General features: G+C 36.7%; 12 protein-coding genes and 1 pseudogene across 28 annotated transcripts; 7 read left to right on the top strand and 6 right to left on the bottom strand.

The window, feature by feature from the left end:
* Positions 1–20,452: 20,452 nt before the first annotated feature.
* On the bottom strand, positions 20,453–23,393 carry LOC109100671 (40S ribosomal protein S24). 3 transcript variants are annotated; one of them, XM_042769093.1, is made up of 7 exons: positions 23,262–23,393; positions 22,550–22,615; positions 22,252–22,461; positions 21,543–21,656; positions 21,380–21,382; positions 20,950–20,975; positions 20,453–20,531 (listed from the first exon to the last, which is right to left on the bottom strand). In XM_042769093.1, exons 1-6 carry the CDS (start codon positions 23,262–23,264, stop codon positions 20,970–20,972), a joined length of 402 nt encoding a protein of 133 aa, XP_042625027.1. In that variant the 5' UTR covers positions 23,265–23,393; the 3' UTR covers positions 20,453–20,531; positions 20,950–20,969. The 3 variants fall into 3 exon arrangements, with proteins under 3 accessions (XP_042625027.1, XP_018969653.1, XP_018969654.1); XM_019114108.2 differs by lacking the exon at positions 21,380–21,382; XM_019114109.2 differs by lacking the exons at positions 20,950–20,975; positions 21,380–21,382 and having other exon boundaries at positions 23,262–23,391.
* A 3,564-nt stretch (positions 23,394–26,957) lies between these two features.
* LOC109066110 (paladin-like) lies at positions 26,958–40,745 on the bottom strand. 11 transcript variants are annotated; one of them, XR_006161524.1, is made up of 22 exons: positions 38,782–39,778; positions 38,297–38,506; positions 38,031–38,133; positions 37,682–37,861; positions 36,993–37,157; positions 36,708–36,868; positions 36,042–36,117; positions 35,376–35,536; positions 35,144–35,237; positions 34,850–34,954; positions 34,646–34,741; positions 34,398–34,532; positions 33,864–33,980; positions 33,582–33,761; positions 32,303–32,500; positions 32,090–32,230; positions 31,889–31,960; positions 31,535–31,675; positions 30,825–30,980; positions 28,700–28,830; positions 27,935–28,000; positions 27,661–27,730 (listed from the first exon to the last, which is right to left on the bottom strand). XR_006161524.1 is itself a non-coding variant. In XM_042769084.1 (21 exons), exons 1-21 carry the CDS (start codon positions 38,826–38,828, stop codon positions 27,601–27,603), a joined length of 2,775 nt encoding a protein of 924 aa, XP_042625018.1. In that variant the 5' UTR covers positions 38,829–39,782; the 3' UTR covers positions 26,958–27,600. The 11 variants fall into 11 exon arrangements, 9 of the variants coding, with proteins under 9 accessions (XP_042625018.1, XP_042625016.1, XP_042625021.1 ...); XR_006161523.1 differs by having other exon boundaries at positions 27,678–27,803; XM_042769084.1 differs by lacking the exon at positions 27,935–28,000 and having other exon boundaries at positions 26,958–27,730; positions 38,297–38,482; positions 38,782–39,782.
* A 621-nt stretch (positions 40,746–41,366) lies between these two features.
* On the bottom strand, positions 41,367–45,348 carry eif4ebp2 (eukaryotic translation initiation factor 4E binding protein 2). The gene is made up of 3 exons (XM_019083109.2): positions 45,037–45,348; positions 43,996–44,172; positions 41,367–43,810 (listed from the first exon to the last, which is right to left on the bottom strand). Exons 1-3 carry the CDS (start codon positions 45,167–45,169, stop codon positions 43,779–43,781), a joined length of 342 nt encoding a protein of 113 aa, XP_018938654.1. The 5' UTR covers positions 45,170–45,348; the 3' UTR covers positions 41,367–43,778.
* Positions 45,349–45,728: 380 nt separating this feature from the next.
* LOC109066113 (inorganic pyrophosphatase-like) lies at positions 45,729–50,566 on the top strand. The gene is made up of 11 exons (XM_019083110.2): positions 45,729–45,886; positions 47,036–47,100; positions 47,437–47,490; positions 47,787–47,906; positions 48,874–48,960; positions 49,079–49,205; positions 49,292–49,419; positions 49,509–49,594; positions 49,824–49,899; positions 50,052–50,091; positions 50,257–50,566. The coding sequence occupies exons 1-11, from the start codon at positions 45,748–45,750 to the stop codon at positions 50,286–50,288; spliced, it is 954 nt and encodes a 317-aa protein (XP_018938655.2). The 5' UTR covers positions 45,729–45,747; the 3' UTR covers positions 50,289–50,566.
* A 717-nt stretch (positions 50,567–51,283) lies between these two features.
* Positions 51,284–54,618, top strand: LOC109066115 (GTP-binding protein SAR1b-like). The gene is made up of 7 exons (XM_019083112.2): positions 51,284–51,528; positions 52,303–52,376; positions 52,465–52,584; positions 52,710–52,775; positions 52,970–53,073; positions 53,435–53,566; positions 53,676–54,618. Exons 2-7 carry the CDS (start codon positions 52,319–52,321, stop codon positions 53,790–53,792), a joined length of 597 nt encoding a protein of 198 aa, XP_018938657.1. The 5' UTR covers positions 51,284–51,528; positions 52,303–52,318; the 3' UTR covers positions 53,793–54,618.
* Positions 54,619–54,903: 285 nt separating this feature from the next.
* LOC109066114 (peroxisomal leader peptide-processing protease-like) lies at positions 54,904–58,369 on the top strand. The gene is made up of 4 exons (XM_019083111.2): positions 54,904–56,505; positions 56,618–56,748; positions 57,644–57,829; positions 58,134–58,369. The coding sequence occupies exons 1-4, from the start codon at positions 55,460–55,462 to the stop codon at positions 58,334–58,336; spliced, it is 1,566 nt and encodes a 521-aa protein (XP_018938656.1). The 5' UTR covers positions 54,904–55,459; the 3' UTR covers positions 58,337–58,369.
* A 920-nt stretch (positions 58,370–59,289) lies between these two features.
* LOC109066091 (testican-2-like) lies at positions 59,290–89,467 on the bottom strand. 2 transcript variants are annotated; one of them, XM_042769080.1, is made up of 11 exons: positions 89,111–89,462; positions 78,897–78,905; positions 78,484–78,529; positions 72,076–72,190; positions 71,127–71,235; positions 69,777–69,891; positions 68,222–68,341; positions 67,259–67,477; positions 63,470–63,532; positions 61,803–61,940; positions 59,290–61,394 (listed from the first exon to the last, which is right to left on the bottom strand). In XM_042769080.1, the coding sequence occupies exons 1-11, from the start codon at positions 89,297–89,299 to the stop codon at positions 61,249–61,251; spliced, it is 1,269 nt and encodes a 422-aa protein (XP_042625014.1). In that variant the 5' UTR covers positions 89,300–89,462; the 3' UTR covers positions 59,290–61,248. The 2 variants fall into 2 exon arrangements, with proteins under 2 accessions (XP_042625014.1, XP_042625015.1); XM_042769081.1 differs by lacking the exon at positions 78,897–78,905 and having other exon boundaries at positions 89,111–89,467.
* A 3,699-nt stretch (positions 89,468–93,166) lies between these two features.
* LOC109066093 (dnaJ homolog subfamily B member 12-like) lies at positions 93,167–97,633 on the bottom strand. 2 transcript variants are annotated; one of them, XM_042769079.1, is made up of 9 exons: positions 97,447–97,633; positions 96,815–96,986; positions 96,517–96,662; positions 96,249–96,425; positions 96,054–96,133; positions 94,940–95,049; positions 94,445–94,617; positions 94,166–94,300; positions 93,167–94,057 (listed from the first exon to the last, which is right to left on the bottom strand). In XM_042769079.1, exons 1-8 carry the CDS (start codon positions 97,619–97,621, stop codon positions 94,176–94,178), a joined length of 1,158 nt encoding a protein of 385 aa, XP_042625013.1. In that variant the 5' UTR covers positions 97,622–97,633; the 3' UTR covers positions 93,167–94,057; positions 94,166–94,175. The 2 variants fall into 2 exon arrangements, with proteins under 2 accessions (XP_042625013.1, XP_042625012.1); XM_042769078.1 differs by having other exon boundaries at positions 93,167–94,061; positions 97,447–97,632.
* A 1,682-nt stretch (positions 97,634–99,315) lies between these two features.
* LOC109066116 lies at positions 99,316–100,975 on the top strand (annotated as a pseudogene).
* A 1,462-nt stretch (positions 100,976–102,437) lies between these two features.
* LOC109100809 (acyl-CoA desaturase-like) lies at positions 102,438–114,932 on the top strand. Its single transcript, XM_042769077.1, has 6 exons — positions 102,438–102,735; positions 102,927–103,128; positions 104,324–104,454; positions 104,874–105,079; positions 110,382–110,614; positions 113,587–114,932. Exons 2-6 carry the CDS (start codon positions 102,942–102,944, stop codon positions 113,784–113,786), a joined length of 957 nt encoding a protein of 318 aa, XP_042625011.1. The 5' UTR covers positions 102,438–102,735; positions 102,927–102,941; the 3' UTR covers positions 113,787–114,932.
* A 1,135-nt stretch (positions 114,933–116,067) lies between these two features.
* On the top strand, positions 116,068–122,388 carry LOC109100807 (protein Wnt-8b). Its single transcript, XM_042769076.1, has 6 exons — positions 116,068–116,819; positions 117,379–117,412; positions 118,545–118,683; positions 119,335–119,460; positions 120,487–120,629; positions 121,585–122,388. Exons 1-6 carry the CDS (start codon positions 116,749–116,751, stop codon positions 122,146–122,148), a joined length of 1,077 nt encoding a protein of 358 aa, XP_042625010.1. The 5' UTR covers positions 116,068–116,748; the 3' UTR covers positions 122,149–122,388.
* Positions 122,389–128,054: 5,666 nt separating this feature from the next.
* On the top strand, positions 128,055–134,923 carry LOC109100806 (hypoxia inducible factor 1 subunit alpha inhibitor). Of its 3 annotated transcripts, none has more exons than XM_042769072.1 (8): positions 128,055–128,492; positions 129,921–130,171; positions 130,747–130,895; positions 131,362–131,507; positions 132,074–132,180; positions 133,702–133,765; positions 133,852–133,962; positions 134,419–134,923. In XM_042769072.1, the coding sequence occupies exons 1-8, from the start codon at positions 128,289–128,291 to the stop codon at positions 134,473–134,475; spliced, it is 1,089 nt and encodes a 362-aa protein (XP_042625006.1). In that variant the 5' UTR covers positions 128,055–128,288; the 3' UTR covers positions 134,476–134,923. The 3 variants fall into 3 exon arrangements, with proteins under 3 accessions (XP_042625006.1, XP_042625007.1, XP_042625008.1); XM_042769073.1 differs by lacking the exon at positions 128,055–128,492 and adding an exon at positions 129,356–129,668; XM_042769074.1 differs by lacking the exon at positions 128,055–128,492 and adding an exon at positions 129,756–129,777.
* A 1,316-nt stretch (positions 134,924–136,239) lies between these two features.
* LOC109100808 (CUE domain-containing protein 2) lies at positions 136,240–139,950 on the bottom strand. Its single transcript, XM_042769071.1, has 9 exons — positions 139,793–139,950; positions 139,112–139,186; positions 138,861–139,004; positions 138,708–138,769; positions 138,364–138,488; positions 138,105–138,275; positions 137,586–137,650; positions 137,440–137,500; positions 136,240–137,343 (listed from the first exon to the last, which is right to left on the bottom strand). Exons 2-9 carry the CDS (start codon positions 139,183–139,185, stop codon positions 137,197–137,199), a joined length of 849 nt encoding a protein of 282 aa, XP_042625005.1. The 5' UTR covers position 139,186; positions 139,793–139,950; the 3' UTR covers positions 136,240–137,196.
* Positions 139,951–141,978: the final 2,028 nt, after the last annotated feature.

The raw sequence follows: 141,978 nt of genomic DNA, 5'->3' as shown, positions 1-141,978 counted from the left end.
AAAATAGATGGTTCTGGTCCTCAATGCTGATTGGTCATATAGCTATGTGTGATAAGTGAATGAATCATTCTTTTGAGTCTGATCTTCTGAATGAACTGTTTGATTCGGTTCACAAAACCGATTTGAATTCTGTTTTGCTAAACTGGAATGATCCAGTTCTCAAGTTCATAAATTTCACTCATTTGCTTCTCAAGTTAATCTCACTGAGGAGGAAGAATATATGTGAGTAATGTAAAATTTAATCTATTTCTCACAAATCTGTAGTATGACTTTAGAAGATTTGGAATACAGAGCAATATGTTATATAAAGTATACCTTTATTTGCTTGATATTACACTTCAGCTGGATCCAAAGACACAATAAAACAATCCATTGTAAATTCATCAATTCAAAATGAATGCAAATTAATGATGGTTTATAATTAGAAGGTGCTGGGTATCGTATCCGGATGTTTTATTAAAGAAGACTGATAGTAGAGTCTTGTCCTGCAATTGCCAAGCAGTGGTCTCACAACAGATCGCTTCTGACCCGTGAGCCCCTGCCAGCCGATTTACATAAATCACACTCCAGATCTGACCGTTACTAGGCAGCGCAGGCAAACAGAGATCAATCCCCAAATGGAAATCAGGCCACCAACCCGGAGAGCATCGTACATGCTCCCGTGACAAATGTGGCAGGGAGTTAACTACTTCCTGCCCACCCTCATCCAGGTTAATGTTCGCAACAATGACAACTGCAAATCAATATTTCACATACAGTAGAATTAAAATAAAAACAGCCTTGCCAGAAAAGTTGGTATTTAATCATCATATCCTCGGCACATCCGTTTAAATAAAGTGATTTTAGTGAAGCTTGAAGTGGAGTACTGGACGTATCAAATGGACTCACTGCCGCATTACCATACGTACTTATGATGAAGAACCTAAATAGAGACGTGCTGTGACATAATAATCCTTTAAGCGAGGGAATGTTAATCGGGGAAGCAGCGATGTTGATATAAATGCTCTGAACAGTGGCTGAAAGGTACAGCTGAGAATCTCAATATACTCAGTCTCTTCAGTGTTGTGACCCAGGGAAGCAGAGGTCAAATTATTCCTCGGCTTCTTTAATTGCTATTTTAAGGATATCTCACTCCTACACCAGCCTTCCTGTCAGAGGCTTTGAAGTGGAACATTGCAATTACACAGGAGAAGATTTTACCCGGCTAGTGATCGGATGTGTTTTCTTGCTACCTGCACTTTACAGCTCTAATGCAGTGACTAAAGGGTGGAATGTTACAGTCCTGTGGGACAAATATAGAAGACTGATAGAAAAGAAAAATCCCTAGACATTTAAAACTGCCCATTTTAGCCATTTATTTTTAAAGGAAACTGATGGATTAATAGCACAGAGGAGAAAAATGTGATTTATTCAACCAGCTTATACCCAAGTACAGATTTTTCACATAATACCATTAGCTCTGTGAGTTAACATCCATTTAATTTGAATCCCTTTGTTAGCTAAAGGAAACCGATCACATTCAATAGTTATTCTGTACATTGTGTACTCTTGGCTGATTTATACTGTACAGGTCAACAGTTGCAATGGCCGAATACCAAAAATAACCAAGTATAGACTGACATTACAGCACCAAGATTGGAATGAACCTGGCCTGACACTGTGGCACGTTTGACTCCGTGTAAGATGTGTGTATGGTCTGTTTGTTGTTGAACACACAGGAAAGCCACATGCACACACCCCTGGCACTGTGCCCCACACTGACACCACATCTGTTTACACACCTCCACCTCGTCCTACCGCTTACATAATTGTGTTTTTAAAAAACAACAACAACAACAACAACCAAGCCATTATTTGTTATTGGTGGTTTTGTCTGTATTGATCTGCAGAATAATAAACAATTGTGAATTATTTCTGATATGCTTCTAAATGATTCCGTAAATGCAGGAGAAATAAAACACAACTGTTTTACAATTTAAAATATTTAACTGAAAATATTAAAATAATTAGCCTTGGTCTTTATTTATTATGTATTTATTTATTTTTGTTCTATTTAGATTTTTTTTTGTTCATTGTCTAATATAAGTGCATAAGTTTTTCATCATGCCATGTCACACAACGATTACCAATGGAACCATTTAGCTGTAGTCTATAAACCTCATGGTCCAAAAGTACATGTTTTCTGATTTAGGCTGTCATGCATAAGTTTCCTGGAAAAAAAAAAAAAAAAAAACAAGCACAGAAACTGAGACAATATTAGAAACATTTTCCGCAGGCTGTTCTGAAATGCTTGAGCACTGATAGCATGCAGTTTCATCCCTGGCACTGAAGACAGTAATGGTTTATTCAATCTCGGTGCTAGATCTTTCATCTCTCCAATTCTTAAAACACTTTGCATGTCTTTTCATTCCACGTCTTACTTACGCATTTGTTTGATTAAATAATTCAGATTGCAAAAGATTACAGTCGGTCCAGTGATTTCTTTATTTTGCTGCATAGTTTTGCATGCTTAAACGAAAGCTTTTATTATTTTAGAGCATTTATTTGGTCAAAACAAATGTTATCAATTGTATGCAGCACAACAAATAGGAAAGCAATTTGATGCATGATACTTTGAACTCCCACGGCCCTCAGGGAATAGTAATGTGGAGGGAGAAAAGGACAGCCCCAGTTAATTCTGGGAGATTTCACAGTCAGCAGCCCCTATGCTTTCTGCTGCCTGCGAGGCCACACTGCTCTGATAAATATGTCATTTCCTGGCTGATAGGGCCACAGATGGAATAAGGTTTGTATTGGGAACACATGCGCTGCATTTTGTCACCCACTGCACTAGCTGATAGAGGAGACCCCGGGGGAAGCAACCTGCCAATTCATTTTCTCTCTGCAGATTTTTCATCTCAAAGAGCACGGGTATTTTCTCTGGAAAGACAGCGCAATATAGCTTAAAATGAAAAGGCTTTTAATAACTTCTTCCTGTGGAATGTATGAATTGCCATATTAGCATAAAGGCAGTTCAATCACCCCTGTGCAGACAACAAGAGAGACTATCACCAATACTGAGTGAAACACATGCCATTTTTGCACACTTTAATCCATGATAGACGCATATCTTCCAAAATGACGGCTCCTTGAGAAAATATAATGTCACAATGGAGACATTTCATCAGTCTGTTCCCATCGCTCTGTGTTTGTTTTACACTGGAGGCTTTCTAGAAACAGCACAGCTTTGCACTGCCGGTCTGACACAGCATGGCATTGTGTGAACTTCTGCTGTAAGTCTCTGTGTGGTGAAGAAACAACGAGGGCTGTTAGGAAGCTGTCCACTCCTCTGTCACATGTACTTGCGTTCACAAGCCCACTCATGGGTGAGACAGGGGTATAAGAGCCCACTTGCAGCTGTGCAAAAAGGCCAGAGGGAGGTTAAGCACAGCTGTCTGGGTGACATGGCATGATGGGAATACGTGGTAGTGTATAGACTGGGTTAAAGAAGCTCCCTGGAAGCATTACCTTTAAGATTTGCTGAAACAAAATCTCCAGACACCATTAAACCTAAAGAATGAGCCACATCCCAGAACGACCACAGAAAAGTAGAGCCAAGAATAATAGAAATCCAAAAAAATAATAAAATAAAATAAAATATTTTATCCATTCTTAAAAATAAATATATCCAAATATATAGAGAGTATAAAATTCTAAATGTCAGAAGTGAAACAGTTCTATCTGGATAAAAAAAATTAAATAAATAAAATTCAACTGAATACAGTAAATAAATAAATATATAAATAAAAATATACATTAGTGAATGAAGAAATGAATGAACGAATGACTAAATTAATAAAAGTAATACTGTACAATACAATTAAAAAACTATTATACCTTATAATTATATCTTGAAATGTATTATTTGTATTATTATTTTTTATTATCTTTTTTTTTGCACCAAGTTATATACTCTAAAAACAAGAAATTATCTACAAAAATTTTGCCTTTCAAGCAAATGAGTCTAGTTTCTAAGGATGTTTGGATATTTAGACTGGGAAAAAAAGATAAAAACCCTGAGTACTGATTAACAATGCTTTTTAAAGAAATAACCTTTTCACATTCAAATTGTTTCACTATGGCAGATATGTCAAAGCGAGACATTTTCATCCAGTACTGATTTTAAAAAGTCTATTTATTATTAGTGTTTTGGCTATAAATAACTTGTCATCCAAAATATCTGAACCAGTTTTAGATCTAACAGTGTTCGTGTGCTAATTGTTTGTTTCCTCTCTTTCTTCACCAGCCACCAACAGATCAGCTGCAAAAAAGCATTACAAAAGACTGCATTTATAACACACACGTGTTACACTACCTGTCCATCTCAAGCTCACCCCACTCCCCCACCCCTTCTTCCTATCTGCCTGTGCAGAGCATCTGCCGCCCAGAGAAGAGGGGGAACATGGGAGCACATTAGTCACCAGATGTCACCTTTTGCTGCCAGCCCTATCCAACAGGCAAGCAGACAATGCAGCATGCATAGTGAACATCTGACTGGGGCCCTCTTCAGCAAGACAGGGCTCACTGACTCGGAATGACAGCTCCCCCATTCTATGTCAGGAGTGACACCTACAGTTCTGTCTGGATATCCGCGCTGACTGTCACACCGTTGGCATGATAATACCACTAATTGTTGATCATTGCGTTTGGTTGATCTGATTTCCGCAAAGGCTCAAGGATTTTTTTTAAACTCTGATTTATTTTCTTTTTTCTGGAAGAATCTCATGCAGGATGAACAGGCTCTCCACAGGGACTCCAAGCATCAGTTGTGGTTCCTGAAATAGTAATGCCTGCAGGCACTAAATCATGCCTACATCTCAGATCCATTAAGAATGTACACTTTTGTCATAACTCAGTTCTGTTGTATTTCTGTCAGAACTCAGACAAGTGAAAGTTTTTTATTAGTTGTTTTTGTGTACCAATCAGCTACTTTACACTGGCCAATTAAAGGCAAAATTAAAATTCTTTCATCATTTACTAACTCTTATTTTGTTATAAAACAGCATGACTTTATTCTGTGGAATATAAAGGTGAATTTTTGAGGAAGAGAACAGTTTTTCATGCTCAAATAATTTAGACCAAATCAAACTGGATCATTCTGATTTGTTTATCAATTCATATAAAAGGTCAGACTAAAAACAAAGATTCAATCACAAATCAGACATCACAGTTTCTGTGGATGAAAGCCTGGAGCTAATATTGATGATTTTCAGTGAATTCTTTTTCACACACAAAGCCATGGCTTGAAAAAACACTTTTATGATCATCTAATTTTGTTTGAAAATGATGGAAATGATTGATCCCTGTACGTATCATGAATGTGGGTCCAAAATGATATAGAGAATAAGCTGGTGTTTTGCTTCCTGTGAGGCCTCTAGACTCACGTTGTGAAAACGCCACACTCCTCTGATGCTTTTGAAGAAACAAGAGTGACCTGTGTGGTTGCCAGCTCATAAATCATAACCTCATAAATGTTGAATATTGCAATGCGTATGGCAGAGAGTTATGAGACCGGGGTCTCCAGTTCAAATCCCCAAAGCGTTTCATCCACAGCTCTGTCCACAGCTGATGCTCGAGTTCCAGCCTTGGCAGACAGTGTTCACAGATGCTGTCAAATCCAAATGCAGGTAAATATGGGCGGCGATGTATTTTAACATTTTGTCATGAATAACTGAAAGGTAAGTAAGTAGTCAGGAGTTTGACCTCCCATCTATCTATCTCCACATCGCATGCATATTTAAACAGTGCTTTTCACCATTTAAGTCATTTATAACTGCGCTCTGATGTGAACCTCACTGTGGCACAGTGCACATTATGGATTTCCACTTATTAAGGATTAATCGTGTTAAACATGTTTCATGAGTGGAAATTAGAGTGCACATTATTTGATTAAAACAAAGCTTTTAATTCCTTATTTTGATTCATAAATGATGATTTCCTACTTATGAAAGAAGCGTGGCTGTGTTAAACACATGGGCAGTGGAAAATAGCTCATGTTGTTTTGTGGTCAGTCACTCCAGCAGAAAAGGAACCGTAAGGTCAATGGCTATTGATTTGCTTCCCCCACCCAGCTTGTAAACTGCAGCAGTGTCTGCTACACAGCATCACTGGCCTCTAACACTGAACCAGCGGCATCACTCTGCTGTGATGACAATCACCAAACACACAGGGGGAGACTGGAGCTAGTTGTCACAAGAACTGTATCTCCAATTCAATTAAGCAAGTGGATGTTTTCAATAGCAGTGATTTTGTATGTTAGTTTCAAACACCCAGTCTTAAATTACAATATTTTTGTGAATCCTTTAAAGTAATATTTCATTTTTTTTTTTTTTATAAATACCTGGTTATTGGAGCAAGTTGTCAAATGTTTAAATGTACACAAATATTTGTTATAATAATAAATATAGACTACTGTTCAAAAATTTGGGGTTGGCACAACTTTAGTTATATAGCGCATTGACATCCTCCGGCCGACCTGAGATTGAATCTCGACCCTTTGCTGATCCCGCTCCCCCCTCTCCACTCAACACTTTCCTGTCAATCTCCATTGTCTTGTCATCTAAAAGCACAAAAAGTCCAAAAGAAAATACAATAAAAACAGGAATATTGTTAAATATCATTATAATTTTAAATGATCTTTTCTGTTTTCTGTTTTAATATATTTTAAAATTTTAATTTATTCCAAATGATAGCAAAGCTGAATTTTCAGCAGTACTCCAGTCCCTCAGAAATCATAAGATGCTCAATAAATACTTCTAATTATTCGAAATGTTGAAAACTGTTGTTCTGCTAAATATTTTTGTGGAATCGTTGATACAGAATTATCAAGATTCTTTGATGAACAGAAAAGAACAGTATTTATTTGAAATATAAATAAATTATGTTTTAAATATATTTACTGTCACATTTTGAATCCATTTAATGAATCTTTGCTGAACAAAATTATAAATTTTTTAAAACAAAAATCCAGCTTTTAAACTGTTTAAATTCATTTGGAGGTTCAATTGTGACAGCTTACCCCATATAGTGAAATTGAACTGTATCTTTTACCTGGGCAACAACAGTAGTTTTTTTAGTCTTGTGACCAATCAGAAATTGTTATTCAAAATAAACCTACCCTAAGAAATATTTACTGGAGTAAATGTGACAACTAGCCCCGGTCTATCCAATAAAATGAGACAATGGAATTCCTGATGATGTGTATTGTGATATTTCGTTTCATTTCACATTCATTGACAAACTCAGTCTTACTACACTGCACTACACAATCCTCTGTTCCTAATAACAAGATATAAAAAACAGCAATAAGATGAAAGATGTTATTTTCCATACATATCCTCTGATCCAGCAGATCCTCTGATTCCAGCACTAAAATCAACACGTTAGTAGTGCAAGAATCTGCCTTGCCTCTTAGCAATCGATAGTAAAATTCCTCATTCCGTTCTCGGGTAAGTAAATGGAATTGAAAGTGGGGCAGAGAGTATTAATGCAGAGGGAGGAATATCCATTTTATCACGTCCTCCCTGCAGGCCCTGTTGATAAAAATGACAGCAGGAGCGCATTACTAATTCCACCACTGTCACAGCCCTTAGTCACTTACCTTGCAAATGAAGTGCGGTAATGACACCTGCCTGACGGTCAGAACACGGCTATACTCTCAGTAATACAGCCTAATGTTGAAATGGATCCTGGGAACACATGGACCTAGACCTGCAATGACATCCATGTACAGTAAAACACATCAGTGCCATTTACAGAGCTCTTTTATGTATTTTCATAACATTAATAGACAAAACATGAAAGCCTGAAATGCATACCCATGCGCAACAAATATGAAAATAGTTGTTGCTCGTACTTATTTTCTTAAATTGGTTAAAATAATACAGCTACATCTTTTTCTACCCTCATAATGAGAATCATATATATTACTGAATTGTAGATATGATTCAAGTTTATTCAGTTACACTAAATAAATAAGCATATAAAGCATTTTTGATGTTCAAACGAAAAGTACCCATTTAACTAGTTTGTTTTACTGGCGCCCCCTCTTGTAGGTTTTCTGTAAGTTGCTGGTAAGAGGCAAAATGCATCACAAACTTGGCAAATAAAGTATTTATGAGCCACTGATTTACTGCCCAACAAAAATAATGGCATCCATTACTGATGAATTGTATTTGCTAACACATACTAGTGTGCTGAAATTACTGAATAAAAGGTTCATTACTGAATTTGCATGAATGTGCACCTTATATCATGCACGCAAAATTTATGACCGAAAGGACTATTGACATATGACTTGAATTTTGCAAATGATAGTTACCATGTAACAAAGCAACCCACACACCAATGAATTAAACATGCCACAAAAAGCGGAACATTTAATTGGATTCTTAAGCTCTCTTATCTCCACGTTGAATTAGATTTTGTTCACACAGTAATGAAATTATTCATTTATATTTGATTAAAAAACCAGTTGGCATACAAATACAGAAATGCTTGAAAATACACTTTTATAGAGGTTTTTGTTTGGGAGGCATTTACATATTCTGAGTTCACTAAAATGCATTTAAGGAAGCTTCAAGGAAAACTTAATAGGAACTATTCGCTCAAAGATGGAAATTCTGTTATTATATGAATCATTTGGATTGAACAATTACAGAATTTATTCTGTCGTTCTTGCTCCAACCCTATATTATATGATTTCTTTGTAAAACACAAATGAAAAAATGCATGCATTGCACACTCCTCTTTATCATAAAAGACACTGTTCATAGATAATTGCTAAGCAGACAACAAAATCAACGAATCAGTGAGTTTAAATTGAATACTGGATCAATGAGCAAATCATTCTTTTGAAACATATATATAAATCATACTGCTCAAGTTCAACCCTGACTTAATCACTAATTCACTGAATCAAGTTCTTACCCTGCGGTTCACAATCACTCTGATCTTATGGAATAAAAACTATTTTGAGTGAGTGTTTGTACACAAAACGTAGCTTGATACAATCCAGACCAGGATGAATGAAGATGGCTTAATCCCTGACAGCTGATTGAATCATTTTCAGTCAATCCTCGGCCTCTGATTAGCCTGGAGATAATCAGCCGCAGGTAAGGGACAGACGACCGGAGGTGCCAGCCTTTGTGATAACAACAGCCTCTGTTCAGATAAGAGAACAGACTGACACATGAGGTAAAGCTCTGGTTTGAGATCGTCCTCCTACAAGCCAATTACAATGCTTCCCAATCATTATGGAGAGCACACAACTTGTTCTTGGATCAGTCTGTTACAAAATCAGTCCGCACGGCATCCAATCACACCATTACTCAGCAATCTGTTCAACAAATTGTGGGCCCTCATCCAGAGAGTCAGATTTGTCATTCTGGTTGGACCACCAGAGCCTGTTTCTCAGTCCATCCCAGCCTCCTTTAGTGATCTGAACATCTGCTGGCCCTGCTGAAGCCACGACTCCTCAGTCACTCCCTCTCTCTGCATGAAAACAACAGGGACGTGCGATCAGAGGGAGCCAGGAGAGTCCTTTACACTGCAGATTCTTCCAGTCCTCCGCATGCTGCGATCTCATTCACACAGTTTTCCTGCACAATCAAGCGAGTGAGATGCACACACTAACACATGCAACACATATCTATTCAACAGTGCACCAGGAGAGGTCTGGAATGGAAAAATGACGGTCTGATGGAAAGAACGAAATAAGATGCATGATTGAAACGCATCCACTTAGACATTCATTTCAAAACTGAAAAAGAACGAGGAAGGGGGAAATGATCTGTTGACCAAAAGCATCTAAGATGCGACATAGCAACACCAGCATATGTATCTACTTGGAGTGAGAGATGTGACTGGGTCTGTGGGGGATATTCGGGTTGTTTTCTTCATGCCTTTTTTTGTGTGTGTGTGTGTGTGTTTGTGAAGAATCGCAACCTGAGCAAAGCTTGGGATTCAGCGCACTTGATTAGAATTCTACCAACCCTACGTGGCCTCTGAAGCAAATCATTTGCAAGGTCCTGAGGGGGTTAAAGGCAACACATTTTACATATTAGTACCTAGAAACTGACACAATGTAGAGGTAGTGATGCCAATACAACAGACAGCTGATTAAAACAGCAGCCAACACATATAAAACAAGTACCTAAATGTTGCTCAAATAAAATAACACATCCTTAGCCCTTAAAGGTGCAGTTCACATGAAAATGAAAATTCTATTTTTTTGTAAAACACAATCACAGATTTCAAAAGATTCATTATGTAGCTCTAACCATAGAACAGTTCATAGTGATCAATACAAAAAAAATACAGAAAATAGCCTTGAGTGATGGACAGGCTGACATTTAGGTGATTATTTGCAGATAATCTTACCCTCCCACACAACTCATGTCTAGCCTACATTATGTTCTTGCCCAGAATTGAAAAATGACCAGTCCAACATGCTCTCATAACTAATTCATATGAGGTGGTAAAATTATGTATAATTCGGTTTGTAACTGAGTTTGTTGACTGTATTTTGGTGTTAACAGCATTAACACACTAATTTTGAAAATGCACAAATGATGGACAATTTACTATTCTATGAGGAATTGTGCAAGTGTCGGATGGACATGTTTTGTGATGCCTATGGAGCTCTTTTTGTGTGTGTGGTTTTTTTTTTTTTAGCTTGTATTTAATAATTGTGCAAAAAATTCCACGTTGGTGTTCAACTGAAAAAAAAAACAGCACATGGATTTGGAATAACAAGAGGATGAGAAAATAATGATAAAATTTTAAATTTGGGTGAATTACTCCTTTAAAATAATAACTAAGTGTAGATTTAATTAAACATGATGTTCATAGAGAAAACTGCTTTGCTGCTGATAAATTATGTAAATCATTCATCAAATTTAACAGGACATCAGTTGAAACGCTGTACAAAAATTTACAACAGATCAAAGGATACCAGCGATTGATTCAGTGCTGATATTTCTATCAAATACACTCAATCTCATTTTAAGTGCTGTATGTGTGAATATAAATCTAATTTCTAGCTTTAATTTCATAAACCTCATTTTGTTTTAGGAAGATCTTTGTCAAGGCATTGTTTGCTTTGACATGAGATCAATGCCAATCCTCAATGTGAGAGACCATTACAAGCTAAGCCATGTGTTCAAGCATCAAAACCTGGAACTGACTTTGCATCCCGCTTGAAGGGGGTGGTTAAATTAAGGATGACATCTCATTGGTCTTTCTGGACAAATACCAACACACAGTTTGAAGCACTTCAACAAATATGGACACATTGACATTGACAGACTCCTTGGCTAGGGGATGTCCCTGGTCTGTAACAAAGGTACAGTCGCAAAACATTTGTCTCAGTTTCTCTTTCTATCCACAGAAGCCCCTGGAGAAGGGCAGGCACAGCCCTGCCATCTGCTAGCTGCGTCTGGAAGAGCCAGAATGGCTGCCAGGACCCAGGTGACAGAACTGGCCAGCACAAGCTCACAAATCCATGCATGATAAACCTGCAACTGTACCTATTACCTCTCAGTTCTTCTATTTCTATTAAATTCAGCTGGAGAATAGTGTTAGAAGTCCAGTCTGGACATAATAAATGAGTTGATGTCCGTAGTCTACTTAAGAGAGAAACAGTTTACCACTTAATCCATAATAGATGATACAGGGCAGTTTTGGAGGATGCCAAATGTGGATCTCAAATTCATATATCAGTCACTTTAATTGGCTAGAAAAACAGATAGCCCCATCCCAAACGAACGCTCGAGTTAGTTTAAAGAGTAGGTCATATGGTATTTTAAAGTGTCCTAATATTGTGTTGGAGTCCCTTACAACAGGTTTAAATGCATCTAATATCAGAAAACATTGTCATTTTCAATTTAATTTAATATTAGAATCATTTTTCAATGATTTCGAAATGATTCGTTCAAAGAAGTTCTGGGATTAAGGACTGTAAACTCCTCCGTTCCATAAATCTGTGCATCTTTTTTCATCTGTATTGGCATGGATAATGCAAACCAATGTAGGACTACTCCTCTGGCTTTTGCACCTTCGCAAAATCATTTGGGGATGAAAGGGAGTAAGCACGAGAAATTGCACAGAGAAAGAAGAGGGAGAAACAGTAAAGGGAGAATAAAAGGAAAAGAGAGAAATAGGGGGCGGTGGGGGCCTGGGAGTGCACGTCAACGCTGCTGAGAAGAACCTCATTTTCCAAGACCATCTGTTACCAGTCCCTGAGCTGAAAGCTCCATTTATGTCATTCTTACCACTGCCATATAAGCAGCACATCCTCTTCTACTGCTGCATACACCACAACTCCGACTCTTTCATCAGCAGCTCACTGTTATTGTAAAAATTAGAAGTCAGATTTGTGGCCCAAGCGTAACATAATACAATATTTAAGTAATATCACATGAGAAATAGCACTGTTGTTCTCAATATGACTGAAAATCGATAATCACAGCCATGCTGATATTAAGACCAAACTGTCCAATTGCAAGTGCTATGTTGCTTTTATACAACAAGCTTGAAGTTAACATGGAGTAACTTACATTTTACATTACATTTGACATTTTCCAGCTTGGGGGTTTACAGAAACTTAAATCTTTCTTATCTTTTAATAATATTCATGCCTTCATTTCAACAAGGCTTGATTATTGCACTGCACTATATGCTGGGGTCAACCAGTTTTCCCTTTCACGCTTGCAAGTGGTTCAAAATGCTGCAGCTCATTTCTTAATGGGGAAGAAAAAGAGTTGAGCCTATCACTCCTATTTTAGCACATTTAAATTTGGCTACCAGTTAAATTCAGAACTGATTACAAAGTTTTAACTTTTGTTTTTAAAGCCTTGCACGGTCCAGCTTCAGCTTATATCTCAGACCTTATTTATCCATACTCCCCCCAGAGATCTCTAAGATCATCCGCTGATAAACTACTAACTGTCCAATTGTCCCGTTTGAAATCTAAAGGTGATAGAGCTTTCTCTGTATTAGCCCCAAAGCTGTGGAATTTGCTACCTCAATCTGTTAGATTTTCCCCTTCTTTATCTGCATTCAAATCATCCTTGAAAAAGTTTGTCTTTTCTCAGGCCTATTTATAATTTAGTTATGTTAGTCTCAGTGAGTTCAATTCCTAATCTTGATTCTTATTATATTTCAAACTCTATATTTAATATTTATATTTGACTCCTTATTTTACTGGTTTCTGTGAAGCACCTCGGTAAGCAATTATGTTGTTTTAAGGTGCTATATAAATACAAATGACTTTGAACTTGACCTATTTCCGTGTCACTAACGAACATAATGAATTAATGAAAGCCAAACAAAGTCAGTGTGGAATGAACACAGTGCCTCTCCAAGGAACACTAGTGGTGTTTCTGAATGAATCTATTGACTGATTCAATGACTCGCTCATAAAATTACTTGTTTTGATTTTCAATGAAAGAGCACATTTTAAACGAGTGAATGATTCATTCATAAAGACTTGATTCACTCCGTGAATTAATCAGTGCAGTTTGAATGAATTGGTTGAATGAACTGACTCACTCGTAAAAACAGTTGTCACCACCTACTGGAATAACAACGTAACATGCATAATGAGTCACTGAAAATACCCACCACTAATACACAGGGCTGCTTTTTTATCTTCAAAAGCATCGTAAGCACATAAACTACACAATTTTTCTCTCAGATCGCATTGTTGATAATTCACTCGATTTTGGGAAAGGTAGCCCAGATTGACAGTTTGTCAGGAACTCGCAGACACAGAGAAGCAATAGACCTACAAATGGTGAAAAGTCCCACTGCTGTTGGACTGAATATCAGCTAATGAAACTCAAGGACTAAAACTAAAAATAAATAAATAAATAAAAATCTGTAAAAAGTTGGCATTTTCCAAAAATACCACAGCATGATTCATAAATCCCTTCTGAGACAAGATCTAAAACTATTTTATTGCTCTGCTCTGTTATCTCTGATTTAAAGCATAAAAGATTCAAAGCAACAGCTGCCAGAACTGTTACTCTGTACATTTTTACAATAGAAGTCTGAAGTGCAGTGAAGGAAACATAAGATACGATCTGACAGTGAATAGCTGAGGAACAGAGACGAAGCACTGCAGGGGGTTAAGAAGTAGGCACGGAAAATGGAAAAGGCCATGTGTGCTGTGTTCAAAGCACTGCCTGAACACAGTAGTTTACCCGGCTGCCTCTTTCCTATTGATGGGAGCTGGATTGTTTGCACTTTACTGTGACTGAGTGAGACTCTCCTTTAATCAATTTGTGGGGAGAGCACGCTGTAACCTTTGCAGTAAGATGCAGGGTGGTCAGGAAATATCGAACACAAGTGCGCCCACACACTCTACATGTATCGAAAAGATGTCTGGTTAGACTAACCTGGTAACCTAACACTATATTTCCCTGCATTATAGTTATAAACCTAAAATCTAGGATTAAAGTCTGATTATATAAATACAAATCCTGTAGATGTTTTGTTTAGTGCATGCATTTTAATGAGGTCACCAGGTTGTCATCTGTCATAAAATGATTTTGTTCATTCTGTTTCAAAAATATGTAAATGTGAACAGAACACAAATTTATAATTTCCTTTGTCAAAAAAAAAATCAACACTGTTATTCAGCAAAGATGCATTAAACTTATCAAAAGTGACAGTAAAGACTTGTTTCAAATAAATGCTGTTCTTTTAAACTTTCTATTCATTAAAGGATTTATTTTTTTTTTGAATTTTTTGATTTGAATTTTTTATCACAGTTTCCACAAAAATATTTAGCAGCACAATGTTTTTAGCTGTGATAAAAAGAAATGTTACATGAGCTACAAACAAGCATATTAGAATGATTTCTGAAGGATCATGTGACATTGAAGAATGGAGTAATGGATGCTGAAAATTCAGCTTTGTCATCACAGAAATATTTTAAATGTTAAATATTCAAATAAAAAACAGTTATATTACTATAATAATATTATAATAAATCTACAATTAAATATATTACTGCTTTTACTTAACTTTTGAACATATACAGTTCTCAATGTCAAATTTTTTTACCTTAATTCACGTTATATTAGTTCACAGACTCCGTACAAGTATCTTCATGGATCCTCTTCTTAAACAAAAGGTTTGAATCTTGCAAAGTGTGACTCAGTACAGTACAGTACAATACAGTTCCTGACTAATTATGCCCTTGAGAAGTGACCCCATGATGACTGTTCATATAGGCTATTAAGAAAATAACCAACCAATATGATACCTGTTGATATATACCTGACTGAATAGGAAAATGTGCCAATTATCAAAGATGCAAAGAGGCTGGTGAACAGAAAATAAAGTAAATGAGACTTCAGAGAGAGAGAGCACTGAGACAGACACCAAGGACATCTCAACTCATTTGACCTACTTAAGAGTTGGTCAAAGTAAAGTGTGTCATAAGCTCAGTTTCACAGAGAGAGAAAAAACAAGCTAGTTAAATGCAGTCGATAAAGATCTGCTATCACTGCAATGGTCGCAGAACATAGCCTACAGTTAAATTTTCCTCAGGTTCAGTCATCACTGTTGCTCTTATTTAAATCTGCAACCTCAAAGACAACCATCAGCATGCATCTTTTGTCATCAAGGACTTTCTGTTTCTATGCAAATCTCCTTAAAAGGTCGTGGTCAATGTGATGACGATGCTAAAATGCAACTTTTTGCTGACCATTTGCTTTGAGCAGTTAAGCAAGTTAAACAGCAGCCCGAGGAAATCAGACTTCTGCGGGTGTGTGAGAACGACTGGCTTTCACACTTGACAACGAGACCATGACAAACTCGATGTGCTAGTGTGTGTAGATCACGAAGCAAAAGGAAACCCCGCACTGCTGCTATTGCCACACACAAAGAAACATAGCCTACAGAAGAACATGGGATAGAGCACCAAAACGAGAAATAATTCAATGTGATATTAATTATATATATTCACAGACGTGACATTCATTTAGAAAAAGCAAACTAGCAGGTGCCAGGTTCGCACACTTGGAGAAGCAGGAGTGTTTTGACATAGTAAATGACTGCAGACAGTGGTGCGCTCCCTGCTCTGCATTCAGCCCACGTTTCCGGAACATTCTGAGCGCGCTCCTGTGGCTCTGCCTGACCCACCGCCAGCCCTCCTCAGATCACATTCAAAGTGATTGTGCTGTTCAATATTTCATTGACATCAGCCTCAAAGACTGTTGCTACAGTGACACCAGAGATAATTATTTTTTACCAGTCTTTTTTGAGATGTTTTTACCCCCTCCTCTGCCTGGCTCTAGCCATTCCTGTGGAGAATTGTTCTGCATAAATCAGCTGGTGGAATATTGAATCAGCCTCACCACAGGGAATATGTTTTTGTGTGTGGTATGTGTGACAGATTATTATAAGAGTCAACGTGCAAAACCAGGCAAACAGCGCCACTAAGTGGCAGCTCTGGAACATTTAAAGAGATCGTTCACACAAACCATGAGCATTATGTCAACATTTAGTCACCTTCAAACCCATATGGCTTTCTTTCTTTTAACTATTATACTACGGAACACAAAATAACATATTTTAAAGGAAAAAAATCATAGTTTTACAAAGACATTTAGTGTGAGCCCATACAGAAACACATGCACAAACACGTATATATTGCTAAACATATACAGGTCCTTCTAAAAAAATTAGCATATTGTGAAAAAGTTCATTATTTTCCATAATGTAATGATAAAAATTAAACTTTCATATATTTTAGATTCATTGAACACCAACTGAAAATTTCATGTCTTTTATTGTTTTAATACTGATGATTTTGGCATACAGACTCATGAAAACCCCAAATTCCTATCTCAAAAAATTAGCATATCATGAAAAGGTTCTCTAAACGAGCTATTAACCTAATCATCTGAATCAACTAATTAACTCTAAACACCTGCAAAAGATTCCTGAGGCTTTTAAAAACTCCCAGCCTGGTTCATTACTCAAAAGCGCAATCATGGGTAAGACTGCCGACCTGACTGCTGTCCAGAAGGGCATCATTGACACCCTCAAGCGAGAGGGTAAGACACAGAAAGAAATTTCTGAACGAATAGGCTGTTCCCAGAGTGCTGTATCAAGGCACCTCAGTGGGAAGTCTGTGGGAAGGTAAAAGTGTGGCAAAGAATGCTGCACAACGAGAAGAGGTGACCGGACCCTGAGGAAGATTGTGGAGAAGGACCGATTCCAGACCTTGGGGGACCTGCGGAAGCAGTGGACTGAGTCTGGAGTAGAAACATCCAGAGCCACCGTGCACAGGCGTGTGCTTTTGAACCAGAAACAGCGGCAGAAGCGCCTGACCTGGGCTACAGAGAAGCAGCACTGGACTGTTGCTCAGTGGTCCAAAGTACTTTTTTTTCGGATGAAAGCAAATTTTGCATGTCATTCGGAAATCAAGGTGCCAGAGTCTGGAGGAAGACTGGGGAGAAGGAAATGCCAAAATGCCTGAAGTCCAGTTTCAAGTACCCACAGTCAGTGATGGTCTGGGGTGCCATGTCAGCTGCTGGGTTGGTGTTTTTTATCAAGGGCAGGGTCATGCCAGCTAGCTATCCAGTGAGACCTGGCACCTGCTCAGCTTTATGGAGATGAAGAGTGCAGCACGAAACCTACTCCACTGGTAAATGGTTTACTGACCATGGTATTACTGTGCTCAATTGGCCTGCCAACTCTCCTGACCTGAACCCCATAGAGAATCTGTGGGATATTGTGAAGAGAAAGTTGAGAGACGCAAGACCCAACACTCTGGATGAGCTTAAGGCCGCTATCGTAGCATCCTGGGCCTCCATAACACCTCAGCAGTGCCACAGGCTGATTGCCTCCATGCCACGCCGCATTGAAGCAGTAATTTCTGCAAAAGGATTCCCGACCAAGTATTGAGTGCATAACTGAACATAATTATTTGAAGGTTGACTTTTTTTTGTATTAAAAACACTTTTCTTTTATTGGTCGGACGAAATATGCTAATTTTTTGAGATAGGAATTTTGGGTTTTCATGAGCTGTATGCCAAAATCATCAGTATTAAAACAATAAAAGACCTGAAATATTTCAGTTGGTGTGCAATGAATCTAAAATATGAAAGTTTAATTTTTATCATTACATTATGGAAAATAATGAACTTTTTCACAATATGCTAATTTTTTGAGAAGGACCTGTATATCTTGTAGTGAAGCTCATTAAAACATTTTTTTTAATTGAAACTAAATTTAGTTTCAAATATATATAAAGCATTACATTCTAAAAATTGTATAATAATAAAAAACAAAATCTATATACTTATTAATATTTCTAGAACTCTAATTCTAATTTTTAAATAAACTATTCATTCGAGTTCCCTGATGAAACAAGTTGCTGAGTCTGAGAGGTTTGAAATCAATCACATTCTGATGTAACATTATCTGCCTCGTACAGATATCATATGGCTTTGAAAGCAGCTATAAGCTGTCATACTTGGAGACTTTAATATAATTACTGCATATTGCCGAAGGAGATCTGCCAAATAAATGTTATAATGCAATTTAAACCTCTGAGATCCTTGGGGAAACACTATTGGTATCCACTGTGATTATGTGCATTTTAATTGCTTTTTACAGGCATGCTAATGACATACTCTTCAGAAAATGTCAAACAGGTCTTGCACGCATAATATCCATAAAGTTGAATAAACGCCGGGTTTCCAGCCCCCGATCAACAGTTACATTGGAGGGGGGTTGCTTGATAGCAATGGAAGAATTTCAAGTAGATCTTTTATCGTTTTTTAATTTAATCAACATTGTCAAATGAGACCAATTAGTGTGAAGAAAGGATACTTGAGCAATGAGAAGTGCACACTTAGTACATGCTTTACAATGCACCTGTGTGTGTAGTTAATAAAACATTCCTAGGAGAAGTGCAATGCCATGAGGAAGGAACACAAAGAGGCATAAAATCCTCAGATTTCCCTCTGAGGATACTGTTACGGATTTACTGTTTTTATGAATCACTAGGCAAACACAGGTTCTCAGCAGCCAGGGGTCCTGGGTTACTCTGGTTACATGGGAACCCTAAAGACATAATTTGCACAAGACTGTCAGAGCCTGTTCCCCACCCCACACCTTGAACAGGTCAGTTCCATATTTGCTGCTAATTAATTGCACAATCACATAAGCACATGAAGACTAAAGCCATCTACATAGATTTTGCTTTAAATTAATTACATTGTAATAAAGAACACATCCCAATTCATGTCTATTATAGATCTGCCAGACCCAGTTCCCATAATTACCTAAGAATATATCAGGAAAAATTTTTTGAATTTGGTTTGAATTTTTAAGCAGACTGACCAGAGGCTATAATGCAATAGTAAAACTGTAGCATCATTTATGCACTGCAATCTTTAGCTCAGGTCGACTTAAGCAAAATTGGATGGCATTTATCTATCAGTCATGCTACTGCATCATATTTTGTGCGCAGTAAACACTAGCATTGTGATTATGTATTACCACATTAACAGTAGCCAATTGCCATTATAGTTCAGCTGAGGCAACCAAAAGAACATAGATAAAACCGGGCAATATTTTGACTTTAACACGGCTACAGGTTATGAAAAAAACATTTATGGGGAGTAATATTGTGAAGAGGTCACAAAACCAACACACTACCATCCAAAGGTTTGAAGTTGGTTACTATTTTTAACAATTCTGAGTGTCTTATGCTCAAAGAAAAAACAGAAATGTGTAATATTACAACTTAAAACACCTTTTATATTTAAATATATTTGAACTGAAAATATCAGGTGATGCCACAGAAATCAGATGTTGTTCTAAGTAAGGGATAATGTACATCCAGCCGGTTATCATCTCAGAATAAACCAGAGGGGTCTTGCATCAGCCTGAAGGGGTTTATTCTGAGATAACAACTGGCTGGATGTACAGTATCTACTACTACACAGGTACAGTATATATATAATGATTTGCTTTTTAGATTTTTTTTTAATTTATGTTGAAGTTTTCGATTGTGTCTTGCAGTGGTTAAGTGTTTTCAGACACAAGATGGTGCCAGAGAGTCAACGATATTGGAGTGACTCGTTAAGCATATTAGTAGTACCTGTCAAGATAACTCATAGTACCCGGATGAGCGGTGTGTTATTCAAATTGGCAGTTGTTATCTAGGAATAACATACCACTGGATGGCGCGATTGACCAATCAGAATCAAGTATTCCACAGAGCTGTGTAATAAAACATGGTAAGGTTTTACTTTGCAGGTAGCTGGCTACTGTAAAGCAGTGGTTCTCAACTAGTTCTGGGGAGCCACTGCTTAGCACATTTTATATGTCTCCCTTTGCTGAACACAGAATTGCATTTCTGATTAAACACTCAACGACATCAGGATCCACTTTTTTTTAAAGAATTTATTTGTTGACAATCTACAAGAACATTTTCAGGCCGATGGTCTTCCCTGAAGGTCTTACTGTAATAGGAAAGACAAAACATTACAGTGAGATTGATACAACATTACAATACACAAACTACCCATACAAAATATCTAATTATGTTTATCAAGGACAAACTCTCATTTCAAGGGGAAATATAACTGAGGGAGAGGTTGCTTCTGAATACTCCAGTGGGTCCTGTCAAACTTGCAGACATGCAGTCAAGTGGCTAGTTTACCTCAAATGAGTGAATGCTAACCACACACAGCATGCTACAAATTAGTAGTGATTTATAAGTCAAATAACAATAAAACAGATCTTTTCATCCGTGTTAGAAACACAGGATCTTTTAAAAATCTGCAAGTGAGGAGGGGCATTGGGATTGAACATGCAAAGCACTTCAAGTAACCGGTCATAGTGGATAACATCAGCACACCATGCCGATTTCCACTCTACCTTCTGAAACCTCAAGTCTTTCACTTCTGAAACATCCGAGGGAGGCAAAAGAGGGCAAAAGATTGGACAAAAATGAGAACTTTCAACTAACAAGTTCTAGAACTGCTCTCTAAAATAGACTTTCATGGTGGGTATGTAAACTAAGCCCCATAAAAAACAGTCTATCTGACTGTCGTATGAATTTATGAACTATTTTCAGAGAGCAATTACAATATAGCTTGTTCTACTGATTACTACTTCACTATTAGTGAGCACACTAGTTTCACTACTCGAGTGGGATTAAACAGAGGTGCCTGTAAAAATGACTTCCAATCACATACTGGTCAATAGAATTAGCCATCAACATAGCAGCTAAATGTTTGGAGTTAACTTTACAGATCACTCCGGACTCTCCTTCCACAGCAGTTAGTCTACGTGTGAAAGTATTTACCTTCTACAGTCCAGATGTACATTTGATAAAGGAGGAAAGATGACAAGTTACACATTAAAACATGTGTTAAGACACTGACAACGAAACAAACATCTATGATGGGCAATGGAAACAAAAGATTTCCAAATCCTTAAGAACTCAAAAAAAAAAAAATTAACATTACCTTCTTGCCAGAAGCACCAACAGAAGCTTTCTTAGTGCCTCTAACTTTTTTCATTCTGTTCTTGCGTTCCTTGCGTTGTTTTCTAGATGTCTTTTTCTTCTCATAAAGGCCATGCTGAGGAAAACAAAAGAGAGCTTTATAAAACATGTAAACGTAATGAATAAAAGATTAATTTCAACTGATAAAAAAAGTCATTTACTCATGCAACTTCAATTTTTCTCTCCATATATAGGAAGCTAAAATAGTTTTGAACAAGGGGGAGTTAACAATTTTCATCTTTTTAAAACAGCAAAGGTCAACAAAAAGGACTCTTGATTAAAAAAAAAAAAAAAAAAGATTGCAATTAAAATAAAATTTAAAAAAAGCTGCAGGTTTGCTGTACTTGTTTGCAAAGCAGCACAATTTCACCAAACATTTTGTGATTATCGAAAAATGACTAAAAATTACTTTTATTACTACAAAATAAAAGAAATATTACTATTGTAAATATTAACTAAAGTGTTTAAGAAAATATCTTACAGTCCAACTGTATAAAATACAATATTAATATTTATGGCCATCTTAATTTCTTCATTCTTAAATATTAAACTTAACTTTGGCATATCTGATCAACACCACACTTCACTCTGAAACATGCAGTGCATACACATAGTCTTGCGATTTAAATTCTATTAATCACGCAATCCTACAAGCATCATGAGTGGCGTACCCTTTGCAGCCTGTATTTGGGCTCATTCTTCTTGGCGTAGTCCAACGAGTCGTAGATCATGCCAAACCCTGTTGTCTTGCCACCGCCAAACTGAGTTTTGAAGCCGAAGACGAACACCACATCTGGGGTGGTTTTGTACATTTTTGCAAGCTTCTCCCTGATCTCTGTCTTGGGGACTGTTGCTTTGCCTGGATGCAGGACATCGACAACCTGAAACATTAACAAAAAATGAATCAGCAACAGCTAAGTGCAAACTAAATTACATTAAGCCAGCATACAAAATCTGCCACAAGCTTACCATTTGCTTCCTTTGAAGCAGCCGGTTTGTCATGAACTTTCTGGTCCTGACGGTGACGGTCTCGTTCTGCAAATAAACATTTGTTAGAAACAGTTGATATATTGAGGTTTAACGGAAAACTGTGAGCTGGGCTGATGTTGAACTTGGATGAAAGCATTTCTCAATGAGCAGAATTCATCATTCTTGTTATGACAATCACATTTCTTACCCTAAACAGTTACTTGACAGCCATGTAAGTTACTGTAAACCCCACCAACATAATTTATTACTTTTATTCATAGCGATATTCAAAATTTCGCGTGAGCAGCTTGTATAGATGCAGAGCAAACGCTGTGAAGCTTAAGACACTTGCTCTTTATATGGTTAGCACTTTAGCTACATTAGCTTCATGGGCTCCATAAGAAACACGGGGGTCGATACAAGTTTTCCACTTATATATATTCCCTATTTCAGGTCAATGGATACATAAATGCCTGTAATGTAATATTTTACCACTCCTAGGCACTGTTAGGAGCAGCACGATGACATGAAGCGACACACCATCACCTTACAGTCTACCGAAAGGTTCGTACACATTATATCCTCTAAATGAAGGCACATGTTGGTTATTATATATATGAAGTGTGCTTTACGGCAACGGTGTCAATATGAAACCGGCGGATGGCGAAGATTTAATTAGATTTTCATAATCATTTGTCCACAATCCACTCACCATCTTGGCGTCGGCTCGCTCAGGGACGAGGAAAAGGAAGAAGGACCTGTAGGTGCCCGAGAATATGCCCGAGTGGTGGTATAGTAGTTACTGCCTGAATGAAAAACGATGCTAAATAAAATAAAATATAATAAAATAAAATAAATATATTTAAGAGACAAGACTTGTAAGATACTGAGATAAAGTGTTATATGGAAATATAATAACCCACAGACCAATAAATTCAAAATTATAAATGTAAGTCACGACTGGATGCTAACGAAAGTGTTTTAAGTATCTGAATTAATTCAATGTCAGTTAATTAAGTTGCTAATATTTCTATTCATATAAGTAAGCAACGAGTAGTAGTGTTTAAAGCATTGATGTTATGAAATTCCGACTTTCTACAGCTAGGAGTCAGTCGCGCGCTATTCAATGACCTCGTATAAGATTACCGATTTATTTATTCTAACAGTCCTGTTGTTTTAATCTGTCATTTGAAATTTGAAAGAAGACACACTTTGAGACTGTAATGTGCACAGACATATTACTGGACACTATGTTTTTCTTACTGTATTCAAACAGCATATGAACTGTAAGAAAAGGTCATGCCCAGCAGACAGTAAACAGCACAACAATGGTGACCATCATCTTGATGGCCCTTCACTTCTTTCTGTTGCATAAAGAGGAAGGATTACATTATGAGTAATCATTAGCAGTTTTTAGTTCAAAAATCGGCCAGATGAAGGCATCTCAGGAGACAGGAACTGAAGCTAACACTGAATTCAGACGTGATGCCTTCCTACCTTGGAATGCATCCTCCGAAGGCAGCATTTATCAGTTTTTGGATGCAGCCTTCATCTTCCCTAACTCTTTAAAGACGCCTATGATGCTCAAGCATGCTGTCTATGAAGGCAGCTTACTTAGTTTGGAGACAGCCATGTGTTTAGTAGAATCCATATTATACATATTGTATACATTTCCTGTTCACTTGCACAATATAATCTCAAAAAAACATGCACACTTTTTTCACCTTTGCAGAAAAAAAACAAAATATGAAACATATGACGAACAAAGAATAAAAGTGCTAGATAAAAAAATATAATTCATGATGAAATTACTCTTAATCATGTCCTTTTAGATGTACTTATATTTTAAAATATCATCTTTTTCATGTGTCATGTTATTAGCTACCACTGAATGAGGCTTTGACATGTAACATCATATCAGAACACAACATTGTATTATGGCTGAAAGCCTCTCTCAAGTGGAAATTGCTACAGAGCAGTGTGGGGCCATCAACAAACTGTAACGCTAATGAGAAGTCTTCTGTGGAAGTGTGTTCATGGGAGCATGTGATCATAAGATGTGTAACACTATACCTCAATGGATGTCTTGTAAGCTACAAGAGCAGATCATTAAATCACTTTCTTTTATATGAAGCAATGCCCTGCTCATACATTAATTTCCCAGATTCATTTAATTAGAGCCAGGGCATTTGTACTTGTATTAATTATGCTATAATATTCTGATGAGCCTTCAAGGGATTAGAATACATTTGGAATCAAGGTGCTCTTGTGGATTTGGATCTGAAAGTGCTTCTCATTGTTTTAACATAGATGAGGATCATAATCAGGATCCTAAAATCAGATATTAAGACTTAAAGAAATTATTCATCTCATGAAATGCTCTCTCATTACTTTCGGTCTTCTGAAAGAACTGGATTAGACATTTCTCAAGCAAACCTGCTGCTGTTTGGACATTATTTCTTGTATTTATTATAACTTTATTGACATTTCCATCTCAACAATTAAAAAAATAAATAAACTAAATTAAAATTAAAATGTTGTATTATAAAATGTAGGCTACTTATTTAGTTCATTGCATCAATTTGTGTAATCAAGAATATGAGAATATGGAAGAATATGCATATTTCTGTATAAATACACTGCCCGTCCAAAAAAATATATATTTCGTTGGACTGCCTTTAGCTTTGATTATGGCACGCATTCGCCATGACATCATTTTGATAAGCTTCTGCAATGTCGCATTAATTTTTTGCCAGGATCTTGTATTGATGATGGGAGAGTCAGACCGCTGCGCAAAGTCTTATCCAGCACATCCCACAGAGACTCATTGGGATAAAGGTCTGACTCTGGACTCTGTGGTGGCCAATCCATGTGTGAAAATGATGCTGCATGCTCACGGAACCACTCTTTCACAATTTGAGCCCGATGAATCCTGGCATTGTCATCTTGGAATATGTCCGTGCCATCAGGGAAGAAAAAATTAATTGACGGAATAACCTGGTCATTCAGTATATTCAGGTAGTTAGTTGACCTCATTCTTTGGGCACATAACATAATCATCCATGCAGTAATTATCCAATGGGAGGAACTTAACTATTTGCTTTGTTAAATCCAGGTGGTGACTTTTTTTTTTTTTTTTGTAACTAGGCAGTGTAAAAAAAAAAAAAAAAATATATATATATATATATATATATATATATATATATATGAATATATACATATATATATATATATTTGACTGAATGGAACATTTGTATTGATGTAGGTTTTTTTTTTTTTTTTTTAAATGAGAGATGCTGTATTATTTAAAAAAAAAAAAAACATTCTTATTAATATGCATAAGATTAAGTCATTACCTCTCCATCATCTTGCCGGTATGGCAGTGGTGGTAGAAAAAAAAAAAAAAAAAAAACGTACCTTCTTCGGCATCATTCTGATCAATGCTTCTGACAGTCCCGTCCTCATTATTAAACCCAACCTTAGCTCCAGGTGTTCGTTCATGCAATGAAATGAACTCTGAATTCAGAGCTGAGCACTTCTTCGGCCCACTATACCTACTACTGCCACGATCACCAGCTGGAGTGCCCTTGATAGCCACCAGAGGGCACTCCATCCCATACCTTTGCCATTCTATCCTGGACTACATTTCCCATAACCCATTGCCCAGACTCATCATGCCTGATTGTTTTCACGTTGCTCATTACCTCTGCCTATATAAGCCTGGTGTTTTCAGTCACTCTTTGTGAAGTCTTTTCCATTTGTCTTTTTGTTTTTACCCTGGGACGCTCATCCTGAGGAAACTACAGATTATGCCCGTTCCAGTTTGCAGGGGTCTGCATCATTTCTTCAAAGGGTGTTGGGTCACAGAAAGACTTCAGATGACCTAATACCTGTAAAGAGATGATGCCAACTTGAATCGATTTGTACAACTGCTAAAATTTCTCTATGTTGTAATCATTATGATCACACTCGTAATAATCGCTTTAATGAGCTTCTGCCTAATTCGTGTTAGCTGACTGTATGATTCTATTATCTTGAATTTTCATTTGTGAAGAGGGGTGCTGCTATGTCACGATCACCAGATGGAGTGCCCTTGATAGTCACCAGAGGACACTCCACTTCATCCCATACCTTTGCCACTCTATCCTGGACTACATTTCCTATAGTTGTACTCTAGACTGTGGCATGAAGGAAAAATTACTAACAATAGTTTTCAAGGACTAGTTCACCCAAAAAAATAATTTATTTACTCTCAGGCGATCCAATGTAGACAAGTTTGTTTCTTCACTGGAAAATAAAATGGATAAATTTGGCATTACATCACTCCCCAGTGGATCCTCTGCAGTGAATGGGTGCCATCAGAATGAGAGTTCAAACAGCTGATAAAAACATGATAATAATCCACAAGTAATTGACAACTCCACTTCATCAATTAATGTTTTGTAATGCAAAAACCTGTATGTTTGTAATAAACACATCCATCAAGACATTTTTAACTTCAAATCATTGCCTCCTCTAGTCATATATTGCTTCCAGTGAAAAAGTCATCTTGTTTGAATCAGGACAGAAATATGCACAGATCAACCACAGTTTATGATCAAAAATAGTCCAAAACAGTTCTCAACATAGTGAGAACAAGATGGACTTTCTTTTTAGTTGTTAAAAGTTATTTTGATCATTATGACAAGAACTGCCAATAAAAAAGTTTTTTTTTTTTCTGTCTGTGTAATGATAAACAGACACGATTGCACTATGTCTTATAAGTGTCAAGTTGCTTGTAGATTTGGAACTGATGTTGAAAATATTTTATCATATACGCAGGATATATGGAATCATTTCACAATAGCTGTCACTGCCTCACAACCAAATATAAAAGGCTGATATATGATTTAGCTGAGATGGTGAGAAAGTGTTTGTAGAATCCAAGAATAAAACAGACAAAGTTTTCAGCCTCCACAGTGAAGCAGTGGTCTCCTGACGCAAGCTACAGGGTTGTTTATAATCATTATATGAGACAGAGCTATGATTAACAAGACAATGCTGGGAGGACACTACAGATACAGTATGTATGAGATACAGTTTCTCCAAAGCACATGGCTCTTCACTGTTCTTGAGTGCCAAGCAGGGTTCATTTTACCTTGCCCACAGTCCTCCACACACAGACAGATCAGAGACATGAGCCTGGAATCAGAGGGAAAGAAACAAGACATATTCTGTGCCTTTAAGACTGTATGAGTTGTTTCTCTCTGTACACCTACAAAATCCACAAAAAATTAATCAAAATTAATATCACTTGTTTTCATGCAGGTTTAATCATTATACAGGCTTGCATTGTAATTAGGTATTTCTTTAATGAACAACAATTATTTTATTGTTTTTGCATACTTGATTTTGATGGATCTGTCTCATCCAGATAATACAGTCAGGCAGTGATTACGGCAAACTTAGAACCTGTCAGAAATCAGAAAGTGTAAAACTAATTTTAAACCTGACAAATTTTAAAGACTGAAGTCTAGGCGAGGAGCAGCAGGCTTTTATGAACATTTCAAGTCTTAAGGACAAGAAGGATAGAAATGACGTCAAAGACATCTGTTTGTTCAGTCTGAAACTTTTCAAAACATTTGAGCTGTGCAATTTTTTTCCCTATTAGTTCAATTAACTGAATGGAATTATTAAATGATCCTTAATAAGCTCTACTGGACAAATAACACAACTAAAATGTTTTTTGTAAAGACTTTTGTAAAGTATGTATAAAAAGAGTAATTTAATGACAAACACTTACATGTACATGAATGCAAATTATTAAGTCAAATCTCAATTAATTAAATGTTTTATAAACAAATAAGGTGACATTTTAATAACATTTTTATGTGCAAATGTACCTTTTAAAGGTCAGCATTAAAACTTTTATTAGCATTAATGTGTGGTTTATTAGGTTGACAATTTTCTGTTTGTTGTCTTATATTTTACAAGGACAAAACATAACACTGCCAAGCCAAAGATAAAGTCCAAAATGTAAATAAGATAACGGGATGCATTAAATCACTTGATTTAATGAGTCTGACAGAAATTGTAATAAAAACATATTTATGAAATGTAAGTCAGTATTTAGCTCGACATACTGTTCCTTTCTAAATAAGTTGCCCTCACATGGGAATAAACTGGGCACTGTGTGGGAGCCAGCGGAAACGGAGCCTGGCCATCAGAGAGTCGTCAGGGTTCTCAAACTCAGAAAAGCCCAGATGGTTGAGGATGGCATACACACCAGCTTTAGCTGCCACCTACAAACCAGCAAAACATTTCAATCACTTGAACAATAAAAGGAGTGATAGTTGATATTCCATTACTTAATATATATCTATATCTACATGTGGGGTTTATGTTCAAAAGTGGCGCAGCTGCTCACTTTTCCTGAAAGGTTGACAGGATGACAATGAAATGCTTTTGTTGCCTTGACAGAATATTAAACTGGTGCATTTTCAGTGTACTTCATAATTGAATAAATTCACAGAGCTCAGCTTTCAAACCTAAAACCTATAAAGTGCTTCACCAGCTGAATCTACCTTAAGAACAACTGGGACTTTTTATCCAGACTGTTTAGTGGGCAATTGGAAGAAAGAAAGAAAGAAATCAATAATTTTATTCAGCACTGACAGAAAAGACATTTATAATTGTAAAAAAAAAAATTCTATTTCAAATAGATGATGTTCTTTTGAACTTTTTATTAAAAGAACCCCCCCCCCCCAAAAAAAAAAAGTAACATGGTTTATACAAAAATATTAAGCAGCTTATCTGTTTTCAATATTGATTATAAGAAATGTTTCTTGAGCACCAAATCAGCATATTAGAATGATTTGTGATCATGTAACACTGAAAACTCTGCAGAAAATCTTTCACATCACAGGAATAAACTACATTTTCAAATAGATTTAAATAGAAAAGTTATTTTAAATTGTCATAATATTTCACAGTATTGTTTTTTATTGTATATTTAATCAAATAAATGAAGCTTTGGTGAGCACAATTAAAAATTTACTGTTTATGTTTAATGCAATTATATTTACATAATTTGATATTATTTCTATTTAATTTTTCATTGTGCTCTCTAAATGTGGAAAATCATGAGATTAATCATGATTATTTTTTTCTTTTCAATGCCATAGTTTTCAACAGTAAATATAAGAAAACACTACGTGACTTAAAGTCTTCCAATTCTCTTCTACCCATCAATCCGAGGATAAAAGCTGTGGCTTTAAACCTCTGAATGAGACAGAATATTGACAGACTGACATTTTCCCATGAATGTGTCATGGAACTCAGAACTATGTTTAGCTGAAGTACAGTGAGCCTGAGGACTGTTCAGCCATTCATCTTCCCACAAGGCACTGGTCTGCTGCACCATGGGTGTCCTAAAATCAGCTTCTCAAGGTTACAGAAACATTTTAACTGTAGATAGGCTTGAAGTGTTGAGTATGAGTGGCAGGTTATACCTGTATCTTTCTTCAGGCTTTAGTGTAAAGTCACTTAATGAAAATTTAACTATTTTTAAGAAGATATCTTTAAAACAGCACACTTTATCTTGATGTTTTTAACAAAAACAAGGTCCTCTGTACTCAATAAGGCTGATCATTGATTAATGCACTTTTTGCTGTTTTTGTGACACTCACATTCCAAAAGTAGGAGACCGCATTTTGAAGCTGTTTTTTATTTTTAAACCAGGAAATAAATTTATTTAAAACTGAAAACAAAGAAAAGGGTCGCACTTTATTTTAATAAGGTAGTTGTTACATTTAGGCATTTGGTAGGATTAGGGATGTAGAATATGGTCATGCAGAATATGTGCTTTATAAGTACTAATAAACAGGTAATGAGCAACTAGTTAATAGTGAGAATTGGTCCCTATACTAAAGTGTTACCAAGAAAATTTATGAGGTAAAATGAACAAGAAATATTAAGAGTTCTGCACTCTTAGTAGGCCACTGCAATTACTGACAAAAATACTGAAAGTAATGAGTAGTAAGTTTAGATGTGGTCATAATATCTTATATAACCAAGCTTTGAATTCTCTGATGTTAAATTGCTACCTTTTTTATTTTATTTAAAATATGTTTTTTTTTTTTTTGGAACAAAAAATATTTAAATGTAATTTTTACATTTTTATTTTATATGTATATTTTGTAAATCAAATAAAATACACAATTACATAAGCATGAACAGCTTGCAGGTGATATGTTTTTTTTTTTTTCCTAAAGTGAGCAAGTGAGTCAGGCTTTACCTGAGACATCCACTGGCTGAAGGATCGCCTCCAGGAGTCTTTCTTCTCCAGATGGAGGTAGCAGTTGAAGAGGATGAGATAAATGTAACGCTCAAGGTACTGTAGGCTCCTTAACCGTAACCACTGAGCATCAGCTTCTGATTTAGCCATCTTAATCTGAAGAGGAAGAAATGCCAGTGAACTCATTGTTATTCCTCTAGTTTCCCTTTTATTTTTGCCAAAATGCTGATGGAATGACATAATCAGCTGTTCGCTCATTTTTTTTTTAAGATTATCATTTCAGGTATTATCTTCATTATCCATTCACTTTGATAAGTTTTGGTTTAAGCAGCCTCTGAGATCTACACAAACAAGTGATTACTACAATATTTGCATTGCTTGGTTGACTATATAAACATGTTTTTCAGCCTCAAATTAAACACATTCAGAGTGCTCTAGGCTGATGCACAGCAATGGGCATTAATAATCTCTTGGTCCCTTTGAGCGCATCAGCACAAATGAGAAAATTGTACCTCTATCTCAAGGCTATGTTAGGTAAAAAAACAATTGCTTTTGAAGCAATCTATTATTCAACATGGCTCCTAAAAGCACTGACTAACTGTCCTATTAACTACCTTTTTTACAGTTGACTTTTCATGCTGAAGTTTATGCAAGCAAAACACATAAAAAATTATTCAAGTGTATGCATGTATGTATAAATCACATTTCACCTGTCTGTAAGTGGATATGATGATTTCCCGTAAATGGTAATGCATGGGGGTCATCGTCTCACTAACCACATCCAGAGCAATGTCCACTTCTCTCTTCACACGATGGCCTTCAGGTAACACCCTTACCACCTGCATCACCACCTAAATGCACACACATGCACGCATGGGTCAAAATTAATCAAATCAAATGTTTTTAAATCTATATCCAGAATAAAAACTATTTTCTATTAAATACATTCATTTACATTGCATTGGTGGGTTATTAATCATTGAATTGAAACGTTCAAAATTAACAAATTGTTTGTTATTAGATTGACACCGGCAGCCGTTTAAGAAAGTATAACCTCAATGTACCTCAAACTCTCCTTTGGTGTACTTGGCGTTGGGGACACTTACAAACTCATCTTCTTCACACTCAGGAAAGCCCTGAAGAAAACAGGGTCAGGTTTATGAAACTGATTGTAGCTCAGTTTAAACATTTTTCCTCTATCCAATGTTCTGGGGGTGAATAATTTAATTCTCATTTCCTCCCTCCACTAGCTGAAAATGACCTACATTAATGTGCCACAGGGTGAGAGTGGCGATGACCATGGCTGCAGTAGTTCGGTCTTTCCCATCATGACAGTTGAAGATGAAAGCACAGTTGGGGTCTTCAGCCAGACTGCTCTTCATGGCCTCCAACAACTGGTCAAAAACCTGAGGGACAAAAAAAAAAAAAATTCAACTAAAGCGTCAAATCTATACCATTCTTATAGTGTACTGACTTGCCTCTTCTTTAGGTGCGCAGCAGTCAGACAGGGGAATCCGCTGGTAGCTGAGACCTGGATGAACACTCTTCTGATGGACAAAGAGCTCCTCAATGGTGTGACAAGTCTTAAACATTCTCATCTGTTTATCCTGCTCTGTAATCACCTCCAGCCATTTCTCACACCTCAGGATGTCATGCTTCAGTGTCAGCTCCATTTCCTGTGGAGACAGCCATATTGCTAAAGTTTAGGTTCTTAGATCACAGCAGCCATATTTTTGGGTGAAAATCAAAAAAACTTTCATCAGTTTATGAGGAAATCAAAAGCTACTACCTGTAACAATGAAAAACATTCTACAATACATTAAATGGACCAAACATTTAGCTACTCATGCAATAAAACTGCAACAAAATTTGGCCTAAAATAAGACGGACACAGTGTCAATGTCACAATGTATTTACACTCTAGTGCAATTTTTGATGAGTAGTATCACCTCAAACGGAACCCCAATGATTTTGCACACGGATGTATTCAATGTCACCTTTTTGAACGAATCATTTACGTGAACATTCATTCTAATTCATTTGCATAAACCAACTCATGGTAATTTTAATAAGGGATAATAAGGCATAAACCAACTCATGGTAATTTTAATAAGTGATTTTATTGACTTATTTTGGTTTAATTATGGTTTAAAAGTTGAATAAGTGTTATTAGTCACTTTTATTAAGCAAGTGTGCATTAATTATCGTGACTCAGTGACATAAAAATGGAATAAATGTCTTTGAGGACCAAATAAATCAGCATATTACATTTCTGAAATGTGACACTGATAATGCTGAAAAATTAAATGTGACACTGACGACTGGCGTAATGGCTGCTGAAAATTAAGCTTTGCCATCAAAGGAATAAATGGCATTCTAAATATATTAAAATGGTATATTTTTGTTTTATATTGCTGATTTTGTTTGCATAAGAGACTTCCTTCAAAAACATTTAAAAAATCTTATCAACACTAAACTTTTGAACAGTGTATCACAGTATAACAGTATATATCTAATGATGTAATCTGTTACATATCTTTTTGGTAAACAGAATTGAGTCATTTGGATGAATCCGAATCTGTACCACTATGCATTTCAAATACACATGATGTGTGGCTGATAGCTTATACTGCACACTGCATTGAACTTTTTTATGTGTTTACACAGTATGCAAGCTGTACCAGTCATATAAAGCCACTGAAAGACTACCCTCTTCAATTCCATTTAATAACATATCTGCCCTGGTCAGAATTGCACCTGGAGCTTCTGTGGATGTTGAACACAGACTGGAATAGGCTGTTCTAGACTGCCTGGTTCTCGTGGGGTGAACATTTGTCCGTTTGCCTCCAGCACAAGCTCCTCCTGCAGATTCAGCCAGAGGATCGTAGAGTGCCCTCGCCTCTGGTCTGTCAGGTAGGACATCACGACAGCCAGAGCCTGAAATGGGCACAAACAAGCTTTGATCATTTATTATTAGACTTTACAGACAGCCACAATTTAGGAGCCTGGGCTGCTGAATTAGCTTTAGAAAGGACTTACCTCAGAGTTTGGCTGGGCCATCCCATATAGAGCCATTTTGGAAACACGTCTGAAATTGGCCACTTTCATCTCCTTGGCTGTACTGAGCAGATCTGTTGCTAAAAATTTACTGGACACCTTTAAAAAAAATTGAAGATATTATGTGCATAATGCACAGGCCTATGTTTTAGGAAGAATCTGCAGAAGGAGGTCACAGCTAGTCTCTGATAAGAGCAGGGCTAGAAAGACTGGCATATCAGATAATATCAGGGAAGAAAAGGACTCTTCAAGGATAAAGTAAAAAGACTATTACCTGGTGCATATGAACATACAGTATATGACTATGTAATTTTTATCTGTTATATGTAATTTCTACGTCATCACAGCAAACACAAAACATTCCCTTAAAATTAGTATACAGTTCCCCTTTGGCTATGTTTTGGGGAAGGCACTTCCTAACATTCTAGGAACTTTTTTTTTAATGTTTTAGGATTTCTATAACTATAAACTAATGTTCTGGGAATGTTCTAGGAACCAAAAATTGTTCACTCTTACCAGAACTCGAATCCCATCAGTTATAAGGCTGGCTGGTGCTGAGAGTTCAGAGCTATCCATGCAGGCAAGCAGTCTGTAGATCCAAGCGTTCATACACAGCCACTGACTGAAGCTCTGAGGAAATGCCTGTGGATACTACAGAGATAGAGATACAGCAGACAATGGAAAAATTATTCAAATTATGGCATATACTAACAAAAATAACTGCTTTTAAATATAATAATATGGTAGCATATAGTTAGCAATACCTGATCATGAAGATATGCATTGAATACTAGTAGGTACACATAGCGTTCAAGACTTTGCAGTGTTCTTTGCAGGAAATAGGCTTTTGTGCTTTTTCCCTGCAAACAAAACACATGACACAAATATGTGACCTTCATTTAACAAATTGCAACCATTTTATATCAGTTTGCCAACAAGGACAGAAGAATGTTTCAGTTGGGACTTACTTGAATCTGGTAATCTTCGCCAATGCCTTCAAGCTTTAGTTTGTTTTCAAACACAGCATCTTTTATATTATGCATCTCAGAGCACATGGCAATAGCATCATCAACCTGTGGTATATATACATAAAAAAACCACGTGGTTTATGTAAAACTATTCATTCAATAATTCCTAATATGGTATATGTTTTTTTAAGATGTAAAAGTCTCAGTTTCTATTTACTTTTGCAAATGAATTGAAAGCAATTGGACTATTTCATGAAACCAAGACTTTTACAAACATCTTTAATACATTCTAACCTCATCAAGGACTTGTTGACCTTTAGGTAGGCGACTGATTAGCAACTCAATCACTTGGAAATCCAATTTGTGTTCACTCTTCTGTATTTCTTGCCTGTGAAAGCGATGAAAAATAAGTAGAACTTAAGCAGAAAAAGGACCTCAAAACACAACATTACCTCAGTAGAGTGTTAATAAGTAATGCTTTTCTTTGAAAAGGTAAACAGTAATTGAAATTGCACTAACACTGTACCATAGGTACCTGGGGCTCTCTGATGCCCCCTGCAGGTGATGGAAGACTATGGCTCCCAGGATTAAGCCAAGATTGGTGCGTCCCACCCCCACCTGGCAGCTGAAAAGCAGTGCAGGCAGAGGTCTGGAGCTGTCCCGCATCAAAGAGAGGTTTGGGGTCACCTGGTGCACACAAATGTGGGTGAATTTGTAAAAGCACATTGGAATGAACTAAATGAACATAATGATTTAGCACAATATACATGTCTGAATTTATTTCTGTAACCTCAAACAAGAACACTCATTCATTTTTGGCTGTGTCAAACTCTAATAAAGGGAAAATGAAATTAAGATGGAAAAGATGAAGAAACTGGAATAAAAAAATCTTGCCCTTTCCTCATCATGAGTGGATACCTGAAAACATTTTTTATGTTTTTAAGTAAACCTTTATAACTTTTGTCTTTGTTAATATGGTTTTCAAAGATTGATGTAACTGTTGACTGTGAAATATAAATATGGTTTGTTGGCTAGCGCTGGGTTTAATGTTCGGGGTTCTTGGGTTGAATTATTGGTTCAGAGACACAAATCATCAAATATAAATAATAAACCAGAGCTCACATAGAGTTATTTTAAACATAGAAAGTAGAGGGAGAAAAAAAGATATATACAATATTCACAGAGATCTTACCCTGAGTATATTAACAAAGGCATCAAATGTCTCCTCCAGTGGGGCCCCTTCCATAGGGAGCGGCAATCTATAATATCTAAATTCATCAAAATTTGTCATTAAACAATACACAGAACTAAAAGAATTTGAAAAGTAAGGTTAATTTTGATTCATATATGCATTTTTTCATCTATGGACACTACTTTGGGTTTAATTTACAACAGATTTCCGCTATTTTTAAACAAATAAAGTTTTTTTCCATGCCATTATCATTTATTTTTGAAACTGTTCAAATGCCTTTTATGTTTGGGGTCAATAAAATGCTTTAATTCAGCAAGGATGCATTAAACTTGATCAAAAGTTACAGTAAACATTTATGATTTAATAACAGTATGCAACATTGTAAATAAGATTGCAAATCATCATATTAGAATGATTTCTGAAGAATCATTTGACACTAAAGATTGGAGTAATGAAAATTCAGTTTTGCCATCATGGCAGTAAACTTTTAAAATATATTAAAATAGAAAATAATTATTTGAAAGTATAATAATATTTAACAATATTACATTTTAATGTATTTTTGTTCAAATAAATGCAACCTTTCAAAAGCACAAAAAAAACACTAAGTAACTCCAACTTTTGAACAGTACAGATTTTATTCTGTCGTAAAATATGAGGAATTACCTGTGCAGTGGTTGACTGAAAAGTGGTCTTTTGTAGACCTCCTCAGTGACATGAATGTCCTCCTCTGACAGAATCTGAACCTGCTGAGGATCATCTTTAAAATGCTCAATGTCATTATAGACATAGAACATATTTTCACTCAGCTTTGCAAAGTCACACAACTGGAGAAAATATCAGAGAATTAAAACCTGACATGGAACAGACACAATGATCTCTGTCAACATTTCACCATAAAAGGATGGCAAGCGATCCTCCTCATACAACCAGTTCTGCTCTATAACAGACCTCTTTCCGGATGGAGAGCTCTATTTGCTCTGCGCTGAGCTCTCTGTCTAGGTCATGCAGGTTCTCATGTAGGTTCTCTCTTCCTCTGGGAGTGTATGGAATAAAGTCTCCATCTGAGCGGAAGAAGACCACTGGTTCCTTCCTCACACAGATGAAAACCACCTCCTGTTCACATATTTTTGGGATAAACAGCAATTAACCTGATATTATTGTTTGAAGGTCTATCTGCAGAAAATATGGTAGTCAGAATGGTCAAGACCTCTGAGATAGGACAGACCAAAATCACAATTTTACAGGATAATACAGACATTTGATTGTTTCAAACTAGTTACTTAACATGTTACACTCTTAAAAATAAAGGTTATTTACTGCCATTAATGGCTCCATGAAAAACCTCTAATATTCATGGAATCATTCCATTGCACAAAACTTTCTTTAGATTATTAAATTGTTCTTCACTCTTAAAAAAATGATTCTTAACTGTACACTGACAGGTTCTTTGGTGAACCCAAAATGGCTTGTTCTATGGCATTGCTGCAAAAGGTTCCTATTTTTAAGAGTGTAGGTTAATTAAATTTTATGCTACAGTACATAACAACATAATAGCTAACATATCTAATAGTTCTTACAGGAAAAAAGTAATAGGACCCCAAAGTGAACTGTATTCATGGAAAGTAGCACTCACTGACCTCACAGCCGTCAATCTGCAATCTCTGGAGGACCTGTTTGAAACCATTCAGGCTAGGTTGGCCCATTCCGAAAAGTGGGTAGTTTCCCTTGACCTTGCGGAAGTTGGGGGCCCCGTGGCTTTTTGTAGTATTTAAGACATCAGCTCTATTGTATATATCCTGTACCATAAAAAACTCCCCCTGGACAATATAAAAGCAAGTCATAAAACCTATTTAATCGTAAATGACAATAAATTTCCATAATTGATCTACATTTCCTGCTCATTACTGCATTTTCCATTACATCTCCAGGCGTTTTCAAGTATTAAGCTCTAAATATTTAGTTTAAATATCAAAAGGTGAAGCATACCAGCACTAGGTAGTGCTCTGGCAACAGGTCAGATATCCTTCCCATTGAGTAGTTGGAGGATTGGATCTTGTCATGAATCTGAAACTCTTCCCTGCAGTTATTTCTGTATAGAGACAAAACTCATAACATCTATCAAAATGTCATACATGAAACCCCACAACTGATAATACATTGTCTTTTCAAGTAACACACAGGCGTGACATTTTGTGCATATGAGGGCCCTTACGGCTATTTTTAAAAAGCATCATGTTGCACTTGTCACTTACGTGATGACAACAGGGGCCACCTTGTTTGTGATGATGGATTTGGTTTTGCTGTTGTGAATGTTCACCGACTGTAGTGAGCGTCTGTGCTCAGCCATGCCATTCCCTTGGTGATCAGCCTGGTGTGTAGGTGCAAACGGAGCAGCCTGGGAAGTTGCACTGGCACTCGTACCCATAATCTGCACAGTGCTGGAATGAGGATTTATACTGTGACTAATATAAAATAAACAGGCAGACATGTTAGCCATTTTAAATTGGGTTATTTCTAACATTTGCACTTTTTAAAGAGCCAGATGCACTTTGTGCTGCAATACCACAGAGATTCAATTTCCTGGAACCCTAACACATGTAATGCACAACAAACCTCCCAAATAAAACACATTATTGAAGCTTTGAATGTGTTCTACAGACCTAAAAGTAAGTCAGACTATCAAATATGCATGTGCATAGCATCTCTGTCATATCTGACTGTTAAATGAATGGCTTACGGTCTCACAGCTGTGCCGCGTGTGGTCACATCCTTTGGTTTTTGCATCTTAGTTTCAGCAAGGTTTAGGTCTCTAAGTGTAAATCCTGTCAACACGAAATTAGTTTCCTGTTGCTAGCAGAATCTTTACATAAAAAGCCTTTTGTTTTAACTTCAACCTCTTCCAAAGATTCGCTAATCTCTTTTCTTCTCTTTCTCGCTCAGTGCCTGTCTGGTTCTCTTCTCACAGTGACAGGATAACCGTTCTAACCCTTCTGGGGGCCACAAAGAAATACAGTACATCTGGCAACCAGACGACAGTGTGGGTGGCTCCAGACATTCACAGGGACAGCCCATGCAAAGGCCATGATACAGAAAGCCAAAAGTGAGAGAAATTGCAAGATTAAAGATTTCTGACGCCTTTGCATCTACTGAAATCTGAAAGTGTTTGAAGTCAGAATCATGAAGCCAATTGAATCTCCTCCATGCATTGCAGTGATAATGCAGTTAATTAAACGAATACCGGTTTTCCCCTCCTCCTTCATAAGATCAAGTTTGTGCCAGAGAGATATCACTGGGAAATATATGATAGCTCTGTGAATGTCATTAGGACATTCCTGCCTTGTTTATATAACTGGCTGGTCTATTGAAAGTTTGGGATACTGAGTCGCTGGCACCAAGAGCAATGCTTCCCTATTCAGGGGCTTGATTTAAATTCCAGTTGTGTCTGAGTATCATGGTCACAGAACAAAAAACAACAACAAAAAATCTCTAAATATGGATGGGAAAGGCCCCGGGATGCATTTGTACAATGCTGCACAGATCAGTGCACAGATATGCAGTGAGTGGGAGTGACCAGTGATTGGCACATCCTTGTGAGGCTGAGAAATAAGGAGTTTAAAAATGACCGCAGTGTTTTGTTCATGTGTGTTAAGCTTTCAATCGGAAAATACTAAAACACTGGAGTTACAATCATAAGCGGCTGTGTAACAATTACACACACTGCAACAAAGTTTTTAAAATCCATATGTGAGTCAAACCAGGCACTAAAAAATTTATTAAAAAATAAATAAAAATCAAGATTTTCTATGAAAAACGAATAACTTTTGCTAATAATAATAATAAAAAATATATATTATCCTAAGTAAATGTGAAATTATTGTAAATTGGTTAATTCTCTTATTTTGCCATGTTTTCAGTTCTAAAAAATAATATTTCATATATTATTCAGTGACTCTTTCTGCATATTACATTGATACTCCGGGAGGTGCCCATAGGGAGATGCCGAGTGAGTCATGCATGGAATCATCCACTCAACCTATTCGTTCAAAAACACTGATTCTTTCAGAAATACTTATGTGGCTTCGTTTGGGACTACTTTCGTTGTTCGTTTCGAAATCAAAAATAAAACTGGCAATATAGTGTCCAAAAACCAATACTCTAACTTACTTTAGCTAACTTTATTAAAGTGTTTTATAAAAACAATATGCCATTCTCAATCCATTTTGTTTCACATTGTTCTAAGAGTTCATGTAAATCAGCTCTTGTACACTTAGCCTAAGTACATGCCCACCAGCACTTCACATGATGCTGACTGAGAAGCAAACTTAGCTAAACCAAGCTAACTTCAGGTTAAAAAGACATAATTGTACACTTAATAGAGCAAATATTTCTACCGGGAAGCAAAGACAAGGTTATAGTGAAAGTAAATATCATGAAGTTACCTCACCTGGATACCTGCGTTCTCAGACACCTGTCAGGCCTTGAGAGAGGCAATTAAAAGTAGAAGACGACCGAGTCCACGTCACACTCATCTTGAGACAGTCAATTAATGTCCCTCACAGGTCCAAAGACATGCAGTCAGGTGTCAATCCATAAGAGCGAGTCTCAGCATAGAGCAGTGCAGATGGATAACACATGAGGAGGAGAGATCGCCACCTCCCTCTTTCAGCTGCCTCTTTCACTGGCAATAAATGTTATGGAAGAGGAAGATGTTGGTGGGTGGATTCTCATCTTTTCAGCAGTCAGTAACAGCTCCATCTCCCAGCAACGGTGCTGCTGTCGTGCCTGAAATGTTGAAAAGCCTGCGATGTGGGGGACGGAGTATGAATAAGCTGACAAATTTGAACAGTACGATTTTAATAATACTCTGGATTACCAAGACTTGTAATGGTCATAGTTAATCGCAATGTCTCAAACCCAAGTTGTTGCATATTGCAGAGGGTAATTTTGCTCACTAGCGGCCTTAATTTGTGTCGAATGTCTTTCATTGCATCGAAACTAGCCTCTGCTTGAACTGCTGGTGTGAAGTGGACACATTGTGTTGCCATGAGTTTCCAAGCAACTAAGCTCTCTTCATGAGGCATTCATGTACTGTAATAAGGGCTTCTAGAACTCCCCTTTAGTATAACAGTTTAGCATTTACAAAACCAGAGCCAGAACTAACTTACAGAGGACCAGAATCTTTTTTTTTTTTTGCATTCATAAAACTAAGATGCACACTTACCCTAGTGCTCCATCCAGCGGCAAACCCTAGTATTTCAAACTCAACATATTGTTTACATGACATTCAAGCAAATTAAAATACACAAGAATTTGACAGAGAAGTTGATATCAAGGAACTTTTATTGATCTTGCTGCAACAGTGTCCACTGGCATTGGCAATTCATTAAAAATTAAATTGAACAGGGTCTCAAAGAAGAAAGAAAATACAGTTTCCAATTTCTGCCACATTAGATAAAACTCTCATCCTAAATCCCACCAAAGAGCTAAATGCATTTCTGAAAGTTTCTGAGACCCGGGGAAAGTATGAAGAAAAAAAAGCAGTGATCTTTTTTTTTAAATCAAAAATAACTAAACGTCCATACTTCAGAGTTGAAACAAGCTGGGATTTGACAAATCTATTACAGAAGGACAGTATATCAAGTTCCCTTTAATGTAAATCAAAAAGTCTATAAATCAACCCGGAAATTAAAATGTGCATCTAATTGTCAAGGATATCACCAGTATTGAATATTTCATAGAAAGTTAACTGCAACCGACCAAAGTCAAACCTAAACCTTGTTTATTTTAACCAATCCATTACTATTACAAATATTACACTGCTATATTGGCAAATCATTCCATCTCTGTAAGAAAGTAAATAATAATAAACATGTTTCCAAAAATATAATGTTTTCTAGTAAAACATAGCAATATTTGATCTTATCCTCAACTTAAAAGTTGGAAAGAAATCAAACAGAAAGGAACTGATCCTGTATTTAAGGTATGAAAGGGAACAGCATTTGACACAGCTGCTCGGCTTAGTAAAGTAAGGCATGGATACAGAGGCTAAGCACAAGAGATCACTGTGAGAGAGAGAGAGAAAAAAAAACTGTGCTTCAGAGAATGACTGGAGCACAGAAAGAGACAATTAAAGTCATGAGAATAAGTCTTATCCTCTTTAAGTCACTTTGTTTGGATAATCTCTTTGCTTAATTCTCTTATATTAATCAAACCTTCTCGTCTTCCACAAGATTTGGCATCCCAAAAAACAAACTCAACAACATTTAAATGATCTGACGTGTAAACTAAACTAGACTAAGAAGCAGACCAAAAGAACATGCATAGAAGAGCATTGGAAAGATTCAATTCAAGTTTTCAAGATGTTTGATCTGAATGAAAATATGAATGTCTGGTCACTACAAAACTATCCATCTTTCAAAGGATCGTTCACATTGTGTTGCTGTGAGACAGACAATAGTAAAATGACCATAACAACACTTCAGTGCTTACCTACCTTTGATTTGATTATCAAGGTTCGTAAGGATTGTAGTAATCGGAAAGTGACAGTAGATGTCACAGCTGATATTAATGTTAAATATTCACTGTGCTATTTCTCCCATGAAAGGAGCCGTAAGATGTGTACTTGTTAGGTACATAATGCAAGTGCTTCCTGAGACCAGCTCTCTTTTTGTCATCATTTTATAAAGCATCTTAAACCCTTGATCAGTTCAACAGTACTTGGTATTGTCTACCTTTAACCAGAGAGTGTGAATTCAGAGCTGATGTTGACGTTTCAAGTGTCTCGCCATGCAAAGGTAGGTACAAATCTGAACAGAAACATTCTCTCTGACCTAAAGTAAAAGTTTGGTCATTCAAAATTGCAATCAGATGTCATTACTTAACTTAAAATTAACCTGCTAAAAGGGCAAAAGGCTATGGACTGAAATGCTAATGTTGGGGTAGTTCTAAATAAAACAAAACAAAAAAAAAAATCTGTTTGGCATTGTAAACCTATATAACTTCAACTGAGTAATCAAAGTCTGTGGTCTGTTTTTGGCTAATTCTATAAAAAAAATTTTTTTGAGCTGAACAAATACCTGAAAAAAAAAAATCTATGGAAAAAAAAAAGGAAACTGTTTTAACTGATAAAAAAAGATACAGAATCATTTCAGTTTTTTAATCAAAACTGTGGTGATAATCTTGCTGTCCCTTTTAAATAAAACTGGGGGGGGGGGGGGTTTCCAGTAATTGTTTTAGATGAAAAAAAAAAATAACAACAACAAAAACTTACATTTGGGAGGCCATGTACATAACGATAACTGCATTTCCTGACTTGAGTGCAAATCAGTTTACATGTGAACCAAGTAAACGCATTACGGGTATCAACTGGAACGGTGTACTCTGAACAATCAGGAGTAAATCTCTGATGGCTGATTTGTTTATGAGTCTACTACGGTAAATTGGTAATATATCCGGGCACTTACAATACAGAATTTTTCCCTTGCTCTGTGACTTAAGCAAGTACAGCTGATGGAAGCCCTGAAACCTAAACGAAAAGAGCTCAACAGGCTCACAGGTTAACTTTCAGGGCTCCAGCAGCCCCACTGGGCAAACTTTAGTCATTAATCCCCATGATTATGCAGCACCCAGCAGCTAGAGAGAGCTATAGGAGAGGGCTCACAACATTGGTTTCTACAAGCCAAGCCACTGGCACACAGGTACCAGGTAATTAATCTTCAAGTTGGTTCCTCTTCTTTAGATGTCCATCTCAAACTGAGCATCTTCACCTGCAACACACAAAAAACATTATCATTTGCATCATGCATGAGCACTAAAAGAGAATGGTGTGAGCTTGTTTTATTGTAATTGTACAAACAATGTTTTGTGCTGCTAACACTAATCTAACCCTCCAGCACAAAGCAGGGAGGTTCCAGTGGAAACAGTTCCAGTTCAGTCAGTTTTAAAGACCAACCTTGCCCTGGCTTGGCATCATGGTTTTTGATGTTGTTAGCCTCATTCCTCTTGTTTTCATTCAGGACGTTCTTGCTTGTCACTCCTGGGATAACCGGCAGGTGTGCTGGTGGGGTCTGGGCGATGGGTGAGTTACGCCGGTCTAACAGGAACTTGCGATCATAGATTATTCGAGTTCCTGCATTGTCATTATAAAAAAAACAAAACACTGTTATAAGCCGGTTTTATTACATAACTATCAGCTTGCATAAAATTTCATAATCCTGAAGCAATATGACACATTCCCTTTTGCATTACAAAGAAGAAAACAGGTCATATGGGATTGAAAACAACAAGAGGATGAGTAAATGATGACAAATATGTTACATTTTGTTTTGCATTGAAGAGAAGAGGTCATGTGGTATGGGATTGAAAAAGAAGAAAACAGGTCATATGGGATTGAAAACAACAAGAGGATGATTTAGTGTTGGTGGTTGAGTCTATCAATAATCTAATTCTTTAAATAGTCTAAAGGCCCGATGAAAACCAAAAGCACAACAATAGCATTTACTGACAGCAATCAAGATCACGAATGGTAGAGTGTGCACTGCTACACGTGTCGGTCTCTATATACGGTTAATGTAAAGCGTTATTTTGTTCCGTCTTATTCTGTCCATCAGGCACTGCGGACCAATCATGTTGATCAGAGAGTCGCACAGGCGGGGCTGTTTTTGTTTTGAACTACATGGCTGTGTCTCAAAAGCTTAGTAAGCTGCCTTCCTAGGCAACATGTTTTGGTCATCGTCGATTTAAACGTCTCGACAGTTTGAGCATCATCAGACTGTCTACATGCAAACTAAATAAACGTTTCTACGACCCCTAAAAATACTGTCTAAGCAGACTAAACACTAGGTTGTGAGACACAGCCTTTTATGTGGTTACGGCTTCCTGGCCAACACAGGCCCCCTCTAACATTAGACGGGCTCCGTGTAAACAACAGGCAAACGGCTGCAGATATAAGCCTGGACGTACAGCACACATCTCAGGCGGGTTATTATATTACCTCCCGGGGTGGTGGAGAATAAAGTGCCTCCGGGAGTGGTGCAATAGTCGTGAGGTAGCTGCGTTGAATCGTTTATCAGCACCGTCCTGGTCGGGATGGCCCTGCTCTCACTAAGCTGACGACTGGACGACATTGCACTTGCTTCGGGTGCTAATCAGAGTCGAGCGATAAGTTTTCCCGATGGAAGGCAAAAACCTCGGGCCCTTTCCCCTCGTTTCTTATCTCTTTGCCAAGGCTTTCTTAACGTTCAGCTCGTCCTCCCAGCCGTCAGCACCGTCCCCTCCCTCCGCCAGGCAGGAAGCGAAGAGCGCTGCAAGGATATGACGTCCAGGGAGAATTACGTCGCGCAAACGCCCACCCCGCGAAACGTCATTATGATGTTCATTTTAATATTATTCAGTTAGAAAAGATGAATATATAGTAGAAAGTATATATATAGAATTATATAAATAAAGGTAACGACAGTGTAAGAATATAATATAGCTAATAAACATTCTGATTTTATACCAGTCAAGAGCAGCAAAACAACTTAGGGTTTTAGGTGCAAATATACAAAACTGTCTCTGAACACATAAAAAGTAACCGCATTAAAAATGTGATATATCACAATTCTTTTCACAAGATCTTCTAGTACTGTCTATCTATTTACTACCGATTCTCAAATCAGATGAACACAGTACTCGGGTCTTTTGCGCAGTTCAGTCTCTGCGCATGCGCGATTTCCTCAAGCCAGTCGCTGCTGTCCTTTTTACACACATCCTACCGGAATCAATACACAGAGCGCACAATATGAACTTCTCCACTGAAGAAAGAGGAAACCCTAACACTTTGAGTTATAGGCTTTATTTCAGTAAGTATGAATTCTGTTCTTCAGGGATGGGTGATGAGAAGTTTGTACGTTTAGGTCAGTTCATTGAATTAAGATGAAAGGGGCTGGGCCGCAAGTCCCACGTGTAGCCTTTCTCGCGTCATTTATGACCTAAAACCTATTCAAATTCATAAATGTAATGATTTTCGAATTAATTTGATATTCGGTTCATAAAGTTTATTTTATTGTCCGATTGATTGTAGATTTGTGCAAAGTTATTTTTAGTCTGAAAAAAGTAACCTGTTATACCGGTACAGTAAAAACCGAAAGTCTCAAAAAGGGTAAGATGTTATCATTAACAAACAGTGCAACATCGTGCAACATTTGTTCGGTATAACCTAAGCTCATTAAAATGTGTAATTAAAGGACGGGTGAATACAAAGTTGCTCATTGCAGCATAGCATGCTTTCACAAATTATTACAGAATATCTTTTTTCGTTATACTGTCTGCAAAACTGTGTGTTTTATTTACTGTAGCTGCCACCTGTGCATTAGACATCTCACTCTTAGCTGCAGCATGACGTCACCTGCTCTCTTCAGACAAGTAACTTGATTGACAAGTTATAAGCACACAGGGCATGATCATTAACAGTAACTTGTGCAGTTTAAAGCAATAATTCACTGAAACAAAAATTCTTCCATCACTAATGCATTAAAGCTGACTTTCGTCTTTGGAACACCTAGTCAGAAGTTGTGCAGAATATCTCAGTTGCTTTCTTTGAACTTGAATAGTAGTGTGAAATTATTTTATGTTTTGGTTTATTTGATATTTCTGCTTAAAAAAAGTCGATGAATGCTTCAAAATATACCATATTTATGAAAGTCTGGTATACTCTTTTATAGAAATACTCCATTAAATTATCACACAGGCATGTTAATTTTTCTCTCACTTTAAAAAATAAAAATAAAAAACTATGGAAAACGCATTGCATTTTATGTATCAATTTCAAGATAAACAACAGAGGACATGGTGGCATTTTTTATCTAGTTATTTTTGTTTGTGCGTTAATATGGAAATCGGGTGCTCAGCCAGATAACCACATATACTGATCAGATAACTTCAGTAACAGTTGCCTTTGAAATATTTATTTGTACTGAAATATGCAATTAATTATTTTTTTTTTTAAACAGAGAACTCAGATGGAAAGTACATTTCACCATTCCATGACATACCTATGTATGCAGATGAAGCTCAGGTACATTATGTTAATTTAATATGTTCTTAGTTTTTTCTTCTCCTAGTCACAGTGTAGATCCCACCTCCCTGGGACAGTGTATATCAGCTCTTTACTGGGTGAAGGGACTTGGTCTGTAAGAGAAGCGATCTTTACCCTTTCAGTAGTGTCATCTTAAATCGTTCAATACTTTGGACTGTTCTGATATCTTACCTGTGTAAAACTTATGATTAATCATTCTCATCACTTTACATATTTTTTTTTTTAGTAATATAAAGGTTAAATTATTATGGGAATGTCACATTTAAGCTTAATTTTTTTCCTTTTTTATAAAAATCATCTTTATTTTCTCTGTAGAACATTTTCCACATGGTTGTTGAAGTACCACGATGGACAAACGCAAAAATGGAGGTACAGTATGACCGGTAGTGCAAAACTACACCACTTGCAGTATAACAGAATAAAACAATGGTAACATGCTATTTATTTTGCAAAGTTATATATTTACACACCTAAAACATAAATGGTTACAGTACAGTTATAGAGACTAAGTGATGTTGAAAGTAATGTAATGTAGTGATGTAGAAAACCTACATTTGTGGTCTGTTGTTTTTTGACATTCAAACAAAGTAATGACTCAACAACCAGTTGGTGTCTGCATGAAAATTCTGTCATTCTATAAGTCAACATTATGGTTTATTTTTCAGATTGCTACAAAAGACCCACTGAACCCCATTAAGCAAGATGTGAAGAAGGGCAATTTGCGCTATGTGGCCAATGTTTTCCCCCACAAAGGATATATTTGGAATTATGGAGCAATCCCTCAAGTAAGCCTTCTAAATCAACACTGATCACACATTAAACACATAGAATAAACTGACTGAAGGTAGAAACCGCTTTAGTTTCTGCAATCATAGTTAAATGTTTAAACCTTTTGTTTGTTACAACACTTATAATGCACTACTGTTCAAAAGTTTTGTAAGTTTTTTTTTCTCCTTTGTTTACTAAGGTTGCCTTAATTTGATCAAACATACAGTAGAATATTGTGAAATAGTCCAATAAAAATTTTCTTCTATTTTAATGTATATATATATATTTAAATATAATTTAATGTATATATATATATTTTATTTTTATATATATATGTAATTATTAATTTGTTGGTGTGTTTGAATTTTTAAGTTTTAATTAATCCATTATTCAGGTTTTCAGAGTCACATGATCCTTCAGAAATCATTCTAATAAGCTGACTTGCTGCTCAAGAATCATTTCTTATTATTATCAATGTTGAAAACCGTTGTGCTGCTTAATATTTCTGTGGAAACTGTGAAACATTGTCTCTGCAGGATTCTTTGATGAATAGAAAGTTAATACGAATAGTTTTTTCTGAATAGAAATATTCTGTAATATTATAAACGTCTTTATTGTAATTTTTGATCAATTTCATGTATACATGCTGAATAAAAGTGTTAATTCCTTTAAAAAAAAAATCTTATTGATCCCAAACTTTTGAACGGTAGTTTATATGCATTACATCTTCATGAACACAACTTTAAAATTATTCTTTTAGTACTTGTATGATTTAGTATGACTTGTATGTAATTATTATTGTACAGATTTTCATTCATTTCAGGAGAAATAAATTTAATCTAATTGCTTTTCAATGATCTTAGTGGAGATAGTTTAGCATTATTCAAACTGAAATCAGAAACCTTTCTTTTAGATATGAATCGCAAGTTCCATTGTGTCTTTTAACCCCTAGATTTTACAACGACTTTAAATCTTTTCTGACAGACTTGGGAAGACCCCGGGCACAAAGACAATGACACAGCGTGTTGTGGTGACAATGACCCGATAGACGTCTGTGAAATTGGAAACAAGGTATAGACAATCAGTGTTTGTCTTTTGAAATATTCTATGAAATTTATAAAGCAAGCTGTCATTTGTGTATTTCTAGTTGGTTTAGATAAACAAACCCCACAATGCTTGATCTTCACAGGTGTGCAGTCATGGAGATGTTATCAGAGTGAAAGTTCTGGGTGTTTTAGCAATGATTGATGAAGGTGAAACTGACTGGAAAGTCATTGCAATCAATGTTGATGACCCTGAAGCAAAGGACCTGAACAGTAAGTTAAACTCGTTGCTTTTCAATTTATTTAGAATAGAGACATATATATGTGGTTGTGTGTAATTTTTCTGATGTGAAATATAGACATTAGTGACGTGAGGCGACTGAAGCCTGGCTACCTTGAGGCCACAGTTGACTGGTTCAGGCGGTACAAGGTACCTGATGGGAAACCTGAAAACCAGTTTGCATTCAACGGAGAGTTCAAAGACAAGGTCAGTTGTTGTTCAGAAAATTGTTGTAAACAAACTTTATATTTGTGATTGGTCATATTCGTTTTATAAATATTCTACACTTATTCCAGGACTTTGCCATCGAGACAATCAAAGCCACCCATGGCTTCTGGAAGGCACTGATCTCACAACAAACCAATGCTGGAGAACTAAACTGGTAAGCGAATGTTTCTTCAGATGTCTGCATTTGTTTGCTCATTTGCATAGTATTTTATTTCAGCGCTGACTGTTTGCACTTTCATTTACAGTCACTAGATAACATGTAGAGTTGAAAACAAGGTTTACTGCCGAAACACATCAACATAATATAAAATATATATATATTTTTGCTATGCCCACCTCTTGCTTTAACAAGTCATGTTTCTTTTTTCTCTTTTACTGTGCAGCAAGAACACATGTGTCTCAGAGGGAGACGGTCCATTCTGCTGTTCGGCAGATGAAGCCAAAGCTGTTGTTGAAGGAGTAAGAACATTGTTTTTGCTTTCAATTAATAGAAGTTTATTCACTGCTTTATCAATTGTATATACAGTTGTCTAGCATTAATAGTAGTTTCTTATGTCAAGTAAGACTTTGCTAGTGTGGTACCTCAAACTAATTTTTCTTTTAATTTTCAGTCATGCCCATGTGGAGAGGCTAGTCCAGTTCCAAACTCAGGTTTGATTTTTTTGTCTTTTTTTCCCCCATAGTGAAACATCAGATCTCTTGTTTTGATTGTTGAGCTTTTTGTGTGTATTATTTTATTTTTACTGTTGCGTATACATTTAGTTTACACTTTTTCTTTTAAATGTGACATTTATTTTGTTGTGCTGTCTTTTTCAGTTGACAAATGGTTCTACTATGCAAAGAACTGAAGAACATAACACTGTGAAGTCTGACCATGTTTCGGATATATATTTCATTATCTGTCTAGAATTATGGTATTTTATGAAAACATGGGCACTTACCTTATCTGGGGACTGAATCTCACATTAACATTTAGGGGAGCTAACCTATGTCTCGCTAAGTTATGTTGTGTTTGATAATGGTTAAATATTCTGTGTAGCAGATACTAAAGTTAGCTAATAGTCTGGTCAAACTCAGGTACTGTAAGATTCTGAACAAATGCTTTAATAAAGCTTTTCTCATATGACACTGCTATCAGATACTTTTTTGTTAATACCTTTTGTTCTATAGTAGATTATTGTTACATAAATTAAATATTCTGTCAATTAATCCAGCTCATGTTGTTTCAAAGTCACATGACCTTCTATGTTCTGTGCAACAACAGATATTATGCTAGCAGCTCATTTACTTTCATTGCATGTTTTTCCCCCAAACAGTGAAAGTGAATGGTGACTGGTGATGCCTTTCTGCTTAACAACTCTGTTTCATGAAACAATGTCATACAAATGTGGAACAAATAATGCTGAATTTTTTTGTTTAACATGTTTTCCTACACTACCACTACCATTCAAAAATTTGGGGTCAGCAAGATTTTTATTTTTTAATGAATACTTCTATTAATTAGCATAACGTTGACAGGAAAGACATTTATAATGTAACAAAAGATTTATATTTTAAGTAAATGATGTTCTTTAAACTTTGTTCATCATTAATTATTATTAATCTTTAAGAAAAGATTAATATTTTTTATAAATTTTCTTTATCAGTATATTATTATGATTTCTAAAAGATCATGTAACACTGAAGACTAAAGTAATGGCTGCTGAAAATCAAGCTTTTTATTGGAATAAATTACATTTTGGAATATATTAAAATAGAAAACAGTTCTTTTAAATTGTGAGATATTTTCACAATATTACTATTTTACTGTGTTTTCGATGAATGCAGCTTTGGTGAGAATAAAATACATGTTAAAAAAACATTAAAACATCTTACCGATCCCAAACTTAAGAATGCAAGCGCTGTCAGACCCCACAGCTGCAAGCCAGTCAACATTTAGCAACCAGATGCCAGCACATTAACCTACAATCGATCTGAAACCACGCTACGCAGCTACGCAGTTCCGGTTAAACGTCAAAGTCGGGCTGTATTTTAGCAGCAGGACACAGACCGCACTGACTGGTCTCAAACAGAAGCGGACCCTTCCAGGTATTGACACGAATATTTCCCTATTACAACGCATTATTTTCTGTGTTATTTACGAATGATGCAACATTACAAATGACGCGACTGAAACGGACATTCTGTAACTCTAATGTTTAATAGAAACAGTCTTTAACACCAAAAGCTAGGTTTTAGGGTTTTATCTATAACGTCACACTGAGCTTTTTTTTACAATACCTTTACAATACTCTACTTTGCTCATTCAGCCTCAGCATATCTGGCTGTTGTTTTCAGTGTGTTTTAAAGCGCCTCCTCTATTGATGCGTTTCTAGAACACGCGCGCTAAACCTTTTGGCTGTGTAACGTTTAGCCTACTGCGATGGTTACATTTAAGGTACAGTTAGGGAACAATAATATTTGGTTGCACATGTATTCATCTTAATTCAGAATACAAAAATGAATGTATAGAAATGCACTTGAAGTTGAACGCGAGTTGTCATTTGAGTGACAGCTATGTCTGTGTGCTATATACATGGCGTCAAGTGACAAGGTCTCACAACTAGAAATAGTTTCTTGCTCATGTTGTGTGCGGGATCTTGGTTTACAGCTACGAGGGGTTTGTTTCTTTTCTTAAGTGCACTCTTGGAGACAAAACTTTAAAACTTGGGTAATGTAGCAACATAGTACCAGCTGTTTTTCACCTGCTTATAGTAGATTTAGGTAAAGAGCTTATTCTGGCGTTAGAAGAGCCCCTTGAAAAGTCTTGGATCTTCTACTGCACTGGAACAATTCTCTCATTCTGCTGCTATTTTATTTCAGGGAACAGGCTACAAAAATGTCTTTCATATTTGATTGGCTGTACAGAGGATTCAACAGTGTGTTACAATTATTAGGTAAAATATCAGCCAGATACTGAAATAGTGATGAACACAAATCATAATGTAACTGATTTTTGTGATTCACAATCTTATTTCATTTTAGGACTCTATAAAAAGTCTGGGAAATTAGTTTTTCTTGGATTAGACAATGCCGGAAAAACAACATTATTGCACATGCTTAAAGATGATCGACTTGGACAACATGTCCCAACACTTCACCCTAGTGAGTAAAGTGCAACATATGTTACTGTTTTAATATGAGGTGTATAGATTTTGAAAAGAACATAATAGCTTCTATGTTGGAGCAACCATTGTACATAATGTACCGTATCTTGTCCTATCTACTAGCATCTGAAGAACTGACTATTGCGGGGATGACTTTCACAACATTTGACTTGGGTGGTCATGCTCAAGGTAAATATTGCTTTTATTAATAAATGGTTAATAAGTTTGGAATTTAAATTTCAGAATTAAAAATATCACTGCTAGATTTGATTATTATTATTTTTTTTTTTTAATTTGAAACGAAGTTTAGAAACAAATTGTTTAACAACCTTGTATACAATGAAAATGTATTTATCAATCAATTTTCTATTCTCAATTCTCAGCAAGAAGGGTTTGGAGGAATTATCTTCCGGCAATAAACGGGATAGTGTATCTTGTTGACTGTGCTGATCATGAACGCCTCCTAGAAGCCAAAACTGAGTTGGATGTAAGTCTACTTTTTTAATACAATCAAGGGTTTTGTTTATGACAAGATATATATCAATGAATGTTTAACTATGAACACATCCAAACTCTCAGAAAAAAGAATACCAAGTCGTCACTTGGGCAGTACCCTAATGTACAAAATCTAAAAAGTACATCTTTGAATCTTATTTACCCCTAAATATTAGTACATATTAGTACTTTCAAAGTACATAGTGAATGTTTTGTACATTTGTTTGAGAAAGCAGAGGAATATCACCTGCACTGACTTCAGTGCACTAATTTAAATTTCTTCCCAGTCCCACCAATCAAAACACAGCCATGTATTTGAGTAATAATGAGGGCACGTTGCTCTTTAATCACAGGCCCTCTTAACTGATGAAACCATCTCCAATGTGCCAATCCTTATTTTGGGGAATAAAATCGACCGTCCAGAAGCAATTAGTGAAGACATGCTAAGAGGAATGTTTGGTCTTCACGGACACACCACAGGAAAGGTAGATCATTGAGGGAATATATTTTAGACATTTTGTGTTGTGCAGTATATGTACTATGTAATGCCATGAATAATGTTTTTTGGAGCAATACCTGTCCTATCTCTCACAGGGGAATGTATCACTGAAAGAACACAACCTGAGGCCAATGGAAGTCTTTATGTGCAGTGTGTTGAAGAGACAAGGATATGGAGAAGGTTTTCGATGGCTTTCAGAGTATATTGATTAACTTATTTAATGTTTATTCATTTGAAACCCATGTATCTTTATTTAATAATTGATTATTTATCTTGTAATGAAACTAATAACCAGGGGTGTTTGCTTTAACAGTTGACTGAGTTGGGTTATTTTAAGAGATGGCATCCAAAACACTTTTTTTTTAAATCCAGTGTCAATTTTATACCATGTGAAAAGTAAACATATCACTGAACGTTTGAATCAAGGACTTTTAATCAGGGGAATTTCACTTGTGCTGTGAAATTCTGATGTGAAATCATCAGATGATACAGAATCAGTGTTTTTGTTTTCATGTTACCTTACCTCAGTGCCTTAATGTTGGTAGTTTTTCCTAGTTCTGTATTTCCCAGTTCAAAAGAAAAACTTCTCAAGTGATTTGGTGTGGATTGCCAATGTATACATGCTTGCTTATCAAAAGTACTGAGATTTAAAATTAAATATTTATATCTAATATTTAAAAGTACAAGTTAGATTTATATGTTGTATTTTGATACTTTTAAGACGGTGCTTATGTAGCACTCAGTGCCAGTGATGTGTCTACATTAGCCTGTTTCAACACTAAACTACCTGGCTGTGCAATGAGTACTTTTTGACTGTCATCTGTGACTTATTTGCAGTTATGGCACGAGAGTACATAGGCTTTTTAAATTCATAGAATAGGCCTGTGCAATAGAAAAATGTGTCACATTACTAGGTCACTTTACCCTTATAGGCTTATGTGAAAGGTTTGGGATTTTCAATGCTGCTTATCTTTTGAAATGGCTAAGCCCCTTGTAGCATTTATGCACTGAAGTAAGCAATAAAAATAATAAAAATTGTTTTTTTAATTTTCTGTTTATACTTTGATCTCAAAGAAATAATAAAGACAGGTACATTAATCGTAGAAAGCTATTGGAATAAACATTTTAAACAAGAAAACAATTGTAACATCCTGGTGAAGTCAAAAAAGGTTATTTGGCAATATTGAATCCTTACCTTTGAGACGTTTGTGACGTAGGTTTTTTGGAAATGAAAACAATTGTAACAGAACCTTTCTTTTACTGTCTATGACGAGAACACAGTCCAATGTATAAACGGAATGAATCCTTACCTTTGAGACGTTTTTGGAGTTGGATCTTTTCAATGAATCCGTTGAGCCAGTTAACAAAACCGGTTCATGTATAGTCGATTTGTTTACAGATCGAACGAAACGGCTCGTTCACGAATGGTTTGATGCGAGAAACGTCTCTTTCGGACATAACGATCATATTTTTATGTATATGATAACGGCGACATAAAAGAACCACTGAACCGATTCTATGAAACGAATTGTTCGAAAGAATCGGTATTCCAATTATAACATATGGATGAACGCTTCATCGACCACGTGATTACTTTAACGCCAATGAAATCATACCAGGAAGCGCTGCAGATGGATCAAGTCGGCGATAAATTAATATAGATATTAAATTATCTAGCCGGTCAGAGGTAACCCTAACTAGTTGTTATTGACAAACTGTGTTTGTTAGCATGGTGACCCCCAGCGCCGCGTTGACATTTCTATCTTGAACTCATTGCAAGATGCGAGAACTCATCTACTATTAACATAAAAATGTTGACCCTTTTGAACCAATTTAATGCTGTTATATAGACATGTCTCTGTATATCTAACGTTTGAAAATGAAGAACGCGGAAGAGGCATGTTGTGTTGTCACAGTGTCCGAGAAGACATCTGGATCTCCGAATAAAGAATTGAGCTGTAGTGGAGTGTTCCTGAATTACCAGTCTGGGATTGTAGTCTGCAGTGGCATTTTGTTTTCACGCTTTATCAATGACAAACAGTCCATGAAGAAAGACGCGAAAATACTGCATTCTGAAAGTTTCACTGAAGAGATAAAAGTGCATGTAGATTACATTCACGTTTGCGCCAGCCAGTCGTGTGTAACGGACAGACATATTACGAGCCGTCAAGAGGCTCATCTGTTAATGATGATCAATTGTGTGGAGTTTCAAGATGCATTTAACAAAATCTTCAAGGGGGCTGATAACTGGGGCTTTTATAGTGGTACTTTGGATACAGAAGTTCTGGAAGACTCCAGATTTTTAAGTTGGTTTGCACTTTTAAAAGTGCCCACTTCATCCACATGCACCTGCAAGGAAACTATTCCATGGGTGAAGAGTGGCAGTCTTAAAAAGGGATGTCATGTAATCGCATGTGGGTCTCCATTCGGTGGTCTCTGTCCAGACCTCTTCATGAACACAATTAGTAAAGGTATAGTTAGTAATCTGGCAGGAGGTGAGAATGCCCTGATCCTGACTGATGCCCGCTGCTTGCCTGGCACCGAAGGAGGCGGTGTGTTTGTTAGCAAAGGAGGCAGATCTTACCTTGTGGGTTTGATCGTTTCACCACTGTGCTGGAAATCAGATGAATGGATTGGGCTGACACTTGTGTGCTCTGTTCACCTGATTCTGAAAAACATGCTACATGCTGGTGCCATCCAGGAGTCGCTGCTAGAAGAGTCATCACAGTTAATCACTGGCTCTCTTCAAGCTCCATTAACTGCAAACCGAAGGTCAGGCTCTGAACTTTCCACTGGAGTTGCCCTGATTGAGACCGGCCAGCTGTGGGGTTCTGGTGTGCTGCTAAACCAGAATCTGGTTCTGACCTGCAGGCATGTGGTGAATGAAAAGTCTGTGCTTACAGTCAGAGTCAACTTTGGAGGAAGGTACTGAAATTTTCTGTTTGTTGATCTTTGTTAAACTTGTTACATGTTATTGGTATTGTTATATTTTTAATCACCATGGGATTCATAATAATATCAAAACTTTCCACCTTAGATTTCATACAGTAAGTGGTAAGGTGCTGTATTCATCAGTACCGTCATCTCCATTTGATATCGCTGTGGTGGAGCTTCAGGAGCCCCTCGCAAACTCAGTAAATACACAGTTTACCACATACTTTCGCCCAGGTAATGTGCTGCAAACCTGTTTTATTAGAACTCATATTTAGCCATGTTTGTTTTGAGATTTTGGTGTGTTTTATTTTTTTATTTTTTAGTGGATGTCTAAAGCCACCAACATAAGACAAATATTTGTTCCTTCCAGTGTGTACTGGTTTATATGTGCGATAACTTCATATCCAAATATCAGGTGGTTTTGTATCTATGTTGTATTTGTTTGTTGCGTACACCAACAACCAACATGATATTTGACATTGCATTTTATATTTAACCATTTTAAAATACATAACCAACAATCAACATGATTTTTGACACTATAAGTATATTTCTTTACATACAAAATAGAACTTTGGAAGAACATGCTTTGGCAAATCATAGATGAGATAATAAGCCACAATTATGATACATTAAGTCATGATTATGAGATAAAAAAAAATTAACAAAAAGTCTAAATTATGAGAAGTCAAATTTATGACATAACTATGACTTGTCATTATCGCATGCAAATCGAAATTATGACAAGTCAGTTATGATGTCAATTTTAAAAAATTATAAAGTAAAAAGATGACATCATAATTATGACAAAAATTCTAAATTGATAAATTATGGCTTGTCGTTTCAATCTCTTTATTTCCTATGACTTACTATCTCTTTGTTTTGACGTTTTGTCATAACTATGAATTGCCAAAGCATGATGAACTAAAATGATTTGTGAATCTAAATTCATTGTTTGTTGACCATACAAGATATATATATATATATATATATATATATATATATATATATATATATAAAGGCATCATTTAAATGTATTATAAATATAATAATCCATTTCAGTTTATATAACATATTATTTTGTAACCCTGTGCAGCACCTGGCATTTTCATGTTGTGTGTTTGTTTAGGTGAGGATGTGCTTGTTGTGGGTTATGGAGCTTTAGGGAGCAGCTGTGGCCCCTCGTTGACCTCAGGGATCTTATCCAGAGTTATTACCCATCAGTCACAGCCTGTGATGCTGCAGACTACATGTGCTGTGCAGTCTGGAGCCAGTGGTGGCGCTGTGGTTCGTTCTGCCACTGGGGAATTGTTAGGTAATATCATTCATACATCTATTTTTAAACAGTTAGGAATTAATTGAAAAGGTTTTGTTTATCAGCACATCAACCAGTTGTTCAGTAGAAATCCAGTATTCACTGGAGATTGAAATATACAAGACCTTACAATAACCAGAAGGGGGCACCATGTGACCAATTAAGCATATATTTATTTTACTGTCAGGCATCAAGAGTATTCTGTCCCCTCATCTGCTGATAATGTTTGACTATCTAAATCAGGTTTACATAGGCAGATTTTTTCCACATGATTTTTTTTTAATCTTATATATTCTAATATTAGGTATCGTGTCCAGTAACACAAGAGACTTTGCTGCAAAAGTGACGTATCCCCATCTAAACTTCAGCATCCCAGTGACTGTTCTGGAGCCTCTGCTTAGACGTTTTGCTCAAACTGGAGATGCTGCTGTGTTTAAGGCCTTAGACAGTGCAGAGGATGATGTCAAGAAGATATGGAGACTACAAAGCATTCAGAGCAAGCTTTGATCATTCTCCATAATAAAACTGAATATGAATTCACATGAATTCCTGTGATCATTTCCAAATATACAAAATGCTTTAGAATGAATATATAAATATTATCATGTGTATTTTTGTGTTTTGTAGGTGTGAGAATGTTTTTTTTTGAATGTTATTGTGACATAGCTCTGTATTGACAATAAAATGGTGTATATTTCTGAGCTTTTTATTTGTGGACTTTTTAATGTACAATAATTCAACTTGAGTGATTGATTTAAAAATCCACAAAAAAAATCCTGCACCTCTTAAACTGATTAAATATTCTGATACATGCAAGTGAAGATAATGACCGGTCAATTCAAGTAAAAAAAGTAAAATGATTTCTAACCATTTTATAATAACGCCAAGCAGTTTGCTGCAATGCATCATTATTAAATGAAATGCATGCCAAAACTAAAACAATTCCATGTTATAAAATTTTCTCATTACACACATTTTAATTTGTTTATTTTTATTTTTTTGTAAAATAGTTAGAAACCAGGGATGATTAGAAATCAAGGCTGAAAAGTGGTTTCTAACTAGGTTGATCTCAAGCAAGTTGCTACACTGTATCACTAATATATGAAATGTGTGCCAATGATGAAACTATGCAGTATTAAAATAGTGTTTTCAGAAAATTAGAATTTCATCATGCACATTTTTTCTCTTAATGACAATAAGTGAATATTTGAAAGACGTGATTACATCATGCATTCTATTAAGGTTAAAATGTCTTCCTTTTTTTTGAACCCTCTGGTTATTCGTTTGTCTTGAGATCCAGCTTTTGTTGGGTATTTTTGGTAGTTATTATAAATTGCACTTGTCAAAAAATGTGTTTAAAAGTGGGTTGAAAAGATTTGTTTTCTCATGTCTCCAGTATCACATGAAAATTAGCATGTCGCAGAGTCTTGGGAGTAATTAGGAGAACAAAGGAACAGCACTTTCGGGCCCAGTGCCTTTAATCATATTCAGGCAAGAAAGATGACACACTTGGACAAAGAAACATGCAACTAAATGCAAATATACTGCAACTCAGCGTAAATATAATGTTTTCTAATTAGTAAATCCAAGTATTTACAATAATAATGGCATGTACAGTACAATACAATCATACACTAGTCCAAGTGGTATAACATGTAAGCAGACTCCTGTACACTGCTGAGTAAGACATCAGGACATTCACTATTGACTTGTAATGAGCAGGCCATCTTTCCATCACACCAGCAAGGTGTATCACATGATAATCCACAAATAATTTAAATTTCATCAAGATTCATCTCAATGGCATTTGGAGGATTTATATTCTTCTGTAGATGCCGCGGTACATTGATGAATGTGTTTATGTTGGGGATGTTACCATATCAAATGCGTTTTCTCTAGCCTGTGTGGAGCTTTGAAATCACGACTGAGTGAATTATCATACCAGACTGAGTCTGTAACTCATACATGTTTTACAGCATTTTAACCCTAAAAACTGATGCTTTAGATATTTTTCACTGCAAGACTCATGCACTTCTTTACCTTAAGTCGTAGATTTTAAGATTTAGACCTTGAATATAAATCCCTTCAGCACCAGATTTACACCTAGGAACATTACAGCCAACACATCTTTCACTGCAAATGATGGGAAGATCTGATTAGAAGACATCTGCAAAGACAGATTGGTCCCTTTGGGTATATGGGAGAGAATATGTCAGAACGCATTTTCGAAAGCTCATTCCTGCCTCTCCTGTTCATCCATACACTATCTCGTTATAATAGCTTTGTTGCATCAGAAGTACCGTATTACAGCCTGACCTAGTGGAGTATAAGCAAATTCTATTATGACAGACATATGAAACCAGAGCGCACATATCTCAGTATTTATTACTGTCCATTTCAAAGAAAACAATGATTTGGACGTCGGGGTGAGGGAGAAAGCTACTGCATTGAGACGTAATTTATATGAAAATATAATGCTTTGCTATCTCTGGTTTCGGTGTATTATTACACAGAAGACAGAAAAAAAAAAAAAAACAGTGCCTTTAGGTCAAGGATCGTCTTGTAGAAGTGCATTGTGTATTTCTGGCAAGTAGCCTAAAGTATGCTGTAGTTTGTGAGTGTGGAGAAATAGTTCTTCAAATACACTGACAAAGGCTACTTTATCTCAAGACATTTACAACTACATCTACTTCAAGGTAGCAAAGAAATGATGCAGAGACTGTTTCAGCCTGAACATAAAAGGGTAACAGTCTTAGCTATTTGAGCTAAGCTAAATAGTTTTTTTGACTTTATGTTTCTTTGTCTTTATAATAATCTGTGTTTATATACGCTAAATCATTTGGAGGACATTTAAAACAATTTACATAAACTCTAATAGCAAAAACATTAGCAGCAGTCTCAGTTCCCAAAGAAAGCAGTTGCTGATGGTCGACAGAAGATCTATTGAAACAGGTTAGACCCTGAAGCCTGTCCATCTTTATATACAGACTTTAAAAGGTTGCTTTAGACTTAGCAGGTGTCATTTTGGCATTTCCGAACGAATAGTGATGATAGTATGTATTTATTAGACTTGCATAAGAATGCATCACATCACACCTATCAAGCGTCTATACTGAGTTTGTGTTTGCAGATGCTAGAGACTGATTCAGGAGACAACTCTTGCACTTACAACAAAAACATGATGTTTCACAAGTATTCAGAAGCTCAATAATTGAAAACTCATTCCCAATTCCGTAATCTCACTATATCTAACTAACCAAGCCCCCCCCCCCACCCTCCCCAAGTCAATGCTGTTTGGAGTGCAGTATAAAGATGACAGACCCTCCAATGTCCACCGTTTAATTTCAGAAGATAGAGCTGCCTCTGTAGAAATGGGCCACAGAAAGCTACGTCGGACAAGGCGAGAATCACGTTTCGTTCTACCAAATGTATCCACCATCATCTATTTCCCCCACTTCCCCTTCCTCCTCCTCAGCCTCCTCGCCGTTCTCCTCTGCCTCCTTTTCCTCCTCATCTTCCCATCCAAGCCCGCTGCCAAAATCGCCCGAGTACGTGACCACCTCATCTGGAAAAGGGAAATGTTGTTTAAAAAAATAATCGCGAGCGATTTATGTGCAACAAAGGCTAAACAATACACGCTTGGCACAAGGACAATAAACAAACAGGAGATGTGACTTTGATGTTGGGCTTTTTAATCGCTATTTCATGTCCAGTCAGGGGATTTGTTCTTATCACCTGCAGGTCCGTCGCAGCCAGTAGTAATTAATCTTACGGACCTTTATTTTGGAGAGACAACTGCTCTTTTGGAATGGAAATGAACCTGGCCTAATGAATGAAGCACTTGGTTTTCTGTCAGATGGGTGACTGATGATTTTGTGGATCGAAGCCCTAAACCCTGTAGCTACAGAAGGAGCATTGTCCTCTGCATGTGTCTGTGTGTGTGTGTGTGTGTAGTGCTCGTGCTCGTGCTCACCACAGTCGGGGTTGCCATGGATTCTGGAGCCCATTAACTCTCCTCCATGCTGGTCCACACACCAGCACTCCCCTCTGCTCTTGTCACACTGCAGTCTCCTGTAAAAGCCGTCCTCATCACAGCTGGGAATGTATGTATCTGAAATGACAAGTAGAGAGAAAAACACACAGACATGCACGTTTTGAGAAACACAATGCGTGTTTTACATTCATTTTCATATCCTATATAAAATGAGTGCTGCATCACGGGTGACATTGAAAACTGTTTGCATATTGCTGTAAATCATGTGACAGACTCAAGTGACACTGCTCATTGTAATGCATAAAATGTAACCTTGGCGAGGGTTGAGGGCTGGGTTTCTGTCTGCAGTGTCTCGAATTATGATGTGCGATAAAAACCAACTGCATGGAGTAATAAACACCTATATGTCCACATAATCATCATGATCTATTTAGCAATGAAATGCAGGATTTAACCCTCTGATGCACTGAGTGTACTAGGGGACAAATCTTTAAAAGCCGTTTTAACCATTCAGAATGTCATGTTACCTCCCAGTCACCACCACACGAGATTCCATTGACCCTTAGCCATAATTCATCCTGACTGTCCTATTTATGTCTTTGAGTGTTTTTTATTTATGAGAACATAAATTAAACATATCTGGCAAAAGTGATGACCATGAACTTTGTAATGCAACTCTACACCATAATATATACCATAATCTTGCATCGCAATGGACAGATGTACAGTTCTCAAAAAATGCAATTAATAAAAGACAGAAAATTATTATATTTCTGTTTCAAAAAGAATATATTAAGTAAAAAATATTTTGTTTTCATTGTGATGTAACTATTTATGCATTTTGTGGTTAAACACAGGTTTCACTTTTTAGGGTAGGCTTTTCCATTACCTATAATTTTATGACTGTCATCTTTTCTGTTTATGAAAATGCACATTCATCATGGCTGAGAAAGGTGAAAATGCACTATCCACCTCTGGAGAATATGATGTTATTTTGGAATGCACAAATGTTTAACTCTCTTAATATTTAACAAAAGGGGGTTTATATTATAGGTTTATATATTATATCACTGTTTTGACAAAAAACAAAACAAACAAAAAAAACATTAAGAGATTTTTTCCTTTTGCAAATGTATAATAAATGTATCTATGAGTAAACATGGGTTAATCTTTCAAAATAATAATGAAACTCTTAATTTGTATTATATACATTGCTATTTGTTCTCAGGCTTTGGGAGCCGCTAGCATTTTGGCTGCTTCTGATAGGCTGAAGCATCTGCAGCGCGTCCTTGGAGAGTCCTGAGAGCGCTGCAGCCAAACATGCAGCACTGCCCGCAGCCATGAGCACCATTCTAATCCGCACACCTGATTAGGGGCTAATCCCAACCTCGTGCTTGTCATCTGTTAAATGAAACTCTTCTAAAGTCAATTCTGTAAGATCCGCCCTCTTTGACTTTCAGAGTTTTATCTCCCTTCTGCCTTGCTTTTACTTTTTACTGACCTTCTTTCTCCCATTCTTTTTTCTTCCAGTCGTATACATTCTATATAACCTCTTACTCTGGTTCTCCCTTTGTTCTTCTCCTTCACACCTTAATTTGCTCTTCCTGCGATAGTACAGCGAGTCTCAGCGGAGCGTTCATTCTTACCTGGTTTCTTCTTGGCTCCTTCTTGCACTTGGATTCGCTCTAGCTCAGCCAGGCAGGGAGGCTCTGTGGAAGAAAAACAATGAGTGCCTTTAGGGAAGAGCCGGCGCTAATCTCCTCCAGACAAACGCTTCACACGAGCTCCCTCACCAACTCCCAGATGAGGCGGCATTACACCAGGGCTGCTCTCCATGCAGCTGCACAATCAAGTCACACTATCACACCCAAACACACATGCATTTTAAAAGTGGCACAATAGACAGTTCTAATCTCTAGTTTTATGACAATATAATTCATGAAAGAAAGAGTAAATTAAAGTTTGAGTAATAGAACTTGCTTTGAATATGTTTTGAACAAAATTAATACCTGTTAATAGAATATTTCTACATTGCAATTTTCTCTTTAATGCCCTGAGGTGAAATGTACAACATTCTTAGAGGAATGTTTTTACAAAAATGAAAATTCTGTCATCATTTACTCACCCTCAAGCCATACAAAACCAAAATGACTTTCTTCTGAGGAACACAAAAGCAGTTGGCAGAATGTCGAAGCTGCTCTTCTTAATATTATAAAAGTAAATGGTGACCACAGCTTTCAAGTAGGAACCAGTATGCCCAATAATTCCATATTTTTTCTTTTTAGGTAAACTCTTAAAAATAATGTTGCTTCACGATGCCATAGAAGAACCTTTTTTGTCTAAATGGTTCCATAAAGAACCTTTAACATCTGAAGAAGCTTTCCGTTTCACAATAGGGTTCTTTGTGGTGAAAGAAGGCTCTTCAGATTATAGAAAGGTAAGAAAGAGATGGTTCTTTAAAGAACCTTTGACTGAATGGTTCTTTGTGGAACCAAAAATGGTTCTTCTATGGCATCGCTGTGAATCTGTTAAGCACCTTTATTTTTAAGAGTGTATCCTCTTTAAACAGATTCTTTAAGAGCAGATTGCTCTACAGAAAGACTGATTATTCTTTATTCACCATGCATGAAAATATAATTAATGCAATACCACGACTGAGGTGCCCCAACTGCTCCCCGGGTGCCGCAGCATAAATGGCTGCCCACTGCTCCGGGTGTGTGTTCACTGCTGTGTGTGTGCACTTTAGAGCACGAATTCTGAGTATGGGTCACCATACTTGGCTGTGTGTCACGTCACTTACACATGAAGCAGTTAATGTGTGGACTCTTTTTGTTTGGTTTTTGAAATCAAATGATTTGATGATTTTGGTCATCACACAAAGATACTAATGAGTATAAATACAGAAGACTTGGAAAGTAGCACACAAGTCATACAGACCACTTTAATGGTCCTTTTTGAAGCTTGACATCTCTAGTCCCCATTTGCTTCCATTGTATGGAAAAGAGCAGCTTGGACATGATCCTAAACATCTTCTTTTGTATTCCACATAGGGAAGAAAGTCAAAGAGGTTTGGGAATGACATGAAGATTAGTAAATGATGACAGAACATTTCTTTTAATAAATAAATCAGTGCAGTGCACATACTGGCATATTCGCCAATGCTTCAACACTATCATGTTTCACAGCTGTATGTGAGGTCCGGGCAGGTCAAGTCTAAAAAATTCAGTGGGTTTCTGTCTGACTGCCTGTCTGGTTTTAGTCCCAGAGAGTCTGAGGCTGAGCAGGCTGTAAACAACCAACACTGGTGTTGTTTTTCCCTCTGCAATGGCCATTTCCTATCCACCAGGGGAAATACAAGGGGAAGACAAACTGTGACAGGCCAAAAGCAACTGTGCCCTACCCAGGAGAGATGAGAGTGCCCAGCTACATATTGTGAGCAGAATCACATCAAACAAGAACAAGGCTGGCCTAGTGTGTGTGTGTTAAGATACTGCTAAGATACAGCTCTGTGCCCCTCCAGTGCGATGCACAGTGGAGCATATGTCTGTCTGTGTCAAGAAACTTGCCATGCTCCATTGTTTAAGTAAACACACACACACACACACACACACACACACACACTGAAAGGAATTCCTCAAACAAAAGAACATTAATATGTAGAGCATGTTGTCGATATGCAACATGCACATGCAAACAGACCTACACTCTCCCCCTGTGACACACACACACACACACACACACACACACACACACACAGACAGTCTGTCAGTCACCCTAGCAACACACACTGAATAGCAATTCCTCCAGACTTATGCATCTTGTCAAAATGAATACTCTAAATCACTCTCACCACATGCCACAAACAGCTAAAGGTCAATTTACATCATCTCCAGCTCTCCCATCTCTCATTTTCCATCCAAAGGGGGTGTTTGTAGAGGAAATGAAAGATTTGGACAATAATCCAAACATACGGTCCCCCCTCCCCCCTTTAATGTTTGATTATATTTAGAAAACCAATTAAACTTAATCCAGTGCAAACTGAATGAGTTAGTGTCATGAGTCTGCAGAACTCTGTGCACACAGATGGATTTTTCTAAACCCTTGCCTGCACTGACTGGTGTCTTCTTTATATTTACCACCCGTCCAGTGCGTGCTGATGCAGAATAAATGTGCTCTGCTACCAGTTGAGTCTTTGGAAGCAATATCGTCTTCTGGGCTTTTGTAATGGAAACCAAATATGCCCCTCAAATCCAATTCAAACATCATTTCAGATTTGAAAGCCCCAACTCACTGAAGCAGTGTTCAACACACTCAAACACGGACTAGTGCTGGCACTGATGTTCGGCCATGTGTCCCCTTCTGTCACGCTGATATAACCAAGCAGATCAAACTGTGGACCGTGGCACTGACCAGCAGGGTGCAGGGCACAAATGTGCAATACTGAGGTGACAATCCAGGTTAGAGCTAAATCTGAAATGTGTAATGTTTTCAATGTCAAAATATTTGTTTCTTTCCAGTGTTACTTTTTTGAGGTTTTGCCTTGGATAAAAATATTCTGTCAATTTATTCAAATTTTTTGCCATGTCATATTCATTCATTTTGGTTGTAGTCAATTTTACTAAAATGCCATTTAATTTTAGTCAGGATTGACACTATTGATTAGAATTTGAAATTAACATATTCTTTCAAAATTTTTTGTAAATATATGTATTGCACTTATAATATTTTTTTCCCCTCATATATTTTTATCAATAGTATGTTTTAATTAAAATTGGTTCATTATAATCATGATAAAAATTTTAAAAGGATATACACTACTGTTCAAAAGTTTGGGGTCAGTAAGATGTTTTTTTAAGAAAGTAATTTTATTCACAAAGTACACATTAAATTGATGAAAAGTCACAGTAGCGTATTGATAATGCTATATATCTATTGTCTCTATTAAAATATATCTCAAATAAATGCAGCTCTTTTTTCAGCACAACACTGATAATAATAATAATAATAATAATAATAATAATAATAATAAATATTTCTTAAGCACCAAATCATCATATTAGAATGATTTCGGAAGGATCATGTGACACTGAAGACTGGAGTAATTATTCTGAAAATTCAGCTTTGCCATCACAGAAATAAATAACATTTTAAAATATATTTAAATAGAAAATAGTTATTTTAATGTATAATAATACTTCACAACATTACTGTTCTTATTTATTTTCACATAATAGACTTCTTTCAAAAAAGTTTAAAAATATTGCCCAAATATCCCAAATTTTTCAGTGTTACTGTACTGAATATTTGGTAGTATATTAAATATTATAAATATATTATATAAGTAGTATATTATATTACAAATAGAATATTTCATTATTTTATTATAAAAAGTCATTAAGGCCTGGTTCAATTGTATAGAGATAATAAAAACTCACTTTCTCTCCAAAAGCAGAGGCACCACTCGGCTGTGGAGACTTTGCCATCGTGGTAGGAGTCACAGGAGTTGAAGAAGGGCCGTATGCACACTTCATACTTGTCCAGATTAATGGCAGACAGCTCAGCTTGATCCAGATACAGGTCACTGTTCGTGTCCAGCTTAGAGAACATCCAGCCAATAGAGTCCTTACAGGTCGCAACAAGAGTTCGGTCCACAACTGTGCACAAACAATCACAATTAACACAAGAGAAATGCTAGCTTACATACTGTAATACTTCTGCATTTTGTGAGCTTTTTAAACTGGTTTCTAAGAGCCATCTCTCCCAGAACCGCTGATTGCATCGTATTAGCTGTAACAATTTAATCAATGTCCTTTTAAAAGCAAAATTGCCATTCAAATGTTGCTGATAAGACAGTAAATCGCTCTGATGACAACCATGAACAGAAGCTGTTTTATAGACCTTTTTTAAAAAAAAATAAAAAATACCTGTATTAGAAGCAAACAATATAAATGTAACAAACAAAAGAGGCATAGCTAGTTAGAGAACTGATGAGGCATGTGGTTGGTCTGGTAACTTTTCTGCCATTAAATGTACATTTTATATCAAAGTAGATGCAAAAATGGAGTGCTTAAGCATTCAGTTGCATTTCACAATTCAGCAAAACTGCTTTTTGAGTGGATAAAATGCTGCTGGTGCTCTTTGGCCATCAGGATAGGACACAGTTCAAACATAATAGCTGTGAATCTGCTGGTCCTTATCAAAGTTTTACATAGCAGTTTTATTAGCGGCAATTATCATAGGTCCATTTTTAAAATAATAAAAAGAAAACACCATTATGGTGATACAACCAAAACAAATGAGGGTAGAGTCATTGTATGCTGCTGATCAGTAGTGTGTATAGGAAGCTGCTGTAATTTCCGAATATAAAATCACTGGCTAAATAGATGTTAGAGCCTCACTTGATGCAGAACTGGTGACAGGATTCCCTGTGCTGTTCTGCTTGCTGTTGCCTTGGAGCAGTTGGAACCAGTCCCGCAGGCGATCTCCCAGATCTGCCAGGTCCTGCCCTGTGCAACTCTCTATGGACAGAAAAGAAGAGAGACAGAGACAGTGAAAGGAGATAAGGGAGTGTTGGCAGATGTTGATATTAAAGAGTGAAGAACCAAACGTTCTGCATTTGCCCTTCTGAATTTGACAAGAAAAGCCTGCGGAGACTGCAGACACAAATCAGACATAATCAAAGTCAGCAGAAATTCACAAAGCAAGCAGCAGAGAAAGAAAAAGAGCAGCATAGTCTGTTGATAAATCAATAAAGCCTTTGTTAGAGCGAGAGCTGCAGACTGCTCAAGGGACATGAAAGAGAAGGTTATTATTATTAAAATATGATCCTATAAATTTAAAAGCAGGGCCTTCTATTTTGCTTCATTCAATATATAAGGTGCTTCTTTATAAGAGTATCTCAAAGAGATAGTTAATCTAAAAATGAACATTCTGTCATTACTCAGACCTCAGACCTTTATGGCTTAAATTCTTTTGTGGAACACAAATGATATTTTGAAGAATATTTCAACTGTTCAATTTGTTTTTGTCTAAGATAATAGTTTACCCCAAATGCCATCCAAAATATGACTTTGTTTCTTCATCAGGAACAAATTTGGAGATATTTGCTCACCAAATGATCCTCTTCAGTGAATGGGTGGCATCAGAATGAGAGTTCAAACTGCTGATAAAAACATTGCAATAATCCACAAGACTTCAGTCCATCAATTATTGCCTTGTGAACCGAAAATCTGCATGTTTGTAAGGAACAAATTCATCATAAAAACGTTTTTAACTTCAAACCATTGCTTTCAGCTAAAATATGAGCTCTCTATCCATAACACTGCTTTCTCCAATGAAAAAGTCCTCTTGTCTAAATCAAGAGAGAAATATGCACAGATCAAGCACCATTACAAGCAAAAACAACCCACACAGCTCTAAACAAATATGCTGATCGATTTTGATGTGAGAGGACAACAGAGGATAACTTTTGAAGCAAGTGTTATTATGGATTATGGAGACTTTAATAATGAATATGTTTCTTACAAACACAGCTTTTCATTTCACAAGACATTAACTGATGGATTGGAGTCGTGTGGATTACTTGTGTGGATTATTGTGAAGTTTTTATCAGCTGTTTTCATATTTTAGCACCCATTCAGTGCAGAGGATCCACTGGTGAGCAAGTGATGTAATGCTAAATTTCTCCAAATCTGTTCTGATGACTGATTTTGGATGGCCTGAGTGTGAGTAAATTTATAGCAAATTTTCATTTTTTGGGTGAACTATTCCTTTAATGTGGTCCAAAGCAACTGAACTTTTTAAAAAAATAACTTATTTTGTGTTCTACAAAAAAAAAGTCATACTGTCCTGGAATGCCACGAGGTTGAGTAAATCATTTTTGGTGAAATTATCCCTTCAACTAGCTTTGCTAGACCAAATTGAAGCTTTTGGAAGTTTGTGACAGGTAAATACCTTGTTTGCTGTCCACGTCTGTAGCAGGAGCCTCGGTGGCAGTACAGGGGCAGAGACCAGCACATCTTACTTTCAACTCCTTTCCTGTGAGACAAGCCTGCTGCTCCAGTTTGCACTAAATTCAGGTGCAACACACACACACAAAACAAAACACAACACAGGAAGAATAAGCAGAGCCACCATAACACTTGTCCAGGGTCACATGCTTCAGTTCATTGGCATGAATTGTAACCCCAGATAAAGCATAATTATTTCTTCAGACGAGTGAAAATTGCTGGTTGAAGTCAACCTTCATTTCTTCACTCACAAGGTCAGAAATAGATATAACAGAGATAATACATAATTCAACAGAACGGTTCTTTCATTCTCAAGTCCTCAGAATCCTTTCAGACAATTCTTTGACTTTTAAGGACATCAAGGGCCAGACACAATGTATACTAGAGACCATTACACATACTGCGCAAGCAGATTGATCCATGAGTCACACAGAAAATAACAGAGATGAAAAATATGTTTTTTGAATGGCACAGAATAACATCATTATGCATTTATTCTTCCAAACCATGCAAGCAGAAGATGTAGGATAGTGAAAGGATTATGAATTTTCTCTTCAGGTTTGTTGACAGGACTAAGAAAATATTTCTACCTGATATGACTCTTAAAAACTTAAAACTTCGGTGTTAATTCATATATATGAAATAAATCAGTGTTTCCTAATCTTTTGTGTTACACTAATATCATATCATACTGGATATTATTTATCAGGATAATTAACAATATTAAAGTGCCGATTATTACAATGATTCGGGTTTACAAAGTAGTTTTCCTTCCCTTTAATGAGACATATCTTGTTTGTCTTTCACAAATTATTGTGTGCTCTTTGGGAAAATGTTCTGGGGGCATTCATGAGGAAATTTTCTCCAAGAAAGACCTAGCGGCACATTTCTTTATAAATTAATCCAGATGGGACATTTAACAAAATTAAAGAGGTATATATGTGGTCTCTCTTGTGTGGTGGATTTCAGAAGCTCAACAAGTAGGAACTAAATGCAGTTAAAAATCATGATTCGTTATTTTAATGTACTGTCAGCCACAATAGTTACATTCTGTTTTAAAGATTTAACAAAGCAAAACCAATCCTTGGCTGGGAATTACTGATTTAGAGAATATGAAGCACATTTTTTGGTTACCTAAGTTGAAGAAGGTGGAACAAGCACAAAAGGGCAACAAATCCAATTGTATTAAAATAAGCTAAACTGCAGAGAAATCGATCATGTCCATATGATCAATTTCTCTGCAGTTCAGCTTATTTTAATACAATTAAAGGAATCTGAAGGCAGTGTGAAGTACCTGAGAGGCGTAGTTGTGTCCATCAGAGCCACAAACGGGACCAGAGGAAGATACTGGGCAAGCCTTACAGTTACTCTCCTGCTGCTGTCTAATGACCTGCTGCTTCAACCTAAAACAGCCAATATTAACATGGCATCAAAAATAAAATCAGTATTCAATTTAAGATATAAACTCAGGCATGCTTGGTTACTTAAATGCACAGGAACAATGCATCATTGGTCCATTTTTTTATTTAAATTTACAAGAATGTTCTCTGTAGTTAGTAGTGTGCTACAATGAGAACGAGCCTCTAAGGGATGGCCTCAGGAACAAGTTCAGTTTGTAAATAGAACAAACTCCAGGGACTAAATCTGTGTACCTCACAATGTGCCACCAGACAACATGTTACATTTTATGTATATATACATTTTATTTATGTTATATGCGCAGCAGCAGTATTTCTTACATGCTCACAGCAGCATGTCGTGGATGTATTGGCAGTAGCAAGTCTCGGTACTTGCTCTGCTGCTACAGCAGCAGTGTGCCAGATCTATTCCGCGAAGACCACACACATACATTAACACTGCCATATATATTAACATGCTAATTTTATGTTATGCTAATCTAAGAGTTGTCATGACAGAACTATCATAATTTTAGGACCATCATTTTTATGACCGTTTTCAACCCCCTTTTTTTGCTGCTTTGCTTCTGTGTCTTTAAGACTGCTTTCTAAACAGCCATCTTTGCTCATAAGCACTCAGCCAAACATCTGGATTTTAAAGGCTCAGAAATGTGATTCATCATGATATGAATAATGAAAAGCTAGATTGGACAGTTACAATCTGCACAGTGCCTTAAAATGGCACCAAGCTTCTTTTATTCATACCGTCAAAAAAAAACAAACACTGTCCTGTCATTTATTATTGTTATGTGCATGAATACAGAGTCCTGTAGCTGAAGGGCTCACCTTTGCTCCAGCTTTTTGCGGTTGACGCACACAGCACGCTGGTAGCCCTGGGCGACACACACCTTATGTCGGCTGCATTTGACTTTCTGGCAGGGATCTTTAGTGGTGTCCACATCTGCAATGAAGAGAGGTGTACTCAAATAATCTGCTATGCATTCTTTATTATTTAAGATGCTCTTAAGATGCTCTCTGAGATTTCAATATTTCAACCTTTTAATAAATATTATGAATAATGTATTCAATTCCAATAATACATTTAATATTTCAATTATTTATATTTAATTATTATCGGTTATTTATTTTAGACATTTTATTAAATGCTGCCACCACAACCTGAATCAGTTGTTTTTTAGCAGCTGGATACATATAGTTTTTATGAATACTCTGATTCATTTTAATTTTAGTTAAAGGTTTAGTAATTTTGTTGTGTATTTGTAATATTTATTTGTTATGCTCTCTATGCTACAGCTTCAGCCTTAGAGAAGTTTAGACACAGGGAATGCTATTTTATGTTCTTCAGTAAGCCATCATAATAATGCCTTATATCTTATCTCATCATACTACATATAATATTACAAACAAACTCATAATTCTCACTGCATGAAAAACAATATTTCAAGACTGACATATTATTGCAATCTATACACAGTAGCACAAGGTTGATCAGTAAGCCTCACTTCATCACAACAAGCTCAAGCAGATTAAAGAGAACACAAGAATAATGATGTTGCTATAGCAACAGTCCCACTCCTGAGTGAGGACTGATTAGCTGCTCATATAAGTAAAAAAAGAAAAGAAAATAAACAACTCTCTCTCTTTCTCTCTGCATCTATCCGTAATCATCACACACTTTAACATTAAATATATCTTCCGAGCAGTGGCCCTGTGAGCTTGTCCCTACACAATGCATTATAAAGGTCTTCATGTGTAAGTGATGCCAAATCCAGTGTTGAGAGCCAAGGAATCTTGTCCAGTCACCGTCGCATCGTCTCTTTCATCCTTTGTTTACACACAAGGCAGCATTTAATGTGATCATTACAATCGCAGAGTAGAATATAAGGAGCTACTGACTCTATCAAGCAAAGCCAGTGGCTGAGTTAATGCAGCTAATACACATCAGCAGCCAGAGCCACTTAACGCTGAGCATATCAGATCAACTAGCGGGGAAAGGTTCGCAGAGATAAGGACGCGATACATGCTGTGTACACAGGAAAGAGAAAATACAATCACGCTGATAAATAAAACATGCACGCTGTTTAAATAAAGACGTCTCCATTTGTTTTTAATGAACTGAAGCTTTGTATCCTGTTGATGGTCTATTAATTCAGGTACAGACTGACTCAACAGACTGCTGAGATGTTCTTTTCTCAGGTACACACACTGGGAATGTGAAAAAAAAAATCTGCTTGTGATAAACCTGTCCACGTACCAGAAACAATTTGTTGACCTATTAATACACATTCAGCTAATGTGATGTTTGCAGCTCATATGAGACCATAACATCATATGTCTGACATGGACGATTAGCCATAGATATGCAGGAATATGTGCTGTCGTGGAATTTTCACCTTAGGGGTAAAAATCAGGATTAAAAAAAGGAATACGCAAACTACCATTTAAAAGTTCTGAGTTGGCCCAAGTAAGGTTATTTATTTGTTTGTTTATTTGTTTGGAATGATGTTTTATTTTGCAACAATGCATTAAATTGATCAAAAGTGCCAGTAAAGATTTTATAAACGATTCTGTCCTTTTGAACTTTCTATTCATCAAAGAATCCTGAAAAAAAATGTATTGTAGTTTCCACAAAAATATTAAGCAGATGTTTCATGAGCACTAAATCATCATTTTAAAATGATAAAAAAATAATAAATAAAAAAAAAATTTAAAGTAAAAGTAATTTTTTTGCGTGTTTTGAGAAAAACTACTGTCACAATAGATACATCATAAATTTGTCCTGAAGTTGCATGACAACCGCTGCGTTGATAACTTGTAAAAAAGCATATTTGTTCCTCATTAAAAAGGTAAGGACCAGTGCTACCTTTCAAAAAGGCACTATAAATAAGGCTCTTTGAGAATTTCGGTTAGCTGTCTGATGCCTGTAAATCGAAACATGGAGAGCAAATGCTCTTGAAATATCAGACTAGAAATAAAATCTTACAAGGCCAATTATACTACAACATAAAGTAAAAAATGTATATTATTTAACATTTCTTCTACCCTGCAAATTTACAGTATCTAATCTAATTCCTGTTTTGCCACAACAAAGGTGTATTTTAACACTCTTAAAACTTGGCCAAAACAAACTCTTTATTATATTTCAAATGGCTTTCCTTTTACTTTAAAAATTCCTTCAGAACTTCTTTAGAAATTGCAGCTCTTTACAAAATACAAGTGATACAAGTGACACTATAAGATCAGTGAACTGCTCCTAGTTTTTCTCTTTGAAAGAAAAAAGGATCTGAATTTGACTGGTGCCTCCAGTGGCTGCTTTTAAGTGGAAACATCATGTTTCTTGGGGTGTCGAGGGCTGGGACAAATCTCTTTCATCACTGCTTCATTAATTATCTCATAAAGGAGTAAAAATGCATTCAGTGTGGTAAGTAAATAGGTTCCCTTTCGAATGGTCTTTCCCATTCCATCATTGACGATTTTGGGAAAACTCCTGTTTACTCTGTTACTGAAGCCTGAATTGTTCACATTCATGTAGCTGCACGAACCAATAGCGCTTCAACCAGCAAATAGGAGAGGAACCGATTGCTATATACATCTGAGCGCCATTTCATCAGAATTTTTCTCCTTAAGCGATAAAGGTCATCAGATGGGCAAAGTCAGTTTGTCGTCTGTCTGGGCAGTGGCCATGGTTTACATGAGGAGTGGTTTACAGCAGCACAGAAATCATTGCAGGCAATACGTCACGTCCTGCTGAAATGCTCCTGTGCGGCAGCTGTTTCAAGTCGCCAGAAGGCTCCATCCTCCCAGCAGCCTGCCAATCCAGCGCAGCCATGGCCCCAGCCTAACCTGAGCCTGGACTTTAGCAGCACCCCTGGATGATGAAATGCTAACCGTTTCCGAAGCATCAATGTCCCTGCCCCAGAGCGACCTACATACTCAAAAGAGCATTTCTCCTCTTCCCATTATCACAAATGTCAGTTCCCCACCCCTGTGCGGCGAACTACCATTCGAAAAACTAGAATCAATTGCCATCTGACTACAGGCTTGGAAAGCTATCCCAGACGTGCCAAGTTGGGTTCTAAACACCCAGAGAACATGTTTACTCGCTTCAGTTTGCTCATGTTCTCTAGTCCAAAGTACAAACACTTCTCGAAAAAAGGACTGGTTTCTGTCAGTGGATCTGAAAGATGCTTACTTTCACATCCAGATAGCCCCCATCACAGACCGCTCTTGAGATTCGCATTCGAGGGAGTGGCCTATCAATACTACGGGTGTGTGTTCAATACTCTGGGCATATCACTGTTCACAGTGTGTGTGTGTGTTCACTACTGTGTGTGCACTTAAATGGGTTAAATGCAGAGCACGAATTTCGAGTATAGGTCTCCATACTTGGCCACACGTCACTTCACTTTCACTTTCAATACGGAGTCCTGCCATTCGGATTGTCTCTGGCCCCATGCACTTTTACGAAGTGCATAGACATGGCTCTTTTTCCTCTGAGACAGATGGGAATCCGCATTCAGCACTACCTCAATGATTGGCTGGTTTTAGCCAGGTCAGAATGGGAAATCATGTCTCACAGATTGCTGCTGCTCAGCCACCTGGAGCGCCTTGGGTTGAGAATTAATTTAGCCAAGAGCTCTTTGTCTCCCAACCAGCAAGTGGTCTTTCTGGGGACAATTATCGATTCTGGCCGAATGCAGGCATGGATTACTCTGGATTAATTCAATTCAAATTGGGGACTTCATGTCCCCTCAGGATGCTCAGCCTTATGTTGGCTGCTTCCTCTGTGATTCTTCTGGGTCTGCTTCACATGCGGCCCATCCATTACTGGCTCAAAGTCCATGTCCTGTCCCACATTTGGTGCCTGGAATGCTCTCATCTCAGGGTAACCCACTGCTGCATCAGAGCTGTGGCCCCTTGGAAAACCCCTTGCCTGTTTCAATCAGGCGTCCTATTGGGACTGACCTCCAAAAGGAAGGGGGTCACAACAGATGCCTCCAACTTGGGTTGGGGAGCTCTGTTTAAGGACAGAGAGCAGTTCATGTCCCAAGCAGACTGAACCAAGAGGCAGACATGCTGTCCAGGGAAAAGGTAGCTCCAAGAGAATGGAGACTGCATCCCCAATTGGTTCAAATGATTTGGACTGTCACAAAGTGGTTTCACAAAGTCAGATGTTCAGTCCTGCTGGTGGCCCCACTCTAGAGGAGCCAGGTGTGGTTCCCCGAGTTGATTCAGCTGCTATCGGCAGCCCCTTGGCCAATACCACTGAGGAAGGACCTTCTCTCGCAAATGGAGGGCATGATTTGGCATCCCCTGCCAGAGCTGTGGAGCTTTCATGTTTGGCCCCTTGACAGGAGCCTTTACAGCTCCCTGCGATTGTAATTAATACCATTTTAGAGGTGAAAGCTCCATCTAAAAGATGTCTTTATGCCCTTAAATGGTCAGTCTTTTCTGACTGGTGTGCAGTTGAATTTGCCTCGCCCTCATACTGTGCTGACTTGGGATTTATCTCAGGGCCCTGTGAGGCCCTCCCTTTGAACAGCTCCAGACTTGCGGCCCCTGTCGCTTAAGACTGCCCTCCTTCTGGCGTGAACAAATCAGGCTTCAGTATCAGAGTAAACAGGAGTTTCACAAAAAGTGTCAGTGACACAGCGCTCGTTCCCTTATCTCAGGGACAGAGGTTACGTTAGTAACCGGAGCGTTCTATGTAATACATTTTTAAAAATAAATATGTGCGTATACTTATGTGTACATGTGTTTTTCCTCTCCACTGTGCTACCATCTAAAAATGTTGAGCTCAAACTAAAAGTTCAACTTTCAAAAAAAAGCACTTCGGGCTCTTGCATTTTTTCCCCCAATCCTCTCTCCAGGTCTCACGTTTTTCACAGCAAAAAGCCTTCTGTGTGAATGGCCCCTAAGAAAAGTCCATAAAAATAGGGCCCAATGTATTGTGTTAATATGAAGAAATTTTCTGCATTTTCTGCACAGTGTAAGGCCCGCTTATGTATGTGATTAATACATATGGTTGGGTTTGGTTTTAATACTAAAATGTTCAAACTATTAATAGCACAAATACAAACTCTTAAATATCACATTTAGCGTTATATGTGTGAATTCCTGCTCTGTAACACCTTTGACAAATGGATCTGATAATAATTCCCTAACTGTCACAGAGAATAACTTCAATTAATGAGTTTCAAACAAAAGATTTGTGATGGGAGTAGTGGCGGCTGTGCAAGGAGCTTTATTGCCAACTCTGCAAAATGGACCATCGGGTTCATGGACCTCTCTTCTTGGACATATGAAGCTTAAGTGGATTTGTGCTTTGAAGGAACAAAGCCAGTGTCAGTCAGTGCTAAATCAAGCCTCCGGGGCTCTTACTGGGCCTTCAGTGGAACTAGCAATTATCCATTAATTACATCCTGAGATATTTGCTAATGGACTCCTCCATTCTGAGGACTTCACTTCAACTGAAAAATCAAGACATAATGTTCAAATGTGCCCGGGCAGTCTCTTTACTCTAGCAAAATGAGGAGATGACCTCATCTCTTGTGTAAGCAATTAGTGTTTGGCAGCCAAGAAGAAAAGAAGGGCTGTCTGCTCTGACAAACATACGCAGACCACGGTCAAGCCTAACTGCACCATTGAATAATAATTACAGTGCTTGCATGCCACTGTTAGGGGTTTGTTTTAAAACACTAAATATTAAATTTCTGACCAAATGAATTCAGTAATTAGTTCAGATTAAAGCACTTAACATGCTGTCTGGTTTCAAACTTTAATTCTAGACAATTTCAATTTTTATTAAAAATGTTTTTTGTTTGTTTGCTTTTTTAAATTAGATTAACTAATAAAGTTTGAAAAAAATCTCCCACTGACTTGCTGAAAATGTTTAAATCTATTCAAATCATTGTTATATTTGCACACTTCTTACTGAATACTGCATACTGAATTATGACTAGTCCTGATTTCCTTGAATATATTACACTGTGTTGATTCTTGTGTGCAACTGACAGAAAACAAAATGCATGTCGAGTATCATGACAACAACAAACTTCATTTACACAGAAACAAAACTTAAAATTGGCACTAGTTCTGAAAATCTAGTCTGAATATTTAACCTAATGTAAAATCTAGCTCCATTTGAAAATAAACACTTAAATATAATGGCTAAAAGATCACTTCAATAAATGTTATAATGTGATACTATTAGTAATATTAAAGATGACTTACTTTCATTCGAGCCTTGACTTTCATCCCATGATCTGATGTAATCGTCCTGACAAAAACAAAGAAGTAAAAACAGTCAAATGTGCTGCACAGAATAAACTTTAGCATTTAGTCAAGAATAATACTTCTATCACTGTGCATCTATCATTAACCAAACATAAAAGTACAATACTAAGATATTTTAATTGTGAAAAGCTGTGGAAAAGCACTAATGGAAAAAGGAGGGATGGAACTTAAGAAGAAAAATTCTAAAAAAAGATAAACAAGGCAAAAAAGGTGATCGCTTGAAATGTCAAACAAAGATGCATAAGCAACTTAGCACAAAAAGTGGGCTAAAGCTTTGATAGCGAATATCAGATTAAGCATTTTAAAAGAGACATTAAACAGAAGCAAAGTCATGATACAGCACTACTGACCTCCACTTCCTGGTGAAATGTGAGAAAGATGAATCAAAGACAAAAGATAAGGAGACAGTTAGAGGAGAGCGATGCATCTCTGAGAAGCAACTATTAAGAAAAAAGACAGGCTCCAACTGCTAAAAAACATCTATTCGCCTCCTGGGTAAAACTTTGAATATATCCTTGATATTCCCTCATGTGTCCTTATAAAACAGGCAGTTGCTTTAAGATAATTATAGACTAGAAATATTTTAGCACTCTGACTAATAATAATAATACCCTTTTTTGTAAAGTTCACAAGCTTATTAATGTCATCAGCAGTCATTTATCTATGCAGTTGTATGTATAAACGAGGTAGAATTGCATATTGAATGAATTTGGCTTTGTCAGCTACAACAGCGCAATAAATATATATTTTTCTGCAGCACATGTTTAAGTCATAAGTCAAGTGGCAATACATATGCTTTATCACTCCTGAAATGTAGACCATTGAAAAATGACATTTTCGTTACATATTTAACTTAATAGGTCTACTTCATGAATATATACCAACCACTTTTGTAGACCTTGATAAAATACATTACTGCTAAATCTATTTAAGACCTGAATTAAAATAAAAATAAAAATACACGCTAAAAACTATTACTGTATGAATATGTGCTCCTATTATGATATAACCTTGTCAAAGGCCAGTGACTCAAAATTCAGTGCTGCATTGCTTAACTGCAACAATCCCTGGTGCTGGACAACCTTGTTATTGAGTTCCTGATACCTGCATTATTTAAGTCAGTTTTTGCTGTCTTAGCATAGTAGATACTGTGTACTGAGAAATTAGGTGTCCATATCAGTAAACATCGAATGGACAGAGTGGTGAAACCTCTTAGTTTATGCAAAGTGAAGCAGCCACCCATGCAAACACAACCCTTAATTCGTTCGATATGCACTTTTTTGAGAAGAGAGCTGTACACTAAGCATGAAGTATGTGGAAAATGTTGTGCCACATCAATGTGTTTCCCCTCTCTGAAAAGATGCAAGAATGAGTCAGAATAGAAAAGTATCACCATAACTCACAAAAATATTGCCCCAACATATCATCTAATTTTATATGACCATCATCACAACACATCATCATCAAGATTTCTTATAAGCTTAAAAAGCTTAAGATTTCTTCAAGCTTAATAGAGTACAACAGTGCCCAGCCACTTTTTCACTGGCATTTGTTCCAGAAGTATTTTTCCAATAGGGATGATTAAAAAAGTCTTTGTTCAAGACTTATAAACCACAAATCAAATCAACAAGCTATAAACTATACAAACTTTAATTTGATACAAAACAGTATCTAAAAATCTGACAAAAAGACAAAGGTACAAAGCTGTGTACTTAACGGCTTTATTGGGGGAAAGAATTACAATCCAATGAAGCACTGTGAATAACATGATTAAATTAAATATTATGCAAAAATATAAAACTATTGATTTTAATATGTTTAATATTTAGTAACAATGATGCAGAATCCCGACAATTTGTTGTCTTTGATAGCATAAAGACATTTCAAGAGTCAGCAGCACTTGAGACCACAGTCTAGGAAGCAGTCATCCACAGATGAGCATCTCCTGTATCCGGAGTCAGCTCGTCTTTGGCCTGCCTTGAGTAAAGGCTGCCAGGACTATTCCTCAGAGGACCCCAGTCTCATCAAAAACACCACAGAATGCATCAACCCCTCCTGTGCTGACTGACAGCTCTTTTATCCCTCATATCTCTGCAATGTAATGGGCATGTCTGAACATGCACTCTGTAAATTCAGTTTTGAATTGGAGGCCCTCAAAACACCTGTGTATGTTTACATGACATACAAGCAATTGACTGGCACCTGGAAGAGGATGAAAAGTGATACACACATACATGTGTGTGTGTGTGTTCAAGCAGCAGTTGGTGGGTGAACTGAATCTGTCTTTTTCACTCAAACTTAACAGTTACATCACAATGCAGAGAAAAAAATGCAGGAGCATACCATTGTGCTCCTGTGTTGCTGCTGCTACGAAAACATCTGCGACAGTGACACAGCAGGAATATGTCAAGGAATTAAAATCACTAAAAATATGGGTTTATTAAAAGTGACAGATTCAAAACTGTCAAATTACATCAGAAGTTTATTTAAATTTCTTAATTCACCAAATATGGCAAAATATTAACGTGTATTTACCTGTCAATTCACAGGTTTCATGTAACGTCATATCCTTCCACCTGGAAGGCAAAACAAGGCTTTCCTCCACCGCCTGCCAGTTATTTTATTACTAGGTTTGTACTAAGTCCTAATGTACTAAGAAAGCGGCAACCTCCAGCTCTCTCTCATGAAGCCAACAAGGAAGTGACTTAAACTGTAATTCTTGACTTAAACTGTAAAACTGGCCACTAGAGGCTGGCTGCAAAAGGGAGTCAATCCCATAGACTCCCCATGTTAAAATGCGCAACTTTACAGCAGAAAAAAACGTTTACATCCTGGTTCAAAAACTGATTTTAGTCTATATAGCTAATTTTGCCCTTCATGACAACTGTTAGGGGGGTGAATTTTTTATAACTCATCCATTTAAATTATATTAAGCCTTTAAGTTCTACATAATTAAGGGCGTGGTCACTTGAGTGACAGGTGGATTGCCGCTGCTGACACTGCCGTTGAGCTAGGTTGGCATGGCTTCAGCAACCAGCTCCCGCCATTTCCCATTTTCAATTATCCGGGAGTAACGTGTGGTGACGCGCTGCCAAGATGGCGACGGCCTGCTCTGCCCACTTTGAGCTTCAAAAACACTCTTCAGGAATCTACGGGTGACGTCACGGACTCTACGTCCATGTTTTTATACAGTCTATGGCACTAAGACAGTAAATTCAGTATACAACGTATTTATGATGCATACATACACTTATTGATATACATGCAAGCAGATGAGCCCAAAATATGATTGTAATGCACAAATTTTCACATTAAGCACTTTTCCATAGAAAACCATTATAAAGAAAATGCTTCACTTGTATTTTGGTGAAACGCTTTCATATTATTAGCTAATCTGAGTGACTGAATATAGTATGCATAATCAATAAATTATATTTTGGATCTTTTAATATCTCTGTTTTACTACATTATACCACAATAAGAATTTTTCACGTCAAGTGTTTTTGAACTACATGATGTCCGATTCGTGAAAAATGACTGATCTGATTCTTGAGTCAGTCTTAAAAGATTCAGCCTTGAACCCGCTGTTAAGTTTGAATCAGACTCACTCAGAAAGTGAATCATTCAGAGAACTGTGAGTAATTTTTGGATTTGTCAGGTTCTAAATAAATCAGAACCGTGATGTGTGATTCCGATTCGTGAGACATGCATCAGTCTATTTAATCATTGACAACGTGTAAATAAAAATATACAGAGATTTGCAGAGATTTGTTGTATAATTTAGTCTAAAAACATTTTCCCCAAACAGGCACAGTTGTTCTTACAAAACAGTGATAAATGTATGCCACATATAAAATCAGGATCACTAAGAGCATTATATTTGTACAAGTTTATACTAAATGCAACTAGAAAAAACACACTACATCATCATATCTCCTAAAACATCCTTGTTTTTAGTTGTTAAGAACTAAAGTAAGATGTTCTGCACTAATGAACAATACTGAAGTGCTACTGAACAATAGTGTTCATCATGTAATTCTGTAATTTGTAACAAAAAAAGTCATTTTACTCCAAAATATTTTAATTTTTAAGACAGCCCTTGTCGCTTTTTTGCCTGACACACGGATTTCAGCTAACAGCCTCCAACCTCATTGTCTCTTTAATTTCATGTCATGCCTTGTAAACTTGAGGGGATTCAAGTTTGGCTGTGACTATTTTGCCTTTTCTGTTTCCACACATACTAGAGATTCGCTATGACAAGTTTTGCATGCTCAAAATTATTCCTTGTTGGAGGCGCACAGTGAAGCAGCCTTCCATAATTGATTAAAGCCGGATGAACCCTGGTGGTAATGACCTCACAATAGCCTCACACCTACACATTCTTCACTCCACTGTGTTGCCGGGAATCATACAGGCTCCTCACAGTTCATAAACACCCCAGGCACACATCCATTGTCCCTTTGACTTTGAATCTAATCGGCTGTGTTCCACAAGCCAAGAAATCAAGAGGAAAAACAGATACTGTATTATATATCAGAACCTTCCAAACTATGTTTTCACTGTCACACCACGGCTATAGCTGACAGGCAAGCACAAGCCTCCCACTTGATTTATGCATTGGGCCTTTTCCGAATGGGCTTTTCAGATTAACCGCACACAGGCACATCAAAAGCACTGCTAACAGCCCACTCCCTTGACTGTGAACATATCATGGCTTTCCTCATGTAGAAAAAAACTTTGGCCTGCCATTCTGTTTTTGTAGAGCCAATAGTGGCAGGCAGCTCCTCCAGGACAGAACTCCAAAGAGAGTGCTGACTTTTCAGTGAGAATGCCCAGAGAGTGTTTGTCACTGACTCATGCCTTTAAGTGAAAACATAACTGAGGCGGGTGACTTTTAGAGTTATCTCTTAGAGACATAAGAGGTTAACACGTGCACTTTGATGCATGAGAAATGTAACAAATTGAGGTTGCTTGACTTGAAGCCTGACTCACTGTAAACAGATAAAGTGATCCATCTAGCACAGATACACAGCACTGTAATGTGCTATAATGGACAATACACAGATGGACAATGAGATCACATTGTAATATTAACGATTTCAGCAACTCAAGCAATAACTTATAATGATAAATCATAGTTTGCCAACTTGTGCCCCAGGTTGGAAAAAAATGAAGTGTTATACAATAGTTCAATAAACAAGTTAATACTGAGCAAAGGCACATTTACACCAAAAATGGTAACTATAAAGTAGACTACGATGATAGTTATATTGGCGTCCACGCCAACAGACAATAACATTCTGTTTATTATAAGCGCAAGCTGCAGTTATTGCATCTGCCACTTTAAATACTCAAGCTCTTTATAATTGGGAAGATTCTAATTTGATTTAATTGCTTTTTATTTTTTTTTTTGTAAATTAAAAAATCCTTTTGAAAGTGACTGGTAGCCAGACCAATGGCAGATGGGCAATGCTAGCAGTGCAGAAATGACATAAAACCCATTAAGATAAACTTTATACTTTTCTTAATGGGATTTGGAGCATTAAATGATCTCGAACACACCCAGAAAAGGTTCAATATTCCGACCTCTTCAGCATCAATAACACTCCCACAGACTCTAAGGGCCCAACTGACAGCTCTGAAAGTGAGAGTGAGAGAGAACAATACAGCGCAGGCAAGTGCTGCCTTTAAATGAGCAAATCTGACACTAGAAGCAGTCAATAAGGCATTCTCTGCTTGTGAAAGGAAGACATGAGGGACTCAAATCCTGGTGGGGGGGGGATATGGGGGGGTGACAGGCTTGACAGTTCATGTCACCTCCATCCCTTTACAGAGCACTTTAGGCTTAATCCAGCCTCATTAATGCTAGAAGCGAAATGTACTTTAATGGGGTTTAGAACAAGTCACTTAAATTGGCCACCTTCATCAAGGATAAGCAGTCTTGGGGACAAAAATAACACTGTCATGCTTGTATTTGTAATTGGATGCCCAGAACAAGAGCCTTTTTATTTGGCGGTTTTGGTAGGTCAGCTTGATCTTCAGAGAACACAGTGTTTGGTACCCAGACTCCCAGGGGCTGCAGGAAACAAGTCAAGAGAGTGACAGAAAAGTAAGTGTTGCACATATTGGTAAAGGAAGGACATGTTAAAAGAGTTGTAAGACCAATTTCACATCTGGAACTCGACCAAAGCCTCCAAAAATTAGCCTGGGTATACCATGCACCGCACCTGCACTCTCCAGATAAAAAGTCTAATTCAGCAAGAAAGGCCCAGACCCCAGGAGCAGAATGATGAAAGGCCAGTTTCTCTCCACTCAATTAAAGCCCACCTACACTCCTGGTCTATAGCCAAGACGTGGTGCTGCAATGCTCTCACTCGATTTTGTCAACAGCCATCCCACCGCACTTAATTTCCCCCACCCCACAGGCCCATGACCTCCTTCTCCGGACAATCCGTCCTGTTGAGTCTATCAAATGGGGCTGAGAGTGACAAACAGATGTGCATAAAAATGCATCGACTGTATTAAAAAAAAAGCATAATGTTTTGCATTTGGGTGCACTGAATGCTGATGTCTGAGATCTTAATGGGGTGTTTGGGTGTATAATCTTAAACTGCATTATTCGTAATTATGGACCTTATGCTATGCGGCTCTGGCACTTGCGAGGGCATTCCTACCTCCACGAGCAAGCGACTGGAATCTTGATGGACCGAGGCAGGCCAATGCTGAAGTTCTCTGCGGTAGGTCTGCACATCCAATCGGCTTGTCAGTTGAGATCACTCACTTCTTTTGACAGCCGAATATTGAGCATTTGCATACCACCAGGTTATTTTAAACCACATTCGTCAGCAACGAACACATACTTGCTTAGCTGTGCCAAACAAAGCCCTCGACAGAGTTCTGTCCAAAAAAGAGACCATTCAATATTTAAGCCACAGTGAAAATTTTATAAATTGAGAAAAAGACACATCAAAGCATGCAATCACAGGGAAAAGGCTTCCTCCACCCACCCTAAAAAATGAAATGTGCATTTTAAATTCAGTGCCAGTGAATGGTTAAATGGAAGACAATTTTCAGTGCAGGCTTGAAACATTTTTGCCTCATTAAAAGTGTAGTGGAGGAATAACAGGTGCAAGCCGACACAGCGTTCCGAGGCTAAGGGAAAGCACAGATTTTTAATGAGCTTCTTCTACATTGAGAAGTGGGGGAGAGAAAGAGAGTATTTGCCAGCCACCGGAGAATTGGCCAGAGCTGCTGTTTGTTTACTTGCAGTAGCATAGATAACGGATTCACTCCTGGTTTCTCTCTTTAACAGCCGGGTAAGGTGTGGGTTGAAATTAGAGTCATTTACCCTGAGTATTTCTAAATGCATTTACAGATAATGAACATGAACATATCACCCAAGAAGTTTAATAGGAAGAAAGTCCAAGCGAGCAAATGTGCACTAAATTGATCCATTTCATCATTTTTTTTACTCCCTTAAATATTTTTTTTTATCATATCTCGTTTATATGTAGACTGTAATGTTGGAAAATTCTGATATATAGCTCACATCAAAATTAATGTTGCAATGGCAATCATGAATATAATGGGGATTTGTCATTTTAAACGACCCAGTGTATTACATTCTTGCTGTATATTTGGTCTTAAATACTGACCATGAAATATGATTTAATTTTCCACTTGTATGGAAATAGATAAGAGAGCATGCCACAAATGGTTCTCATTCAGTCAGTTGATCAGTCACTATGATTTAAAAAATACTTAAATAAATACAAATCAAAACTCAATGCAAACTGAAGAATATGACACTTTTTTGGAAGTCTCAAAAAGCATTATAAAATCAAGCAACTATTTTTTTTTTAGAATGACTTTTTAAATGGACCTCACTCAATATGGTAAAATGAGACTCTGACATACTTCACTAAGATTCCCAGATGGGACTAAATTATGATGAGCTGGATAGCTTTGACATGCCCTGACTATTCTCAAAAGGCAAAACGTTTTCAGACCAATGTCTTCACTTTAAAGAAGTCCATTTTTAGATTTATTTCATCTGTAGGAAGGGTAGACAGACTGTCTGAAAGATCTTTGTGTCAACTTTCCATTTTTAGGTATCATATCTCATATGATATCATAGATTTGACAAAACAAGGTAATAAAATCTATCCACATACCATAACAAGACTTTTGAATTACAGAAGGCCTGACAGCAGGTTGGTAGTTCACATAAATTTTTTGAAGCATTTAGGCTTCTGTGATATTTCAAGTAATCATAAAAGAAATAATAATAATAATAATAATAATTAAAAAAAAAATGGCCTGAATCTACATAATTTGAAAGAGCTACATTTATATATATACATACATACATACATACACACACACACACACACACACACACACACACACACACACATTTTATTTAAATATTTCTATTTATAATGAAATAAAAAGTAATCAGAGCTCAGAACTTCAACATCAGTCTCATTACAATGGTCTCATACTGTATCTAAAAAATAAAAATGTTAGAATCAACCAAGAATGGAATGCACAATGAACATAAAATATTAATGTCAAATTACACGCTTCCATATATGCATCAGCGTGTGCTCAGGAGCCTTTCATGTTCTGCTGCTTTCATCAGTGTTCGCTTGAGTTATATCATTATTCTGCTCTGAGAACCTCTAAAGAATTTAAAAGCCAACATCAATTTGGATTATTTGCCTTTGTCACAAGCAACACTTTAAAGATTAAATAAGACGTATTCAGAGAGAGATTAATTTTCAGAGTCTACATTAGTTCCATCTCTGTCTCTGATCAAAGATAACTGGTGACTGTTAAAAAGGTACTGAACTGTGTCAGAGGGCCTGTTGATGTCTCACAATCCTTGCAATCTCAGAATAATAAATACATTCATGAGCATGGTTTACCATGATATGAAACCACTTACAAATGCATTTTAATATGGATTCTAATGATTTTTTTGTTTTTGTTTTGACAGTAGCCAGAGCTGATAGTCTGTGTGAGTGCATTAAAATCAATATCCAAATATTATGCAAATTATGTGAATCCTTGAAGTGTGTGGATGGGCATATATCAAGCTAAAAAGTTACTCCTTTGGCAGTAAGGCAGCTAGTTAGAATAAATATTTTGGTTGGGAGACCTGTTTACTTTTTTGGTGCAAGGGGTCTTTTTGTTCAAGGGGTCCTACTTCCGTCATATCCTGCACATATTGCATGTTAAAAGCATGTTAATCACTCACAATAAGGGACTTCCCATCTGTGCAGTGGCATGACAACCCAAACAAAACAGCAGACAGCATGTCATGGGCCAGTGCTATTCAGTGCTACTGAAGTGTGTCACCTCAAGTACAGTAGAAACAGCAGTATTTTACAACTGTAACAACCTGTATTTTAATTAGATGGTTGAGTCAGAGACAGTAAAATGGCTGGGACTTTTTTCCTCAAAGCTGTTTTGGTTTTCTTTTCATCCATCAAAACACCCGCATTTGTTGGACAAGCATCTCTCCTCTGCTATTCATATGCTTTAGATGGTGTGATCAATAGCCATTGATTGGAGAATATCGAGTCTGCTGCAGGGCCGAGTTTGAATGTAAGCCACCGATGTAGAAATGCTGTGTCCTTCTATTTATAATCCCGGTCTAATTCACACTTAATCTTTTCGTTCCCACATTTTGATAAATTCAGGGTTCTCTTAGATGTGTTTTTCCACCGTAATCATTTAAGGAGTTATATACTTAATCCAGTTCTAGAAGGGTAAAAATAGCTACCGGCCAAACACTACTGATGGAGATAAATCACAGTTTCTATTGGATGGTTTAATGTTTCATTTGGAGCAGCAAAACTCAACAGAAAACTACCAAGGACATTTTTAGTTTTCAAGAACAGTAGGTCTCCTGCAAACTATAAATAAATATTAAGTCTTAATGTTAATCATCACCATACATAATTTTGATTGTTATGCATATTCATTATAATTACTGGTTTTTGACCCACAAAGGATATTATTCCTTACAATGCCTGGGATGATTTTATGCACATTCATAAAGAAATACCATTGAATAAAGGATCAAATAACATACCTGCACAAGGACACATGCTACAACATGACCTTTGGGAGATAAATTGATCCATAAATCTCTCTCTCAATACATTTTAAGTCCTAATCAATTATTAAAGTTGCCTATTATTACATCACATCAACCAGCTGGGCAATGAATGACACTCTAATGCAATCTGCTTTATTCTGTAATCAAACCTATTGTCAGTTAAACAAACAACAGATGGTACATTGTTACCAAGTAGGCTGTATTTATGGTTTGACTGAAGATCTGAGCATCTTCAGACCATTTGAGCACCTTTGAAAGAAACATCCAAAGATTTTTTTTCTAAAGTCTTTTACAGATATTTTTATACATTTAAAGCATTTTAGTACGTTTACAGCATGAACTCAACAGTTCAACCTATTCTATCTCGAGAGCTATTAATTATTAGCTATTATAATTATTATAGAGTCATCATTCATCGTCTCAAAGATAACTTACATCTCTGAAGCGGTTCCAGTGCTTGATCTTGCGACTGTACTGGGAAATGGTGGACAGCCACTGTTCATCTTCCATGAAATTCCCCGTTTTCTCCGGTTCTTTCCCGCTCTTCACGTCCACCTGCACGGAAACCCGTACGAGCATCAGCAATGGGACGAGAAGACATCCAAGATCATTCATCCCCACCATTATTCCGCTTGTCTGATGTCTCGATTCCTCTGCTTCAAAGGGCGAGAGACGGATGCTGAGACCACAGTGAAGTGTGACCTGATTACAGGATGCGTCTTCCCTGTATAGAGAGATAGAGAGAGAGAGAGAGAGAGAGAGATGAAGACGCCAAGAACAGCTGCTATCAAGCTTGTCAGTGAATGCGCGCTCGGAATTTCATTAAATTCTGTTATCGTCACAATATAGCATCATTCGAGATCAAAGTTAACCCATCATCACTTGGAACAGAAAATACCCATTGTAATATAAACTTGCAAAGGAGAATAACTGGCTGTAGCATTGCTTTTCAGATAAACAAGTATGTTAACTTAGCATTTATTAAAAATCTGCAAACATATTATGGTATTTTTATGCTTTAGTAGAGTCAAAATCTTACATACAGCACCTTTAAGGAAACTGACTGGCTGAATTCACCACTGGACACTACCATACTCATATTATTTCTACAGTGTTTTATATTGCAGGAATTGTAATAGCCACTGTCTTTGTGAGGGACTCACTGAATTATTCATTGAACTAATTCAGTCAAAAATTAATTTGTTCATATTAATAAATAGCTAATTTCTAAATAAAAACTTGAATCACATTTTCCCCAGTGACAAGGCCTAATATTTAGCCAACACTAAAATGTTTTACTTTAAGTAGGCCTGACATACTTAAAATGTTGTAAAGTAAACATTTTATGTAAACTTTAAACGTTGGTTTACATACATAGATCCACTCACTTCCTACTTTCAGTTTTCTGCATCTGCATGAAATTTGCTTTAATACCAAACCAACTATTATAGCTTGTTTTGTCCCAGAATTCAGAGGAGGAAAAAACATAATTTTGTTCCAAACTGCGCTATAGTATCAACCTATTTTTAAACAGCTATGCAGGTTTCACCTGAACATTGAGTATAAAATGGTTTGCTACCCCTTCATTTCCAGCAGGCCTTCAGTTTCATTAGATGTTCTGTGTGCACAAGAGTAAATCTTATTATTTCATTGCTAATGGCAGGATATTAAGTTATATAATCTGTTTCCCAAGTGCAACCAGTTAATATTAATGAGGAGCATGAATAGGTGTTTGGATTGAAACCATTTATGAGTGTGTGATATTTATTACAGCTTAGGGTTGATAAGGTGTATTACTATGGACCAAAGCAAGCAGGCAAATACCATGTTTTATTTCAACAAAACTTAAAGTGCTCAGATAGAAACATGCACCCTGATACTGACACCAAAACGATGTGACATACAAAGCACTGACTGACAGGACAATTGACAGAACACACATGACATCCTTTAGCTGTGTGTGAATATGTCAGCGTATAGTGTAACACAATCCTGAAAGCCCCACCGGGGGTTTCAAGTGGTCATTTTTGACCATGACTATAGTTGTCACTTGCTGTAGTTTCATACATACATAGGTCTACGTATGTATGAATATGTGTGACACCTGATTCATATGAAAGAACATAAGCTGCAGGCAAGCAATGCAAACCTCAACATACTTGACATAGAACATACGTCTCTATTAAAGAGGCATAAGGCTTTTTTGTATATATATCTGTCACAGAACACAAAATAATTGATAGATAGATAGATAGATAGATAGATAGATAGATAGATAGATAGATAGATAGATAGATAGATAGATAGATAGATAGATAGATAGATAGATAGATAGATAGATAGATAGATAGATCATCAATGTTTAGAGGTTAGGTTGTACCACATGGACCAGGACAGGGTGCAGTTTTTCCCTGCTTCAGCACTTCCCAGCACTGCAGTGTCACTTCTGCCACTGATATGCTGCAGTGAAGGCAAATCCTACACTTACCCTTCTTCATTTCATTCTTTCATCTGCAATGAAAGTCTGAAAAGTCCCAGATTTCATTACCTTGCATGGCAAATCACTTCAACATTTCCCTTTAGAGATGAGACCTATCAGTAATGACTGGCTGACTATAGACTAACCCGTGTCCTCATCAAATAAATAAATATAGCCTGTAGCCTAATACTGATTTAAAGTAACTGTTACAGTTTTGTGTATTTTTGCGATTTTGGAGATGGAATTTTGTGGGACAAAACAGAAACCATTCTCCTTTTTAGAAGTCAGTGGTACCATCAGAATGGTTTTAAAAATTATTTTGTATACAGCTAGGGTGAGCATACATCCTCTTTTTCCCAGACATATCCTTGTCAGGATTTCTATATTGCCTAAAATGTCCTGCACTCAAAATGTCAGCATCTTGCGTTCTCTTTCTCTAAAGCGCACACCATAATCTTTAAAGTGGCTCAATTAATCTTTGCTGAAGGCGTTAAACAATGCCTTAGCCTATTATTGCCTTCCACTGTATATAGTTATACTGGTAAACATAATGTTTTGCACAGTTTTGCTGACAGAAGGATTTCAGAGTTGTTTTAGGGTTAGGTTCCCCCAAAAGGGGGCCAAATTGTAAATGGCATGACATTTTAATAAATTACTCATCTGTGCAATAATGTCACTGAAGGAAAGTGACCTCCTCATGGTCCACTAGATAAGTGTCTTGGATCTCTATGTTAACCTTAAGTGTAATTTTACACCTAGACTTGCTGGGTTGCGTATTGGAACTGCATGAAAGAACACTACATCTCAGCAAGAACTGTTCAACAACATCAGAGTTTCTCCTGTCCCTCTGGGAGCTGGGATCCTTTTCGTCCTCCCCTGGAATAAATCAAATCTTAAATGGAACAGTGTTTTGGATGAAGACACATTATTTAGACACAGTGTGCATTGCTCTCTCACTCAAGAAATGCTCCAGTATTGTTTAGTCAGATGATATTATCATTCCAGATTCAGTCACAGTTAGTTCATAGTTCTGGAGATAATAATGGTTTCAAGACTTTAAATATCAGTGATCACAGACAAAACAGGAGTCTGTCTTCTTTCCTAAAAGCATGGTGTTTCTATGGTTACTTCTGGCTACTCAAAGCAGTCCAGGGACTGTTCTGTTGCTCCTCCCCTCTCTGTGCTGCCCATTAAATAAGCTCAGTCCATGATTTCATGAAACTCAGACCACCAACACTGAGCCCACCTGCATCAGTCAAGACACTTGCAGTGTGCATTAGTCCACCTGGTTTTCATCTTCATAAAAATGGCTTTTCAGGTTTTGAAAGGACAGTTATATATAGGTATAGCTTCCTTAAGTATTGCCATGGATCAAACATAAGTGGATGTTGTTGATCATACAGATGTGGAATGGGCTTGTGACTGTGGGATGGAAAGGCAGAGTTAATAATCCTAGCATTAAATGCTAGCAACAATATATTTTATATTAATTTTTTTTTCTATGTGTATGTATTGTTATTCCAATGTTATGACCACAGAACAGAGATTTTGAGAAGGCAACAGCGTTCATTTCTTTAATGATTTCTAGTAGCAAAGCTCATGACTGCCTCCTGGTGCGCAATTTTAACACTGACTTGTCGACTGCAAATCCCAATCTATACTACCTTACAAAGGTTTGGGGTCAGCAGGAGAAATAGATATGGACAAAAATTTGTATTTTTCTGTAGCACCAAATCAATATATTAAAATTATTTCTGAAGGGTCATGCGACACTGAATAATGAAGTAATGGCTGCTGAAAATTCAGCCTTTTTCATTTTAAATCGCAATAACTCACAATATGACTGTTTATACTATATTTTTAATATATGCAGCATTAGTGATGCAGCCTCTTATCGACTCCAAAGTGTATGTCCAAACAGACTTATTTTTCAAAAACGGTTGCCATGTTCTCACTTCAAGACAGCCTTACTGTCTAAAAAGATCCTACTAAAAGAATTAATCAACCAGATCTTTAAAATTATTGAAATATCTTTAATTTGGCCAATTCAATTTGGTTTATCATTTTGGGTAATTACAAACATTGTTTGCTTTAGATATGTCAATGAAGGGTAAAAAATGAACATTTTACTTTCAGACGGACAAGTCTTTCTGAAGCACCACTGCTTGCAAATATTTCAGAACATAAAAAAATTATCTTTATATGGCTACAAATTAACTTTTTTTTTTCTTGTAAATGACTGCTCCAAGCACAACATATGCTTGGAATGTGAAACCAGAAATAATTGGGTTTAAACTCTGTTAAAAAATAAATTAAAATGGAAGAAAATAGTATGATACTATTTAATAAATACAATTATTATTTTTCCATTTGCATGAATATCAAACAATCTTTTTATAAATCCAACAGGCAAAACCACAGTGAACAATTCATTGAATGCTGAATGACACCGGCATAATCATTTGCCTTCCTGTGGTCAGATAAATGGATTAAACACTACTAGAAATTTCAGAACTGGCTCAGAAAACCCAAATATTGGTATTGAAAAAAAAATGCTTTGAGAAGAATGGGTGAAAATATAAAAAAAAGAAAAGCAGGAAGCTAGCAGCATTGATTACCATTTAACAGCTGTGTACTTTCCTCTCTACCAGCTAATCATCCAATGCTTGTTTTTATTAGTTACATATTTAAATCCATATTTAAAACCATTTCACAGATGGTAAGATCTTTCATGACTTGGAAATTTCTGCAGATTTTGAAGGAGAGATGAGAGTGAACCCCTGTGGCACCAGGATGGGCTATCTTTGCTTCTCTTGAACTGGTGCAATGCAATGTCCCATTTTAGCAAAGAGAACAGAGCATTTCTGGATATGATCATCTTCAAATGACGTCTCAACAGGACACTGTCTGAAAAAGAACAAAATGATAAAACATGGTTAAAGAATGCCAACAGGTCAACTAGATAAACACTAGATAAACAATTGAAAATTCAGAAAAGCAAAGTAACTCACATTCTGCTACTCAGTGTCCATGTAACAGAACCTGTATTTCTGAAAGTTTTGAGCAACTGGGTGTTGCCATTTTCTGTGCCCTTTGAAATAAGTCTGTGTCCCCAAAGTAACGTGCCCGATACAATAATCCTTCCTCTGCAAACAAGAGCAGAGATGTCTAGAATATTCTGCAAAATTACACTTGCATTATGTAATCAGGCAAAGTCGAATATATGAAACACTGCTTTATTCATCATCTATAAACATGCATTATTAAGCAGCTTCATATGCGTCACATACTTTGTTGTTTCTCCTTCCAGCAGTTGTTCCTCAGGTTTGAAATGTAGTCCTCCTCCACACTTTCTTCAACATTCTTAAGATTCATCCCCGTATATTCTTCTGAGAAGTGGTCGCCCACATAGTAAGCCACCTTCAGAGCGGCAGTGTGTCGCCTGTTTGTGTGGCCCATGGATCTAAAGCAGGTGGAATGTTTGATAACATCAGAGATATTAATCACTTGCATGACAACCATCATTCTTTAACTAGATAAACATATTTTTGCTTCGATTTTGAACATTTTTAAGACTGGGATTTAAAGATATAACAAACCATATTTTGTTAGCTCAGTGTGACAGCTACAGTAACTCAAAACACACAGTGGGATAGAGAAAGTGCTATATGACTATCAAACACACACCAGTGTTAAATAATAGTGTATAATACTAATACACCAAGTACACATGATCTTTTTTAGTTTTATAAGATAATGCACATTTTGTTTAATGTTGGTCTTACGGTCTGTGGCTGAGGCTGTATGGAGGACTGGAAACCATCATCTGGCTGAGAGCCGAGACTATGATCAGAATGAGTATTGGCATCAGTTGTACAAACAAGGCAAAGCCCCCCTGGATGATAAAAATCATTCATTGAAATTAAACTGTACGTCTATGCCTGAATACGTCTTTTAAATACATACCAACTGGCTCAAATAATGCAATGTAACATATCACAAACAATTTTAATTTGTTCTCTTAACCACAGACGGCACACACAGGCTTTCTGTAGGTTGTATGAAGGTAAATGTAAGACTTTTCAAGACATTTTTAGTATCAAGTAAACAAAAAATTAAGGAATAAATTGAATGGAACACAACATGCTTAATTCACTGTATATATATAAAAAAAAGCTTAAGGCTTGAATAGCTCTGCTCTCAACCACTAGAACATTGGAAATAACTTTTATTATACTTTTTGATCACGCTACAAAAAAAAAAATTATATTCCTCATCACTATTTTGTTTTATTTTCTTAAAAAAGATCTAAAGTCTTGTTTTATGAGAAACTGATAAAAATGAAGTGAGTTTCTTCGAGATTTCAAGAACAAATATCTGCCAATCAACTTAATTCAAATAGGAAAACAAGTTTTCATACCCCGTTGACAATGTTTGTTCTTGTTTTAAGCATAAACTCTTAAACGATTCATTTTGTTAAGATTCTCAGAAAATACATCTTCATATATTAAATTTGCATCTTAAGTAAATATCAATCTGTGACAATCTCATAACACATTTAATAAAGAGCTATGCCCTTCTTAATTGTCATTTCACCTAAATATCAAGATTTGTGAGATCTAGTCAGACGAAACAGTATATCTAGGATATTTTGTTATGTTGAATATCAAAGGCTGTTGTGTTTATTTGTTAATGAGGGACTTGTGGACATATTAATGTTTAATGTTGTGCTATGACAATATTCCCCTTAATAACACACCATCTGATGCCTCATCATTCTGTACATGCTAAACTTAAATGTAAATAATGTTACAATAAATGCACATCTTCCCCCACCTTAACCTACAAGTAAAACATCTGCACAAAACCCCTTATAATCTTTGAAGATTGGGCTCTTACTTCTCTCTGTTGTTCTTGTCGTTCGTGACGCGGTTGATGGCCAAACCTCATTCTGCCATTGCTGTACACATGCACATTACCTACAGCGTAAACAGAAATGGCACAAAGACACATTTCGCGGTTTGAATGTATCCAACCACAACCACTGACATGTTGCAATACTAAAACCACATTTAAAAAGGTCACAGGACTCACTGGTGGGAAATCCACCTCCAAAGAACATATTGAAAAGGTCCTCAGGGGAAATATCTGCCTCAAAATTTCTGTGATAGGTCCTATGCCTGTGAGTCGGGTGTGCTTTTTCTTCACCGTAAACATCATACTGCCTTCTTTTTTCAGGGTTACTCAGAATTGCATAAGCATTACCTATAGCTGTTGAAGACCAGGAAACAAAACAAGTGAGAAGACCACATGCAAACGTTCTCCATACTGATTGCAGAAATGCTGAAGTCATGCATTTTACCTTTAAATGCTTCAGTGGCACCAGGTGCATGGTTTTTATCTGGATGAAACTTCAGAGCCAACTTTCGGTAGGCTTTTTTCAGATCCTCCTCAGAGGCTTCTTTACTGACTCCAAGAATCTCATAATAGTCCTTACATCTCTTAATTCTACATCAAGAGAACGACAGATCACAGTAAAATAGGAAGAAAGTAGTTAGGCGGTGAAACCTCTATGCACACATATAAACCAAAATGTTCTTCACAGAATTAATGACGATTCTCCTGACTTTTAGGCAAGCAGTCTGAAACAAATAACAGACCTTTTGACAGCATCTAGCTGCTCTGATGTGTATGGTTTGGTTGATTCTGTGGCACCATGTCCAGAGGAGTGATCTTCAGTGTTGTGGTTTCTGTTTCGTAATCCATCATTCTCTCTAATGTTTTCTTCACTTGTGGAAGGTCCTCCATCCTGAGCAGTAGACTCTAGTAAAGCTGAGAAAGGAACACTTTCATTTAAATAAGAAGCACTGGCATCTATCTATCTATCTATCTATCTATCTATCTATCATTCCTTAATCCACCAACCCACTAAATCTAATTATCTATCTATATATTCAACCCACTCTATCTATCTCTCTATAAGTGAAAATAATAAATACTACATTTCAATTAAGGTTATATTACGTACGATTACATTATTTAAGTTACATATGTAAAGACTATATAAACATCTAGTAGAAGTGATATATATAACCAAGAATTGTGAATAAATGGTTCGACAACAGATCAACTGATCAACTGAAGGTAGGAAATACTGTTATTTCACAGCCATAATAAAAGACCGAGATCCCAAGGCCTTAATTACCGTCTAACTACAGACTTCAGCTTTTCCGGTGGCCTTTTAACAGACCTCTTACGATCTCCGCTATACATTTATTAACATAACACGCACATCTCGCCTTGTCGGTGGGAAAGAGTCTCTGCGCCTTCTCGAGGAACCGTCTGGCTTTGTCGGGCTCATTATCTCGCAGCGCTGCGATCGCTATTTCGATGCAGCGCTCCGCTTCGTCCTTGTTTGATTCCATTGCGACGGCGGAACTGATGACTGATCTCTTTGCTGACCCCATAGGCGCAGCCTGATGACGTTTACGACAACGTCAAGAGTTTTTCACTAGTCAATAGAGCGTCCACTTTCCAGTGATGAAAAGACGTCAAATTGACATAAAAAAAAAAAAAAATTAATACTAATAATAAAAAAACAAACTTTAACCGGTCAAATATGCAAATTAAACTGACGTCAAAAATTTACCATGACGTTGATTTGATTTAAATTGAACGTCAAAAATATTAGTCTACATATAAATTAAACCAATTTCAATGTGGGATTAACTTCCTATTGCCGTCAAACTGAATTTAAAAAATGATACTGCATCTTGATACAATCTTGACTAATATTTGACGTCAAATTGCTATCAAGGTACGCTCCGGGTTTGTAACTTAGGCTACTTAAGGTTTCCCATATTGTAAAATCTCTTAAACTCATAAATAATGATTAACACACACACACACACACACACACACACACACACACACACACACACACACACACACACACACACACACACTTATACGATCTTATATTTCTGACTGATTGTCCTTTGTTCATTTGTTTGTATTTTTCCATCCCTTTTTAACTTATGTTCTTTGTATTTCAATAACTAACTAAAATAAAAATGTGACAGATTCCTGAAGCAATATAAGAAATGTTTTGAGACTGATAAGGTTTGATCTACTTATGAATGCTTCCATTTATTTTTATTTAAAGTTTTTTTTTTTAATTTAATCTATTTTTAGTCACGTTTATTTACAATTATTTTTTATTTTTACTTTATTGATAAATTTGTTTATTCTGCTTATCGATGTGTTTGTTCTCCTGAAGGTGTTTGTACAATATAATTTATAACATTTCTTTAATATATTTTATTTATTATTATTAATAATAATAATAATAATAATAATAATAATAATAATAATAATAATAATAATAATGTAAAAATAATTCTGAAACAAATAATAAAAATAAAAACCCTTTGTACTTCCGGAAACTTGCTGCGGTCTGAAAGCAGAGTGGGCGCACTAGTAAAGGAAGTAACAATCATATACAAACAAATAGAAGTGATATTTTATGGGAAATCATGATTACATTATGCAATATAAAACAGATAGGAATAATTGCTCGTTTTATATAGGTACCAGCACATGTGGGAATTAAAAGAGAAGGTAGACAAAATGGCCAAAGAATCCTTAAAGATGGATGAACCAAGTATAAATATTGCACTTAACAGGGCAGAAGGGAAAAATTTGATATTAAAAGCATGCAACATTAAAAGGCAGATATACTGTCAAACTAGTCGGCATTATCACAATGTACAAAGGAGCATAAAGAAAAGTAAAATCATAATATTAGTAGTAGGGAACAAGTCATTTTCACACATATACGAACAAGACATTCAAATCTTAACCAAACATTACACATTTTTAGTGAAACATAATACTGGTTTGTGTGATGTTTGTTTAATAGCAGCATCAGTGGAAAACGTTTTGATGATATGTACTGCATATGCAAAGGAAAGGGAACGAACTAACTTGAATTGCAATCCTTAGGAATTTAATAATTCATATTAAGTAACATATTAAATGATGGTCCAAATGTAGGAAAACAATTTTAAGATTTATTAGGAATTGTGGATTAATGGACAGAATATGGGGATTACGACAGAAACGAATATTCTCATCACACTCCATCACAGTAGGTGGCGGTATGCTCCTATGAAGTTGGCTCGCAACCCGCCATAAATCCAAAAGAAGAAGTAGTAACGTAGCGTCATTAGTGCGTCTTGTCAAGTTGTTTATGGGCACATAGAAAATAGTTAGAACGAACAAAACGTGTTTGACTGGATTGCTGACAGTTTACACATTTATGTTGTGAAGCAAAAATATATCTAGAGTACTGACGCGATAAACATCATTTTACTGTAGTGTGTTTGAGCGTGTGACCCATAAGTGCGCACTGAATAATCTGCACCAATGTCGCATGCCTATAAAACAATGCTCTTACAATTAACATGGCCACTGTTGAAACAAATAATCGTTATACCAAAAACGTGCTTCAGTTATTCAATAACCAGCCGCTGTGCTGTCAACACTGTTTGTAAGCTTGTAAAGAGAAGAAAGAAAAGGAAACCTAGACCCGCTGACTGGCATATTCTCTCCTGGGAAGAGAGACTGGCTGAGAGTGTGACTCTTCTGTGGAGAATGAGTTATGAGGAGCAGCTCCAGTGGAAACGAGAGCGACAGAATAACATCTTACTTGAGATGACAAAGCAGCTAGCTCAGGGCTCAATGAACCCTTTTTTCAAATGACTTCATTTTCCCCCTCCTTCTCATAGAAGCCTCACCAGTGAGTGATGGATACAGAGAGGTAAATGGGAATCCAAAAACTGTTGGATTTTATATCGGCAATGGAAAAACAGGCAACATTGTCTGTGTCCACTGTGACCATCTCCTGAACATGCCTTCAAAACACAAGGTTTTTGCAAGGCACTATGAAGATATTATTCGCCTCTCACCACTCAAACCATGCCTTTTATTTCACGATGGTGGTCACTGGAGAGAAATCACGATACATATCTTTGAGTAGGTGCTTGGCTTTAAGTTCCGCATTTCTGCTGATTCTTTCCTCCAGGTGAATCGGGGAGCAGTGGAAGCTTTGTACAAGACTCTTTCAGAGCTGAATCGGGCCCCTGTTGGAGGCCCCATGCTGGATGTCTGCTGTGGTACTGGAGCCATTGGCATTTCGTTATCGCCACAGATGGAGAGAGTCATCGGCATCGAGCTCATTGAGCAGGAGGTCGAGGACACTAAACACAGTTCATAATTGTGATTTTCTCTCAGGCAAAGAAGTTGTTGTACTAAATCTGATGGCCACTTTGAATTGTGACGGCGGGCTGACAGCTGTGGTGAATCTGTCCAGGGCTGGCCTACATTATCAAGTTGTCAGAGCCTTGAGGAACCATCCAGCCATAAGAAGCCATGTCTATATATCATGCAAACCTGATGGGGAGGCAATGAGGAACTTTAGAGGCTTGTGCACAGTAGTTCAGACTATAAGAGGAAGATCACTGGAGAAGCCTTCACAAAAACTGTGGCCGTCCCTGTGTACCTGTTTCCACACACTCCTCACTGTGAACTAGTGCTTGTGTTTAAACGATAGTGGCTGTTTTTGTGAAAGGAGTTGTTTTGGAATTCATTCAGATAAATTACTTTTTATTTATGTCATTAAATGTCAATGGAATATTGTCAGTGCAGTTACTCTGTCTATATATTTATCATTGTTTTCTAAAACCATAAAATATATTTTTGCTTCTTGACATATATTTATTTTAAATTACAGTTTAATAATAAATACACTAATCTGTCTTAGGCCATTAGTATTTTCACCAAAAAAAAAAAAAAAAAGGTTTTAAGCCTGTTATTTTTATCCTTTGCTGTAGTGTGTCAGTAGGAAATACAAGTTTACATTTACAAACATTCCTTTTGTCATTAATTGTAATAATCCAGTGAGATGTTTGTATGCACAAGGAGGCTGACACTGACTTTTGCACAGTAGTGTGTGTGTATATTAGACATTTAAAAAATAATACTGTTCTGTATATCTATGTAAATGGTTACTTGCTGTTTTTTTGCAATTGTGAAATTTACTAGCAATTTCTTTCAGTGCATATAGTAAAAACTTATAACAATAATAACTATAATAGCATCTCAATGATACTAAAATAACACATTTAGTAATGCCGTATTAGTTTGATTCTAGCAGATCCCTTACATTATCACTAGAGGGTGCAATTGCGTCATCCCTCCATTTTGTGCAGTGCTGCATACATGTAGGGCACTGTTAGATACTGTATGTCATACTTTCATAACCATCTTGATCAGAGAAGCCAGTGTATTTATGTATACTTACAGGATTTGTTCATTCTGATGGTAAGTATGATCAAGTTGTGAAAATAGGACAGATTCTTTAAGCATTAACAGCAAGTTCACATTTGAAAATATCAATGCAACAGAATAAACATATCTTGATGAGCACAACTGTCATTTTTCACCTTCATGTGCTATGCTCTTTCTGTTTAAGTCTGGACACAGATCCACCATCATGGGCTTCAATATGACACAGTTATGTCTGACTGAGAAAGGCTGATGATTTGGATTTAGCAAGCTTACTACAGATCACCTGCTGAACTAGGCAAAAACTGTAGGCTATAGTAAGTGCACAGATTGAGCGAGCGTAAAGTAAATGCTTTTTTGACCAGAGTCAAAAGACAACATATTGTGAAATGTGAAACAGTTACACAAGTCCAAAATACAATACTATACAATTACTGTAATATGCTCAGCAGTACATGTTGAAATTGGAGATTAGATCTGGCTATGGGAAATTATAATAGCCCACAAGAACTTCCCTGTTTGAGGAACTACAGATTTGTTGTCATTTTAGCACTTAAGGATCCTTATTTCCTCTTTGTAACACATATAGCTCTTCAGAAAAAAGCTTATGTTCACCAGTATGCATATGCTGCTTGTTTAGACTGAGCTAGTAACAAAAACAAACTCTTATTCTTTTAAAATACTGAAAGGTTTGTATTTGTATTTATAGCATTGTAAGACATACAGTAACCCCATTCAGACAATAACTATATTTGTTGAAAGTATTCCATTGAAACTTGTGTGGATTCACATTAATTCAATAGATTCTACAAATTAACATTATTTTTATGTGTATGGTACAAGCAGTGTTTTCGCAAAATAGCCCGCCCACATTGACTTGACAAGGGATAGAAAGGCAAAGACCTGCATTTTCTAATTTACTCGTGGATATTAAAAGAGACAAGCTTTGTAGATGTGTATCACACACTGAGAGTAGCCTAAAAGCTGAAGTGCTGGCTATCAAAGACCAGCGTAGGCTACATGGCGTCCACAACATAAGCATCAGATAACCAGGCAACCAATGAAACTGGTAGGGCTAGATGGCATCCTCGCAGCCTCGCCCAATTGCATCATTTTCAACGAAATCAGAGGCTTAGACACGCAAAAACTTTAAATTGAACCACTTGACCGGGGAACCTGCCTGCAAGCATCAAATCTAATTGCGATAATTCTTTATGGTTGCATCGCAAACAAGGTAAGCAGATGCGCGAATGCGGCTTTATTCCAGCGTGCCTTTATTGATACAGAAGTCACACCCATTTTGTGCAGAATTTAATGTATTCATTGCACGAGGGCTTTGTCTTTTAGAATAATGCTAACTGAAATGACAGATGGCTTTTCTTTGTTGATGGTCGTGAAAATATAATCGACTCGTTCACTTTACAGGAGACAATAACGAACATGAAAGAAATGGCCGAAACGACGATAACAGAGGATGTTTATGACGATGCATACGAGGAGAAACCGGGCCCAAAACCTCCAGTCCAAATCGTATGGAGAAACGTTATATTAATGTCCCTATTGCACCTAGGAGCTCTTTATGGTCTGACGATTCTTCCATCCGTCTCTACCTTAACGCTTTTATGGAGTGAGTATGTGACTGCTAATTCTGAACTGACTGACGTTTGTTTTAATCGCAACCTGTTCATGTGTTTATTGCGTTTTTATTTTTATGGCCTAATTTTTATGTATAAAGAGACTGGATAATGTTGTAATGTCTTCAATTAAATGTTTTGTTCTACTGTGCGTAGATATAAAATTGTAATCATATTGATTAAGACAAATGTAGGCCTTTAATAAAATGTAAAGTTAATTTCACGTTTATGTTCACTGAAGGTCTATTTTGTGCAATCTTCATGTGTCTATTAGAAATGCATTGGAAATCGATTCATTAGTGTGGATTTTATATATCTAATTAAACAGGAAATCCTGCTGATTTGTATTAGGTTATATTCTGTTTTTTTTTTACGTCCATTGACATTATTATGAATCAAACTATAAATCAGACGTGGCATTTAACTTTCTTAGCTCAAAATATATATATATTTTTTTTTTTTTTTTTTTGTAATTTTTTTATTTTTTTTTTTTTTACTTGCTTGGTTTGTTTTTTGTAGGTATGTGTGTGTTTTGTGTTTTTTATGTATGTTTTAACCCCTATTGCTCATGTATAATTGGTAAAACTCAGCAACACTCCGTAGTTTCGCTTTCTTGTTTTGCAGGTATTTCCTCTCATAAGGGTGGAGGTGTTCTTCTCTTACAGATTCAAAGTTGTGATTACTATTCTCAGATATTATCAATTATTGTGTCATATTTTTTTTCCAAAAGCAAGAATGTCAGGCCACACTTGTCTCAGCTAAATTAGTTATGTAGACCAATGTTAAAAGTGTTTTGTAAGCATGCATGTGTGGATGAGTGACAACGAGACAGTCCCGTGAATAATTTGAAATCCTACCAAAAGCTATAACTGTGCTTCACTGTTGTGTATATTTTTGGCATCACATCGCCTCTAAATATTGCACCCTGGTGAACAAAGAACAGTTGCTGTTGAAATAGGCTCTCCATTGTAAATTGAGCCGGGTCATAACAGTGTGCCTTTCTTCACAGTCTGTGGCCTAGTATCCCACATCCCTTGCAGCCTTGTCTGACAACACACAGCGAGACATTTTGTCCTCTAATAGAGCGAACCAAGGGCACACTCACCGTTACACACTTTGCAAGCTGTGTGTAGTTCAGACTAATTTGTTTTTAAACATTCTGCTCTGTTTTCTCTCTTAATGTGACAGCGGGAGTGTGTTTCATGGTAAGCGCTCTAGGAATAACCGCCGGCGCCCATCGCCTTTGGAGCCACAGGTCCTACAAAGCCTCAATGCCATTACGAATCTTCCTAGCAACTGCAAACTCTATGGCTTTTCAGGTAAAACATTTTTAAGTGGATGAAACAATCTTTCACATTAAATTTTGCAGAAACCTTATTGCAGCTCAGATGGCATACCTTATCTGGGCTAATATGTTCAAACTTCACAAGAGCTGATTGTACAATAAAGCAATTAACCCCAGGATGTCCACCTAGGATTGTTCCTGTAATAAGTGTACTGTAAGATACTTTGCAAAAAAGTATCTGACAAATGACTACTTACACTTGCTTTATATATATATGTATGTACACATACAGACACACACACACAGACATATATTTTTATATACACAGTGTATACTGTATTGTACAAAATAAATATAATATTGCAGTTTCACGTTCACCTTTCACTCACTTGTGCTTGATGTTGAGTATGGCAGATACTATGCAATGACAATGATTAATATATATCCATTTAGAATGATATCTATGAGTGGGCCAGAGACCATCGTGTCCATCACAAGTTTTCTGAGACCGATGCGGACCCGCACAATGCCCACAGAGGTTTCTTCTTCTCTCACATCGGCTGGCTGCTGGTCCGCAAACACCCAGAAGTTATTGAAAAAGGACGCAAACTGGAGCTCGCTGACCTAAAAGCAGATGGGGTCGTAATGTTTCAGAGGAGGTCAGTGGGAAATTGTGATATTTCATATTAAGTTTTATAAATCTTCTCACCTACATTACCATATAAATGTTTGGGGTATGTCAAATTTTTATTTTTCAATAAATATTCAGCAAGGATGCATTAAATTGAAAGTGACAAAAACATTCATATTGTTACAAAATATTCCAATTTTTAAAATTATTTAGTTTAAACTTTCTATTAGTCAAAGAATCCTTAAAAAAAAAGCAGCAGGGCTGTTTTCAATATTTAAAATAATAATAAATGTTTGAGCGCCAATGATTTCTGAAGCATCACGTGACACTGAAGACTGGAGTAATGGCTGCTGAAAATTCAGTGTTGCCATCACAGGAATACATGACATTTAAAAAAAAAAAAAAAAAAAATATATATATATATATATATATTTATATATATATATATATATACAGTACAGGTCAAAAGTTTGGAAACATTACTATTTTTAATGTTTTTGAAAGAAGTCTCTTCTGCTCATCAAGCCTGCATTTATTTGATCAAAAATACTGAAAAAAAAATGTAATATTGTGATATATTATTACAATTTAAAATAATTGTTTTTAAATTTATTATACTTTAAATTATCATTTATTTCTGTGATGCAAAGCTGAATTTTTAGGATCATTATCACATGATCCTTTAGAAATCATTCTAATATGATGATTCATTATCAAAGTTCTAAACAGTTCTGCTGCTTAATATTTTTTCAGAACATGTGATACTTTTTAAGGATACTTTGATGAATAAAAAGTAAAAAAAAAAAAAAAAAAAGCTATGTTTTTAAAATATAAATATTTTGTAATAACAATACACACTACTGGTCAGTAATTTGGGGTCAGTAATTCTTTTTTTTTATTTCTTTTTTTAAATAAAATCAATACTTTTATTCAGCAAGGATGTGTTAAATTGATAAAAAGTGATAGTAAAGAAAATATATTATTAGAACATATATTATTAGAATTTTTTTTTTTATTTTGAATAAATGCAGTTCTTTTTAACCTTTTATTCATCAACTATATTAGACAGCAGAACTGTTTCCAACACTCATAATAAATCAGAATATTAGAAAGATTTCTAAATGATCATGTGATAGACTGGATGTTACATGTGACACTGAAGGCTGGAGTAATGATGCTGAAAATTCAGCTTTGCATCACAGGAATAATTTTTTGTTTTTTAGTATATTCAAATAGAAAACTATTATTTTAAGTTGTAATAATATTTCACAATATTACTGTTTTTTCTGTATTTTTGATCAAATAAATGCAGGCTTGATGAGCAGAAGAGACTTCTTTCAAAAACATTAAAAATAGTAATGTTTCCAAACTTTTGATCTGTACTGTATATATATATATATATGTGTGTGTGTGTAACGGTTGCTTAGTAGGCAAATAGTCTTTTAATTATAATCCACAAAGCAAACAATGAATGGAGCTGGGGTAGCACAACATGAAGGTCAAAATACAAATAATAGCAGATAGGGAACTTAGGAACAGACAGTGCTTATAAACGCTTAGAAAGCAATTAGGGAGAACAGAAACAGGTGTGGAGCTAATCAAAAACCATGGAAACAGACAAGGCAGGAGAAAGGAAACAGAAAACTAAACCAAAACAGATCATACATGTGACAGTTCGCCCCCTCCCGGAACGGTGCATCCTCGCACCGACAGAAATAGTCCAACAGAGGAGGGAGGGTGGGGGTTCAGGAGGCGGGCATTGGGTAGGCAAAAGACAGGCAATGTAGAGGAAGCATAGTCCATAGTGCCAGGGTGGAGTGGATGGAGGAGCCAGGGAGGAGCCCGGAGCCCGATGGAACTCCAGAGGCCAGCCAGGATAGCGGCCCACGGTGGAGTCAACTGTGGGAGGAGCCATGGTGGAGAAGGGGCCGACAACACCAGGGGGCTGACTGACGGAGACTGAGCCGATGGAGGATCCCAGAATGGAGCCAAACAGATGGAGAACCAGGGTGACACGGAGGATCCGTAGGGCCAAGGCGGAGCTGAAGGCTCAGGCGATCAAGATGGAGGCGGGGCTTCGGAAGACCCCAGTTGAGCGACTGAGGATGGAGGCAGAGCCAGAGGAGCCTGACAGAGCCAGAGGGATGGAGTGATGAGGCAAAGCCAGAGGAGTGGAGTCCCGAGGCAGCGGATGGTCGACGACTGACCAAGGTGGAGCCAGAGGGGCGAGGGAGCCCGGTGGAGCTGGTGGGATGACGGGCCACAGTAGAGACGAGGGAGCTAGGAACCAAGTCGGAGCCGATGGGTCGAAGTACCGAGGTGGAGTCCAGGACTCGAAGGCTGGTAGCGGAGACAGGGGATCCTCATGCCAAGGCGGAGCTGGAGACTGGAAGTCCTGAGGTGGATCAGAGTGCCCAGATGGCACTGACCAAGGGTGAGATGAGGGACTGACAGGCACCAGCGGAGATGGAGCTGAGGAACTGGCTGGTTTAGGAGGAGGTGGGAGAGGGAGGCTGGGAGGGAACACAGGAGGACTTGAGCTGGGCGGAACCAGCGGAGACACAGGAGATTCAGGGCTGGACGGAGCCAGCAGAGACACAGGAGAACTGGGAATTACCTTCAGGAGGCGGGCATGGGGCAGGCAAAGGGCAGGCAATGGAGAGGGAGCATAGTCCATAGTGCCAGTGTGGAGTGGATGGAGGAGCCAGGGAAGAGCCCGGAGCAGGAGGAGCCCGATGGAACTCCAGAGGCCAGCCAGGATAGCCGCCCACGGTGGAGTCAACTGTGGGAGGAGCCATGGTGGAGAAGGTGCAGACAACACCAGGGGGCCAACTGATGGAGACTGAGCCGATGGAGGAGCCCAGTATGGAGCCAAGAAGATGGAGAGCCAGGGTGACATGGAGGATCCGGAGGGCCAAGGCGGAGCTGAAGGCTCAGGTGATCGAGGCGGAGGTGGGGCTCCAGAAGACCAGCGGAGACACAGGAGATTCAGGGCTGGACGGAGCCAGCGGAGACACAGGAGAACTGTGAATTACCTCCCCAAACCAGTCTATTAAGTCCATTTGAAAAATGTCCTTTAGTTCCTCCATATCATCCCCAGAAACCAGATACAGCTCACCCTCAGTTGCAGGAGTGTGGGCAGTGAGAATACGCAGAGCGAGCGGTCTGGAAAGTGCGTAAGGCACGCCAGATCGAAAAAGTCCCTTGTATAGTCCTCCAGCGAACGGTCCTGTTGCTCCAGGCACAGGAGTTGGACAGCTGGTAAATCCATTCCGGGAGAGGGGAGAAATGAAACAAAAAAGAACGAAAAACGCAGCTAAATTACTCACTTTGAGGGTCTGCTATTCTGTAACAGATGCTGTGCTCTAAGGAGGCACATGACGCAGGAGTAGGCAAATAATAGTCTTTTAATTATAATCCACAAAGCAAACAAGGAATGGAGCTGGGGTAGCACAACATGAAGGTCAAAATACAAATAATAGCAGACAGGGAACTCAGGAACAGACAGTGCTTATAAATGCTTAGAAAGTAATTAGGGAGAACAGAAACAGGTGTGGAGCTAATTAATCAAAAACCATAGAAACAGACAAGGCAGGAGAAAGGAAACACAGAAAACTAAACCAAAACAGATCATACATGTGACAATATATTATAATAGAAAATATTTAATTTAAATTGTAATAATATTCCAAAATATTAGTTTTTGTTGTATTTTTTTTCCTCTGTATATCAGAGGATAATAATTTATAACAAAATATAATTTAATGTTGCTTTACATTGGCTTTTAAAAAGTCTTCTGTTTTGATTTATATATTTGGATGAACTCAAAACTGATGATTCAAAACTTCATACAATAGTGCTAAATAATTTAATGAGAATTCACTGGATGAAAACCTGCGAAGTACAAGACGGGACAAACTTTGATCCAAGTTTAGTCATTTCTGATGACCTGAAAAGGCTGTATTAGTTAAAATATTCATTACAACTTTGTGACCCCACTATTAGGAGCTGTCATCTGTACCAAGTCCCATATTTGGCACTAGTTAGTATGGAATAATCAATATCCCTTCCCTTCACTTTGAATGAATTCCAACAAAAGTCATGAGCTTTTTGATAAGAGTTTAAAGGGTTAGTTCACCTAAAAATGAAAATTAGGCTGCATTTTACTCACTCCCGAGGCATCATTGGTGTATATGACTTTCATCTTTCAGATGAATCCAGTCCGACTTATATTAAAAATTGTCTTTGATCTTTCAAGCTCTATCATTGCAGTCAGCGGGTGTTGCATTGCTTCAGTCCAAAAGAAGTTAAATAAAAAGTGCCCATCCATAAAAAAAGTGTCTCACGTGGCTCAGGGAGGGGAAAAACAAAGTCTCCTGTAGCGACTTGATGCGTTTTTGTAAGAAAAATATCCATATTCAAAACATAATGATCACCTGAATCTAGCTTGCGCTCACTGTTGTAAATGGAAGAAGTTCCGGGGGAATGACGTATGAGGTCAGCGTTGCGCATGCGCCGCTCAGAAGTGACGCACGGGGAAATGCAGCAGAGAGATCAAAACAAAACAACGGTCACTAATTAGAAGTACAAAACGAGGATTTGTAAAGAAGAAAGTCAGAGGATTTTGATTTAAGCCAAGATGAGACTGGTTTTTTTTTTTTGATGTAGTGAGGATTTGCTTCTTTTGATCCTGTAAACAAACGTTGGTTTTCACAAGACTCACCGGCGCATGCCCAACGCTGACCTCATGCGTCATGCTCCCGGAACTGCTTCTGTGTACAACTGTTGGCGCAAGCTAGATTAAAGTGATTATTACATTATGATTATGGATATTTTTCTTACAAAAACGCATCAAGTCGCTACAGGAGGCCTTTGTTCACCCCCCGGAGCCGTGTGAGACACTTTTTTTATGGAAGGGCAGTTTTTATTTCACTTCTTTTGGACTGACGCACTGCAACACCTGCTGACTGCAATGATAGAGCTTGAAAGATCAAAGACAATTTTTTATATAACTCTGACTGGATTCATCTGAAAGATGAAAGTCATGTACACCTAGGATGCCTCAGGGGTGAGTAAAACGCAGCCTAATTTTCATTTTTGGGTGAACTAACCCTTTAAGAACGTTTCATAGAATTGCTAGATCAGATAGTGGGAGAATAACTGGTTAGTCAGCATTTCAGACTGCATGCTGTGTTCCAGCTGAGGTTTAACAGCTGATGTTATTTCAGAAAATCTATGACGTACAAGAAGATCTTGTCACAATCATGTACAGTAGTGATAAAATGACTATAGGAATTGTTGTTTTTGATCTTTCATTTCTCTGTCCTTAGGCATTACAAGTTATCTGTGGCGGTGATGTGCTTTCTCATCCCCACGTTTGTACCTTGGTTCTTTTGGGAAGAGAGTCTTTTGACCAGTTACTTAGTTCCTTGTCTGTTGAGATATACTGTGGTCCTTAATGCGACCTGGCTGGTCAACAGTGCAGCTCACATGTGGGGAATGAGGCCCTATGACCACAACATCAATCCCAGAGAGAACAAGTTTGTTGCCTTCAGTGCCATCGGTAAGAACAATGTCTTTTCTTTTTTCAGCATAATATTTATTAATTCATTAATTCAACTTTGATTTTTTTTTTAAATCATCTGGTTTTTACATTTATTTATTAATATATATATATTTAAAAATACAGAAGCAGTTAACACTGCATACCTAGTCTACCTATGGGTACAAATAAAGTGAACCTGAACCTGGACCTGCTGTATGTATTTTTAAATAAAATATATTAATAATATGTATAAAATACTATCAATATTATTAAAGCTGTAAAAACACATTAATTCACACAAAAAGTACAAGATATTGTACATGAATGCACAAGTAAACTACACAGAGCAACAGCATGTTTATACACTACCATTCAAAAGGTTGAGGTTGACAAGATTTTTTATTGTTTTTGAAAGTAGCCTTTTAAAGAGATGGTTCACCCAAAAATCAAAATTATCCCAAGATTTACTCACCCTCAGGGCATCATTGGTGTATCTGACATTCCTCTTTCAGATGTATCCAATCGGAGTTATATTAAAAATTGTCCTGGCTCTTCCAATCGGTATAATGGCAGTGAATGGTGCTCATGTTTTTGAAGCCGAAAAAACTGCATCAATCCATCATAAAACTACTCCACACTGCTCCGGGGTGTTAAAGGGGTCATCGGATGCTACATGCACTTTTGCAAGTTGTTTGAACTGAAATGTGTGTTGGCATTGTGTGTACACAACCACTCTATAATGATAAAAATCCACCCAGTGGATCAGCAGAGCTCATTAACATTTAAAGGAAAATGCTACAAAACGGCTTGCTCTGAAAAGAGCTGTTTTTGACAGGGTAAAAAAGGTGTTTTTTACACTACCATTGAGAAATTGTAACCAAACTATGTTACAGATGTTTCATTAAGACCCTAAAGAATCATATCAACTTGTGGAAAATGGGCATCTGATGACCCCTTTAATAAAGACCTTCTGAAGCTAAATGCGTTAGTTTAAGAAAAATATAGATTTTTAAAAATGTATAAACTGTAATCTCCAGTTTCCGGTCGCTTAAAGGGGTCATATGATGTGATTTAAACTTTTCCTTTCTCTTTGGAGTGTTACAAGCTCTTGGTGCATAAAAGATCTGTAAAGTTGCAAAGACTAAAGTCTCAAATCCAAAGAGATATCCTTTATAAAAGTTAAGTCAACCACGCCTACCTAAAACGCCTCTTTTAAACACACCCCCACATGTCTATGTCACGATGTGGTAAGATTTGTATAACGCCGCCCAAATGTTCACACAAAAAAAGAAGGCGTGACTTTTATTCTCGCTGTTGCCGCCGCCATGTTGTGGAGACGCTGTGTGTTTCGTTGTGAAAGCAAAACTACTTTGTTTGGCCTTCTTAAAGAGGACACAACTAGAAATCAGTTTTACGGAACAGTTCAACCCAAATATTCAGATGTGTGCAGCGCATTTTTCGGAGGACGAGGACTGTTTCCTGGGAGGGTAGCCTACAATGCCGGTGTCTGTTTCTATAAAGTGGGGCAATTCCAGCTTTGCAAGGACAGTCTGGTGCTTCTGACTCACAGTCTGTAAGTACGTAGAGTATCGCTTGTTGTTTATCGTTTCTCTGATCATAAATGCAGACATGGTGTTACGTTTACACAGCGCAATACGCAATGCAACACTTAAAAAGACAGTATAAGTCATTATAATCAGTAATTATGTCCCCACTGAATGCAACAAATGCCTCATTTATAATGGGTTTTATTGTTTTTGTCTTGTCGCCCCGGGACATGGCATCACAGTATGTTAAGGGGTATAACATTTCCGTCACACGCTTGAGGTATTCAGCCAATCACAACGCACTGATTAGCTGGTCAATCAGCGTACATGTCACTTTTCAGAACGATGAGCTTTGTAAAAATCGTCGCGTTTCAGAAAGGCGGGGCATAGAGGAGCAACAATAATGTACATCGTGTGGAAAAGAATGAGCATAAACACATTGCATTACACCAAATACACAAAATAATGCTCTCTTAGCAACGTCATTGGACCCCTTTAAGCAGGTGTGTTAAAGACAAGCGTGTGACTTAGGCGTAGTGGAATGTGCAACGTACGCTCTGGGCAGAAGAGTGTAGTCTCGCGAGAATCAAGTTTTGTTAATAGCACAGGGAAACCACGTGAACTACATCTGTAGTTTGTGCCGCTCCCGCCACAGCCTCTGCAGCCTCCTCCATCCCGCGGAGTTCCTGGTCAGTATACTCTGGTTCGAAATAATATGGCTGGGCAAAAAACTCATTCTCCTCTTGCCTTATATCGAAATCCTATGACATTTTTGCTTTCTCCTCTGTGCTTCCACGTTTTAAAAAAGTTTTAAAAAATTTAAAATCTATATTTCGCTTCAGAAGCCCTTTATTTACACCCTAAAGCTGTGTGGAGTAGTTTTATGATGGATGGATGCACTTTTTTAGGCTTCAAAAACAGGGGCACCATTCACTGCCATTATACAGCTTGGAAGAGCCAGGACAATTTTTAATTATAACTAAGATAAGATAAGATAAGATAAGATAAAATAAACATTTATTTATCCCACAGTGGAGAAATGTCCATGCTACAGCAGCAAAAATAAGTGCAAATATAAAGCAAATACTCAAAACTATCTGTATAACAACAACAACAATAAAAATTATTACTCTGCGACTGTGTTCGTCTGAAAGAGGAATGTCAGGTACACCTAGGATGCCCTGAGGGTGAGTAAATCATGGGCTAATTTTCATTTCTGGGTGAACTATCCCTTTAAGATCACCAATGTGGCAAAAACACAGTTAAAACAGTAATACTGTCAAATATTTGAAATATAAGTTTTTATATATACACTATTTTTTTTAAGTTCCTGTAAAAAAATTCAGGATTATTGATGAATAGAAAGTTCAAAAGAACAAAATTAATTTGAAATAAACATTTTATATGTACTGATTGGAAAATATATACATCATTTAATTTCAGGTGAAGGATTTCACAACTATCATCACACATTCCCCCATGATTATGCTACAAGTGAGTTTGGCAGTCGGCTGAACGTGACCAAAGCATTTATAGATCTCATGTGCTTCTTTGGACTGGCCAAGGATTGCAGGAGGGTAACTCGTGAGACCATCATGGCCCGTGTTAAACGCACCGGTGATGGCAGCCACAAAAGTGGTTGATTTGTTCAGTACATATCAGAAAACAAACAAACAAACAAAAAAGTTATAAACCAACATATACAAAAGCATTTGCAGCATTTCGTAGTGAGCAATGAAGATTGATCTATATACACTCTCATTTGAAATAAAAAAAAAAACTCTAGAGTGTGTTGGACTAATATGTGTTCTTAAGAATTCTTTCCTTTTCATGAAGTGTATTGGACTGTGGGGTATTATTTTCGGAGATTGTAAAGGCCATAGATTGGGAGGATAATTATGTCTCAGTCTGCCTCAAGAGGCAAGAGATGGTACTTCACTAGTTAAACAGCTATGTGCCTCATTACAGCCCTCTCTCATGAATAGGTTGACCCATGTTTTCTCTGGCTAAGCACTTACTGTTCTGATTTAAAAATATCATTCCAGCGAGCTATGCAAGCTGTAAAATTAAGATGAAATACTATTTATATGCTGGCACTGTTTTACATTTTCTGAAATTATAAAAGCTGATTTCCATTTAAAACTGAAATAACTTGAATGACCACCAAAAGTTAGTACTGACAGTATGCATGGAAATACATTTTCTGGCATTATTGATAAAATATTTACATTTCTTATTTATTATAATTTATTTTTTAGAAAATATTCTACATGCCAATGCAGAGGTCCTCAGAGCAGTGGTGCTTATAATGAGGAATTCCCTCAAGGAAAATGAGCAATTCAGTTTAATTTCTTAATGATCATTTTCCATGTTGCACAGCTCTTTATCTGGTTTCCTTGGACTCTTGTGGTCCTGTAAAAAAAGTATCTGGCAAACGTATATCGTGAACTCTTTTTTAATTACAAATATATTGAAGTATCAAAGGACTATTTCAAGTATTATGAAAAATATTTAACCAAAAAACAGTTTGAAAGAACAGTTCAAGATAGACTGTATAGCATAAGAAAAATTATTTCAAATTTATAAAGTTTTATGAAGTCATTCAGGGTGGGCTCTTTTCTTGGCTCTTCTGTGACGAATGATCACCTGTAGCTCCCTACATAGGCCTATATTTTTTTTTTTCATAAATGTTTGATTGGTTGATATGGGTATGAATTTTTCCAAATGCAATATATATATATATATATATATATATATATATATATATATATATATATATATATACATATTCTCACTAAATGCTTTATATATTTATATACACCCATGTTTAAGAAGGAAACACAAATTGACACTGCATTTTACAACTAAATTATTTATACAGTGTTGACCTTTGATGTCTGAGAGTTTTAATGGGCACAGTTTCAAGGAATGTTGTTTCATGTACCATAAACCAAAATTTCTATAAGTGGAAGAGCTTTCCGAATTGTACCGTGAGTTTTATGAATCCATATTAAATCTTTTCTTAATTGAATAAAATGTGTGTATGTCTGAAAATGTAGTCTCAGCAAACCTTCTTTTATAGCGCTGACCACAGTTTATATTCATAAGTGTGTGAGACCACCATGACAGTTTTTAAAGAAAAATGCAAAAATAGCTACATTTACTCTATTTTTTTTTTGGTCACCCGTGCGTGAAAATGATAGCGGTACATTAACTTGAACGTGAAAAATGTTTTCACAAAATATATTATTTTGACTGTATATGATTTTGTATGTATCCCAAATTTACAAAAAATAAAATAAAAAATAAATAGATAGAAAGGCCTAGATTTATATATTTATTTATTGAAATCTGAACCTGTATTACTAAATTCTTTATTTTAGTAGATTCATTTATATTTCAGCTGCGAAAGAATAAAAATTTTTTGGGAGTAGGCTAACCTAACGTTACATGGTAATTAGTCGGTGATTGCGCATCGTTTTAAAATAAAGAATAGACGTATATATTTATTTTGTAACGATTCTTTTATATTTTTAATAGGTAGCTACAGTAGCCTATAATCTACTCACATTCAAACAGACCAAACGGGATTGAGAAATGAACTTATAAATGTCTTACGGCGGCAAAATCGTTTTACTTCAGTCTCATGGAAGCCTTTCAGAAACATCCCTCTGGAATCTCCCAAATAACTTTCCTAATCCTAATTTGCACACGAGAAGATACTCGGACGTCAAAGAAGCAGAACCTAAAGGTCATGAAGGGTCAGCTATAGGACTGAACTGAGAAAAATGGTAAAATAACACTCTAAAAAGCGTCATGAAGTCGTCCTGAAACAAACAAACCAAAAAAAAAAAAAAAAAAAAAAAAACCTCGCAAACAATCGTATCGATGATCCTCCTTGTTAAATTCCTGCTGTTTATTTGAATCTAATTAAACTCATCGCGTGCATGGATTGAGCTTTGCTGCTTTGAAATAAATTTAACGGAAACAACAAAAATGATTTACTCAAATGAATGTTTAAACTATTTTTACTGAATCCAATTTATTAGCCTTTCTGTGCCGCATTTAAACGTAGCTATAGCGGATCCTGTCTAAATCGTTAAATTAAATCTAACATGCTTATAATAGCTATAAGCTCCTCAAAACGCTACAAAGAACAAGTCTTTTGATCCAGCAGATAATGTCAGTAATCCCCGAGCTTTATCAGCCTCTACTGTATCAAACCCATTTAATGCAGCTCTTGAAATTGAGTTTTAAAGCACAACCTTAGAGATGCCATCCTGATTTCATATTAATTCACTCCAACTGTTAGCACGCAGGGAGCTCTTCCCAGCTATTTGTCCTGGAGGAGCCCAGGGTGCCCTTTTGATCATTTCAATCTCTCTCTGGTACAATAGTTCTGATTGGCTGAACGAGTAAGAAAAGGGAAAATCTTTAATTAAGTAGATAATCTCTTGTTGGGATGAGAGGAGCTCCATTTCAGAACCCCCTTGGCTCACACATGAGACCCCCAGCCTCTGAATTCTGGATGTAGGTTATATAGAGCTCTTGCAGACCCCTCTGCTTTCCAAGGTGAAGAAAAGTCTGCCAGTCGCCTTTCTCAGGATGTTCATGCATTTGGAGGTTTATTATTACGCTTTCATCCTGATGGCTCACATGAAGTCTTGCTGCAGTTGGTGAGTTCAGCGTTTCAGTTTCCTTTATGCAGGCGATGATGATGCTAAATTTAGCCTATTTATATCGAGTGTTTACATTCTGTGTTTATCTCTGGATTAAAACGTCGGGATGAAACAGACACTTCAACTCATCAGTTCCCGTAAAGATGCTTTGAGCCTCGTTTCATTGGTTAGAGGAAAAGAAAAGCGAAACGCTATGTTCTCATTTATAAGCTTCTTATTATATAGGCTATATAAAAATCGTTCAAAGAAAATCTCTATGTGTGTGTGTGTGTGTGTGTGTGTGTGTATATATATATATATATATATATATATATATATATATATATATATATATATATATATATGCATGTATGTATGAAACTACAACGAAACCTTTCATTTTGAGACTGTAATTTCCATATGAACATGTACTTAAGATCAGCAATCTATGTAATTAGATAAAATGATTTTAAAATGTAAAAAAAAAAAAGATGTTTTATCAATGTGAAGCTTAATTTCAAGGGGAATGTATACAAGTTTTGGGTCAGCTGACTTATTAGGCTGCTCTATCTTCCAGGTCAGTGAATAATTTCCTGATGACTGGCCCAAAGGTAAGCCACCATCTTTTGATCTGCTTTGCTGATCTTTATCAGGAGAGAGAAACTTCAAGAAGTCAAAATCATTTATGGATTCTGGTAGTTAATGTTTGACGGTGACCCTGTGATCACAATGCAAGCAAGTGGCAAATTAAAAGCTATGTGCATCAGGTGCTGTATTTCTTGAACGGTTTCTTCTGTGGATTAGGTATTACTTACTGCTTTGGGTGGACCATATAGCTTTCACACACTTCAGTTCATTCACTATGTGAAGTTGTGAGGACTTTTTACTGAGTGGCAAGGGAAGGGGCCTTTGGTGGGTGGTCATCATTAGCAACCCAGCCGCCTATGAGAGCACTTGTGGTGCTGTCTCTTCTAAACCACTTGAGACATATTAGATTGTATAAACCACAGTTTCATAGCCACATAGACCCTTTTTGTTTACTTTTTGTGTGCATTTCTTGTGGTACCACAGGAAAAACATTTACCACAATATTTCTAATATTTAAAACTTTTTATTTAATATTAATTTTAAAATTATTTTAGGAATGCTATCATTTTGAAGTTTTTTTTTTTAAATATATAATTGTATAAATGAATATACAGCAAACATACATTTTACACCACTTGGGAAATGAAACATTTACTCTAATATTACTAATATTTAAAACTGTAATATTAAGTAATGGTGTCATTTTGCCTTTTTAAGTGCTATTTTACTATCAGTGAGATATCATTTTTTTTTTCTTTTTTTCTGTTATATCTTTTGTTAAACTTTCAGTGTTTTTGTGTGTTTTTGTCATTTTTATTAGTCCTCTTCTATTATTATTTCAGTTTTAGTTATTTTAGTACATCAAGTGAAACTAAATGAAAATGAGAAATGTTCCCATTTACAGTAATATTTAATATTTAATACTTTAATACAACTTCTAATATTATTTTTATAGACATAATGGGGCCATTTTATAGCTTTTTAAAATTTTTAAACATCATTATTAACATGCAGGTGCATTTTTATATGAACTATGCAGGGTGAGAATTAAAAGCATCTAATTTTATCATAAGTTTTACAGTGTGTTTTGTAAACACTTGATATTAAGTGTGTATTTCATCCCAAATCTTTTTGGTGTGGCTTGCATTGTTTCAGGCCTACTTGATCTACTCCAGCAGTGTGGCCGCAGGAGCTCAAAGTGGGATTGAAGAGTGCAAATATCAGTTTGCGTGGGACCGCTGGAACTGCCCGGAGAGGGCTCTTCAGCTCTCCACCCACAGTGGACTCAGAAGCGGTGAGAACTTTAACTGTTTTATGTATATCATGCTTTCAGGTCTCTAAAAATACAAATATTTTAATAGAATAAAAGTACAAGAGCATGTGTTATAATATATTGTGTGTTTAGTGTCTGAAAGCCCATCTGTATCAATCACATATACAGCACTTAAAACAAACACAACAATCCTGTTTAAACCACAGAGAACCATCTCCCAATGTTGATGTGCCTGAACACTGCATTCTTGAGTCAATTAAACGTGGTCTGTTAATAGGCAAATAGAAAAGAAACCAAGGGGATATTGTGCACCAGAGTGAGTGAGTGAAATGGACGCCCTCTCAAGTCAAAGGGTGTGGGTCAAAGGTTTACCTCAGACTCCTTTCATTAGGCATTCCTTAAGTGCCACAGAGGGGACCTGTCGCAGTCCAGTGCCCACCCCAGACCGCCAATGTATGAGAGCAGGCCAGCAGCGCAACTGATGCAGGGGGAATAAGAGTCAAAAGCCATCATTACTGAAATGGATGCTAAAGATTTGAGTAAATCATCTAATGAGAAAGAAAATCAGTGATGTTGAGTGCTTGTATTTTCATTAGCCTAGGACATTATATTTCATAGACTATAAAATTCATTTCCACAGCATATTCATTTCAGTGTTATTTCTAATCACAGCAAACAGAGAGACAGCGTTTTTCCATGCCATCAGCTCTGCTGGAGTCATGTATACCCTCACCAGGAATTGCAGCCTTGGTGACTTTGACAACTGCGGATGTGATGACACCAGGAATGGCCAAAGAGGTGATAAACTAAATCTCAAAAGAGATGGATAATCAGTCAGCATTAAAGGCATATTTTGTGTATTTACTGTAATTTAAATGTGGAAAAAAATCACTTACTAACCTTTTCTGTGTAAAGTTATATAACATTTAACAATTTGTTCCCATGACTTTCTAACTGTAACCCCAAATGACCCCAAGAATGATGATGAACATTACAGCTAAAATAAAACATGGGTTTTAACAGAATAATTCAAGTACATTTATATATAAACTACCATACAAATGTTTGGAGACAGCAAGATTCTTTTTTGATCACCAAGGCTGCATTTATTTGATCAAAAATCAGTAATAACATTAATATTGTGAAATATTATTACAATTCAAAATAACTGTTTTCTATATTAAGATATTTTAAAATGAAATTTGTTCCTGCATGTGTTGGCAAAGTCTTCTGTGTCACATGATCCTTCGGAAATCATTCTAATATGCTGATTTGGTGTTCAAGAACATCTCTAATTATTATCAATGCTGAAAACAGTTGTGCTGTTTAATATTCATGTGGAAATGGTGATACATGTCTCAGTTATGTTCTTAGATGAATAGAAATTTCAAAAGAACAGCATTCATTTGAAATAGAAATTATTTGTAGCATTATAAATATATTTACTGTCACTTTAGATTTTTTTTCAGCTTTTGTATTCTTGCTTATTAAAAATATTAATTTGTTTAAAAAAGACAAACTTCTCACCAAAATTTTGAACGGCAGTGTATAAGTATGATAACTCTGATTGGTTCTATTTTAAGTGTGTTCTCATAATTTTGATTTTTGTAAGGAAAAGGAAAAGTGCAAATTATTTTTGTGGCAGTCAGTATTGTTCAATAAATGCTGTTAAAATGTAACAAAAGTAGTTCTATAAAAGTATATGCCACATTTAATTACACACACACACACACACACACACACACACACACACACACACACATATATATATATATATATATAGTATATAGCCTAGCAAAAAACATAATTCTGTTGTCATGTCAGGTGGTCAGGGATGGCTATGGGGAGGCTGCAGCGATAATGTTGGATTCGGAGAGGCCATCTCCAAGCAGTTTGTGGATGCACTGGAAACCGGACAGGACGCACGAGCTGCCATGAACCTGCACAACAACGAAGTAGGACGCAAGGTATATGAAGTCATTTGGGCTGGTCAAGGCCTAAAATTGAGGCATGTCCGGTGGCCAACAACAGCTTCTGAATTATTTTTCAGTGCTTCTAATGATAGCTTACCACCCAAGAGTTTCATTCACAGCCCTATAAGCAAGGTGCCACTCGTTCTCCCAATAGAGTGTGCGCTGTACCAGAAGGGCCTATTTACAGCCTGTGAATGTCCTTTATGACGAGGCCTTAACTTGAGATTCTTGGGATCAGTGGTGCAAGCTTAATTAGACGACCTAGGGGTCCGCACATTGCAAAGGTTCTGTATTCTGTTGCTTCCCAAATAAGTGTTTAGTTTTATTCTTGCAATAAGGATCTTACATTTATGTCGGTCTTTGTTGTACTTGAGAGAGCCACGGGGATCACAGCCATGTGGCTCAAGTGCTCTTTGTTTATCCTGTCTGTGCCCCGTCTGCAGGTTTTGTCAATTCATTGGCACCTGGAGCATCATTGTAACTGAAAAAATGTGAAAGAATTCTTTTTCACTTCCTCCTCAATGGACTTGCCACTGGGTCTGCCTATGACAGAAAACATGTTGACAATGGCTATGCAAAATAAATACACCCCTTTCCTGTGCCAAACAATCTAGCTCGATGTGAAACCGTGATTCTGCGTCTTACGCGAGCGAATGAGAAAAGAGGCATTCCTTTTTAAAAGACAGCTGTTTGTTTCAGCCGAAGTCAGGAATTATTGTACGACCACCAAGAAAAGAGAAAACCCAGACTTGAACCTTGAACCTCTTCCTCTTAACTCACAGTTTCCCTCTGTTTGTTTAAGTGGATGTATAGGGTGCCTACTAAAGAGCACATTGTATATTTCGACTGATGAGTTCAGTCCTAATTAGAATGTTTTGAAACATGAACATTTGCCTCTAGAATGCATGAATGAGTGAGTTCTTTAACGCGAGATCCTCTCTTCAACCAGGCAGTGAAAGGAACCATGCAGAGGACGTGCAAGTGCCATGGAGTGTCTGGCAGCTGCACCACTCAGACCTGCTGGCTGCAGTTGCCAGAGTTTCGAGAGGTGGGCAACTACCTAAAGGAGAAATATCACAGGGCCGTGAAGGTGGACCTGTTGCGTGGCGCGGGCAACAGTGCAGCCAGCCGCGGTGCGATCGCGGAGACCTTCAGCTCGATCTCGCGCAAAGAGCTGGTGCACTTGGAGGATTCCCCTGACTACTGCTTGGAGAACCGCACTCTGGGCTTGCCAGGAACAGAGGGCCGCGAGTGCTTGAGAAAGGGCAAGAATCTGAGCAAATGGGAGAAGCGTAGCTGCAAGCGGCTGTGTGGAGAGTGCGGTCTGGCTGTGGAGGAACGCAGGGCCGAAACCGTGTCCAGCTGCAACTGCAAATTCCACTGGTGTTGCGCTGTAAAATGTGAACAGTGCCGCAAAATTGTTACAAAGTACTACTGTGTGAAGAGAACCAAACGGGTCAAGAACGATAGTGCCAGCCGTAGGAAAAGCTATCGGTTGAAGAAGAAGCACTAGAGATGCCATGAAGTGTTTGTTACAGTGATCCAGAAGTTAAGCAGATGTTTTTGTCTCAGAATACATCCTGAGCTTGAGAATGAACTCAGAGGTCCATCTGAATGCTTTAATGAACACCTACACTCTTAAAAATAAAAGTTCTTCATTAAAATATGGTTCCATGAAGAACCTTTAACATCTAAGTTTCTTTAGATTTTTAAAAAGAAAAACAATGGTTCTTTTAAGAATTGATCACTGAAAGGTTCTTTGGGGAACCAAAATATGGTTCTTCTATGGCATTTCTGCAAAAAAAAAAAAAAAAAAAAAAAAAAAAAAAAAAAATATATATATTTGGCTATAATTTAATAAGTTTGGCTATATATATATATTAATCTTATTTTTAAGAGTGTAGATCTCCAGGCGGAGACTTTAAATGCATATTAGATCTGTATTATTTCACAATTACTCCCGTATACATTTATAAGATAGCACTGAACACCACATCTAACCAATATATAGCACAATAGACTGTAAATAACCTTTTCATTCACCAACAGGGATGTACTTCAATGGTTAATTTATTTGGAATGATCATTTTTCAAAGGGGTTTTGAATTCATGACCAGGCCACTTCTCCAGCTGCCATATGAATCATTTCTTGCCTAATTTTTTCATGTCTGCTTCTATCAATTATAGAATTCTGACAATAGTTTTACCCTGATACTGTATATGAACTGTAAATAAGAGGAAGCACTTTGTATATTGTTAATTTATTGCACAGATACTATAGTGCAGTTTTTCTATGATAGTTTCTTTCTGTTTTTTTTTTCAATTACATAATTAAAGATACGTAATAGTATCTTCTTTTAAAGTTTTCATTTATTTAGATTAGCTGAATGCATCTGAGCATGAATTAACTGAGCCACTTGTTGTTTTGTGTAGAAAAATAAATGTGCTTCACAATAATTACATTTTAAGTGTTAAAAAATGAAAGACCATATCATAAATCCCACGCATTGTAAAATCAAATTATTTTGCGTAGACTGCTGTTCAGACCTAATGATTTCTGTTTCTTTGGTATATATAGCCCTTTTCTTTCTGTATTCTTCAGCTTGATGTCTCATAACCCTGGGGCAGAGAGACAACAAGAGAGAGAGCATTTAATTATAGTCTTCCTTCCTTCACGCCTCTCTCAATTTCTTCTTCACAAATGCCTCCTTTTCTGTCTTAGTAATCCTCAAAGCACTCCCAATGCTTTGCGCTTGGATGTTTCTTTACTGTTTAAGACTAGTTTAATTAACTTTGTTGAGACAGAGGGAAAACATGAACCAAGTCGCCCCACAAATCATCTAGCATCTAATTTTGTATGCTAATCTCCTTTTTCATGCCGCCATCTCGGGAAAAAAAAATTGTTGGGAAAACTTCATGTAGCCTGTATTGGGCTTCCTGTGGATGTTTTATTCCAGGCCCACCTATTTGGCTCTTTTCAGTCTTCTAGGGCCTTCCTTTGCTCGATTTAACAATGAATGGCGAGCTAATCAGCTCCCTCGGAAATGCACTGCTGCTGAAGACGCTAATCCCCTTCTCCTCCTCCTTCAATGGGCTGTCGCCTTCAAAAGGACTTTGGGAAAAGGCTTTGCATGGATTCACACTGTTTGCTGAATAGAAGTTAGTTCAAGTATTGTACCCAAACAAGTAGGGTTTATAAACAAATACTTGCCAGCTACCATCCCATCGGCGAAAGTGCCAGCCCTACAGTAAAACAGTGACAAACTGTGGCCCTTTAAAAGTTGACTAAAAAAAACTAATTAAAACTCTATTTGTTGGTGAGAGCTTGTTCTACTGTGCTTCTGTGGTTTCAGTGAAGCACCTCATTGACATCATATTTACGAAATCAAGATTAAAATAAAAACTCCCCTTGACACCATGCTAATTATGCATGAAGTGAGATGAAGTGAATTCCTCCGATTTTTTTCCAAAACAACTGCAAATACACAACCTTTAGTTTTTTAGGTTAGCCAATAAAGGAAACTGACTGTTACAGATATATTACATTGAAATGTGCATTATGATATTCACATTCCAATTTAACTTTATCTTTAAACGAATTTAGCCAGCATAAAATACCCCCCCCCCCCCAAAAAAAATGGAAGTGTTATGCAGAAAGCATAGAGATGAAACTGCATGCATATAATGAAATCAGCTGTTTATCTTGCCTACTTATATTAAATACAAAACAAGAGTTAATAAATCTTAAAAATACCCAAACTATAGTGTTCAGTCAGCCCCAAACACATGGTTGAAAAATCAAGCCCCGGTTGATTCAACCTTAAACCCTACTGCTAAACTTCAGTTTTTTTATGGGTTCACATAAAAGCAGGGTCACGACTGGAAGGCTGGCCTTGCCATGGATGATTTTCCGTGGGGCATGAGTTTAAGGTGGCTGAGAGTGAGCTGACAAACTGGAACAAGATTAGACTTTGTCATGTCTGGCATGTCTCATGTCATCTATGTTGTCCGATACATGGGAATTAATAGCAGAGAACATTATTTTATATCGAAATATGTGTGTTGTTAAGCTTTTCAAAATTATATATATATTTTTTAATTGGAATACAATATTTTATGCTTTATTGTTTTCTTTGATTAATTTATAGCTTATTCAATGTTGTACTTTTTTTTGTGGAGATATGTTTAGCAGAGTGACTGATGCCCAAATGTTCTCACAGCACACTTAAATGATGAAACAATCCACAGAAATTGGGGAAATTACATTTAATGGCTCTGAAAAACCTTGACTAATGGGATTTATGACTTAAGTCATCTCGGGGAAGAACACCAAGAGGTGGCTAAGGTCAGCATGGGTGTTAGTGTAGCAGTGGGTGGGAAAAGACTATTTGTCTTCTCTCTTTGACATTACCCTAGTTTTGTACACCAGTTGGTTTACATGACTTTCAGATTAAAATATACAGTCCAAAACATACATTATGAAGTACATCATTCATCATGACGTCATTTGATACCCCTAAAATTTACAGCATTTTTTTTTTTTACATTAACAGCTGCTTTTTGAGAAATATTTCAGTTTGGCACAATACAGTGGAGATCAAAATTAGAGAACAACCTGCAATTTCCTAAATTTCAAGGTCACTGCTTAGTCCTATTTGAAGTTAACATGAGTAGAAGGGCAGTTTTTTTCCAAGTTATTGGTGTTAATCTGACACCTGGTGATAATTTCCTTAGTTATATTACAAGCCTAGCAGCATTCCTCTAATTTTCACTGAGACACATGGCAGGCTGCTCTAAGGTGACTGAAACCCTGCGACAGGAAGTTGTCCAGATGAAGGCCAAAGTTATGACACTTTCAGCCATTGCAAGAAAAGTTAGTCTTTCCCAATCTGTGATTTCTCGAATATTGCAGCATTACAATGACATTAATTCATTCAAGTCCCCTAAAAGGCTGGTCATCTGTCCATGTAAGACAAATGCACGAGAAGATAATGTGGAGACTCTCAATGGGGAATCGGTTCAACACCACAGCACAAATTGCTTGCCAGTGCTGAACAGAGCAAGAATCTGTCTCGGCATGTTTAAGAGAAGTTGTACTGAAAGCGCATTCTGCAGTGACCAAACTTCTCATCAACAGAAAGAATCAAAAGGCTAAGCTCACATTTGCTGAAGAGCATGTTGTGTGCACAGAGGAGAACATGGTCCAAAGTTCACTTTAGTGATCAGAGCAAGTTTAATTTATTTATTTATTGACGTTTTCTGCAACAGGAGTTGGGCCTCTTATGGGCTACATGGCAGGGTGAATACAAATATTTATCAGAACCTCCTTCAACAACATGCGGTACCTTTCATGCAAGCATCTCCCAATCAGACTGTGATTTTTATGCAAGATAATACTCCTGTCACACTGCAAAATGGGTAAAGCAGTTTGAAGCTGAGAATGCTGAAATAATGAAATGGCCGGCCCAGAGTCCTGATCTAAACCCAACTGAAAATCCTTGGCGACAAAGTTATGGCTTAGAAACCAACTAAAGTTACCGAACTATGGAAGAAGAGTGGACCAAGATCACACCAGAACAGTGAGAGAAACTAGTGATGTCCTGTGGCTGCAGAAGAGCTAAAGTCACTCAAAACAGGGGCCTCTACAATAACTACTAATTTGACAGCTGTTACCCTCCAAAATTTTAGTTGTAATCTTCTTTCATGCAACAGTGGTTACTGTTCTCTAATTTTTATCACAGTGTTTTCCACAAAATAAAAGATTTTGTTGAAATGCCTCGGTTATTTTGTCAAACATGTTACTATAACAGCGATATACCTGCAGCAAATATTCCTTCAACTTTTGAGTATGAAGATTAACAATATTTCAGGAAAAAAAAAGTATTAATTGATTGTTCTCTAATTTTGATCACCACTGTAGCTCCATCCGCTGATGAACTGATTATGGCCACAGACAAGATTACTAGTTCATAACCGTGTGTGATATCAAGCTTGAGCGGCTTGGTAGTCCTAAAACCCAGAAGAGAATTAGCATTTTAGAGCCAGAGGCATCCCTATTTATATATTTACTTTATAAAGTTATTTACAAAAAAGCAAAATAGGATCTATGGTTAACATTAATTATACTTAAACTATTACACCTCAAAAGGAAAATGCATCTGTCTTGTCTCAGATTCAGACTAGGCCAAAACAAAAATTAAGCATGATATTGTACACAGCTTGATTTTTCCGGACGAGTTTTGGCGCCCTCCGGAGGTTACCTGTATTTTACAAGAAAAGCGTATGTGAAGGCTCAAGGGAAAAGTGAAAAAAAAAAAAATAGATTTGATAACACAGTTTGAAAAGGTTACTTTGTGTCACTTTTAACACAGCATACAAATGACCCATCTGTCACAAGACGAAGCAGTGACAGGTGATATGGTTACAGGTAAGCCTACTCTTAAAGGTACAGTTCATTTAATTATGAAAATTATGTCATCATTTACTCAAGTAGCTATGCAAAACACTGAGATACTTTCCAAAATATTTGTGTTCAACGGAAAATGTATATCGGATCATGGACTATGTGTTTTTCAAAACATTTTTGTAAGGCATCCAGTCTTCACCACATTACCTGGATTCAAAGTTTTGGGGTTTATTTACAATAGTGCTAGCATATTTGGGCCTGCTGGTGTTTCTGAAGGTTCCCAAAAATCCAGGTGGTAGTATGTTCTAGTGTTGTATTTTCACTTAGATGTTTTTTTGCTGTTGCATAATAAGAAAGCGTTTCTAGTCATGTGATGCATAGTGAAATAATAAAAACACATTCGGGTAACTAGAATGAATCTACTAGAATATTCTTAGCCGCTTATGGGAGACCACGAATAGCAGTCAGTTATCCAATATCTCCATCTACTGTTCCATCCGCACTAAGGCTTTTTCTGGGGACTATGGTATTTCCTGAATTTCTGGAGTGGTTAAAGTGTTTTAATATTATAATTTGCATGTGAAATGAAACAAGAATTTTGAACCTGTTCAGATTTCTGTTTGGGAAATATGTGAAAATTAGTGTAGGCTTGCATTTATTAGATTGTGCTCATTTGCATATTTGAACACATTTCAGAATTTTGTTTTAATGCAAAACGATTGTTTTAATATAATGTGATCAATCAACCGAGGAAGTAACGTTACGGGTATTAGATGTTTTTTACCCAATCACCTGTGTTGTCTTGCCTACTTGATGACCGTAGGACATAGTTTTCTGAGTAACTGTCAGCTGTGCTCGTGTCTTCCGTTTCACGTACGATTCCTGATAACCCTGTCGGTTTTATTTAGCGAAATATTTTGAAGTTTGACATATTTGTAATAGTTTCCTTATTGCTCACCCACTCATTCATAAACACGAGCGTCCAACGGTTTAAATACTTTTATTTTGAAAGAAAATAAAAAAACTCACTTCCGGTGGGTGCTTAGAACGCGTCGCCAGTTTGTCTGTTTTCATCCTGCTCGCTGCGCGGGTGGCTCCGCTCGGCTGTTCGCGTTTCTGCAGCTTGTGTGAAAGGACAGGAGCGGTTCTCGCGCTCGCTGCTCCTCTCTCTGCTTAACGGCTGTGCCGTACAGCTTCGTGCGACTTTATTGTGAAGTAACAGCAATCCCCTGGCGCACTTAGAGGACATGGCAGCCGCGACCGTGGCTGAGGCGGACCCAGCAGAGACCGATGGAGCTGCCGCCGCCTCCGCCTCCGCCGCCGCCGCCTTTACGGATCTACGCGACACAGGCTGGAACGAATCGCAGCTCCGACAATATACTTTTCTAACCCGACAGATACCGCGACTATCCCATACAGATCCGCGTGCCGAGGTTCTCATCAATAACGAGGTAACAGATTTATCCTGCATCTTATTAGAGTGCGATGAGTGGAGATTCATTCGGATGGGTGCAAGGTGCACTAAAATGAAATGATGATTTAACCAAACTCAAACAGCAGGCTATTAAACGCCTTTGTCTAATACAGAATCATAGACCGTGCTGGGATTATTGCTGAAACTTCTTGATGTGTTTGATCGGAGATCCTTTTAGTACGTCAGATCCCAATAAGCAGACACATTTGATCAGTTATAAATAAGTTTATTCCTTAGTTACAAAATAGATCGTTTTGTAACTGCCATGTTAAGTTATGTTTTAAATGTAGAAAATTAGTAAACGGGCTGGTGTGTATAATTTCTGCATAAAGTGAAAAGTTTACGCTAACGTCACATTATCTCAGTAAGATATCGTAACGTTAAATGTAAATACTGCATTTCCTGAAACAGTTTGTTAACGTTTTAACTAGATTTTTTTTATATAATATAGCATTTATTTCTATTATTTAATGATAGATCAGGGGAGGGGTTCCTGAACCAAACAGAAAGGAAAAGTATTAAAACAAAGTAGAAAAAATAACTTATAAATGAAAGTATAATCAAAGTCTTCATCTGTACACAAAAACTACTGTGGTGATGGGCTATAATGAGATCGGTCAAAGCACGTTGTTCATGTTGACTGCTGTCTCGTGTAAACAGTGACAGTGAACAATTTTAGCTGTTTACGAGACCGTACGTTTTAATTCTTTTAGAATGAATGAATAAAGTATCATTTTATTTTTAAGAATGTAATATACATATGAACCGATTGAATGAATAAAGTATAATTTTATTTTTAAGAATGTTATTTATTTATATAATGAATATTAGATCAGGAACACTTCTGAATCATAGTCCAATACTAAGTTATTTAATAATTATAATTTAATATCATGTATAAAATGGTAATTTACATTTAAAAGGCGATGGAGCTGCATGGTGGTTTGTTGCTGTAAGTTAGCGGTCGTCTGGTGTAGCTGCAGCGGAGCGCGAGAGCGTGGACTGTTCAGTGCGCGTGCTGGAACAGTCTACGTTCTTCTGGTCACGTAGCACTTTTTTTTTCATGCTGCTGCATCAGGATAATTCTGTGTCAAATAAACGGCGAGCCTTGGCGGGGTCGCTGTGGCTGCTCGACTCGGACCATATTTTTGCAGTTCGGTTTAATTGAGTTTTTAAGCTGTAGTCTAAATATTTGCGTTTGAATGCAACCATGAGTGTGGTAGTGTGTTTGGTGCTTCAGGAAACATGCAGAAAAGTTAAAAGTGATTGCGCTTACAGAATGATGAAGAGAAACTAGAATGACTCACCCAAACTAGCATTGCTGTTGTTTTTAAAACAATTATGTATGACTATTATTAATCTTCTAAATAGTTCATTTTTTTATGCATTTTTTTTTCTTTTGTAGGAGCCTGTTGTATTAACAGACACCAATTTAGTATATCCAGCTCTAAAATGGGACATACCCTACTTGCAAGAGAACATTGGAAATGGGGACTTCTCTGTTTACATAGCAGAAAATCACAAATTCTTGTATTATGACGAGAAGAAGATGGCAAACTTTCAGGACTTTGTGCCCAAATCTCGTCGAATAGAGATGAAATTTTCTGAGTTTGTGGACAAGATGCATCAAACTGAGAAACAAGGTGGAAAAGAAAGGTGATTTTTTTTTTTTTTTTTAATAACTTAAAAGTGAAGGCACTTTTGATTTGTAACTACTTTGATTTGATTTGTAACTCTATGTTTGCCATAAAAACAAAGACGGCTGTTCGGTCTTTTTTCCTTTCACAATTAAAACATTCTTTCTGAATCAAAAGTGTACATTTGTTTACAGTGTGTGCTTAAAATGTACCTTAACTATGAAGTTTTGAGCTGTTTATTATGACATGAACAGTACATGTGCGATTGAAAATTGTTGAGCTGTGTGAAATCCAATCCATGAAATAAAACCGATCCGGTGTACGACTAAGCAGTTAATTCTGCCAACTTGTGTCCAGGTCACATCTCTGACCTTTTGATACTCTGCTTTGGCGGCATTATTTTTTTATATCTTTTTTTTTTTTTTTTTCTGGTTCCAGACCTTTAATTGTTTACCGTTATTAATAAATATTATGCAAATTAAGATATATATTTAGTTAATAATATAAAAACATTCTGAGTGGTAGAGGTAGAAGTTACTTGATTTAATTTTTGACATTTTAACATGTGAAATGACATTGCTGTGTAATTTGTAGAGTGTACTTGCAACAAACTCTGAATGATACAGTTGGGCGAAAAATAGTGGTGGATTTCCTTGGATTCAACTGGAACTGGATTAACAAACAGCAAGCTAAACGAAACTGGGGACCGCTGACCTCAAATTTGCTGCTCATAGGCATGGAAGGTATACAGTTTCAGTGCAACTTATTCTCTATCTAATTTATTCAGATTACTAGTTAAAATATATTGATTGGCTTTTCCTTGAAAATTGTCAAACATATTCTTTTGGACTGTCCCGGTTTTAATGCAAGTAGAAAGCTCTTTTATGAAGTTAGTTAATTTATTTAGTAAGATTTTGCCTGAAAAGGTTTTAGAATTTTTATCATATGTTCATTTAAAAAAATCTTGTATAATATTACTTGCTGTGTTTATTTGTTTTCTTGGTTTTTATTGTGCCTATGTGTTATTTGTATTTTTGTAGTAGAGTTTTTGCCATGAAAATAGCTTCAGATGCTGACATGGCATTAAATAAAATTATAAATCTACCAACTACTGCTTGAAAATGGTCTTTCATTGTCTACATTTAAGTTGGTGCAGTAACCATCATCTAATTTTTTGTGTTTGTTTATCCTCTGAAAATGTTTCGCCAGGCAATGTGACACCAGCACACTATGATGAGCAGCAGAATTTCTTTGCACAAATCAAAGGACATAAGAGATGCATCCTCTTTCCTCCAGATCAGTTTGACTGCCTCTATCCTTACCCAGTTCATCATCCATGCGACAGACAGAGTCAGGTATTGTATGTTTTAATAACACTCTAGACCAGTAGTTCTCAGTTTCTGGTATGTTATATTACCCCAGAAGATTACAGTCTACTCTTAAAAAAAAAACATTTAATTGTGCTGTATTGTGTGTATAATAATCTATTGCATAGCCTACTTTGTACTTCAGCAATACAGCATGCAAACTAATGTTCAAGTTAACAATATTAACAAAAAAAAAGCAAAATATTATATTCACGAGTTTGTCACATTACTTTTTCCACCATGAGTAGGGCGAATTGATGGAAGTGAATACAAAAACATTAACAGAGATGCCAAAAATATTTTGATAATTGTGTTTGATTTATACTAGGTCCCAGAATTTTTTTTTTTTTTACAGATCTCAAGTTACCACAGACTTTTCAAAAATATTAAACCGCAATTCTTCTCTGTATGTTGCTGGTATACCCAAATGGACTCTAGATTGAATGTTGTACAAATGTTGTTCCTGGTATGAAAGGTTCGAGAACCACTGGCTGAAAAACTTTGTTTTCATACTCTTTAAGACTGTAGCAATAACAGTTTTTTTGCATTCATAGGTTGATTTTGAAAATCCAGATTATGACAAGTTTCCTAATTTCACAAATGCTGTTGGATATGAGGCTGTTGTAGGACCAGGTGATGTCTTATACATCCCAATGTACTGGTAAGATTGCTTTCAAATACATGGAAAAGATTGATCACAGTGATTACATTAAGATGAAATGTGTAATTTAGCCAGTCTGGCTCAACCAAATGTGGAGTTTGAGATGGAACTATCTGTTTGACCAACCAAAGGCAGACGGGATGAGTGCTTGGGAAAACCTGTTAGGAATATTCAGCAGGCCTCTGGCTCTCCGCCTCCATGGGCTGCTGACTTAGTTTCAAGCCTGTGAGAGTGACTCAGCCATGACGGCTTCGTCTTCCAACTCCTTGCTCCCCCTAGTCACTGGAGGGCAAAATGATGCCAACCAGCTGTGTAATTCTACAGTCCATACTTTTTCCTCATGGCTGCCTGAGTGTGAACATCTCTCCTCTTCTTTTAACCTCGTGTTACAGAAGGGCCTCCATTTGAATTAGAGAGCAAACACAGAACATTGTACTATATTCCAAATGTTCTCAGAGTTTCCTTGTGTGTGTATATCTGAACTCTGATCCGACACATGGACAAAGAGTGGTGCCAAGGGGCATCATGCTGCATATGTACTTTAAAATCAGGCACACGTTTCAAAAGTGAAGCTTGGTCCCCTGTAATGGTTCAGGTCTCTCAAAAACTTTCCAAACAGGTTTTCATTAGCAGTGTTAAAGTGCAGTTTATATGTGTAAAGTGCACATTGTGTGCTTTGCATAAGTGACTATATTAAGAAAACAATCACAGTTTGGCAGGTGTGGAAGGAATGTCCGGTGTGGGATTCGAATAGTTTTTCAGTTTGACTTTCCTGCAAGCATGGTGCTCTTATCTAAATTGTCTTCTTCATAAATAGCAGTGGAATGTTATTGTATGTAAAAGCTTTGTGGAAGATTTTTTTACGTGTTTATTCATTTTAGAATAGTTTTAGAATATTTAGTTCTAAATTAATTTTCATATGAATTAGAAATGATAAAGTAATCCAAAAATGAGTGAACCAATGTTTAAAGTCAATTATATATTAAATTCCTGAAATATATTTTTATACTCTATTGTTTAAAGGTTTGGGTCAGTAAGATTTTTTAAAATGTTTTTGAGGGAGGTTTATGTTCACTTAGGTTGCATTCATTTGATTATAAATTACAGTAAGAACAGAAATTCTGTGAAATATAACTATTTCACATAATTTTTTTTGTTTGTTTTATTTTAATATCCTTCAGAAATCTTTCTAATATGCTGATTTGGTGCTCAAGAAACATTTATTATTGTTTTTCTATTTTTTTGTGGAAACAAAATGTTTTTGGTGATATGTTTTTTTTTTTTTTTCAGTATTTTTTGATGAATAAAGAGTTCAAATTAACAGAATTTATTTGAAATAGAAATCTTATGTTACTATGTAAAAGTCCTTACTGTCAAATTTGAACAATTTAATTAATTCTTGCTGAATATAAGTGTTAATTTCTTTAAAAAAAACTTGACACCAAAACATTTGCATAATACTGTATTAAGTTTATGAAATTATCTTAAATGATAAATGTTTGTGTTTTTTATTTGATAAAGGTGGCATCACATTGAGTCCCTGTTAAATGGAGGAGTGACCATCACAGTAAACTTCTGGTACAAGGTATGCTTTTGCAGCACCATCTCATTCATTTGTAAACATGATATATCTTCGCACCAATCAACCAATATTGTACAAAATATTTTCAGGGGGCACCCACACCAAAAAGGATAGAGTACCCTTTGAAAGCTCATCAGAAGGTGGCCATAATGAGGAACATAGAGAAGATGTTGGGAGAGGCCTTGGGGGACCCGCATGAGGTACAGAGAAGTAGAACAGTCAATCAAAGCCTTTTCCATTTTTAGGTCCTCAGATATGAATAATGCATTAAGGAATTCCCTGTGTATTTCGACCTTGACAATAACCTAATTACACGTATATTTGTGGCTAACCTGCTTTAAACCTGAATATAATTGTGCATGCCTACATTTGACTGTGACTAGAGCGAAAATGAATAACCTTTTTCTTCTTCCACTACTTTAATTGTTTAATGTATGTTTGTTCAAAAACAGGTGACCCTTAAAATGTCCTAATTCACCTTTCTACAAAATAAATCAGGGCAGAAAGTCTTAAACTCTTAAGGTCATGCCTGGCAGATTTGTTCTTGTTTTAATCATGAAATATTTTTTAAACAATTTCACAAAAAAACGTAAGTCATTTTGCTTCTCATATTCTAGTGATTGGGTGCTGAGGTATTCAAGATTTTTTTTCAACAGGTTGGTCCATTGCTGAACATGATGATCAAGGGCAGATATGATCATGGACTGAGTTAAAGGCCTGAGCTGAACTCTCTTTAGTGTGCTGCTAAGAAGGTCTGTTTATGTGTATGTGTGGATATGAGTATATGCTTGTGTGTACATTCAGACTGTTGAAACAGACTGTTGCCAGTGCATGGCAGTATTTTGGCAGTATAAAGACTCCCGCCTTTTGTCTGCTTTCATTTACTGGACCCATTATAGCTAGTTCTATGTTGGTGTAAGATGAAAACCACTGGTGAGGGAATCTTGAGTTGATCTCTCCTTAAGTCCTTAAATTCATATGTGTGCAGCATTACATGCTAAAAAATAGACGAATGCATTAGCAGAGCCTTTAAAGCACTTTTACACCACCCAGAGCGCCTGTTGTCAGGTTTTGTCCCATGTTGGGACAAAGAAGGTGCCATATGTCATGATTAAACTCCTGTGGTTCAGAGTCCGTGCAGTGAAACTGGCAGAGTGCCTCGAGCATATCCACAAAGGAGGATGATTTACAACTTGAAACCTACCATCGGCTCATTGACGGTTTTAAACTGTTGATACTACCATGATTTGATGATGTTTTTTTTTTGTGTTTGCTTTTGAATTTGATCTCATGGCTTAACAGTGTTTCTGTTAGGATAGAGGTAATGCAGAATACAATGGTCTGCCACAATATGTTTTTTAAACAAAGGATTTCTTATCCTTTGGTAGCTGTCTCACTGAATTAAAATTTGTAAATTTCTTTTTTTTAGGTAAGTGCACTATAAGGCAAATGTTTTAGTTTCTTGGTGTTATATTTTTCAGTGGAAAATTCTATGGCAAGGGGGCACTAATGCCTCTTTACATAGCCGGTCTTTTCTACAGTACCATTGCTGTCTCCATGAATTGAAAGGAAATAAAAGATTTGGAATGGTTTGGTCTACTTTTAAGTCTTTGAAAATACAGTTCAACGAATTATTATTTTTTTTTTTAATTGCAACTGTTTGTTTTTGTCCTGTTAATTACAGTTTTTGTTGTTAAAATTAGTGCATTTAAGATACAAAATGTGTGTGCTAAATGCTGGAAACTATGTTGTTTTTCAATTTTGTTCAGGGAAGAAAGCAAATAACTCAAATGGCCACTTTAATTCTTTAAATGTATACAGTGTTTCAAAGTTTTCTTCATTACATAAACCTATTGGTACAGTATATCATGAACTTGTATCAGCTGACTTTATATTTTGCCAAAATGTCAAACAGGGTACCATCAATGATTGTCGTCATCTGTCATATAAATTGCCTATCATCATGAACACAAAATATGAAATACATCATAACTCTGGGAACATTTGTCTTGTTACAGGCATTCTTACAAAGATTACATAGGAATATAAAATTCTGACAAGATTATTTTGAAGTGTTTGGCCTTTCACAGACATGTCTTTTGTCTTTAAAATAATTATTTAACAGGTGTTCTAGCATTGTTAAACGTGCTTTAGAGCATGATCCAAGTTGTGTAAAAATGTAAGAGAACAGAACCTGTTACTTCAGACTATCTGCATGATCTTTTGATTTCTGTAGTTCTCAGTACTGATTTCTCAGTGGCTTAAAGTGGTTTTGTCTGTTCTTCTAGTTTTTAAATTAAAACATGTTTTGTTTTCTCACCTTTGTGTCTTTAGATGTGTATATTCCTCCACACCAAAATTAATTTCTTCTTTAAACACAACCTCATTATTCTCTTTAGTTTACATAAAGGTAAAAAATCAGTTTTAATGTAGTTTAAAACCATTTAAAGTAGACAATTGAGAAATGACAACATTCGTAAAACATTAATTATTTACTAGTCACTCTCAAAAACATCAATCCTTGAAAAATAATGTTAATATATATTTGAATCTAATCACTGCACTTCAGTTTCAGGGCCGTGGAGGTGCTGGGTGGAGGTGACCGGTAATGTTGACAGCGGATACTGTGATTCTATGGCAAAGACAACATGGTTTACATGTAAATGGAGTACATCAAGCACAAACAAATCTCAAATACTGGTGTAATATGGATATGACAATACAATTGTTAATAGTGATCACAAAGCACATCCATTACTAAAACTATGCAAAGCAACTACACAATAAATACAGAAAAAAGACGAAGCTTTGGTCTATCCAAAGCTTGTCAAGTGTATATGTGGAGCTGAATCCCGAATTAACAAGCAGACATTGTTTGTGAACTGTCATACAGACCCTGCTATTCTATAGTCTCTGTAGGAACATATATGGAGTCTTTTTATTTCTGTATATGAAAATAAACACACAATGCAAAATTCAATCACTGATGTTCAACTGTTTCCTGCCCCCGAAAATAAGCTAAACCGGTTGATTTTATAACAAAACAACCACTTAGCGGAACATTTCAATGAATTTCAGTAAAATTATGTGTAAAACAGGGTTTGGCTTAAAGAAAACAGTCAAATGTAAACACCATGTTTGTAGGTATAGCTTAAGGTTTTAGTAAAAAGTAGTTAAAAAATAAATAGAGTAACATATAAAAACTCGAAAAAAGAGGCCTGCTGGGAGATTACACAGATCAGCAAATCAGTTCAAACATCAAAACTCGCAAGAAACAAAAACTCCTGCACCATGTATGTAAATGGACACACATTTAGACCAAGATACATTTAAATAAAAACTAAAACATTTGTTTCCAGTCACAGTTAACCAGACACAAATATCAAAAACAAGGAGGGTTGACTCTGAATGGTCCATCAGCAAGATGCCTTTCATCAATGAAAGCGATATTTGCGTGCTGGTTTGAGACTAACATAAGTCTTCTTCATGTCATCTGGTTCTTCTTTCTTGACTAGATGGTAACGCTCTCCCTTTGTGGTGACCACCTGACTGCCGTGATAGCGCACCAGTTTCTTAGGAGCCTGCAGATGATCATATAGCAACTGGAAAGAATTAATATCAACGTAATTCATTGATGTTATACAATGCAATCACTGAAAATGTCACTGAAAACATACATCTTTTGGAGTGACTGGTCTGTGCACTTTCTTGTCTTCTTCACTATCAACCAGCATGTACCTGCGGGTCCAAAAATTCGATTAGGCATTTTTTTCAGCTTGCAGTGACATCCAATATAAAAAGTGAGATCAAGATAACAACTCACTTTTCTAAAATGCTCGCTTTAAGTTTCTGATCAACTTCTGCAGAAACAGTCTTCCCTTGGTTTGCCTGAAAATGTACAATTTTAAGGCATCAGTGTTATTTTAGTATTATCTATATACTATTATAAGTTAATATTTTGAATGACCTTTTATTTTTATATATATATATTTTTTTTTTGTAATTTTAAGTTAGTTAGATTACTTTTTTATTTTAGTAATGTTCTTACTTAGACTTTTTTGTTTTGACAAATATGACTAATTATTTTTTAAATAAAGTTTTTCTATCTAATATTTATAGTTTAGCCTCATTTCAGTTAACGAAAATTATTTTTAACAGTTTTATTTATCATCACTGAACTGATTTGCAACAAAATATCCCTATAATACCTTTCAAATATATATAAAAAAAACATTTATCTTGAGTAACAGTTAAGAGATAAAGGGCAAAAAAAACTATTTATAGATCATTTGATTTTATGATTTTGAATTACTTCAGTGAAAGAAGCTACAAACGAACTTACATCGAGAGACGTTGAGCACTTAAGCTGGACATCTCCCTCAATAATGAGACGAACAGCTTCCTCCATGTCTCCTTTAGCAATCGACAATGCACTTCTGGCCTCAGTCACACTGCATTTAGGAAACATCTCAAGAAGATGTTGCTCCTGTTTGTCCCAAGATGATTCAGAAACCTGAAAACACATTTCCAAACACTTATTCACTTGCCAACCAGCTGGCCAGTATCTGGTACATTGTGAATGTGCTTGAAAGGCCTATTACCTGAGCTGTGGCTCCCTCTGCTTGTAATGTGAGGTTGTGTGTCTTTTCTCTTGAACCTCCATGGGTTAAAGAAGAGCTGTCTGAGAGGGGAAGTTTACCTTCCTCTATTTTCATCTCTCCAGATTCTAAACAGACACAAATCACATTTCAGCGAGCAGGACATTTTCTTGTTTCTTCACATAAGTGCCTTTGTCCTGTGCTCCTGCTAATAGTCACTCAGGTTCACGGGGGTGGGGGGTGTTTTTATGGTTGATCTGTTTTTTTTTTTTTTTTTTTTGACAAAATCGAATGTATCGAATACAATATAATAAAAAATGCAACATCTGTTAAGAAAGGAAAATTACCTGTGTCCCGGGCCGAGGCCAACTTTGATGCCAGATTAAACATCATCTCACAAACTTTGACACTATAAAAAAGTAAAATAAAAAAAAATTACCAACAGTCAAATAATTTTAAACCTCAGCAGGACTAAACTTGCAAGATATCAGCCCAGTTACCTGTCAATATCTGAGAAACCAGGAATGTATGCCTCTAACATTTCAACGAACACCTCTACATCAAAGTTTTCCTCCACACTTTCTTGAAATCCCAAATCTTCTAGCACCCCAGTGATGTAGGACAAAATCACATCATCTAGAGTACTAATTAAAAAAAAAAAAAAAAAAAATCACGTCACTGGTATATTTTCATGATTGAGAGGGAACCCCCCCCCCACTTTAATTAAAGGTATGACGTGACACGCCCTCACCTCAGATCCGCGTGAGGAATATATGACAAAATGAAGTCATACAGGGCGTCGTGGATTACTTTTTGAAGATCCATCCTTCATGCAGTCGAATTAAAAAGGTGAAGAGAGAACAAAGAAGAAATTACAACTTTACAATTACAAGCTTTAATGCAGGTATGTTTCAGAAAACAAACACGAGGCTACATAACTATGAATGAATGAATACTGCAGATTGTGCTCAACATCAACTGATATCAAAGTGAAGGTTAAGAGTCTGTATAATTTTGGTTATCAGCCGTTAAAAAAAGTTAAAACAAACTTCTTTCCTATGCAAGGCCTATTAGTCCAAAAACAGACTTTTTTTGTTTTTGTTTTGCGTGCTTCGACGTGGATGCGGATTCAGTGCACTTCTTTAGATTGGCGAATAATTTTATTACATGTGCTGGAAAACATGTTTGCCAAACGGCAACGCTTGCACGCGATCTCCACACATTGTTTTGGCGTTTAATCATACGATTGTACAATCAATCTTATGGTTAACATTTTAGAAACACGGTGCACAAATGATATGCATTCATTCGCTGCCAGTAGAAGCATTTGATTCCGATGTCATGGTTTGTTTATCTGTGCTCAGTTGGGTAGCCGATGGCTAACTAGCATAGTCCTATAACATGCGCAAAGGCCTTTAGATGTTAATCTCACCTTTTGATCAAACCGCACAGCTAAAAGAATAAAAATAAAGCAAAAATAAGCTCGTAAAAATTGATAACTTGTATTGGCAAGCTGGCAATAAATCGTAAAATGTTTAGCTAAGTCACTAGCCCTGCGCGCGGTCGCTGAGGTTCAAAACCTTTGACGTCACGTCCTCTTTAATGTAAACACACCCTCGTGTCACTGTTTTGATTGCATTTACAGAGTTACAAACGCATTTTATTCTCTTTATTAACTATTCTGCTGTATGGTACAGTTTATTTAGCATTCAGTGTCATAGTACAGATTTACGCTTGGAGTTCAAATGTGACCCTACCTGTTTTGTGCTTCTTATAGTTGACAGTGATTTATTATGATTGCTGTGATAACTGATTTATTATGATTGCTGTGATAACTAAGTTGTAGTTGTGATATATTTTAATGAAACATTTGTTTTATGTCATCTTCTCATTCACAAATAAAGGCCAAGTCAAGTCACCTTTATTTATATAGCACTTTATACAAAACAGATTGTGTCAAAGCAACTGAACAACATTAATTAGGAAAACAGTGTGTCAATAATGCAAAATGACAGTTAAAGGCAGTTCATCATTGAATTCAGTGATGTCATTATTCAGCTCAGTTCAGTTTAAATAGTATCTGTGCAATCATTTGCAATCAAGTCAACGATATCGCTGTAAATGAAGAGTACCCAACTAAGCAAGCCACAGGCGACAGCGGCAAGGGACCAAAACTCCATCGGTGACAGAATGGAGAAAAAACCTTGGGAGAAACCAGGCTCAGTCCTCTGGCTAGACAAAACCAGCAGTTCAATTCCAGTCTGCAGAAAGGTCAGATTATGCAGAAGAATGATCTGGTTCCTGTGGTCTTTTCCTGGTGGTCGTCTGAGACAAGGTCTTTACAGGGGATCTGTCTCTGGGGCTCTAGTTGTCCTGGTCTCCGCTGTCTTTCAGGGTTGTAGAGGTCTTCTCTAGGTGCTGATCCACCATCTGGGCTGGATACTTACTGGATCCAGATGACTGCAGTGACCCTCTGATCTGGATACAGACTGGTGGCTACGGTGACCTTTGGAATAAGAGAGAAACAGACTAATATTAGCGTAGATGCCAGTCTTCTAACGATGTAGTAAGTACATTGGGTGTTATGGTAAGTGTTCCCGGTTCCAGTTTACCTAATTAATGCAGCCTAAAAGTCCTTTAACGGATTTGGATATTAGAAGCTTATTAGTATAAGTCAACCGTAACAAACAAGTTTTTATCGTCAATGAATTGCAGAGAACAATGCAAATTTTCATTGTTTCATTTCTACAGTACATTTGTCACAATAATAAATAAAAATTGGACTACATTAATACATTTTTAAAAAAATAAAATATATGATGGATATTGTATGAATAATAATAATAATAATAATAATAATAAAACTAAATATTTTATATAACTAATAATATTAAAATAATATTTTATATAAACTAATACATTTAATAAAACTTATACATTAGAAATATTTTTATTTCCAGATTCATACACATTTTTTAATTTTTTTTGCTAGCATAACTACTACTATAATAATTGTAATTATTGTATTATTATTGTCCTCATCATTATTATGCATAAACTATTATAAATATTTTATTTTTATTTACATTTGTTTTATTTCTTGGATAATTAATTACTATTAATAATTTTAAGTCATTTACTTTTTTGTGGTTGTACATGGCAAATTATTTTTCTCTGTTTTGACCTCTTTTAGGTTAAAATACTATGGGTCTCTCACTTGAGAATGAATAGCTGTAAGGTGAATTGAGAAAATTATGCAAATAATACAATGAATTAGGTATTTTACCTGTGAAACACTGCTGTTTTCTGTTAAATGTGATCTAGCAAAGGATGTCACTTAACGGTAGACCCAATATTCACTAAGAATATCAGAAAAAAAAAAATCCGTTATTGATCTGTCTCTAATATCAAGTACTGTCCGTGGTGTTTTACTGATCTTTTATAAGGCCCTTCTGCACATACGTCAACATCTGTTAGTGCACATACTGTATAAGGGGCAAAGAGAGCTCCAGTGTTATTACTCTAGTGTATGCTGTCACGCCTCCTGATTACAAATTGGTTTCATAGATGTTTAGCGCTGCATAATTAATGCTTTATCGAGTGTGTGTTTTATCCAGC

The sequence above is a fragment of the Cyprinus carpio genome, chromosome A13 (genome assembly GCF_018340385.1).
Source record: "Cyprinus carpio isolate SPL01 chromosome A13, ASM1834038v1, whole genome shotgun sequence".
Taxonomy (NCBI): domain Eukaryota; kingdom Metazoa; phylum Chordata; class Actinopteri; order Cypriniformes; family Cyprinidae; genus Cyprinus; species Cyprinus carpio.
This window is presented reverse-complemented; position numbering and strand designations above follow the sequence as displayed.

Coding starts and splice junctions, on each gene's coding strand:
- LOC109100671 (XM_042769093.1), bottom strand. Junction 22,462..22,549: donor TGCTTCAAAGGAAGCAAATG/GTAAGCTTGTGG, acceptor TTAATGTTTCAG/GTTGTCGATGTCCTGCATCC. Junction 21,657..22,251: donor CCAAATACAGGCTGCAAAGG/GTACGCCACTCA, acceptor TGTTTTCCTCAG/CATGGCCTTTATGAGAAGAA.
- LOC109066110 (XM_042769082.1), bottom strand. CDS start 38,828: ATGCAAAAACCAAAGGATGTGACCACACGCGGCACAGCTGTGAGACC. Junction 32,501..33,581: donor AACATCCACAGAAGCTCCAG/GTGCAATTCTGA, acceptor CTGTCTCCACAG/GAAATGGAGCTGACACTGAA. Junction 27,731..28,699: donor AGTGCCCAGTTTATTCCCAT/GTGAGGGCAACT, acceptor CTCTGATTCCAG/GCTCATGTCTCTGATCTGTC.
- eif4ebp2 (XM_019083109.2), bottom strand. CDS start 45,169: ATGTCGTCCAGTCGTCAGCTTAGTGAGAGCAGGGCCATCCCGACCAGG. Junction 44,173..45,036: donor ATTCTCCACCACCCCGGGAG/GTAATATAATAA, acceptor ATGACAATGCAG/GAACTCGAATAATCTATGAT. Junction 43,811..43,995: donor TGATGCCAAGCCAGGGCAAG/GTTGGTCTTTAA, acceptor TGTGTGTTGCAG/GTGAAGATGCTCAGTTTGAG.
- LOC109066113 (XM_019083110.2), top strand. CDS start 45,748: ATGCGCGATTTCCTCAAGCCAGTCGCTGCTGTCCTTTTTACACACATC. Junction 45,887..47,035: donor GAGTTATAGGCTTTATTTCA/GTAAGTATGAAT, acceptor TTTTTTAAACAG/AGAACTCAGATGGAAAGTAC. Junction 47,101..47,436: donor TGTATGCAGATGAAGCTCAG/GTACATTATGTT, acceptor TTTTCTCTGTAG/AACATTTTCCACATGGTTGT.
- LOC109066115 (XM_019083112.2), top strand. CDS start 52,319: ATGTCTTTCATATTTGATTGGCTGTACAGAGGATTCAACAGTGTGTTA. Junction 52,776..52,969: donor CTTGGGTGGTCATGCTCAAG/GTAAATATTGCT, acceptor CTCAATTCTCAG/CAAGAAGGGTTTGGAGGAAT. Junction 53,074..53,434: donor AAGCCAAAACTGAGTTGGAT/GTAAGTCTACTT, acceptor CTTTAATCACAG/GCCCTCTTAACTGATGAAAC.
- LOC109066114 (XM_019083111.2), top strand. CDS start 55,460: ATGAAGAACGCGGAAGAGGCATGTTGTGTTGTCACAGTGTCCGAGAAG. Junction 56,506..56,617: donor AGAGTCAACTTTGGAGGAAG/GTACTGAAATTT, acceptor TTTCCACCTTAG/ATTTCATACAGTAAGTGGTA. Junction 57,830..58,133: donor TGCCACTGGGGAATTGTTAG/GTAATATCATTC, acceptor TTCTAATATTAG/GTATCGTGTCCAGTAACACA.
- LOC109066091 (XM_042769080.1), bottom strand. CDS start 89,299: ATGGTGGGGATGAATGATCTTGGATGTCTTCTCGTCCCATTGCTGATG. Junction 68,342..69,776: donor AGACGTGGACAGCAAACAAG/GTATTTACCTGT, acceptor TTCTGTCCATAG/AGAGTTGCACAGGGCAGGAC. Junction 61,941..63,469: donor AGGAGCCAAGAAGAAACCAG/GTAAGAATGAAC, acceptor TTGTCATTTCAG/ATACATACATTCCCAGCTGT.
- LOC109066093 (XM_042769079.1), bottom strand. CDS start 97,621: ATGGGGTCAGCAAAGAGATCAGTCATCAGTTCCGCCGTCGCAATGGAA. Junction 96,426..96,516: donor TGCCACTGAAGCATTTAAAG/GTAAAATGCATG, acceptor GGTCTTCAACAG/CTATAGGTAATGCTTATGCA. Junction 96,134..96,248: donor TGGAGGTGGATTTCCCACCA/GTGAGTCCTGTG, acceptor TTTACGCTGTAG/GTAATGTGCATGTGTACAGC.
- LOC109100809 (XM_042769077.1), top strand. CDS start 102,942: ATGAAAGAAATGGCCGAAACGACGATAACAGAGGATGTTTATGACGAT. Junction 103,129..104,323: donor TACCTTAACGCTTTTATGGA/GTGAGTATGTGA, acceptor TTAATGTGACAG/CGGGAGTGTGTTTCATGGTA. Junction 104,455..104,873: donor CAAACTCTATGGCTTTTCAG/GTAAAACATTTT, acceptor ATATCCATTTAG/AATGATATCTATGAGTGGGC.
- LOC109100807 (XM_042769076.1), top strand. CDS start 116,749: ATGTTCATGCATTTGGAGGTTTATTATTACGCTTTCATCCTGATGGCT. Junction 117,413..118,544: donor TCCTGATGACTGGCCCAAAG/GTAAGCCACCAT, acceptor GCATTGTTTCAG/GCCTACTTGATCTACTCCAG. Junction 119,461..120,486: donor CACCAGGAATGGCCAAAGAG/GTGATAAACTAA, acceptor TTGTCATGTCAG/GTGGTCAGGGATGGCTATGG.
- LOC109100806 (XM_042769072.1), top strand. CDS start 128,289: ATGGCAGCCGCGACCGTGGCTGAGGCGGACCCAGCAGAGACCGATGGA. Junction 128,493..129,920: donor AGGTTCTCATCAATAACGAG/GTAACAGATTTA, acceptor TTTCTTTTGTAG/GAGCCTGTTGTATTAACAGA. Junction 130,172..130,746: donor AAACAAGGTGGAAAAGAAAG/GTGATTTTTTTT, acceptor TGTAATTTGTAG/AGTGTACTTGCAACAAACTC.
- LOC109100808 (XM_042769071.1), bottom strand. CDS start 139,185: ATGGATCTTCAAAAAGTAATCCACGACGCCCTGTATGACTTCATTTTG. Junction 138,770..138,860: donor GGTTTCTCAGATATTGACAG/GTAACTGGGCTG, acceptor ACTTTTTTATAG/TGTCAAAGTTTGTGAGATGA. Junction 138,276..138,363: donor CAGAGGGAGCCACAGCTCAG/GTAATAGGCCTT, acceptor ATGTGTTTTCAG/GTTTCTGAATCATCTTGGGA.